At 41.2% G+C, this 144179-nt stretch overlaps 2 protein-coding genes across 3 annotated transcripts; one reads left to right on the top strand and one right to left on the bottom strand.

Annotated features, from left to right (window-relative positions):
* Positions 1-12236: 12236 nt before the first annotated feature.
* Positions 12237-15573, bottom strand: LOC147629101 (uncharacterized). 2 transcript variants are annotated; one of them, XM_086812347.1, is made up of 5 exons: positions 15252-15573; positions 15003-15088; positions 13101-14733; positions 12921-13004; positions 12237-12764 (listed from the first exon to the last, which is right to left on the bottom strand). In XM_086812347.1, the coding sequence occupies exons 2-5, from the start codon at positions 15084-15086 to the stop codon at positions 12625-12627; spliced, it is 1941 nt and encodes a 646-aa protein (XP_086668473.1). In that variant the 5' UTR covers positions 15087-15088; positions 15252-15573; the 3' UTR covers positions 12237-12624. The 2 variants fall into 2 exon arrangements, with proteins under 2 accessions (XP_086668473.1, XP_086668472.1); XM_086812346.1 differs by having other exon boundaries at positions 15307-15530.
* A 55297-nt stretch (positions 15574-70870) lies between these two features.
* DBR1 (debranching enzyme 1) lies at positions 70871-118482 on the top strand. The gene is made up of 9 exons (XM_086812345.1): positions 70871-71197; positions 71332-71489; positions 72189-72310; positions 72574-72767; positions 72906-73085; positions 73176-73297; positions 73393-73550; positions 87699-87824; positions 117693-118482. Exons 1-9 carry the CDS (start codon positions 71075-71077, stop codon positions 117770-117772), a joined length of 1263 nt encoding a protein of 420 aa, XP_086668471.1. The 5' UTR covers positions 70871-71074; the 3' UTR covers positions 117773-118482.
* The last annotated feature ends 25697 nt before the right edge of the window (positions 118483-144179 follow it).

Here is a 144179-nt window from a genome sequence, read left to right as displayed (position 1 = left end):
AGGAGGGTAGTGAGCCTGGAAGAATCTAAAAGGATTATGGAATTGTGTCATGAATGTTCAGGTCACTTTGCCTCAGCCAGCACAACTCGGAGGATCCTTAACATAGGTTATTATTGGCCTCAGCTCAGCAAGGATGTCTATGAGTGGTGCAGAAGCTGTGAAGTATGCCAGGCATATGGGCATAAGCACTTGGTTCCCAGACCCTTATACCCTATCCCAGCATATGGTTCATATTTGAAAGGTGGGGATTAGATTTTGTGGGCCCACTTCCTCCTTCCTCACATGGGAAGTATTACATATTGGTGGCCACAGATTATGCAACAAGGTGGACAGAAGCAAAGGCCATGGTCAATAATAAAGCAGTGGGCTGTAGCATCCTTTCTCAGGGAATACATATGTGCCCGATTTGGGTGCCCATCATAAGAAATCCTTACGGATGGAGGGAGGTCTTTTAGGAATGACTTGATTGAAGCTTTGGTGCAGAAATTAAAAATAAAGCATGCTATGTCAACTCCCTATTATCCCCAATGTAATGGTTTAGTAGAAAAAACTAATGGACTGCTTTGTGGATCTTTGTCTAAGCTAGTGGATACTATGAAGAGAAAGTGGGATGTGTATTTTCGAGAAGGATAGGAAACAAATACATTTTGGTGACTATTGATTACTGTACAAAATGGGTAGAGGCCAAGGCCCTTAGAGACTGCAAGGTGTCATCTGTGGGGTGAAGTTTCTTTATGAAACCATAATGACAAGATTTGGATACCCAATAGAGATAGTCAATGACCAAGGGAGCCCCTTCATCAATGAAGTGATCAAGAAGTTGACATAACAGCACATGATAATACACAAGAAGTTGACAGTCTACTACCCACAAGCAAAATGGGCAAGCAGAGTCCACCAATAAGATCGTGAAGAGAATCGATGTCATTTCCTTCACTACCTTTGTATAACTCCCCTTAAGAATCTTCATTGCAATGTTAATTACCTCGGCCCACAAAGAATTCTGTAATCCCTTACCTTTAAGCATACTTTGCACCATCTCCACCACTGTGCGATTCTTGCACTCTGCAACGCCGTTTTGTTGTGGAGTATGAGCAAATGTCAAATCTCTCTTGATCCCGTGCTTCTTACTATAGGCATTGAACTCACTTGATGTGAATTCTCATCCTCGATCTATTGAAAATTCTTCAACCTCTTTCGTATTTCATTCTCTACCAAGGTATGTCGTATTTTGAACTTTCTAAAGCTTCAAACTTATCCCAAAAAAATACACCCATATCTTCCTCTAAAGTCATTGATCAGTAGTAACAAGAAGTATGAAAAACCACCCAATGTAGTGGTTGGCATTTTACCACTGAGAAAATACACCCATATCTTCCTCTAAAGTCATCGATCAGTATAACAAGAAGTAGGAAAAACCACCTAATGCAGTGGTTGACATTTTACCAATTGAGATGTGCATGTATGAGCTCTAAAGGGGCCTTTACACAGTTCTTGCTTTCTTGTGGAAATGCATTCCGATGTTGCTTGCCTATCATACAAGCTTCACACATATCTGACATCTCTTAAAATACTAGTAGATGTGCCACAATCCCATACCTTTGCATCTTTTTTAAGACTATAAAGCTCAGGTGCCTAAGTCTCTCATGCCATAGCTTGCTTGTCCCCACATCAGCTCTAGCTGTAAAAGTTGATATCTCATACAAGTTGTTGCACTGGATGCTTTTCCCAATGACATTGCTACTAGCATTTGTGATGAGACTGCATCAAAGAGAACCTTAGAGTCATGGTTAGCCATGGCCACAAAATATAATAGATTTCTCTCTATGTTTGGCACATAACAGACATCAAACAACTTCTTAGTATCACCATTGTTAGAAACAAAAGAAATGGTACCTAGACCCATGGTTGGGCATTTTGGAATCGTTCCTAACTGCAATCAAGCAAGAGAGAGGTATACTAGCCCTTTTGATTGGTCATATGTCAGGATGCTCCACTGTTGATGAGGAATATCCATGAACCACTAGATGAGGAATGTTTTGCTCCTGTAGAGATTTATTCTATTGCAATAAACAACTTTATTTCCACTTCAGCACTGTTCCCAGACTCCTTCTTCTAAGGCTTCAAAGTGTTATTCTTTTCATTTACTTCATTCACCTTCCCCTTGCATTTCTTTTTATTTGTGGAGAGCACCGAGTTGCTAACATCTTTGGCTTTGAAATGCATCTCCTCCTTCACTAGCATTACACCAAACTCCTTAAAAGTAAGAGGCGGGTTATGCACCCGTGTGTTCAGTGAGGTCACCAAACTATCGTACTTTGGGGGTAACACTGATGCATCTTTGTTCCAATTCTTTACTAATCTTAATGATCCCCATCACCACCATTTGATCTTACAAATTCTTTTTCCATGATATGACATTCTTTGCTACTGCTCCATCCTTATAACTTTCTGCTGGGGCTGATTCTCAAAGGTTTTGAATCCTTATCTTATACTGGTCCTTTAGAACTTACCATGCTTTAGAAGCTATGGTAGTATGCTAAATCAAGGTCATCACTAAATTGATGATGCTGGTGACGATGGCATATAGCATATCTTCATTCTTTCGCCTCCATGCCAAAGCAAGAACAAGATCTATTGGTATGGTTTGCAGTGGATTTGCTGGATCCAGAGTAGGACTCGACTTTACATAAACCGCTCTATTACAATTTCCCACATCTCATATATGAATCAAGAATGGACCTAACCTTAAACTTCCAAAGAGTGTAATTTGTCCTATTGAACTTCCCATCACCAAAAGGTGGAGGGCAGGCATGAGCGGCTGCGTTATTTATACGTTGGGCCATATCTCTAAATCTACCTTTAAATAGCAAACTACCAAAAACAAGCTTTGCCTAGAGCCTATTCTCTAATACCATGTAAGAATACATGGCAATAAAAGCTAGATCAACACAATATAAAGCCCTGAATTGCAGAAAGAAGTGGAGAGTAAACAATATTACTAATTGCAAAAACTTGATTACAAACTAATGGCGTCCGCCCATACACATGTGCTCTCCAGGTAAGGAGCTTTGATGGTGTTCTAGATAGACTCTCGACTGAGGATGTCTTACTCATAAGAGTGATTTTATACAATGAACTCGATCATTATGGAGTTCCACAAATCCTCCCCCCTATATATAGTACCCCATATGGTGTCGGACCCTACCATGACTACATGTATCCCACCGATGGGATATATGCACTATGAAGTATGAACTCCCTGCAACCCAAGAATAACATGTTCTTAGTCTGCTACCCAGCACCTACCACCCACATAATGTGGTCACTTAGTCCACACAAGAATGCATCCTACTTTGTAGAGTGCCAAGTCTACATAAGCCATCTCTTAACCATATGGCCATACTTGGCCACACCATCCAACGTCTAAACTGGAAATATCCGGGTGCTCACCACAATGGCTACTCCTCATAAAGAAGGCATTACAAAAGAGATCACATCCATCACCTACAAACATCACGAGGGTAGAGCATTGAGCAAATGCTTTTCTAACATTTACCTCTACTTGTGTGTCTTTTAAAACAAGTAGAAGAGGGATAAAGAGGATTAAGATTACCTTAATAGATTAAGCTTTATCAAAATTTTGACTTGGTTATTATTCCACCTTAACAAGCAACACTAAGGGAAGGGGTAAAGAATCCCTCACTTAGAGAAATACCTAAACATGCTTAAGGAGATATGCATAAGATGCTAACTCGATAAAATCAAGCACTAAAAGTGAAGAGGATTAAGATTACCTTAATGGCTTAAGCTTCCTACCAAGAGTAAAAAGATAAGGAAAGGGGTGAAGAATTGCTCACTTAGAGAAAGACCTAAACATGCTTAAGGAGAGATGCATAAGATGCTAACTAACTAAAATAAACCATTAAAAGTGAAGAGGATTAAGATTACCTTAGTAGCTTAAGCTTCCTACCAAGAGTAAAAAGATAAGGGTTTACGAGTAAAACTATTAGAGTAAGGGTCTTCCCTAAAATGTTGATTGGGTCAAAAACAAGCTTTCTAAGTAGAAATTATAAAAATAGCAACATTTTACTTCTACTTGTATGTGTTCTAAAACAAGGAGAAGAGGATTCTATTTATAGATAGAGAAGGGGGTTAGTCTTTAAAGAAAATTCCGCATAAGGTCTTTAAGGCTCTAGCTCATTTGGGCCACTTTTCCGTATCACATGGAGTTATTATTTATTGAAAGAATTCTGCATGGGTAGTATTAGGACTCCCTTGGTCAACTTTTATATCCTTTCCTATGACAATTCGTGCTTGTTTTAATAATTTTCATACATCGTTCTTTTGCGCGCGCGCGCGCGCACACACACACACACACACACACACAATTTTATTTTTTGTATATGCAACTTTTACATAAATAATTTTCTAACTCTGCAAAGCACTCATTATTCTTATGACAGTTCTTACATCTCATAAGAAGACTTTTGCACACCAGGTACCTATTACGCTTCTACCATAAGCATTGTTTAGATGTCAAGGGAAGCTATTCCATGTGGGTTGTACCAAGATTCTCCATATATACATATGCCATCTTTTATACATATTTACGCATATGACAACAAAACCCATTTTAAGTAGATGAGCCATGTCTTTTTATTTTTCTCCATATCATAACCATGGTATTTACAATGATACATTTTTACTCAACACTATAGGGGTGTTTCTAATGGAAATCCTTATACTTAAGTTTCCTTGCTAGTTTTACTTCAGTTTTGAATTTTGACTAAACATATGAGCTCCCAAGATTAAAAGGAAGAATCCCATTCAAACATATTTTCAAAACTCAACATTCTCTCTCTAAATTTTCCCTAACAGAATAAAATAAAATTCTCATTAGGCTTGGGGAGGGATCTTACAATAATTTCCAAACCAAAAACAAGTTTTTAGGTGACTTTATGATCCATGGCTCTCCCACTATAAAGCTTGAATAGCATCCCTTACATTAGCTCTGGTAAACAAAGAGGAAGTCAAGGGCTTGAAAAGTGTGAAATCTTTTGTGGTGGTTGATTGTGGACATCAAGCAATGTTCATGTGCTAATATGCCAAATCTTGAGGTCAATGATAAGTACGGGGAGAAATGATTTATCCATCATTTTCCAGCAATCCTTGGATTCACATCATTCATGGTTTATCACTTGTTATGGAGAGTGTGACTTTTTAGAGATATGCCTGGAATCTTATTTTACATGGGAAAGATTGCATTGAAGCTGGATTTTCAAGGTAACATAAAATATAATTTCCAAACAAAACAAAATGTTTCAACAAGCTCAATGAAGATTCCTTGCCAAACAAAGAATTTAAAACTTAATAACTAACTTTGAGTAGCTTAAAATATCTTTAAATGCTAACATCAGGCCAAAAGTGTAACCTCTCATACAAATTATGAAATTTGATGATCAACAGCAGTAAGACTTTTTTGAAAGCACAAAGACATGGTAAATACTTTTACAAAGTTAAGAGTGCATTTAGGAAGAAAAAGGTTAAGTGTTTTTCTTATAAAATAACAAGGGCCACCATGTCAAGAAATGCAATGAACACCAATAATGATACCCTAAAGAAACCAAGGATTCTAAAAGGGAGAAGCAAGGCCACTAAATTGAACTACTATGTGAAAGAGCTTTGGAAGGAAACTTGCATTCTAAGAGCTAATGATTAGCTAAACAGTAAGCATGGGGGGAATTTTTTAGTAGGTAGTTTTTTAGAAATAGCAAGCAATTCTCTCTCTCTCTCTCTCTCTCTCTCTCTCTCTCTCTCTCTCTCTCTCTCTCTCTCTCTCTAGCTAGTATCTTTCCTCTCACTTGTTCAATCACATAATTTGAATTCAAGTACAACACTCAAAATAGATTGATGAGAATGAGTGAAGTACAAGTGAAAGTAGATTGATGAGAATGAGTGAAGTACAAGTGTGAAGTGACATGATAAGATCACTACCATATACTCATAAGAGTGTATACGCACGCTGATGGAGAAAAAATCTCATGAGGGAAGAAGTGCCCCAACCCATTACCTATTTCCACACATCACTACCATATTATTTGGCTATAAATTCCCATTGTAGTGATGATGTGAAAATGTATAGGGATCTTGTGTGGCTGATCAATCCCCAAATGGCCAATAATCCCAAAGTATTGCAAAAAGCTTTACTTGTCTCATGAGAGAGCCTTCGTGAACATATGCGCCACATTGTCGTGTGTAGAGCCATAAGCCAAGCTAATCTCTCTCCTACAATGACCCTCTCCTTGATAACGATAATGCATCTTAATGTGCTTTGTGCAAGCATGAAACACTTGTTTCCTTACAATGGCCAATGTACTCAGGCTGTCCACTGAAGAGATGGAGGTGGGGGGTCAAGATCTTCCAAAAGGTATCTGAGCCATAAATTATCTAAACTTAGTTTCATAGCTCGAAGTGGTCACCATCGGCGATTGCTTCTTATTGAGCCATGATATCCACATTGTCATATGTAGAGACATTGCTAATATCTCCTGCAAAATGAGACTCTCCCTAACATACTGATAATGCACCTCAATGTGCTTTGTGCAAGCATGAAACAATGGGTTCCTCATAATGGCAAATGCACTCTAGCTATTAGTGAAGATGGAGATGGGGGACTATTATCTTGCATTCTTCTCACAACTCTCTTCTAGAAGTCAAGGAAACTCCACTCACTAATGCACCAGCGCAAATGGATTATTAAGCCCTTTTATACCAAATCTAATACACTTCTACAGATGATGAAATCCCATCCATAGGCCACACTCCTTTGAGCCTTTATATCAAACTTGTATGCATGCACTTGTACCTCCTTATCTTATGCTTATATTTACCTCCATCAACTCTAATTTCTGGTCCTCCTAACACGGACACCTTCTTGTGGACATACTCCAAGAAATACATTCATAATAAATTGAAGTAAAAAGATTGGCTAAAATCTTTACAACATTCAAGGAATATATCCCTTGTGATGAAGACATACCAACTAGCACCCTCCTATGATGAAGACACATGAATGTCCTCTTGTGGTGAAATAATGATAACATCAAGATTTGTAGACACTTCCTTTAGATACCTTGCTAGAAACTTCATCCATTTGCAAGCATGTCCTAGGGGAACCATTCCCATAGCATGGCCAGCTCTTGTATGCATTTTGATTACTTAGAATGTCAAATCTCTAGATTACGTAATGGTCTTGTGAAATCCTAAACAAAGGTTCCCGTGTCATGACACAATCACACCGGTGAATTATAACTAAATCAAGAAATGAAAAGAACCAAGAAACTTATACACTAACCTCCTATGCATTCTTTGATTGAAGAAGCCTCCTCCTCCTTGGACAACTCCTTTGATGCGCTTGAACAATCCTTTGCCATGCTCTTGGTGAAGTCACACTTGAAACATTAATTGGCTAACCACTTATCTTGGAACTTCTCCTAAGAGTCATGTCTCCTACACTCCCCCCTTGAAACATTGATTAGTCAACTATTTAGCTTGGAACTTCTCCTATGAGAGAGCCATGTGTTAGAATTGTTCTTATCCTATGTGGCCTCAAGAGTTACACTTTTGAAATATCCTTCCTCTTTTATTACTAAACTTGTTGCTAAGTCACAAAATTTAAGCTCTCCTGAGTCAAGGATTGTTGTAAGACACCCCACATCATCCCACAGTTAAGAGATTACTCAGCCAAACTGTACAAACATTTTCTTGTAAAGGATAGTTTTAAATTGCCTACAAATTATTTCACTTGCTTCAACTATTGGATGATTTGCAAGAGCGTGAGAAAAAATTTCAAAAACAAGATAAAGAATTTAATTACCATTTGCCTTGTTTTTGAGTAAAGCACTCCCGTTACTTATTCAAATTATAAAGGTGGTCTGTGAGAATAAAATATTTTAGGAAAACCTCACAAACAATCATCCTAATAATAAGTAGCATGCTCACAAAAGCAACAAGTTATAATGGTGGTCCGTGAGAACAAACTATTTTAGGACAACCTTACAATAGTCATCCTAATAATAAGTAGCATTCTCAAAAGCAACAATGAAAGTGGAGGTGACAAAGGGTCAATCTTCACAAGTGAAGGAAGCTAAGATTGATCATCATCAGAAGTAGCAAACAAGACCTTGAAGGAAGCCAAGGGTTAGAATCTTGAAAAGGATTGAACACAATAAAAGAATCAAGGGCTACACGATCATTCCCATTTGTAATAGAATACTTGTGTGCTCTCTTCCCACTTCTCCCTATGCTCTTCCTTGTGAACTTGGTGGATGCATGCATGGATTGGGTTGGTTGTAGGATATCTTTTGGATGAGCTTCCCCTTTGATTCCACCTTTTTATAGGTTTGATCCATAGTGTAGGAAACCTTCTTCTTACCTCCATCAAGGTGGTTCAAGCTCTTCCTCCACTCCCATGGCTATGGAGCTCTCTGGTATGACAACTGAGTGAGGGTCCACCAAATGATTGGCTAGCACATCCAGTTGCATTTTATCGCTCTAACACAAAGCTCCCAATGACACATGCTTTGCCAAGGCTAGTTGAGCTTTCAACTTAAACATATATGGCACCAACCACGAGGATTAACGCCTAAGGGATTAGCTCCAAATTCGATCCACTCTAGGCTATTGGGATCACCCAATATTTTCCATTATGGATTAAGAGTCCACACTTTGTATATTGCTTAAGAGCCTCAAGATGTATTTATTATTTTATTTTGAATCTTGTTTTCAATCATGTTTTCACTAGGGTTGAGGACTTATAAGTTTTGGAAGGGGAGAATTCTATTTTTTCTTAGTTACTTGCAAGCTTTTAGGCTTAAAAAAGGCTTGGATTTCATTGCATACCCAAAATGGATATAGCTATTTATACTCAATCTTAGATGTAGTAGATCCTAAATCATCTTAGTTACTTGCAAGCTTTTAGGCTTAAAAAAGGCTTGGATTTCATTGCATACCCAAAATGGATATAACTATTTATACTCAATCTTAGATGTAGTAGATCCTAAATCATCTTCACACAAATGTTGGTTGTAGATAATTCTCCTTGCTTTTGAGAAGCCATGGTCTTATTTTAAACAAAGTGATGATTTAACCATTATCTAAATCTCATACAAATAGGAATATATAGGGATTGGCTAGCTAGGAGGGGGTATATTAGTGCCCCACGAGCACTAATATATTAATAGATGAATAAGGTTTTAACCTGAGTCTAAGACTAAGTTTTTAACTTGAGTCTAGAACTAAGGTTACTTAAATTTTCTTTTAAGGATCACGACGACGCATCTCTCACATCCACAATATCCAAAAGCCCCCTCCAAAATATATCCTTAGCCCTCATCTCTTGAGATCATAATCCTCAAAGAAAGGGAGAGAGAAGGAAGGATTGGAATCAAGGTTAATAAACCCTACTTGACTTGCTACTCAATTGGCATAGGGATGGTTGGCCAACTACTCAACTATCCAAGTGCTTCGTGACTCCTTTTTTTTTCCCAAACGCTTTCCCAATTCTTGTTTGACCCAATTCAAGGCTACTTGACCATTATGCTCTCGCCTTGCCCTAGATTAGTACTAGCCTTTATTGACTATCACTTTCACACAAGAGGCGGCCCATTGTGAAGGGGATAGACGTGAATCACTAGAAGAGGTGTCTTTTTTTTATGGTTGACACATGGACATAGGTCGACCATGTGGCTAACCCATAGCTTGGTCCAAAATGACCAATCGGCTATGTCATCCGACTTGGACCATATTGGACTACAACATAATCCCTTAAGAACTTTGCGTAGCTCCAATGGTCATTTGAGACCGTTTGGACCCTCAAATGGGTCCCATAACTAGAGAACAATGTGTCCTCAGTTTGTTGTCCACATCACTCACTAATGCGGTCACATAGCCCGCACAAACATGCATCCTACTTGCCACCAAAGTGCCAAGTCTACATAAGCCGTCTAACCATCTCGCCACATTTGGCCACCATGAGGTGTCTAAACTGAAAAGTGCGGAGTGCTCGAGTGCTCACCACAATGATTGCTCCTCATATAGGGGACCTTACAAAATAGAGAACATATTGGAAGTGTAAATCTCACATGGGTAGTGGGGATTGCAAGATGGGAAAAGGGATGCCAAGTAATCCCATATGTAATAACAATGTGGAAGATGAAAGGGTATATACAATCCAAAGGTTTTCTTCTAACTCTGACAAAAAAGATTACTAAGTTTAATTCAAAGATTGGCGGTAAATGATTCAATGTAGGTTCACTTTCTTAGTGTGGATGGGCCCCATCTGAGACCGTATGGACTCTCAAAACAACCTTGTAATCCGAGAGCAGTGTGTTCTCAATTTGCTGTCCAACACTCATCAATGTGGACTCTCAAACGGGTCCCAACTTTCTTAGTGTGGACCCTCAAATGGGCCATGTAATCCGAGAATAGTGTGGCACTCATTAATGTGGTCACATAGCCTGCACAAAAATGCATCCTACTTATCAGAGTGCCAAGTCTACATAAGTTGTCTAACCATCTCGCTATATTTGACCACCATCCAATGTCTAATCTGGAAACTAGGAAGAGTGCTCAAGTACTCACCACAATGGGTACTCCTCATACAGGGGACCTTACAAAATAGAACATATGTTGGAGGTACAAATCTCGCATGGCTAGTGGGGATGTCAAGAAAAGAAGAGGGATCCCAAGTAATCCCACATGCAAAGACAAGTGTCAAAGATGAAAGGGTATATATAGTCCAAATGTTTTCCTTTGGCTTTGACAAAGAAGCTTACTAAGTTTATTCAAAGATTGGTGGTGAATGATTCGTTGTAGGTTCGCTTTCTTAGTCTACCCATGTGCTACATGTACACAAACACAAATACATATGGACAAGAATAAAATTTTTAGTTAGCAATGGTACTATCATTAGCATGAGCAATGACATTGAAATGGGCTACTCTACACCCATAGTTTGTGTGTGTGTGTGTGTGTGTGTGTGTGTGTGAGAGAGAGAGAGAGAGAGAGAGAGAGAGAGAGAGAATATTATATTAACATATGCAAAAGGCAAATACATAACATAAAGATCATGTTAATCTTGAGATAAATTTGCAGCCTAGCTTAAAATATCATTCAAGCAAACATTATACTAACGAACTAGTAGATCTGCAATGCATGAAGTGTAGTCACCTCCACAATTGTCATAGCCAAGTTAGTGGAAAATCAAAAATCGAGAGGGGAGAGACAGAGAGAACAAAGTAAAAAGAATCATGACAATTATTAGCATGGGCAATGACATTAAAAATGGGCACGCAAGAGAGAGAGAGAGAGAGAATTACATCAGCGTACCAACTAGTAGATCTGCAACGCAGTAAGTAGTCACCTTCATAGCCAAGCCAGTGGAAAATCAAAAATCGAGAGAGAGAGAGAGAGAGAGAGAGAGAGAGAGAGAGAGAGAACAAAGCAGAAAGAATCATGACATGCAAGATTTTTGCTAAGCTATCTACACCCTATGCAAGATAACCATCAATCCAAAGCAAATGTAGATGGGGAAGAGGAGTAGAAGCACAAGTCTAAAGCTCAAAGCTTGTTCAGGCACTGCTCGCCTCTTCGTACAATCATTTCTCGCACATAAAATCTCAAGCTCAAATGCTCTCCACATCCTTCTTCCACAATCCTCCATTGCCTCCTCATTAGAAAACCACCCCATCTTTTTAAGCTTAAATGCAGTGCACTTATTTAGAAGATACAAAAGAATAATTTCTCTGTAAATGGCTTGCCTTAGTCAGTTATACAAAGAGAGAGAGAGAGAGAGAGAGAGAGAGAGAGGTGATGGTTTAATTGGTGGGGAGTGGGGGAAGTTTTAGTAGATTAAAATTCCAATACATCACTAGGGCTTAACTTCTACAAACCAAAAAGATGAGTGAACAAACAATCTGTCAAAACAATGATCTACTCTCTTAAATTTTGTAATTCATAAATTTTGTGATAAAACCAATTTTTGGTTTGCTCAAGGCACACAGCAGGACTTAGGCCAAAACCCATCTTAAAAACCCACTAAGATGAACACCAAGACCCATGTAGGGTCAACCACTGCAATCCCAAAGACACAGGGATTGTAGAAAACCAGACTTTTTCGACATTGTTTAGAACCAGGTGAAGGTTGGTTGGAAATTCCAGTAAGAGTAAGAGCAGGCCTCAAAATTTGAAGGGTGCAACACCCTTCCAAGTGAGAAAGATGAATTCAACTTTCACCTGCGAAAAGGAGGTGGTCCTTGAAGAGTGTCTCGACAAGTTGATAAGTACAGCCTACCCTTTCACAATCAAAGCTAAAAAAGATGGATCATAACAACTTGATTTGGAATGCTAATCTAAACTTAATAGTCCCCAGAAAACAGGTGTTCCAACTCGATTTACAATGCTAGACTAAACTTGATATTTCCCAGTACATAAGTGTTCTGACCCACTACGTAGGGCGGGGGAGTTCTCCAAGTACCCTAGCTTTTTTGAATAATAAGATAAGAGTTAAAAACTTTCTTGTGCATTAAAGAGAAAAGAATGAAAGAGCTGCCTGGACACTTCTTAAGTTACATGTTTGAGCTTTGAAGTAGCTCCTGGAGCAGGCAACCTTGGTCCATGCGGTGTGGCACCTGCATCATCAAGACTCCTCTCTGAAATCCTGCCTAGAACATTGAGTAGCCTCATCCTCTTCATTTCTTTACCTGCAAACCATAAGTCACCTCAAATTCTACACTAATTGACGGTAGCAGCTAGTATCAAGTGCCAAAGCACAAGTTCCTCTGTGATCTTTTACCATGTCAGATGCATGCATGGCACCAGAAAATATAAGAAAACTTTTGCTGCAAGAATTGCAGTACCTTCTTCTAAAGAGAGCTTGATGGCCCTGGTTTCAAGCTCCACTGCATGACCACTCCTTGCAGCTGCTGAAAGGGACCTCAATGCTGTTGCCAGTACACATTTTCACAATGAATGCCTCGTGATGAGAACTTGTGCAAACATGACCAAGAAGGGTCCTCCACAAGACATGGGTTTCTTACCTTGCATGCACTCATTTTGATCAGCCTCGTCGCACTGCTTTAAGAAGGCTTGCAGCTGCTTGAAACGTTGTTGAAATGGCAACATACTGGCACTATCAGTTTCTGCAGAGTTCCCCACAGGTGTAGCAGAAAGGGCAAGAAATTTACCCCAATCTGCATCGGTGGAAGAACTTCCATGGACGGGGGCTTTCCCAACTCCAATGTTTGGTAGCTTTTGAGAAGGTTCTAAGGAAAGTGGGAGGGAAGGCTCTCCTGCAGAGAAAGTTAACATAGCCTTGGGCATCTGGGCATATGCAGAGGTGGTGAAGACCTTCAGTCCAACAGCTGGCTGTGCATTCACCATCTCTGCTGTAAGGGGGACAGCACAAGCAGATGAATATCCACCAGCATCAGGAGCATGGGACACGCTATTCACTTTGTTTGATTTGGGTGAGCATAGTGTTGCAGAATGACTTTGTGGCTGCTCTAAAGAGTGCTTCTTAGCAATGCTAACTTTGTGTGAGGTGTCACCACCTAGCTCCAGGCACTCCTTCCATGTGGAGTGCAATGAGCACATGTCATGTGTATCCATATGGCTCGGGAAGTTTTGAGCTGCACCTGTGTTTGTGGCATCCGCTACACAGAAAGATGCAGTCTGCTGCTCGGAAGCTTGTTCCTTCTTCACATCAATGAGACTACTGGATGCCCCGTTCTCCTTAACTGAGCTATCTTTGAGCCTCTTCCCACTGTCAGTTCGATCATCAATGTGGTCGCCTTTGCCAGTGGCTATTAGTTGCTGCTGGTAGAGGGCACCAGGGAGCAACTGCATAACATCCACATGCTCTGCCAGCATTGGATTGGGCAGGCATGAGCCTTGCTCTGCATGCAAGGATGATGATGTTGTACATGTCGGCGGGAACATCTCCGAATAAAGCTTATAAGCATTATTAGCTTCCTCACCTGGGACTGGAAAATAAAGGGTAGAACTACCCAGCTCAGAAGTCAACTTTGACTCATTGGGTCCAGATTCACCGCTCCCTGATAATGCTGGTATACTAGAGACTTTCTCAGCAAGGTTTGGTGACAGGAGACAATTCTTATCAGGTAACATTGTAAATCCAGTGTATAGAGCCTCTTCATGTTGAGGTGATTGTATGATGTGTCCCTGTGGAGAGGTAAGCATTGCAGAAGGTAACATGTTTGACAACCCTGGCGTTGCAGGCACCCTGTGCAGGGGTAGATGTCCCATATGATGACCCAAAGGCATAGCCGGGTCTGGCTTTTGCCCGGCTCGGCACTGCTTTTCATGCTTTGATAATGAGAGAGACAAGATATTCTCCTTGTGGAGCTCAGGCCCCTCTCTCTGAATTTCTAGTTGAATCCTGCTGTAGTTTTTTAAAGGTGTTGATGCCCCGTCTTGTCCAGACCTTGAAGGCATCTGCTGCTGCAAAGGGGACTGCTGTGAATTTGGCATGACCATCCCTCCCTTATGTCTCTCTGAAGAACCTCTACCGAGAGAGAGAGAAGGCAAATATTGGGAAGACTGGTGTGTTTCGTGAGTTTCAGGCTTCTTCCACACAATAGACAACTGCACGGGGGTACAGGGGGCGATTTCCACTGTCGGTTCAGCTACTGCTGTGTGAATCCCTTGCACCTGCAAACAACTATGATCAGAAGAAAGGGGGAGGGACTTCTCATTGTGAGTAAGCACAATGCACCATATCCTGGGGATATCATTGGAGGAGAAGCTAAAGGTAGGAGATAAGGTGCAAATTCTTCACTAAGTCATGTTATATCACAATGGAAATTGAGTAAATTGTTGCCTATTCCTTAAAAAAATATCAATTTGGCAAGGTGAGTGATAAAATAAGGTCTGTTAAAACCTTTCCCTAAACAATTGATTAGGTAAGGATTATGTCTTACTTGATCGGAGCTGGCCCAGGGCATAGCTACTGTGATTGCTGTTTGTGAAAGCACTTCATATATCCCCTCTGCATGATCGACCATCACTGCACCCACACCCACACCCACTCACCCACCCACTCACCGACCCACCCACCCGCAGAACAGAAAAATAAAGAAACCCAGTTAGTACACAGAAACTTTGCTTGGAAAACATCCTTTGCAAACAGAACTAAAAGCAGAGAAGATGAAGGATCTGCAGAGGGGCACCTCTAGGTTTTCATCAGGATGGCTCTGAGAAAACAGGTGGAAACCCTAATTTTACCTGGAAACCCTAGCTTTGCCAGTGACCCCTAACTCCTCTTGCTTCTGCCTTGTGGGCTTGCCCTTGCCCCTGCAGGCTTGGGCCATTTTTGGAGGAAATGCTACATGCCAGAGGGCCACTCGTGGGCAGCAACCATGGCAGCTTCAGCTTCTTGCTGCTGCAACCGTAGACCAAGAAGAAGGCTGGCCATTGCTGAAAACAGAAAAAAGAGAGAAGCTCTTGCTAAGCTCCCTTGGGGCTCAAGTGGTTTTAATTAAACTTCGTATAATTTTGGTGAAAAGTGAAAATGTGTAATAATCAATTCTACTAGGCAAGAACAGTAAAGAAAACCCTGATTTGTATATAAAATATTTACTGCATCAAGGAAAATTTCCGGAAAAAACTATTAGAAAAACTGAAAAATTTGGGAAAAAGGCTAATTTGGATTTGGTCTAAACGAGGATGTACGCTGAATAAAAAATCATTTTAATTAATGGGTTGTTTAAAATTTGGAAATTTGCTTTCACATGATAAAAAATACTTGAAAAGACAAATTGGCAAAAGGAAGTAAAAATAGGACTTTTTTTTCCAAAAAATAAAAAACAACCAATCTATGCAAAAAAGCCTGAAAAATGAGGGAAAAAAGATCAATTTATGAGAATTTATTTGTGGTTTTTCTCCACATTTTTCTATAAAATTCTACAGACTTCAGCAGTAAAATTCAAAAAATGACATAAAACAAAATTTGCAGATTTTTCCCAAGTCGGTTAGCTAGATTTGGAATCCTGACCGTTAAGAAGAGAGTTTCTCAAAAATGTAAGAGAAAAATAATAATAGCTTTATCCCCCATCATTATTTATTATTACCTTGGAAGCTTTTCCCAACGTTCTACTACAAAGGTACTTTTGCACTCTTTTGTCCCAAAGGAACAAAAAGTGTGCATCAATTCATTGCTTGCACATTGTCATATGAGGCTCATCTCTCACCTCGTTCTTGTTCGAGGTCGCTAAAAAGAATAGCATAGTCGAACAAAAGTAGAACATGCTCAATAGTTTGGCCCCTCGAATCCGAACAATGGTGTCTCGTGGACCTCTCAAGGCTCCTTTCAGGATGTTATAAGGCTCTTAAAGATTGCCATGTTCAACTGTTCCAGCCTTAACACACCCTTGTCACCATTTTGAAGGACCATCAAATCATAATACTTTCTTGTCTAACATCCTTTCATCATCCCCCCCCCCCCGCAACACACACACACACACACACACAAAAACCATATCAGAACTCTCAGAAGTATTTTAATTGAAACATTTTTTAAATTTGCATGCTCAATGTATATCATCTTATGTCCCCCCTCTTATACTATCCTTACAACTTAACAAAACTATATTTCTTAACCTCTCTCTCTCTCTCTCTCTCTCTCTCTCTCTCTCTCTCTCTCTCTTTTTTTTTCTTTTTTTTTCTTTTTTTTTCCTAACCACTCTAGTTAACATTACTTTTCAAGCGTGGCTACGCTCATTATAACTCATCTTTTATAACTGCACAAAGTATTTAATGTAAAAAGAGACATTCTCTCTCTCTCTCTCTCTCTCTCTCTCTCTCTCTCTCTCTCTCTCTCTCTCTCTCTCTCTCTCTCTCTCTCTCTCTCTCTCTCTCTCTCTCTCTCTCATACATACACACGTGCGCGCGCGCACACACACACACACACATTCATACAGGCACACACAAAGTGCTCACACGTGTTCATAGATAGACCAATAATCGCACCTCGATTCGAATTTTGATCTACCCATTAAGTGTTCTTACCACCACTCAGGCTAACACTCATTGGCTATAATACATGTTTAATGCACATCATGTAAACAAACAATCTAAATAATGTACAAAAAAATGTGCTTCACTTAAGATATGAGGTCACATGCTATTTATGCATCCAATAGGCAAAAATTACCACTTTGAGTATGTAGATATCCCTGCTTCAAAGCCACATGGGTACAATAAAATCATAAAAGAAGACCAACTTAATGAGAAAACCAACCTCCCATGTGAATCCTTTTATAACATTACGATCTTTATGAAGGTTGAAAGATGCAAGAATATCATATGAATTTTACGTCACCTTCTTTCTTGCACCTATATGGACGTCTCTCTTCTTATTTGGTGTGTCAATCTTTCAGCGCCATATCGAATGAAGATGGATCATTTGTAGTCATCTTTCATAGTCATCTTTCATTTATGCCCATCGTGTGGGACCCCAACAAGAAAGTACTATTTGATATTCTCAAAAGAGATGATACCACCATAGGGAACTTGTTGTTTTGAACTTCAGTTAATTTTATTCACAAAATACTATGCACTCACCATAGTGTGAGAAAAGGTATTTTTATTTGGATAGAGGCTTTCACATCTTGGGATTGATTACATGTTAGTTAATGTTTCAAAAACATACACCTAAGTTAAAATCTTTTTAAATAAATATGTAGCTTTCAATCAAAAACTTTTCAAAGTAATCATATAAGGAGGTTATGAACTACCTTTTAATATTTTTATAGACAAAATGTGAGGTCCATTCCACATTTTATAAAGCTAACAATAGCAACATTGAATAAACATAGAAAGAGTCATTATGGAGCTTGATATCTTAACTCTTTAGTGTATGTTACCATATTATAGTAGTGATGTGTGTGAACACACTTAGGACCGCCGGGGCACTTTTTCCCTCACTAGGAGTTTTTTTCCCCCGTGCATTGTATATACGCCCATTATCTTCTAGGGCTTGTGATCTTTCATTTTTGGCACTCATAATACACTACTGTGTTGTGCTCAAGCTTCCTCATCTTCTTGAAGTTGTGTGTGCATTCCTGCAACCCTAATTCCAACAATTGGTATCAGAGCAGGCTTCCTCCTCCCGGGCAGCATCACCGGCACCTGCCGCTTCATCTCCTCCAATTGCGACGAGGTTTCACGAGCGTCTGCAGGTTAGTATATGCCGTGGGCGAGCCCGTAGGGCTCGTTCGTTTCAGAATTTTGATCTGAAGTCATTTCGCCCTCCGTTTTTGCATTCCAAGTACTGCGCAGGCAAAATCGTCCTACTGTGCAGATTTTCTGTCAAGATTAAAATCTGCAGGACAGGTGCCCATTCGTCTGTTTTGGGCTGTGCTACATAGCACAGGTCGATTTTATACAGGTTTACCTCTTACAGACAGCATTTACATCTAGTAGTACAGTCATTGGCCATGGCTGACAACAATGATGTATTCCGCATGTTGGCTGCTGAGGATAAGTTGGATGGCACCAACTATCCATTGTGGGCATATATGATGCGACATGTATTGGTAGCAAAGGGGTTATGGAACATTGTGCAGGGTATTGATGCACGTCCTATTGTGGCTGGGAATGCTGCAAACACATCAGAAACAGGTACTGTTGATGATGGTGCAGGCACAAGTGCTGTAGCAGCTGTTCGAGAACCACCACTTTCAGCAGAGCAGATTCGTTGGGATGGTAGAGATGCGCAGGCTCATGCCTTGATTGCGCTATCTGTCAAACGTACCATTATCCCACATATTCGCTCCTGCAGGACTTCTAAGGATGCTTGGGATGTACTTGCCACATTGTATCAGGCAAGAAATGAGGCTCGTGTTGCTTACCTCCGAAAACAGTTGGAGAGTGAGCATATGAACGAAGGTGATTCTATGGATAGCTTTTTGACAAAGATCAAGGATTTCAAAGAGCAGCTCATTTCTGCAGATGAAATCCTGTCAGACAGTTCACTTGTGCAGACTGTTTTGAATGGTCTACCAGATTCTTATCAGGGTTTTGCTTCCACTCTTCGCTTGATGATGAAAGGCAATCCCAATGCCTTATCATTTGAGGAGTTAGTTTCTGTTTTGCTGCAAGAAGACCAGTCAAGGCAAAACAGGAATATTATGCGTGTCGCAGATCAAGCTTTCGTTGCTAGTCAGAGAAGCGGGAAAGGTAGAGCTGGCTTTTCTTCTAGTAAGCAGAAATCTGCAAATGCTGCGCAACCAAAGAAGGAAGACAAAGATGAGAAGAAGGTTTTTGCAAGTACTGTAAGGGAAATGATCATGTCATCAAAGCGTGTCCTAAGCTGGCTGCGAAAGAGGCTAAAAAGAAAGAGGCTGGTATGGCTGTTGCAGATGCCTCTCCTTCTAACAATGAATCTGCTAATGTTGTTCAAGATACAGAATGGGCATTCAATGCGCAGTGCAGTTATGACCCATCTTTGCATGACACATGTATGTCTGCAGTAGATTCAGATGTATGGTACTTTGACAGTGGTGCCACTAAGCATATCACCTCGCAGCGCAGTTTATTCACTTTCCTTGAGTCTGCTCCCACAGGGAATACTGTCACTTGTGCCAATAACTCCTCTTATCCCGTTAAAGGAGTTGGACAGATTGTGCTGAATGTTGCAAATTGCAACACCTTTACACTTTTTGATGCATTGTATGTGCCAGGGATCAAAAAGAATCTGCTGTCAGTCTCCGCATTTGCCAAAACAGGTTTGGTTGTAAAATTTGTGGATGACAGATGTACTGTTCATGATCTCTCTTGTGGTGACATCATTGTAGCATCTGGTTCACTATGTCGAGGGCTGTATAAGCTCAATATGGATGGCAAATGTGTAGAGGATTCAGCATGTGCTATTATGGATACGCAGGCTATTTCAAATGCAAAACTGTGGCATGCACGTTTTGGTCATCTGAATTTTGCAAGTTTGCTGCACCTGCAGAAATCTGAAATGGTGTCTTCTTTGCCTAAGCTTGAGGCACCTGTCAAGCATGTTTGTGAGGGCTGCATATTGGGTAAAATGCAGCGTGCTTCCTTTCCCAAAGATGGATCAGTGAGAGCTGAACGCAGATTGCAGCTTGTTCACAGTGATGTTTGTGGTCCCATGCAAACTCCATCATTTGGAAACTACCTTTACTTCGTGACTTTCATTGATGATTTTACCAGGCATGCATGGGTATATCCTTTGAAGGCAAAGTCCGAAGTGTTTTTGTGCTTCAAACAGTTTTTGGTTATGGCTGAAAATGTGTCAGAAAGTAAGATGGGCACCCTCCGTTCAGATCGAGGGGGGGAATATATGTCTTCAGAATTTAATGCATTTCTGGCTGAGCGTGGGATAAAACACCAATGTACAGTGCCGTATACACCACAGCAAAATGGTGTGGCTGAGAGAAAAAACAGGTCTCTCATGGAAATGGCAAGATGTATGGTTAAGAGTCAAAGTCTACCACATGGTTTTTGGCTTGAGGCTGTCATGTGTGCCACTTATGTACTAAACAGGTGTCCCACCAAAGCATTACAGGTTGTCACTCCATATGAGGCTTGGCATAGCCGCAAGCCATCTGTTGGCCATTTACGTGTTTTTGGTTGCCTGGCATCTGCATTAGTGCCTGTGCAACATCGCAGAAAATTGGATGACAAAGCTGTCAAATGTATTTTTGTTGGATATAGTGCTGAGAGCAAAGGCTATCGTTTGTATCATCCACAGACAAAGCGCATTTTGGTTAGCCGTGATGTTGTATTTGTGGAAGATGCAGTTCAGCCCTTGGTTTCATGTACTAAGGAGACAGATATCAGCTCACGTGATGTCTATGATACATTGTTGCCTCTTTTCAGTGGTGCACAGTCAAGTGCAATACCTCATGAGGCAGTTTTTCAGCCTATGCAGGTTTTAAATGATGGCACAGATCAGCCTATATCTGATGCAGATGTGCATGATGCACTTGAGGATGAGAGACAAGAGATTGAGGGCTCTAGGAACATGCCTAGATGGCTGGTGCAGACTTTGCGTGACAGCAAGTTGGATGCCCCTTTGTCTAGTCGCACTCGTTCTGGCTCTCATGGTGCCTCTTATGCGTCAGATTGTTATGCATTGGCTGTTTCTAGTATGTGCGATGAAAGTGAGCCTGTTTCATTTGATGAGGCACAAAGTTCAGAAAATTGGATGGCTGCTATGCAAGCAGAATACGATGCTATTATAAAGAATAGTACATGGTCTTTATGTGACTTGCCCCCTGGCAAGAAGGCCATTGGCACTAAGTGGGTATACAAATTGAAGCGTAAGCCTGATGGCACAGTGGATCGCCATAAGGCTAGGCTTGTTGCAAAAGGTTATGCTCAAGAGAAGGGCATTGATTTTGATGAGACTTTTGCTCCCACATGTCGTATGACCACTGTTCGTAGCATCTGTGCATTAGCAGCTCATAATGGTTGGAATGTACATCAGTTGGACATAAAGACTGCGTTCTTAAATGGAGATTTGCATGAGGAGGTGTATGTATCGCAGCCTCGTGGTTTTGTTCAAAGAGGGCAGGAAAACAAAGTGTGCAGGTTAAAAAAGGCTTTATATGGTTTAAAGCAAGCTCCACGAGCTTGGTATGAAAAAATACATGCATATTTGACTGCACATGGGTTTCAGAATAGTCCAACAGAAAGCACTTTGTATGTTAAACGTGTGGATGGTGTACATCTAATCATTGCTCTCTATGTCGATGACATGCTGCTCACAGGACCAAATGAGAGTCATATTGCTGATTTTAAGGCTGATTTGAATGCCTCTTTTGAGATATCAGATTTGGGGCATTTGCATCATTATTTGGGGATACAATTTAAGCAGTGTGATGGAGGTATTGCTTTGTGTCAGACAAAGTATATTGAAACATTGTTGCGGAGATTTGGCCTTGAAGACTGCAAGCCTATTGCTACTCCAATGGAGACAGGTTTGAAGTTGAGTCTTCATGATGCTGGAGATCACTTTGATGTCACACTCTATCAGACAGCTGTTGGTTGCCTCATTTATGTATGCATTACGAGGCCAGACATTCAGTTTGCAGTCTCACAGGTGAGCAGATTTATGCATAGCCCAGGCATTAAGCATTGGCAGGCAGTGAAGCGTATCTTTCGCTATTTGAGTGGTACTCGGCATCTTGGGTTGTTTTATCCCAAGGGGGGATCATTGCCGCCAGATTTACATGTTTTTTCAGATTCTGACTGGGCTGGTTGTTATGACACACGCGTGTCCACGAGTGGTTTTTGCTTCATGCTTGGAAGCTCATGCATATCATGGTTGAGCAAGAAGCAGCCTACTGTGGCCACTTCTAGTTGTGAAGCTGAGTACAGGGCAGCTTTCACAGCTACGGTTGAGTGTGTGTGGCTCAGACGCCTTATGGCTGATTTGGGTGTTGGGCAGCCATCTGCCACCACCATCTTCACTGACAGTCAGAGCGCATTGGCAGTTGCGCGGAACCCAGTGTTCCATGCTCGTACGAAGCACATTGAGGTGCACTACCATTATGTCAGGGAGAGACTCTCTGCAGGAGAGATCAGTTTGGCTTATGTGCCAACACAGGATAACCTTGCAGACCTTTTCACAAAGGCTCTGCCTCGTGAGAAGTTCGAAGCTTTTCGCAAAGCTTTGGGCTTACTCCCTTTTGTGGATTCGTCCACATAGCTAGACACTTCCCTATACATGAGTGCTAGCTCTTGTTCACCGCATCACTCCAGGGGGGATTTGTTACCATATTATAGTAGTGATGTGTGTGAACACACTTAGGACCGCCGGGGCACTTTTTCCCTCACTAGGAGTTTTTTTCCCCCGTGCATTGTATATACGCCCATTATCTTCTAGGGCTTGTGATCTTTCATTTTTGGCACTCATAATACACTACTGTGTTGTGCTCAAGCTTCCTCATCTTCTTGAAGTTGTGTGTGCATTCCTGCAACCCTAATTCCAACATTTAGTGTATCCACAAAAAACTATTCTTCTGAAATTCATTAGAGCAACTAAAACATGGAACTTGAGATTTCATTCAAATCTAATAGAGCTTCTTTGGCTTTTAACATTATGAGGGTTGCGAACACACTCCATGACATTCTTTGAGAATTTGAGAACATAATTATGCACCACTTTTGGCTTTAAGTTCATTTTCTACGCAAATCAATGAAAGATTATATTTGAATATATGCTTTCATAGCAAATGTAGTCTCGAGTAATGTTCTCAAGTTTTTATCTCGGGAATTCTTCGAGGATAAGTATGTCATTATTACGAGAAATCTACGAGCCCCCAAGAAACTACTCGAGTACTGGCTAAAGTTGCTCTTAGAAAAATGAGTATGAGATAATAGTAGTAACAAGCATGCGATAGGGGAATTATAAAGGCAATAGTTTAATGGCAATAACGAGCATGTGATAGGTGGGAAAATTATGGCAATAATGAGTATGTGATAGGTGAAGCCCTTTACAACGAAAATAACGTGCATGCAGTAGGTGAAGCCCTTAATAACATCATTAATGAGATGATAGATTAACTTAGAAACGAATATTGTAACATCATGTTATACCGTGTGTTTGAGAAACCACTAATGTTGCCTAAAAAGGTGCTTATCTAGGGTGTGCCCGAGTCCATGGTTGTGAATTAGCAATGCCCCAGTGCCACGATCTTCTATATAAGCTTCAGCTTAGAAGACTATATTAATAAATTAGAGTAGATCGAATTCATTTTAGTTAAAACACAAATTTGGATCACATTGGGTGCTTGCTCACTATTCATGTATCATAAGGTTATGTAGGCTTACTTAACTTTTCCTATCCATGGATGTCTTTGTGTATATACACCTAAACTTGGGTTTCCTTTGTATAAACATTGTATGTCATGATATTGTAAGAGGGGTTGTGACATGTGTCTAATACACTATTGGGGAAGATAGCATGTTTTGAATTAGAAAAAAAGTTAATAAGGATTATTTGCATCTATGTTTCCTTTTAGACATAAGTTAGTCACAGCTTTCTAAAGCTACATGAATAAACTATTTTGAATTAGAAAAAAGTTATTAAGGATTATTTGCATCTATGTTTCCTTTCAGACATAAGTTAGTCGCAATTTTTTGAAGCTACATGAATAAACTATTTTGAATTGGAAAAAAGTTAATAAGGATTATTTGCATCTATGTTTTCTTTTAGACATAAGTTAGTCACAACTTTCTCAAGCTACGTGAATAAACTATAGGTAAGAGTATACAAATTTCTATTTGAGGTGTGCACATCAAAACCCCTATTACAATAAGGTAAAGCCACATGGCATCCATGTGGTTTCTTCTCTCTTTGTTTATTCTCCATGTGGAGGTATTTCTAAGTTTTGTATTTTTCTCTTTGTTCCACACCTTGGAGGCCACATGGATGGCCCACCCATTACACCCATAAAGATATGCCTTTGGGCCCTTCATCTTACATGGACCCTGTACCTGCCGTGCTCAATTCTCATCCAAGTCTCCAACATAAATTCATTACAACAAGTATTTATTGCAAATTCAATGCACAATGGAAAAAATATAATGTTCTCCTTTTAATCTCTGTGTGTGTGTGTGTGTGTGTGTATCTCTCTCGCTCTCTCTCTCTCTCTCTCTCTCTCTCTCTCTCTCTCTCTCTCAGAGAGAGCTCTCTCTCGCTCTCTCTCTCTCTCTCTCTCTCTCTCTCTCTCTCTCTCTCTCTCTCTCTCTCTCTCTCTCTCTCTCTCTCTCTCTCTCTCTCTCTCGTAAGGATGTAAAAAAGGAGGCTCTCTCAAAAGTGGAGGCTACTACCACCTCGAATGCTCTTGGCCACTTGCATTTACCTTCCCACCTTTGGCTTTGTTTCTCATGGACATACCCACCAATCACCAACATTTCTTGCACTCTCCTTGATAGAAAATGCTATGGGGTCTCCCATTGCAAGTGTAAAATGGTGTGTGCCTTCACATTGGGGTATTTTTTTCGAGTGAAGTCATAATAATCTTTACACACATAGGAGGGGTTTATTTGTTCTTGAAACATGTAAAAAGAAGAATATCTTCTTCTTTAAGTGTAATGTAGGGAGGAAGTTCTATTCTTTGTGTCTTATATACAAGGGGAATTTAAAGATAGGTGACACCCACCACACCCATGAGCTCCTCTTGTACTCTCTCTCTCTCTCTCTCTCTCTCTCTCTCTCTCTCTCTCTCTCTCACACACACACACACACACACACATTAACCCATGGTGCTCCCTCCCACTTAGCTAAACCTATTTCTCAACCATGTTTTTTAGCCCACCAAACCCATGAGCTCCTCTTTGTACTCCCTCTCTCTCTCTCTCTCTCTCTCTCTCTCTCTCTCTCTCTCTCTCTCTCTCTCTCTCTCTCTCTCTCTCTCTCTCTCTCTCTCTCACACACACACACACACACACATGCACGCACGCACGCACACACACACACATTAACCCATGGTTCTCCCTCCCACTTGGCTACACCTATTTTGCAACCATGTTTTTTAGCCTTCTCTTTTTGCATGTGAGTAATTCTCATCACCCTATGTTGCCTCCTCTTACATTGTGCATGCTTACCCACTTTTGTTATCAGCAGGCAACAATAAAAAAAATAGGCCTTAATAATTCCCATGGGACTTGACAATGGCTAAACCATATGATGAGCTAAAAGATGGGTGATAAAAGGTAGCCATATTCATAATGTTAGCAAAAAGAGAGAGAGAGAGAGAGAGAGAGAGAGAGAGAGAGAGAGAGAGAGAGAGAGAGAGAGAGAGAAGTAGGAGGAGGGTAGGAGTTAGGGTGGGGAAGAAGGCTTGGTGACAAAATTGCCATAGCCATGTCCAAGTTCCACTATTTGAGGTCAAAAATTTAAGGTAATTACAACTTTTGTTTAAAATTTGTTTTGGTGGAAAGTGGTTAAATTTATGTGTTGTCCACTTTTCTAGAGTTCCTTTCCTACCCTCTCCCCATGTGTGTCATAAAGGCTCCCACCCACCCACCACACAAACACAAAATCTCATATACCCCCCTTCTCCCATCCCTCTCTCTCTCTCTCTCTCTCTCTCTCTCTCTCTCTCTCTCTCATGTGCACACACAAGCACATGCACATGCACGCATACGTTCCCACACACACACACACACACACACAATAAGAAAAAATAACCAAGTATATGAGTGAATAACTATGTATATGTGTGTGTGTGTGTGTGGATTTTTGAGTTTGTAAGCTTTACACAAGGTCTTTAATTTTTGTAGAGAGGAGAATATTTGCTATGTTTAAATATTCTTAATGATCTAATGACTCAATTGTTTGATGTTATTATACTTATTTTGGTTCAATGATTATAGGCTTATTAATACAATACTTATTGACTTTTTAGGTGACATCGTTACTTAACCTTTTATCTTTCTTTAGACTTTAGTGACATTAATAATAAGTGTAGAATCTAACAAACACGTGCCTTCCCTCTACTAATATAATTCTTCGTGTAGTAGTGTTGGCTGGTGGGAGGTACAGATACTATACTTCTAAAGTCAACACAATTTCCTTGGAGTTAACTCATGCAACATACCTTTTTTTTCATACACTCTACTCCAAATCTTTGTATTTGAATATTCATTCAGAGCTCTTTTCGTCTATTTTATACTATTTGTCTATTCCTTATTACTTAGCGAGTTGCAATTTTACTACTATGGCTCTACCACCACCACCACCACCACTACTACTACTACTACTACTACACACATGCGCACACATATACACTACTACTATTGTTGTTGCTGTGCTGCTCTATTGCTACATTGTTACTGGTACTACTACTGCTACTGCTACTGCTATTTCTACTACTTATCTATTCCTGCTCTACTACTACTACTACTACTTACCATTTGTCTATTCCTACTACTACTAATACTTACCATTTATCTATTCCTACTACTATTACTACTTACCATTTATATATTCCTTCTTAGTAGTGGGGTTAAATTTTTTTTTTTAGTACTACTACTATTACTACAACACATGCGTGCGTGTGTACACACACACACACACACACACACACATACACACACATACACAACACTACTGATACTACTGATACTGCTACTGCTACTATACTAACACAACACATATGCGCGCATACACACACACACATGCGTACGCATGCATGCACGTATGTATACACATACACACAAACATATGCATAGGCACACACACACACACACACACACACATCATATATACTTAAAAAAACATTTCACACACACACACGTGCGCGTGCACACGCGCGCGCACACACACACACACACACATAGATAGAGAGAGAAATAAATATAAATAAACTTGATACATATATTCTTATAGAAAGGTGAACTTATGAATGGTGGATCTATCTAACTACTAATAGCGGAGAAGAAAAAGTGACGGCTTCAGATTGATAGATTTGTCTTTTTAAAGAAAACTTGGCCTAGGGGTGAATTAATTAAAGCTTCACAACTAATAAAATACTATATTACATACCTTGTAAGAAATTTTTTTATGATGAGAAATTATTGGTCTTTTGTTCTATATTGTAAGTTAAAAATAATGTAAGGGAGAGGGAGAGCTTGAGTCCCTTATAAGCAAACATACACATACACAAGAGAGAGATGGATGGCTGAATTTTCTTCTATCTTCTTCTCTTCTCTACAATCATAAAGTAAAGAGATAAGATTACATACCATATGGAAAAGTACTCTCCTCTAGTATAACTTACAAAGGTTGGTCTATAGTGTAACGCGACTACATAAGCTAGAACTATAACTATAGCATAACTCTAGTACTCCAAACTGGCTATCACATAGTATGTCAACCACATTGGCAGTATATCAGCCATAATCTCACCAACCATGCTAGTGGCATAAGTGCAGAAGTTATCACCCACACGTGGGTCATCAATGTTGAGCTCGATATCTCAACACTCGCCTCGAGATCAACTCCACACAGTGTACTCAAAGTAAGATCCAAAACTTTTGAAGCTTCAATATACTCAATGCCTTTATGAAGATGTGAGCAACTTGATCCTCTATATGCTGACATTTACCAAATCCACATTACATCTGTTATAGAATCCGCTCTCTCACAAAGTGATAATACACCTCAATGTGCTTCATCCTAGCATGATAGACTTTGTTATACTGGCTAGCTGTATGCTACTAATATTATCACAATAAATGATAACATCCCTACCCATGGGCTCCACCATATCACCAAGTAGCTTCTAAAACCAAGCTACCTCACACACTATTGTAGTAACACCTTTGTACTTTGCCTCTATACTCAATAAGGTAACTGTCGGCTATTGCCACAAAAGATGAACCCTAATTACTATGATTAAGGAACATTACTCTTGTGGTGGGTGAAACCTAATTAAGGAACATTACTCTTGTGGTGGGTGAAACCTAATTAACAACATAATGAGTGATGATGAAAATATTATGCTAACTAAACTTAAGACTTTAGCACAATTAGGCTACAAGATTGAGACTTGTACTTATAAAGAGGCTTAAGAGCTTGCTTCATATTTCATTGCTTGAAATGGTCCCCTTTTATATGAGGAGGTACACTCTTGGGCTTGTACATCAATGTGGGATAAGTCTCCACTCTTCTCTCTAGCATCTCCCCTTGATGGTGACTTGACCTTTCTTTGAGACCTAGAGGTCATCTTTATAAGAGTGAGGTCCCCCCCTTTATAGAGACTTGACCTATCTTTGAGGTCTAGAGGTCTCTTCTAAGAGTAGGGTTACAAATTTTGGCTATCTCTTCTACCTTGGCTACATCATCGGTGCCAAGGGGTATGACATACAATGTTTTAAGAAAAGATGTTTGGAGCTAGAAACATCATTTTCTACCACAAAGTGACCATCTTCTACATAGTTGTTTTCTTAATTGTGTTTGGAGTAGCAATGTTCTTCCAAGTGCCCAATCCTTCCACAAGCACTACAAATTCTTTTTAGTTTATTTTTGAAACGACAATACGCAAAGATGTGACCAAGCTTGCCACAATGATTACATCTAACAACTTTTCCTTTTCCTGCATACAAATCATTTTGACTGATTCCTTGAGTGACATTTGATGTGTTTTTGAGTTTAGACTCGTGATCAAGTAGTGAAGATTTAACTTTAGTTAGAGTTTTGTCGACATTTTTGAGTGTGGACACAAGAACATCATAGGGGGTTTTGTCGACGCTATTGAGGAGAAATGCAACCGCTTCATCTTCTTCAATCTTCTTCTTGATTCTCACTAGTTGTTGCTTGAGTGCCTTGAACTTGTTGATGTGAACCGCCATTGTGTTTGCTTCTTCTTTGTCCAATCTTTATAACTGCATTAGAAGGTTAATCTTGGAGCTCTTGGTTTCTCTTCCAAAGACTTTGTTGAGTACATCCCATGCCTTTTTGCAATCTTTTATCCCTGCAATGTGATATATGATTTTATCTCCCAAACTCTGAGCTATTACGCCAAGTGCTTTGTGATTGTTGAATGTGTTAAGTGATGTGCTATCACTATCTTCACTAGGCTCAATTAGATCCCATAGCCCTTTTCTCATCAATCTGTACATGGTTTTCATTTACCAAGTGTAAAAATTATCCCCATTAAACTTATTTTTCTCCAATGTGAGTTTCTCCATCATGTACGACAAGGGGGTCTTACTAATAGTATCGGCAATGTCTATCCCTTTTTACAATATGCAATGAGGAGGTTGGGAAAGTCTTTGCACATGATAATGATTCACGACCAATGTCTAGTCCTAGTACAAGATTGGCGATGAAAAAACTCTCTTCAATTGCATAATACACAAGATGCTGCAATGAATTTGATGCAAGATGCAAGAGATAATTTCCCATAGTGGATTTACACCCCAATTTTCTAATTTTGACTTTAATTAGCCCAATTTCTACTAACATTATATTAATGATAGTGGATTAGTGCTTAATTATAATGATTAAGAGAGTTAAAAATTGGAGCCTCCAATTGAGCTTGTGAAAGTGGATATTGAATGGGATTTTTATACTGGCTTGGTGTTCTTGATGATGACAAGTGGCCTATGAAGAGAGATTAGCTCAAAACTTCAAAAAATGGTCTTTATATTGTTGGTGATTGTTTATGTGCTTGCCCTGGACACTCTACTGCACCAAATGCAAAATGCTTTGGTGAATCTTTTGCTTATATCATGGACTTTCTTCACCTAGAAGGGCTTGCCCTAGTTCTCAGCATACGTGGAGAATGAGCCAAAAAAATGAGCTAAGCAATTTGCGCCAAATTCGGGCCAATTAGGGAAAAAATTAACCAAACCCTCTCAATTGTGGTTTAGCCTAGGGTTGAGCAACAAGCTTGAAAATTCTCTTGACTAATGAATGAGAGAATGAGAAATGGTGAGCGTTTAAAATTTGGAGCACAAATGGAAGAGTTGGATAAGATTGAGATTAGTAGATAATTAAATAACTAATGAAGGGATTAGACTAATGTGACTAAGCTAATGGAGAGGGGTGGCTTTGATACCATGTCACAAAAGATGAACCCTCACCATGCATGGCTAGCTTAACCCTAATTACTATGATTAAGGAACACTAATCTTATGGTGGGTGCAACCTAATTAATAACATAATGATTATGAAAAGATTATGCTAACTAAGCGTAAGACTTAAGCACAATTAGGTTACAAGATTCAGATTGGCACTCATAAAGAGGCTTGAGAGCTTGCTTCATATTTCATTGCTTGAAATGGTCCCCTTTTATATGAGGAGGTACACTCTTGGGCTTGTACATCAATGTGGGATAAGTCTCCACTCTTATCGCTAGCTCACATGTCACCTCAAATCTCAACAGTTATTTTCTGCTGCTCTAACACATAGCAACACCCCTAAAAGAAAAGATAAAGTCACTTGTAGATCTCTTGTCTATATGATAATACCAGTCCAACGAGCATCTGTGTTTCCATGTCGCTGTATCTCTGTGTGCCAGTCTCATCGAAAAGTCCATAATCAACTGTGGACTTTATGTACCTGAGAATCCATTTGGCCACAGCCTTTCCTAACCTAAATGTAGATGTAATTGTGCCTAATGCTTTCTTATTTTTCTTTATCCAAAGGTCTCCTAAGCTTTCATCAGCTTGCCTTCCCTTTACTAATCCCCATAGGTTTTTTCTCATAAGTAGGTACGTAAGCTTGGATTGCAAGTGTGCAACCCAAAGTCATTAAGTTTATCCACTTCAATGGTAGGTGGCATGGTGATGTTGCACTAGCAGAGTCTTACCTCAAGATTCTTGAGACAATGTCTAACTGCTTTATAAATTAGGCATATACAAAGCACGTTTACTGTGAGGATTGACTTGAGATATTTATGCTATTCAAGTGATAATGGTAAGGGGAGATGAAATTAATACAAATGAAGGTTTTTCTATCCCAAAAGCAATATTAAATTCTCAATTTTAAACTTTATAAGCCTCGATTTGCATAATCACTTATTAATGATTGTAATTAATTTAGTGATTAAAATAGTGATTAGCATAAGCTAGACTTAGAGGATGAAATTACACATACCACTTGAAATTTTCATGGGGCTTTTGATAGATGCTTATTGCACGTGATAAAGAAGAACTCCCCAAGCCAAGAATTGTAGCTAAACTCCTTCAATTTGGGTGCAAAATGTCAAAAAACTTAGACTGATACACAACACCTCCCACCTCGCTCAGTTCACCACCAAATGCCACAAGATTTGATGACTAGCCTCCTTATAGTATGGGTAAAAATACCCCACAAGGGTTTTGCCCAATTTGAAGTAGGGCAAAAATGCCCCGCTGTGCAAAAATTTGGGCTATAATGCAGAAATTAGGGCTTCTGAGTTGAATAAAGTGGTTTCCTTTTATGGCCAGAGCCTTGATGTGAGAAAGCCTCCCCCAAGATTTGAAGAGGAATGTAGAGCACATCGATCTTTGCAATTGCTGGCCACTTGAAGGAGGAGTGGATAATGTTTGAAATTATAAGGCTTAATGATGTAATTAGACTAATGGAAATATGTGGACTAGAGTAGCTACTTACTAAGAGCCCCAAGCTTTGATACCATGTAAATAAAGAGGATCTAGATATTTGATGCATATGAAAGAGGCTATGGAGGTAGAGAGAGTGTAGCATTCATGTTAGTTATGAGAGATAATTTATGAGAGAGAAGAAGACACTAGTTGGCAAGTTGTGGATATTAAGAATTTTTGCACAAAAGATCACTTACCTTCATTCATTTCTTATACCATAATATAGGCCATTGCTTACATAGTATCTTTCACCCATTGGTGCCACTTGGACTTGATCTTTTTCCTCGTTGGCTTCTCCCATTCCCTTGCAATGCTATTGGACCCCCTTTGTAACCATTTAATTTCCATTCTTTTTACTTATGCTCTAGTGCATATTTGCTCATCCTAGGTATGCTAACATCATTATCTCAACATTACATTTAATTGCCTTCTTTTCCTTAGGTAAAGGCAATAACTCCCATGTTACATGAATCCAATGTTGCCATCTCCCCATCCATGACATCTTCCCAATTTTTATTTCTAATCGCCTTCTTTTCCTTAGGCAAAGGTACTAACTCCCATGTTACATTTGAATCTAATGTTGCCATCTCCTAATCCATGGCATCTTCCCAGCTTTTATTTCTAAGTGCTTGCTTAAAATAAGCGGGCTCTAACTCCTATATTTCTTTAACCATGTAGCATTCCTTGAGCAAACAAAAATATTGAATTTGATCCCGCCCCCATTGAGAAACATTCTTCTTTGTCAACAGATTTATAAGATACATCTTCTCAAAGAACATGTCAACAAAGCGTTGGTAATACTTTGTTTTACCCAAAATCCTCCTTACCTCTCTTACATTGGTAAGTAGTGGGAGGGCCACAATTGCCTGCACCTTCTCAAGATCCATCTCTATGCCTTCTTCTAAGATAAATGTCCCAAGAGAACCACCTTCCTTCGTGCCAAGCGGCATTTTCCAGGATTAAGACACCCTTTTGCATCATCACTACGTTGTAAGGCGGCCAACCTCAACTTTTCCAAGTGATCCATGCGGCTTGAATAAATGCAAAAATCATCCAAAAGACCCTTATAAACTTTCCCAAGTAAGGCGCAAATACCTGACTCATGAAGCGTTGAAAAGTTGATGGTGCATTGGTCAAGCCAAATGGCATCACCTTATAGGCATACACTCCCCAAGGGGTGATAAATGAGGTTTTCCTTTTATCTTCTTCACAAATCCGGATTTGAAGGTATCCAGAGTATCCATCACACACTGAATACAACTCAGGACCTGCAACTTGATCCCAAATCTCATCCTGAAAGAGTAGAGTATAATAATCCCTCTTTGTGGATGCATTCAGAGGGTGAAAGTCCACACACACATGCCATTTTTCACCCTTTTTGGGAGTGACTACAACTGGGGAAATCCACTCTGAATTCTCTACTGGAAAAATAAATCCAGCTTCAAGCAAATTAGTTACCTCATTCTTAAGCACCTCCGCTTGCACTACTCCCAAACGCCTTAGCCGCTATATCACTGGCTTACTTTGGGGCTTGAGATCAATCTTGTGCTCTACCAGGGTAACTTGGCATACTTGTGAGTAGCTGTTTGCAAAAAGGTTAGGAAATCCATCCAACATTTTTAAGTAATTCTCCCTTTCAGTACCTGCTTATGGACTCATCAAGAAGTTCATTTTGTGGTGAAGACTAGTGAGGTCCACATCTCCTTTCTTGAACATGGTTGAAGAAGCTTCCCCTTCCAAGGCTCCATTGTCTTCTATTAAGATATAGGCCTTGGAGCCTTAGTGAACAAGGGTGTAGAAGGTATGTGGGTGTGAATGGTCCTAAGGGAGCCACCTAACCCTAGGCCATTAGCAAGCCTATTTAAAGGCACATGCCAAAGGCATTTTGTATGGAGCAAGAAGCCTAGTTGTATTTGAGCAACTTAATAAGCAAGATATTCTCTTGTATTTTGTGAGTCTCTCTCCTCCACATAGTTGATCTAGCATGAGCACCACGAATTCTAACATGGTATCTAGAGCTTTGGTTGATTAGGCCTTTTTGTGGTATAGAATAGGTCAAATTTATCACTTTTTCTTGTGTGGAGCTGAACCTCCTGCCAGTGGAGGAGCTCTAGTAGCTCGTCGAGGCAAAATTTTGGGGAGCTCTCAACTAAGAAAGTGAAGAGGACATCCGAGCGGGCATTTTCGTATAGCTCACCAGCCGAATCGCCCTCTCTCCTTCACGGCATTGTCGCTTGTGCAGGCCGGTGCAGTTCCTGGCTGCCGTCGATGTCATACATGAATTCGACGTCTGCAGCACATAATAGGCTGCATGGGCTTAGGGCTTTTGAAGCCCATAGCCTCAAGCATCTACAGTTCTAATCTCAGTCCCAATGGGACTGCTCCATGCGTGTGCTACAATCAAAAGACTAGGCTGCTCTTTTGGTAGCCATTGAAGCTCACCATTAAAGCTTCAAAATCTAAGGTTTTCTTTCACTAATCTCCTCTTATTAGCTTCAAATCTCTTAAGTGCTTGTTGAAAGTGTTTTGCTCTAGATTCTCTGATGTTGTGGACATACACCATGAGGTATTCATGAGCCTCATTCTCATCAAGCTTCATCAACAACTTCAAGTGCACAAAGCTTCTCAAAGTGTGCTTATAAGCACTAATAGTGTTGTTTAACACTAATAGTGGTCATAACCATTAAAGGAAGTGTTGCTTAATACTAATAGTGGTCATAACCATTAAAGGAGGAGGTCTTTAACACTAAGGAGGCTCTTCTTCATCAATATTGGAGGGCGGGCACACACCATAAGTGCCACATTATAAATCTTCATCATCAACCCACTTCTATGCTTACCTTGGCAAGCTTCCAAGGAGAAATAGTGCAACCATAAACCGTTGTCTTCATCCCATAAGCCAAAGAGGTTGAAGTTTTCTGGTTTTTCATCATCAAACTCAGTTCCTTGAGTGGTTTAAAGTTAGGCACATGTAAACTAAGTGCTCATCTTTAATGGTTTTGTGTATCACCCTTGAGTGGTTTAAAGTTAGGCACATGTAAACTAAGTGGTCATCTTTAATGGTTTTGTGTATCACCCTTGAGGCTCTTGTTTGTAAGAGGCATAGGCATGTCATAAGCCATATGCTCTCATTTCCCAAGCCCAAGGCATGTTATTCCGCTGCTCTGCTGAGTTGTAAGGTTGAGCATAGCATCACTAAGGGCTCTACCTTGTTGTTTGTCATGTTTTTAAGCATCTCTTGGCATTGTCTTTATAAGAGGCATTGGCAACATTATGAGCCATGTCCTCACCTTCTTGACCCAAGAATGATGTACCTTATTGGTTTGAGCATTTACCTCAACCACTTACCCACTTTCATTAAGCTTGTACCTTCAAACCCTAATGGGTATCATGTAACCAACATGCACAAAAGCTTTTGTTGTAATCAAGGAGTAGACACTGCCCTTGACCAATCTATAAGGCAAGTGGTAAGACCCTCCCTTTCCCTTTCCCATATAAATCTACCTCATAACCATTACTCTAAGGAATTCCCTCATTGCCCATGGACGAGGTATGGTATGTAGAAAAGCATCAAGCATGTTGAAGGAACATCTATGTGCAAACCACTTAAGCAAGGGTGGCAGCCTTGTTTTGATCATTGTGTGAGAATGGTCAAGGTGGAAAGCATGTGGAAGCAATGGCATGTATGTCCAAAGCATGTCAACTACTACAAGAGGTCAAGCAAGCACAGAGTGGGGTGCACCATCATTAAGGTGTACATCTTCATCGACATCAAATAAAGACTTAGACGGCATCATTGTATTAGCCTCTAAGTCTCTAAAAACATAGTTGTGAGTCCTAGATAACCACACCACCATGAACATTCTTGTAAGCCTAATGTTATAAAGGCACATTTTTTTTCATATGTCCAATACCACCCATTCCAAGCACATATTTTCATGGCTGGTATTGAGGGAGGGTATTAAGATATAGGCCTTGGAGCCTTAGTGAACAAGGGTGTAGAAGGTGTGTGGGTGTGAATGGTCCTAAGGGAGCCACCTAACCCTAGGCCACTAGCAAGCCTATTTAAAGGCACATGCCAAAGGCATTTTGTATAGAGCAAGAAGCCTAATTGTATTTGAGCAACTTAATAAGCAAGATATTCTCTTGTATTTTGTGAGTCTCTCTCCTCCACATAGTTGATCTAGCATGAGCACCACGAATTCTAACATCTTCAGCATCCCCTCGATCCCTTTTCCTAGGGAAAAACCAAATGCAACTCCCTCCACCTCCCCTTTTAAGATGGAATCCTCGGAGCTACCACTTGTCTCCTCGTCATCGGATGACTCTGACTCTGAACTTTCGGAAGTTGAAGGTTCACCTCTTACCACTTTCTTGCGCGATGACTCTTGATGTTGTAGTGGACCTTCTTATTCTCACCTTGTAGAATAAGATCACCTGTCTCCCACTTTTGAATTGCCTTCACTTGGCGAAGCCATGGCCTACCCAATATCAATAGGTAAGCCCTAGCATCAGGCTTTGTAGGAATGACCTAGAAAGTTGTAGGCACATAAATACCACATACATCCACTCCCAAATTTCTAACAATTCCTAAGGTTTTCACCCTAGTATTATCAGCAAGTTTGATGCGATAGGGAGAGTTAGTAGAAGACAACTTTAAATCGGCATCTTTCATTGTTTTTTCACTCATGACATTGATTCATGCACCTCCATCAATGTATGCATTAGAAATCGTTTGCCCCTCAATGATGACATCAATCATAGGCACATCATCTCCTACATCAATATCCACCTTTTGAGCCATAGGAGTCCCATTATCCCTCTTCTTCTTTTTCTTAGATTCCCTTGTGCTAGCCAGCTTACCCCATTCCTTTCTGAGCTTTGGAGAGAGTGCCAAAAGCTGCCCAAATGTGATTTGTGCCATTTTCTCCCTAAGATCTGTTAAGAGGTCATAAACTAAGAGATCCTTGTCTAAGAGGAAAGTCAGATTGTCCAATTTTTCTCCTAGTAGATGACTTCTTCTTCTTCTTATTTTTCTCCTCTTCTTCAGATTTATCTTCTTGTTCTTCTTCTTCTTGGCTCCTAGTTTTGCGACCCCTTTTTGCCATTAATGGCATCAATGTTTCCTCTTCTTCTTCTGAGCATGTTTCCTCTAAAAGTGCTAAACTTTTATCCTCTCTTTTCCTCAATTTTGGACACTCAGTGCAATAGTGCCCCTTCTCTTGACATTCATAGCATGTGACACTACTTCTATCCCTAGGTTTATCCTCAACTCATGGAACCCTAGGTGGCCTTGCGTTGACTAAGTGTAACTTCAAATCAGCAAATTCTGCCATAAGTTGTGCAATGTTATGATCCAAGGATGGAGCTTGTACTTGAGATGTTGAGGCTATCTCTACTTGTGGTGGGGTCGGCACACTCGGAGAAGATTGGAATGTGGACTCAATATGAAGAGTGGCCTCCTTCTTCAAAGCAATGCAAAGAGCCTCTTTAAAATTAGTGGGATCTTTGGTAAGAACTTTTCCATGCAAGCAAGGATTCAAAGCCATGATAAACTTGCTTATCTTAAGGTGCTCCATTGCTAAAGAACTCTTTGAATCTCCCATAGAAGGTGAAAAAGAAGAAGCAACAACATGTAAAGTAGCTTGTTGATATTTGATGGAACAAGGCTTCATACCTTACTGAAAAGGCAGAAACTAACTCTCCTTCCTTTTGGAAAATCTGATCCAGTTTGCAATAGTAAAGCATTTGGTGACTCCACTGTCCCAAATCTCTCCTTCATTGCTTTGGTCAACCTTTTCCAATCATTCTTGGACAACACCCTCCAATAAATCTGGAAGTATTTTTGCCCTCTCCTTCATGGACCAACCCATCAAGCGGCATGCTCGGTTAAACTTTCAGAGATAATTCCTCGGGTCTTCTCTTTCCGATCCTTGGAACACCGGAATGTTGAACATCTTGTACCAAAAGATGAGTAGCAACAAGGAAAATTTACTTATTTCAAAATAACTTTTCTTTAATCATGCGGGACCTTGAGGTTAAAATAGAATAATTCTAAGTAAAACCTACCCGCCGTCTCCACCAAAAGATGTGACACAAAGTTGGGATTTTGACTTCGGTCACTTCTTAGAATCAAAACACATTTGTATGAAACCTCACAGCCTCCTCACCTCCCTTTCTCTCCCTAGGTTAAGATAAAGATAAACACATCAAAGGTGAGATCATAATTCATGGTAAAAGGAAATATGAAAGGCTCACGAGAAGCAAGAATTTCTGCTAGTCTTGCAGCTTCAAACAAGAGGGCAATTCTTTGTTGGAAGAAAATCTTCCGACTCAGGATTATGTGAACGGAAACATACGGAGAATGTTGGTAAGGTTCATCCATTCGAATTGGGCGATTTGGACGGAACATCTTAAAGTAAAAGAATATAGCAATCACTTATAAGAGGATAAGATACATGGGATTTGCTTTTTGATAAGAGATTAAGAGGAATTAATCATTATTAAGAAGAAATAATGGCCAAAAGTCTATAAAAACAGAGATACACAGAGAATTGCAGTTTTAAATCCATATAGACTGTACAAAAGAGGATTACATAGGTACGTAGAGCTTGAAGAGAGCTTCATGCTTGTATAAAAACTTTCGAAAAACGGGCAGCCGAGCAAAAAGTTATGAGCATTTTACTATAAGACTATAAAACTGCCAAAATTCGCCTAGAAGTTAGCAACTTTGGAAGAAATTCTGATTCATCAATGAAGTAAAGGATTAAGAAATTAGTTACATGAGTGGAAAGAGCATATAAAGAGCTTCCTAGCCATATGATCAATTTTAGAAACCAATACCCAAGTGATGAGTAATTATCGGTGAGTAATTATCGGTTGAAATTTGGGTATTACACCGCAAAAACTGCACTTACCTCCTCTCTTTGCATGAAACCTCAATTTTCACATAGCCTCTTGCCTTTCATCTCCTTCATGATTCAAGCTAGAGAGTAAGGGTTAACATTGCTCAGCAGACAATCGTAAAGATTTACCTATGGTTCCCAAAGTCTTTCCACATGCTCATTACCGCGCTAAAACCATTGGTACCTCCAAAAGGAGGGCGGCAATAAGGCAAGGGCTACCTTGAGAAGTCACAGGCCCACCAAGATAATAACTCCTTATCCCACTTATCATGAATCATCAAAGAGGTCCAAAATTGGGTTAAGCATGAGGAGCTAATGTTAAATGAGGCATTCACATGTAAAGAGAGTGTTTGAATAAGGGTTTGAAGATAAGAGGATGGATCCCACTTATACATGGTGGAATTCTCCTCTTCCATGTAGGCATTCTAGAAGAATCTTTCCCAATTATGCACCTACACACACTCCTCCACATGCCTTCCACACTCCCCAACTTGTAGCCTTATAGTGAATACTATATTAATAATACAATTAAAATCCATGTGAGCATGAAGGCCCACTTTTATTTTCCACATCACTAGCCTATCTACCATACCAAAGTATTTATCAAGCATACTTGTGGCATTTACAATGTGTGCACCCTAAATCAAGTAAAACCATTATATTTGAAGATAGAATGCTGTTATCAGGGTACCTGCCAAGCCGTCGCATCACCACGTCGTTATTCCATTGTGGGCACCGCAATCTTCTTGGACAAGCTTCCACCTTATTACCATCGAGAAACCATCAAAATATGTACAAAAATGAAAATGAAAGATATCAATTTTTCATGTCACACTACTATGCCACTTGATTAGCCCTAGGACTCTTGCAAGCTCTTTTGCATTCTTGGGCGGCTGTAGCTTTACCATGATTGCGACCTTGTCCGGATCCACAGCTAACCCTTTTGTAGACATTATATACCTCAAGAGGGATCCAAATGGTACGACGAAGGCACATTTGGCTAGGTTCAGGCTCACTGTGGCCTTCCTGCACTTTTCCAAGCACATTGCGAGGTGTGTTATATGTGTTCTTCTTTCTTCCCGAACACACTGAAGTCATCCACAAACACCCTCATGAAGGTGGTCAGATATTCATAGAATATCTCATGAACCATCCTTTGGAATGTAGCAGCATCATTTTTCAACCTTGGTTGTAGCCACTAAACCCATCCAGAAAAGGGTATATTTCATGCCCATAGCTACTGCATCCAGCAAGGAATCAAGAAATAGCAATGGGAACGGATCTGATATAGTGGAAGCATTCACACCTGGTTGTACCCACTAAACCCATCCAGAAAAGAGTATGTTTCATACCCGCAGCTATTGCATCCATCAAGGAATCAAGGAATGGCAATGGGAATGGATTTGATATAGTGGAAGCATTCAGCTTGTGGTAGTCAATACAAACCCTCAGCTTCCTATTCTTTTTCAAAACAATGACTATCAGCCCACTGGTGATAGCCATTCCGCACTATTCACATGATAAATGAACCCAACCTTCAGCAGTTGGTCAATCTCTTTCTTCACATGTTTGGCATAATTTGGGTTCATTATGTATCTACTCTACTTGATTGGGGTTGCATCCTCTTTCAGGTTAATCTTATGCTAGTAGAAACTTGGATCAATCCCCTTCGTGTCAGAATAGTTCCAGGCACATACATCTTTGTAGGAATTCAGCAATTCGAGGAGCCTTCCCTGAATTCTTGATTCATCTTGGCATTAATTTTGACTGTCTTAGGCTAGTGATCGTCCCCTAGATTCACCTCTTTGAGCTTATCTTCTTGAACTTTGATGTTCCTTCTCCTGAGCTCAGCTTCCTCCTACTTTAGGGCCACCATGGTTTTTTCTTATTCAGCCTAGAATTCTTCCACATTGTCCTGAGTGTCATCTTCCTCTTTATGAGTGCTCTCTTCATTCAATATCACTTTAGAATGAGCCATCAAAATCTTTGGGTTATACCTTTGTACAATTCTCTCTATGTCCACTTCAAATAGCGAAAGCAGATCTAGGCAGTTTAGGTCCTCTGCGTGCATTGGTCGGCTTGTCGGGTTTAGCCTATCTTTTCTACAAACTGGAATGTAGACTTTATTTTTACCTCTCCTGATCGTGATCTTATCCGTCTCCTCCCAGTTGTGCTTTATCCTTACGCTTCTAAGCCATGGTCTTCTTAAGAGCATGGGATATGCACCTACTATTTCAGTCATATATTGAGAACAATGAACACAAAAGTGAAGGCACATCCTGCCACTTCTATCTGTTCTCCTCATATTATCCTCACATATCGGACCCTTCTCTGATCAGCCATGCGAATCTGGAAACGGAGTGGGTTGCATGTCCATAATCCCTAGTTTTTTTGCCAGGTTATCTAATATTATGTTTACCCCTGACCCTCCATCCATAATAACCCTTGTCACTGTCTCACCTCTGATTTTGATGGTTACTTTTGGAATAGACGTGTTACAGTCCTAGACCATCTCCACATTTCTACATTCAGCTACCGTCGCGCAGGGTGTTCCAGTTCCTACACTAGCATCTGCACGAGATTCTCATTTGGCACTATAGCTTGAAGCAACCTTTGCCTATAGTTGGGAACTAGATTCAGCATTTGATCCAGTGTGATGTTCAATTTCATCTTGCTGAGATCCTCCCACCACAGGTCATATTACTTGCTACTTTTCTCCCCATCAACTGGTGTGCCTTGGCTTCTATATATCCTTCTCTTTCTCTTTTGCTTCTCTTTCATGTTTCTGACTTCCTCTTGCTAGTTTTCATGTTTGGATTTCTTTCAAATTTTCTTCCTTTCCTTCTCTCAAGACACTCTTGCTGCTCTGGGCCATAATTGGCCCTAGTTGTTGCGTTGACTTCTTTTCTACACCAATCTCTTCTCTTTTCTTGATCGAGTTTTTCCTGTCTATATTTTCCTCAAGATACTCTCCCAAGGGCAAGCTTCCTGCATCATCCTCACCATTCCTTATGCGCTCTACACTAACTTGGTTATTTTTTCTCATACCTTTTGCTGCCCTACCCACTGTTTTGGTTTCTTTTCCAATTCCTACTCGGTATTCCTGCCTGTCTCATCAGCGTCTTGACAAGTCCTTGTTATCTTGTCACACAGCCATAACTTTTGGTGGCTTCTCTTGCTCCTTTCTTGCATCATGGTCCACCTTTACCATATTGACAGCTGCATCAATTCTTCCTGCTCGGTTTGCCTCCCTTTGTGGCCTTGCCTCTTGTTGCAGTTCCTGCTAATGGCACTGGAATATGGGGCAATCATTTCGTCTATGCCCTAGACCATTGTAGTAGAAGCAATCCTTTTGTATGTGCCCTAGACCATTGCAGTAGAAGCTTCCATCTCCTCTTCCATATGGTCTGTTGATTTAAGGCCTTGTGGTGATCTGGTTGATGGTTGGGGCTCGTTGTGTTGCCTTTTCACCACCCTTGGATTCCTGTGTTCAGAGTATTATAGTAACACGTCTCTACATAGTGATTGTTCCTCCCACAAATAGTGCATACTTGTTGAGCGTCTCTTAACTGGCACTCCTCTTTCATGTGCCCTTGATTGTTGCACCTCATGCACCAGACATCTGGTCTGAGTTTGGATCTTGCATGTCCTCCACCAATCTTGGCTAGGGCAGCCCTTAGTTCCTCCTAAACCTTTTGTGCCTACTTCCTGTCTTTCTTTTTTTGGGGCTTCCGCTCTTCGGCATCCGACTCCTGATTGGATTCTAACTCTTAGGTATCTTCTCTGAAATCCGTTTCTGAGTTTCTTCCTCTTTCTTCTTCCTTTTGCCTTTCTTCTTTTTCTTAGAGTCTTTGTTTGCTTGCTTTAGGACCCTTTCAGCTATGGCAGCTCCTTCCACTACTTGTTCGAACGTAAGGGCATCCAAGTTATACAAGACTACTACCATTTAGAGCTTTTTCCTTAGTCCTCTCACAAACCACTGGCTTAGCGTGGTCCAACGAGATGGTTGGGCTAGTCCAAGCACATCAACATTGCTCTGAATTCAGTTGCGTAGTCTTCTATTTGCCTCTTTTCTTGCGTCATCGTCTGCAGCTTTTTCAGCACCTCCGTTATGGTCCTGTCTTTCTTAAATCTTTTCAGAAGGCCTCTTCAGTTCTTCAAATGTCTGGAAGTTCTCCATACCATATTGGGCATACCAGTTAGTGACTTTTTTGCCCAACGTTTTCACAAAATATTATGTCAATAGAGCTCTGGTGGTGGCCCAGGAACATGGTTTCAAAGGCGAAGGTGTGGGCATCTAGATCCTCCTTACTCTTACCCTTGAATTTAGGGTACTAAAGGGACATCCTACCCATAACCTGCCAGTTCTCCTCCTTCTTGAGCTTCCTACCCCCTATTCGGTGGCTCTTGGTGACCTTCTTCTTGATTCCTCAGTGGTTTCGGAATCTATCTTTCCAGCTGTTGTGGAATACCACCTATTAGTCTTCTTGAACGATGCAGTGGTGCTTCTTGTTCTACAACTTCAGCGTGTCTACCACGGTACCGCATTGTCCTATTTGAGCTCCCTTCATTCTCAATGCCTACTCCATTGTGCTCTTATGACTCTCTAGTTAGCATTCCTGACACTAGTTAGTGTGTGCTTTCTTTCTAGACTTCTTTTGACTAGCTTACTCTACTGACTGTATAGGACTTAACCTGGAAATAGCCTCTATCTTTCTACTCCCCTACCTGGCATACCTATTCCCCAGTAGGATTGTCAAAAGTGTCGATGTCCGATCAAGACCCGGCACGTGTGGTTTTGAACCACCTAGTCAGCTCTGTGGACGAGCAGCGACTACGCCAAAAGTGTCGATGTCCGATCAAGACCCGGCACGTGTGGTTTTTGAACCACCTAGTCAGCTCTGGGCGACTACTAATACAACTGTGCCCAATGATGCAATAAGCTAACGCCACTGCGTTGCGCCACTAATCTACCTGAGCTAAGGGAGTTAGTGACAATGTAGAGGTAAATTCCTACGTCGATAGAATTCTTGACATGGCTCCTGATCTTGTTTCCAAATAGGAGTCACGTCCAGATAGGAATGACCATTGATCTAGATTCCAATTAGAAGACGTCTAGACAAGAAAGCACTTAACATAAACTAGAAATTAGATAGATTTATTCAGTACATAATAGAGAATCGCACAAATGAAACACTGTATCACTTGAGTGAAGGCTTAACCCAACTGTACAATGTAGTAACACCTCTGTTGTCCCTCTCTACTCTCTTCTATATCTTATATATCTTCACCCTTGGATATTTCCCCTTACTTCCTATTCATCTGCCCAGGGTACTACCCGTTGTGGTAAGATCAGTTCCAAAGTTATTATAAGAAGGAAGATTCCAACCCAAGAGTTTGTTGCCCAATAGATACACTGGGCGGTGAGGCTAGCAGGAAGGTCGACCCGCTTGATGGCCGCCAACATCAGTCCCAAATGCCTTTGACTAAATTAGGTCTAGTGCTTTACTATATGTGGTCAAAAATTATTGAAATACCAAATTAGGCGTATTTTGCTCAAACGAAACCTAAATTTGATGATCTTTGGCTCTATGGAAAGCTTGAGATGTCTAACAAAATATGTGGTCTGCTTCACTTCAATCCAAGGGAAAATATCATACTTTAGACTTTTATATAAAAAAGTCAACTATGCACTTTGACCCTCCAAATGGTGTTAGATCCTTGTGTTCTTTAGCTTGTTAAGACGCATTAAGCGAAAACTATCTAATGAACACCCTAGATCCTGAAAATTCCATGTGCATATCAAGCTGTCTAAGACCTGCATGCAGTAAGAAATTACCAATTTCACCTAGAATTTGGACTCCAATTTTAATACGTAATAGCTTGACTGGAAGCTTATGGAGTACGCTTCCAAGCTATGTAATCACTTTCAATTCAGTGCGCATGGTTTTTTACTGAATCAAACATTATCAGTTCAGTTGTGTGCATAGAGAAACCGTAAAAGTTTTACCATAGTTTCCCCTAAAATCAATGCATATTTCAATTTCCCAACATCAAGTGATTATTCCAACATGTAATAGGCATCCAAAAGTATAAAATTACCAAATAATGGTCAACTCTCAATGCCCAACCATCTTATGTATACTTGTTGCCACCGTGTATAACCACATGTAGTGCATCTCAATGCCCAACCATTTGCAATGTCAATGATTTGTCCACCACTGCTTAAGCATAAGCACATGACACAATGTATACATTATACATGTGTCCCATCATTTCCAATCATAAGCACATCATACATGTGTCCCATCATCACCATTGATTGATAAGTGACCAATTGAAGAAGAAGTCAATGCTCGAAGGTTACTTTCACCACCTCCTCTCTGGGTCACCTAATCCTCCTCCTTATCTTTTCCAAGACGCTCATGTGGCAAGGAGGATTCATGAAAACACTCCCCCACGGCTCCCTCTTACTCCTCTAGCCATGGGTACTCCTCTTCCACAAACTAGATTCTAGTTTGAAAAGCGAATACAATGAACTTTGCTTCAAGTGGATAGGGTTAAACCACTTACTTCAAATTCATGAACTCATGCTTGCATAATCCTATGGCATAGACTCATGCTCATTTCACCATCACTTTCAATAACTCCTTGCTCCCATAGGAATCCATAGATCAAAACACACAAAATTGCAACATATACCCCTACCATGGCATCACATGAGCATAATCATAGGCTTTGGCAATCCCTCTTTATCCCCAAATTTAACTTATTCCATATGCAATGTTAAGCTTGATGAAGAAGTCTCATGGAATGGTTTGGAAGCATGATTAGAGTCATGGCAAGGTAAGAGGGAATACAAGCAAACCCTAATTTTTTGATGGTTTTTCCCTAAACCTTGTTTCTACCAAGAAACCTTAATTATGTTGATCAAATCTAACCATAGTGACATGGATGGGATGAGGAAGGCAAGGAGAAGAGGATTATGGCTTTAATTTTTGAAAAAGTTTGTTGGAAGCCCTAATTTTTGAAAAGAGGCCATAACCCTAATTTCTCATCAAGACTTAAGCATTGAGGGCATATTTGGGAAGAGGAAAGCATGGAGAAGAAGAGATTGTGGCTAATTTTCTCAATTTATGAGGAAAACCCTAATTCATGAGAACTTTCCAAAAACCCTAGAATCAGCACTATATGCATCATTGAGGTAACCAAGATGAAGCTTACATGTAGTATTGAAGTCCCGTGGCTATGTGGTAGCCAATATGTGCTTCATGCCTCCATGGATCTTCACGAAAATGCATGCAACAATGGCAACCTTACAAGTAGAAGGCGACCACCTCATGCTCAATAAGTATTCTTTGAGTAGCTCTTTAAGTCCCCAAGCCTTGCCCTAAGTATGGCAAGCTATAGAAGCAAAAATAGAGAGCTATGGAAATGGAAATCTCAAGCAAGAAGAGGGAAAGAAGAAAAAATGTGGGATGTAGAAATTTACCCCAAATTTTGGTTTAAACTCTCCAAAAATTAATCCTCGCCCTAAATCTAGTAAAAAATTTCCCAAAACTGACCCAAACCTTGCCCAAATGCTTCAAAATCTTAAGAAAATGCAAGGGAAAAATATTTTAGCAATAATTGTTCACCATCACCACCAAATCTACAATCAACCTACGTAATTTTCTATAGGCATTGCCAAGAAAATCAAGAAAATGTAGAAATTCTTAAAACAAAGATAGAAAAATCAAAAGAAAGGATCAAAACTTGAGAGCTATGATACCAATACAAGAAAGGGACTACTCAAGGCATGGAGTAAGCATGGGTGTAGGTCTCATCCTAAGGTAATAGCCAAGAAGGCCATGGAAGCTTGGTCCATGAAAGCTTCAAGAAAGGTGTATCATATGATAAAATGGTCAAGTGATACAATGACCATGAGCCCTATGTATGATAAAGCCTAAGGCCTAAAAAGAAGACACATGTGAATGTTCCTAAGCCCCATGTGCATGTGCACCAAATCTACTTCATTACAATGTGTGTGCTAGGTGGTGATGCAATTACTAGGGAATAGTTAATGGGAATATGGACAAAAGTCCATGGATTCAGTGCGCCTACTGGAAAAACATTAAGAGAGGACATGAAAATGTGAATGTTCCTAAGCCCCATGTGCATGTGCACCAAATCTACTTCATTACAATGTGTGTGCTAGGTGGTGATGCAATTACTAGGGAAAATAGTTAATGGGAATATGAACAAAAGTCCATGGATTCAGTGCGCCTACTGGAAAAACATTAAGAGAGGACATGAAAACTTCTTCTAAGGTTATTATTGCTAGCAATGCTCGAATTCAGCATGATGTAGAAGATATGCATGGTGCTTTAGAGCAACTCATGTGGATAAATGTAGAGAAGATCTAACATTATAAAGAACAAGTCGATGTATTGAAAGAGCACGTCTTTGTTTTGTGTGATGAAGTGATAATTTGCAAAGTCAACTTGAGAAAGATGAAAGCAATTATAAGTAGAATAATACGTTGGGCCGCCTCGATGTTGACTTGCTATATGGACCATTTTTTTGAGGGGAGAGGTTAGGCTACTTTTTGTATTGACGTATAAATTCTCTTGTGATGTACATTAGAGTTCTTTGTGCCTCCTCACTATTAACTTGCTATATGGAGCGCTTTTTGGGGAAGTTTAAGCCGCTTTTTGTATTAACATTCAAACTCTCTTAATGATGAGGTGGCAAAGATGGTGAAAGTGATTCCATCTCTTTCTCTGTTTTTTGCATGTCCTTGTCATTGCCTTGCTCCTTAGCCATGTAAATGAATGTGTATGCAAGTCTTTGTTGTTGTCTTGCTCCTTAGCCATGTCCATGTAAATGAATGTGCATGCAAGTTTAGTATGTATATTGCAATGTCATGTGCATACACAAGTAAGTGATTATAGTTTTTAATACACACTAACACAAATATATACACATATACTTGGATAATATGTTTATGTAGCTATGAATGTATGGAAATAGTAGATGAGGGTTATTGAATTAGTTTTATTTTCCAGTGCAAGATGGTAGCACTAAGGCAAAATGGATTATTGGAAGTGCATAATCCTTCATGTTTAGCACGACTTGAACGATGTCATTTCTTGGATGTCACATGTAGCATTACTAGAGAAATAACAGTGCTTAAAAATCAAACATCTAGGTTTACAGAAGGAAGGATGAAAACTGTTAGGAGGGGAGCATGTGAATGTAGGGAGCAACAACAATCAAACCGAGAATGTGCCAGTACAAACAGTTCATGGATCAGAGGTGATGTACCGAGGCTAAGAGTCCCATGTCTTTCTATTGCTCATTAATATCCTACAAGAGATGACATAAGGCATCCGACAACATATCCATTATTTTTTGGTGTGTGTAGTGCTCTCACTGATTGAGAGGTCTGGATTCAATTTTTTGGTGAGTGTAGTATTCACTCATTTGGTGCCTGTAGTGTTCACTCATTGGGACACACTAATGGTGATCTTAATCTTAATCACCAACCAAAGTGTTCATTAACACTAATGAAGCAAACCCTCATAAAAAATCAGTAATTAAGCACAAACCCTAAGTGCTAAATCATAAAAATTACTATTTTAATCTCCTATTTATGCAACATTCTCAACTCAATTAGGGTTGTTACACTCTCATGAGCCTCTCTCTTTCTAATTAAACCTAAATATCATAAATTTCTGGTTTTTTCTTCTTCATAATCAGCCCCTCACTCTCTCATAATCTCTTTCAATACCCAATGTCAAAGGACACTCAAATCAAGAAGTTCTCGGTAGAGGGCTTCCACACTTGGCAAGTCCTTGTCAAGTATAAGATGATGTCCAAAGGCTTTTGGCCATTCATCTCTGGCACCAAGGTGATTGATTGAGCAAAGGCTGAAGATGTTGAAGATGATGAGAGGGCACAAGCCATCATCATGCTTCATCTTGATGAGGCACTCATCCACCATGTGGACCAGCTTCCGACTGCAAAGGAGAAATGGGATGAGCTTGATAAGCTCTATGGAGCTCGTGGTAAGAATTCCAAGATCTCACTCAAGATTGAATTCTTTAGCTTGGAACTCAAAGAGGGAGAGGGCATTGGAGCCTTCATCTCTCACTTGAAGGGCCTTATGGCTCAACTTGCATCAGTAAATGCAAGAATGGATGAAGATGATGCAGTGGCTGTTTTACTCAAAGCGGTCAAAAAGGTGTACCCCACTTTAGTCACCACCCTGAAGAACATACCTAATCCCACCATACCTTATCCCACCCTCGAAGGAGTCACCCAATCATGTCTTGACGAAGAAAAGAGGCCAAAGGGACCAGCTGAATCTTCACATGCAACCACTTCATTGACTATGGAACAAGCTTTGTCACATCAAGTGGTCAAAGTAAGATGTGCCCATTGTAAAAAGGTGGGACACTTGGCAAATAATTGTTGGATCAAATATCCCAACAAAATGAAATGTAACAAATATAAACAAACGGGGCATATCACTTCTAAATGTCCTAACAAAGAGTCAGAGGCCAACTTTGTATCAGCCTCTACTTCTGCTGAGAAATTGTTTTAATTCTCAATGTAATCACACCTATATTCCAAACCTTGTATGCCTAATGTTATAAAGGCATCCTATGGTCCAATACCACCTATTCCATCCTTCCATAGTTGGTATTGAGGGGGGGTATTAAGAGACTAAGGTTATGTAGAAGGGGAAGAGAAGGGTGTGAGTGTGAATGGACTTGAGGTCCACTTGCTCACCTATTTAAAGGTGAGGCCATGAGGCATTTTGTATATGTGAGCAAAGCCTAGTTGTATTCATAAACAACTTAATAAGCAAGAGTTTGTTCTTGTACTTTTTGAGTCTCTCCTCTCCACACACTTGATCTAGCATGAGCACCACATTTTCTCAACAGCCTTGGCTAAGATGTTCAGTATAGCAAGTGGAAAGAGATCCTGATTCTTACAGTTTGGGAAGGATGTACTAGGGCCTTAGGGAATTCTTTACTATGTCTTGGGATATGGTGGACTGATAAGTTCAATCCCCCTCTTGCACTTCAGGATCTTAAAACTGCTAGGAGGATGAATAATAAAGGGCTCAAGAAGCTGTCTGACTGTTGGGATAAGGTATTGGTGGGATGGAAAGAACCTAGACAGATGGATGAGGATTTCATTCTGAACTACAGGGAAGGGTAACTAGCTAGAGTTGTGCTAGAAATGTACAGAAAGGCTGGGTATCCACTGCTCAGGATGACACATGTTGGGTTAAGGACTGAACTTGGTTTAATGGGACTAAGCTGGATAGGGGGAACACTAATTGTGTATGTAAGGAACTTAGGAAAACTAAGGATAATGTGGTATACTGTAACAAGATCCAGAAAATAAATTGGAGTCCTCATAGTTGGAAGAGTATATGGGAGCTGGATATTCCTTTTAAGGCCCAAACATTTATATGGGGGGGTCTGTATGTGACCCCCTTCCTTTGGGAGCCAAGCTAATACAGAGGAACTTCACTAGTGGACGTTGTCCTAGATGCAAAACTGCTATTGAAGATGGGAAACATGCATTTTGGGAGATGCAGAACTGCTATTAAAGATGGGAAACATGCATTTTTGGGACTGTCCAGCTATTAGAGGTGCCTAGGCCAAAATATGCAGATGGACGTATAATTGCATTGGGATACATGGATATGGGGAGGATTGGCTGCTTGGCAAATGGACTGTTAATCAGGAATGTACTGATTTTGTGTTTAACATTATAAGATTTTGCTGTCTGTGGGAAATTTGGAACACTAGAAATTGCATTGTTTTTCAAAAAGCTGTTGATATAGGCTTGGACACAACAGGATTGATGTATAAGTGTGTATATATGTGTTGGTCTATTCATTTGGTAAATAAGTTTAACAAGGTTGTGATGGTGCAAATGATACAGAATGTGCAAGCAGCTATCTCTTGATTTTGCCTATGACAGGGGATACTTGCAGGCATACTAGGCTGAGCCTAACTGTTTTTGTTGTGTTGGTATATTCAGGTTTGTACAGAGCCCAAGACAATGACAAGGCCAGTGAAATATGGGCCAAGAACTAAAAGGTGGTACAAGAAAGTTAAACAAATGGATCACCAGACTGTAGCATTCATTGAGAACCCTCTAGGTACCAGACCAATGGTCAAAGTTTGGTCAAAAAAAGGGGAGGTTATGGAGCAGCAATCACTTAAATGGTGCACAACAGAAAGTTCAATGGAAGCTTGCATTCAGTTTGGGTATCAGATTTCAAGGGAGAAATCCTCCTTTGTGTTTGAGGATGAGAGATGGAATTGATTAATGATCTTCTGAATAGGGTTTGACTATAAATTGATGTAGGGCTTGGGTATTTTGATCATAGAAGCTCTAGATACTTTGATGTAAAGAATTTTAGTGTATATATATATATATATATATATATATATATATATATATATAACTTTTGATCCAAAAAAGAGACCTAAATGCCACTAGCACTTGCAATATAAAGGTCAACAATCAACTTGCAAAGGTGTTGAGATTGGCTAGATTCATAATTTGGGACAAGGCACCAATGACACATCGATATGCCTTCGAAGTATTAGATAGCACACTACAAGACATAAGGTCTAACGAGACAAGCTCTTTGGAAAGATTGTGTTTTTTGATGGGGATTTTAGCTAATTGTTTTGAATGGAGGAAGAGAGGACATTGTTAATTCAACATTGTGTCATTCACAAATCTGGAGCGAGACCAAAGTGTTAAAGCTTATGCAGGACATGCATGTTCTTTAGAATGCAAGTAACTCGATGGAGTGAGAATTTGCACTATGGATCTTAGACATTGGTAATGGGACTATACATAGCAAAATAGAAGGTGTTGTGTTAATTCCTCCCCCCAGAATGCTTCTTTAGATAGGGTCTATGCAACAACTCATTGAATGGGTGTACACAGGGCTTTTAAGAACCAGAAACTATGCAAGTTTTTTTAAAGAGTGTGTTATCCTTGCGTCTCAAAATGTTGAGCTCGATGCTATTAATGACATTGCTCTAAGTGCAATGCCTACAGAGAATAAGGAATACTTGAGTGCATATTCTATGTCCAGAGCTGGTGAGGCTAACTTTTTTTTGTATGCAACATAATATCTTAATAGCTTGAATCTAGGGAGCGGTTGTCTTACTCATTGATTAGTTTTAAAGGAAAATTCTCCTATTATTTTGTTGTAGAATTTGATTCGCAAAAAGGATTGTGGAATGGGATGAGACTAATATGTAAGCACTTCCATAATATCTTAATAGCTTGAATCTAGGGAGCGGTTGTCTTACTCATTGATTAGTTTTAAAGGAAAATTCTCCTATTATTTTGTTGTAGAATTTGATTCGCAAAAAGGATTGTGGAATGGGATGAGACTAATATGTAAGCACTTCCATTCTAAGGTTATAGAAGTAGAAGTAATTACATGTACAAATATTGGGGACATGGTTTTCATTCCTAAAATAGCTTTCATGCCAAGTACTTTGCAGTTATCTTTTAATATGAGATGAAGATAATTTTCCATTGTTGGAATTAGGGTTGCAGGAAAGCACACAAAGCTTGGAGAAGAAGGAGCAAGAATGCACACAACACAAAGTATTAGATTGTGTCAATGTACAAAAGATAAGTTAGCCCTAGAAGGATGGGCGTATATACAAGCCGGGGGAAAATACCTCCTAAAGAGGGAAAAAGTGCCCCGACGGTCCTAAGTGTGTTCACACACATCACTGCCTATATATATATGGCAACAAATCCCCCCTGGGAGTGATGGTGTGAACGAGAGCTGGCACTCATGTATAGGGGAGTGCCATGCCCGAAGTAGATCAGTCCACAAAGGGGAGCAAGCCCAAAGCTTTGCGGAAAGCTTCGAAGCGCCTTTGTGAAAAGATCGGCGAGGTTGTCCTGTGTTGGCACATAGGCCAAGCTGATCTCTCCTGCTGAGAGTCTCTCCCTGACATAGTGATAATGCACCTCAATGTGCTTTGTGCAAGCATGAAAAACTGGGTTTCTCGTAACTGCCAATGCGCTCTGACTGTCAGTGAAGATAGAGGTGGCAGACTCCTGTCCAACACCCAAGTCAGCCACCATAAGCCGTCTGAGCCACATACACTCAACCATAGCTGTGAAAGCTGCCCTGTACTCAGCTTCACAACTAGAAGTGGCCATAGTAGGTTGCTTCTTGCTCAACCAAGATATGCATGAGCTACGGAGCATGAAACAAAAACCACTTGTGGACACTCTTGTGTCATAGCAACCAGCCCAATCTGAGTCCGAAAAAGCATGTAAATCTGGCAGCAACGATCCCCCCTTGGGATAAAACAACCCAAGATGTATGGTGCCACTCAAGTGGCGAAAGATGCGTTTAACTGCCTTCCAATGCTGAGACCCTGGGCTATGCATAAACCTGCTCACCTGTGAGACTGCAAACTGAATGTCCGGCCTCGTAATGCATACATAAATGAGGCAACCAACAGCTGTCTGATAGAGTGTGACATCAAAGTGATCTCCAACATCATGAAGACTCAACTTCAAACCTGTCTCCATTGGAGTAGCAATAGGCTTGCAGTCTTCAAGGCCAAATCTCCGCAACAATGTCTAAATATACTTTGTTTGACACAAATCAATACCTCCATCACACTGCTTAAATTGTATTCCCAAATAATGATGCCAAATGTCCCAAATCTGACATCTCAAAAGAGGCATTCAAATCAGCCTTAAAATCAGCAATATGACTCTCATTTGGTCCTGTGAGCAGCATGTCATCGACATAGAGAGCAATGATTAGATGTACACCATCCACACGTTTAACATACAAAGTGCTTTATGTTGGACTATTCTGAAACCCATGTGCAATCAAATATGCATGTATCTTTTCATACCAAGCTCGTGGAGCTTGCTTTAAACCATATAAAGCCTTTTTCAACCTGCACACTTTGTTTTCCTGCCCTCTTTGAACAAAACCACGAGGCTGCGATACATACACCTCCTCATGCAAATCTCCATTCAAGAACACAGTCTTTATGTCCAAATGATGTACATTCCAACCATTATGAGCTGCCAATACACAAATGCTACGAATGGTAGTCATATGACAAGTGGGAGCAAAGGTCTCATCAAAATCAATGCCCTTTTCTTGAGCATAACCCTTTGCAACAAGTCTAGCCTTATAGCGATCAACACTGCCATCTAGCTTTCGTTTCAACTTAAAAACCCACTTACATCCAATGGCCTTTTTACCAATAGGCAAATCACACAAAGACCATGTACCATTCTTGATTATAGCATCATATTCACTTTGGATTGCAGCCAACCAATTTTCTAATTTTTGTGCCTCATCAAATGAAAGAGGTTCTTCCTCTTCACACATACTAGACATAGCCAAAGCATAACAATCTGATGCATAAGAGGCATGCTCAAAACCTGAACGAGTACGACTAGATATAGGTGCATCAATTTTACTATCACGCAAGGTTTGCACCAGCCATTTAGGCATACCTCTAGCCTGCTCATTTTCAGCCCTATTCTCAGAAATTACATCCTGTAAATCTGCATTAGAAATAGGCTGATCTATGATGTCGTTTGAAATCTGTATAGGCTGAATATTTGCCTCATTAGGACTTACATTTAAATTCCCACCTGTAAACAGAGGCAATAATGTATCAAATACATCCCGTGAGCTCACACCTGTCTCTTTGGTACATGATAACAAAGGCTGTACAGCATCTTCCACAAAAACAACATCTCGACTAATCAAGATACGCTTTGACTGCGGATGATACAATCTGTAACCCTTGCTCTCAGCACTGTAACCAACAAAAATGCATTTGACAGCCTTATCATCCAATTTTCTACATTGTTGCACAGGCACTAAAGCATAGACCAAGCAACCAAAGACACGTAAGTGACCAATAGAAGGCTTCCTACCATGCCAAGCTTCGTATGGAGTAATAGACTGCAAGGCCTTAGTGGGACACCTGTTGAGTACATATGCAGCACACATGACAGCCTCAAGCCAAAACGCATGTGGCAAACCTCGGCTCTTGACCATACATCGTGCCATCTCCATAAGTGACCTGTTTTTTCTCTCAGCAACACCATTTTGCTGAGGGGCATACGGCACTGTACATTGGTGTTTTATCCCACGACTAGCCAGAAATGCATTAAACTCTTTAGACAAGTACTCCCCCCCTCGATCAGAACGGAGGGTGCCCACAGTACAATTGGATACATTTTCAACCATAAGAAAAAACTGTTTGAAGCACAAAAACACTTCGGACTTTGACTTTAGTGGATATACCCATGCATGCCTCGAGTAATCATCAATGAAAGTCACGAAGTACAAGTGTCCAAATGACGGAGTTTGCATAGGCCCACATACATCACTATGTACAAGTTGCAATTTGCGAGTGGCCCGCACAGAACCATCCTTTGGAAACGCAGAACGCTGCATTTTGCCCAAAATACAGCCTTCACATACATGTTTCAATGGTGCCTCAAGAGGGGGCAATGAAGCAACCATATCAAATTTCTGCAAACGTAGCAAACTAGCAAAGTTCAGATGACCAAAACGAGCATGCCATAGTTTTGCATCTGAAATTGCCTTTTCATCAGAAACTGCATTTGCTGAATCTTCCACACACTTGTCATAAGAATTGAGCCTATACAGCCCACGAAACAAGGTGCCAGATGCAATAATCGTATCACCAGAAGTCAAATCATGAACAGTACATCTGTCATCCACAAATTTGACTACAAATCCAAGTCTAGCAAGCGCAGAGACAGACAATAGATTCTTCTTTAATCCTGGCACATACAAAGCATCTGAAAGTGTGAAAGCATTGCCATTTGCAGCAGTAAGCATTATTTTACCAACGCCCTTCACTGGGTAAGAAGCATTATTGGCACATGTGACAGTATTCCCATTAGAGACAGCCTCAAGACAAGTGAACATATCACGATGCGAGGTAATGTGCTTTGTAGCACCACTATCAAAATACCATACATTAGAGTCAACAGAAACTACCAAACATGCATCATGTACAGATGGGTCATACTGGCAATACACGCTAAACGCCCATTCTGTATCCTGCACGACATTTGCAGAATCTGCATTTGTAGAAGCATCCTGTAAGATCCCTGTTCCCACCGAGCAACAGATTCGGGATACTAGCAGCGGAAGTAGCACTTCTTGCGCGGGACAGGGGTCCCATATTGGTGGGGGCCTCACCCACGGATATCCGGATAAGAGACTAATCCGTCGGTTGTTCCAAAACCGAACCCGAAAAAACTTCCTTTACCGGAAAGCACGGGCGATTCCACCAGGATAACTCTTTACTCTAACGTAGTCAAGATCATTTCTGATCGAGCTGATCCAATTACATCTATAAGATACTTGGTCAGATCAAGGGAGAAACTTGCACTTGGATCTTGGATCATTGGGATCAACGTCTTTTTCCCCCATTCAAGAGGCACAGCCGTTGATTCCTATCCATAGAACAGTTACTGTCCGGGATTGATTTTATCTATCGTAAAAACAAAAGTTTGAGTCTCGATTTACGGATCCATCAGTCCAGCCTTTAGCCAACCGCCCAACCACTGTCGTGATGGGATCCAATTAAGAATTTGGTTAGGTTTTGTCCCGGGTACCAAGGAAAAGAGTTCCAATGCCCCCTAGCCGGATGTTCATGCAAAAATAACACTAGTCACATCACTCACACACCCAATATGAAATTGCCTTTTCACAGATTCAACCAGTTTAAAACAATCCTTTAATAAAACCATAGTATCACTGATCACCATCTTCCAATTTATCCAGTTGATTCTTAATTTTTCCATCATTCCTTCATCAGAGTATCTATGGCATCATTGGCAACTAGGACGCTCACCACCTATCCACACAGGGGCCGTTTCCTAATCCCTAGCCCATAATACTTGGCAATATAATCTCTTATCAAGATGGACTCTCGTTGAAGATCAGCAAGATCAACCAACAGATCCATATAAAGAGCCATGGACTCATCCATTGAAGACCAGCAAGGTCAATCAACCAGATCCATGCCCGATTTCAGAAAACAACTCCTACTCTTGTTCCAATATCTTCCTCGACGCACGCGTGGGTATCCTAGGCGACCCAGAGCCCGAGCACCGTATGGTCAGCACCCTCTAGGATCCTTCGTCGCAGGTGACCTAGCGCTTCACTCATAGGCCGCTTCCTTGGCCCCTCATCCACCGTACCGGAAGCTCACCATTTTAATCGCACCGAGGCTGGTCAAGACCTCGGCCGACCTTGCTACGCGAGACGTCCTTCATTGACTCCCCGTCAGCAGTTGTAACTTTATCATCACGACTTTAATCACAAGATGGTCAAAATGCTCCCCCCAGCATTCTTGACATAAAACAATCATTTACAAACAGCATTTACAAACAGTTTACAATACAATTTCTATTTTAACTTTCATTTTTCCACATTATCCCTCATCAATCTACATTACTTATTCCATATTCCATTTATATGTATACTCATCCCATCACATCATTTCCATCTCATCACTTCAGATTCCCTCACATCACATATCGTATATTCACATCCATACATCCACATCTATATGCGTACATTCACATCTACATGTATACATCTACATCTCTATGCATACATCCACATCCACATTCACATTCACCTCCATACATCTACATCTACATGCATACATCCACCTCCACATTCACATCCACATCTATACATCTACATCTACATGCATACATCCACCTCTACATCCACATCTACATCTATACACCTACATCTACATGCATACATCCACATCTCCATTCACATCTACATCTATACATCTACATCTATATGCATCCATCCACCTCCACATCCACATCTACATCTATACATCTACATCTACATGCATACATCCATATCTCCATTCCCATCTACATCTATACATCTACATCTACATGCATCCATCCACCTCAACATCTACATCTACATCTACATGTATACATCCACATCTCCATTCACATCCACATCTACATCTACATCTATACATCTACATCTACATGTATACATCCACATCTCCGTTCACATCTACATCTATACATCTACATCTACATGCATACATCCATATCTCCATTCCCATCTACATCTATACATCTACATCTACATGCATCCATCCACTTCCACATCCACATCTACATCTATACATCTACATCTACATGTATACATCCACATCTCCATTCACATCTACATCTATACATCTACATCTACATGTATCCATCTACATCTCCATTTACATCCTCATCTACACATCTATTTCTACATGCATACATCCACATCTCCATGCATACATCCACCTCCACATTCACACTCACATCCATACCTCTACATCTACATGCAAACATCCATATCTCCATGCATAATAATATTCTTTTAATTAATCTAGGATGATAGTTTCTAGAATATGGTAGGAAGTCCTCTTTTTATGCTTTGAATGAAATTATTTTATGCGTAATTTCTATAAAAAATTTGCCATAGCTCTGCTACTATGACTGATAAATCTCAATTTTTTCTAAGGGATAAGGCTCATTATTAAAGAAATAATTAGAATGGTCTCTAATTGGATCATCAATCCATAATGGTCTCTAATTGGATCATTAAGAAAATAATTAGAATGGTCTCTAATTGGATCATTAAGAAAATAATTAGAATGGTCTCTAATTGGATCATCAATCCATAATGGATTGAATCATCAATATACATAAACTAAAAGCATAGAAAAAAGCCATTAATTTGGCCTCAAGCATAGCTTAATCTTGGATTAAGGAAAAGCCTTATGAAAAGCCTTATGGAAAAGCCTTATGAAAAGCCTTTTCCTTAATCTTGGATTAAGGAAAAGCCTTATGAAAAGCTTCATTTGGATTAAAAAGGGTCATGAGTATGACCATTTCTTAAGTGAGAGAGAGAGAAAACCATTAGAATTAAATATAAATAGAATTCTATATAATTCTTTACTATCATTACTTAATTAACTTCAATAGCATTTCAAAAACCATACCAATTAAGCTTCTCAAGCTTGAGAGGGGTTGAGAAGAGAGAATCATTGAGAAATTATAGAAAAGATCAAAATTCACTATACTTATCTTATAATTTGCTTGATTCTTTGATCACGGTAGAGGCCCCCAACCAATCAATTGGTTTAGTATGTTGATGGAGCCACCAATGGGGATTGAAGAAAGAGAGAAGTGTCAAAAACTAATGAATTATTAAAGAATTCATAGTTCTTGGCTTAGGTGGAGTAGAGTAACAATGCATAAGACACTATATCTTTTTCAACAAGGGAAGGCTTCTATTTATAGGAAAAATTGAGCTCCTAACCAAACAAACTGATTCTAGAATTTTCCAAGTCAGTTTGGTTGAATTTGGACTAGATTTGGACCTAGTTTGGTTACTTTTTGATTCGGTTTGGTTCTATTTTGATTTGGTTTGGTTCAAGAGAGATGAGAGATAAAAATATCACATTATTTTTGAGTTTAAAACTCATTCAAGCATGTGAAATATGCACCTCCTTTAAAGAATTCCCCTTCCTTACATATGTGTCAAAATTTTATTGCTCATAGTTTTTTACTAATAAACCTTGTATATTTTCAACTCTTCATCTTATGTGAAATATGCACCTTCTTTAAAGAACTCCCCTTCCTTACATATGTGTCAAAATTTTATTGCTCATAGTTTTTTACTAATAAACCTTGTACATTTTCAACTCTTCATCTTATGTGAAATATGCACCTTCTTTAAAGAACTCCCCTTCCTTACATATGTGTCAAAATTTTATTGCTCATAGTTTTTTACGAATAAACCTTGTACATTTTCAACTCTTCATCTTATGTGAAATATGCACCTTCTTTAAAGAACTCTCCTTCCTTACATATGTGTCAAAATTTTATTGTTCATAGTTTTTACTAATAAACCTTGTACATTTTCAACTCTTCATCTTATGTGAGCATTTACTCATTTTTGGGTATCTTCTTTTACAATTTGGATTTATCTCCTCCCTACACATGGATTGATGCTATTGGCCCATAGGAACCTTAATTGGACCATAATCCAAAAATTTCTGAAAATCTAGACCCTTAGACTAAGGTCCTTTATACCCATTTCTAATTAATTCCAACTGCACATTGGAAAATTCTTTTTGAATTTCTGTTTTAGGGGAACTTATTTTAATAAGATGAGATATTTTTCTATCCAAAAATATTCAAAATCTGAATATTCTCTCTCTAGAATATTTTCTCTCTCTAGGTTAAAACAGCCACAAACAAGATCTCTTATATTTCAGAAAAGGAATTGATTACAGGGGAATATGCTAGACATCAAAAAGGGGGTTGGGGGAGGAATCTTACATTCTACCCCACTTAAAAAATGCGAGATGTCCTCATCTCGCAAACTGGGATAATTTCGCAAGATGCACGAATATGAGACTTAGAGAAAAATTTTTAATCAAGATTAACCACCAAGAAAAGTCTTAAAGAAAGCAAGATAAGAACAAGATTTAAACTTTATTCATTCTCGGAACTTATACAGTAAAGATAGAAGAACTCTTTACACTTCCATAAGCCCGTCCATCATATGGTCACAAAAGTAGCACTCACAAGCTGCACAAGTATAGGGTAACTCATCTATAGGAATGATTCTGCTGGTTATTACCGCACCTATCTCAGTGGTATGAGGTGATCTAACAAAAGGACCTCTGAGAGGAAAGCCAAAAACGGGATAAAGGCATATCTTCTCATGAGAAAGAAAATACGCCAGTAAGAAGACCCGCTCAGAAAACCCAAGATGCCTTGATCTCATGACGCAGTAGTATCGGGGACCCAAACCCAAAGCTTCAATAACCATGGCCAAGCGGACATTGTTACGAAAGTGCTGCTGACCCCAGTGTGTTACCCTAATTATGTTTTGATAGGTCCGCCATTTGGTCTGCGCTACAGAAGTTCCTAGGTGAGGAAAAAGTGAGCGCTCATACTGTTCTATAAAGTCTTTCTTCACAGACTCTCTTGCGTCTTGAAGGTGAGAAATCATCATGGATAAAACTAGTTCTTGTTGCCAAGCCATGAAGGAGATTAAGAAAGAAAGGAGATCGATGGGAGTAAGATTACTGTGAGCGACAAGTAAAGTTACGACTTATATAAAGGAAGGAGCTAGCGTAACCTAGAAGCCAACGGTAACTTGCCACTGAAGTTTTACCGTCTTTCCATGATTTGAGTTTGACACATTTTTCTATAGAAGGCATTAAGAATTTTGAGATGAGGAGATAAAAGAAACTTGTAGGCTAAGTCACCTTCTTTCATTGAATTCAGATATAAGGTCACAATATCTGGGGGATAACTTCTTATACTCCCCAAGAGATAAAGAACTTCTTTTGGGCCGTACTCGAATGAAAACCAAAACCTTGGTATCCAAAACACCGATTCTCACTTCTGAACTGATTGTTCTAAATCTTTAAAACATGTGGGACTCTTGAGAAGTATTCTAGGGAAAGGGTCTTCCTTTTTTAAACAGAAACTTTCTTTTATTTTAGAGAGGGAATAATTATAAGATCAGAAAGGAAGATTCTTACTCCTGTATACTTCGAAGGTTGGGGAGGAATCTTACATTCTACCCCACTTAAAAAGTGCGAGATGTCCTCATCCAATTTTATTCTGGGGTTCCTTATATTCTGGTCAACCCAACAGAACACTGGGATAAATATCCCTTATATAGAACACTGGGATAAATATCCCTTATATAGAACTCATCATTAAATAACAATTCATTTAGATCATGTCATTCATATCTTTAACATGATAATGGTCCATTAGACCGAAAAGCTTCCTTCGGAACATTCCTCCACGGAAATTTCAGTCAAGCAAGTTCTCAATTTGACATCCCTTAACTTGATCTACCGGTCAAGTTATTAACAGTAGCAATCTAACAGCACAACCCACTAACCTCATAGTGATTTGCTGAATTCATTATCATCATTCTAGTTATGAATATCATCACAGGGACTCGTCCCATTCCCCCTCATTGTGGTTTCATTATATTTCAACTAATTTTTTAAAAATCAACATTTTTCAATCAGCATTTTCAATCAGAATCCAAATCAATTCATCAATTCTCAAACAGAATTAAAAATCATATCAATCACATTCGAAATCATCATCTAGATAGCATTAACGCTTATAATTTCAAGTCTTAGATTTACTCGTATATACTGTCAGTAAAGAGCTGCAGTATACTCTCGGTATATACGGGTAGTCACGGCCCTTGGAATTATAAGGTAAATACTATCATGTTTAGGCCTCAAGCAAGTCAGGGATTCTATATAATTGCGGTACTTCCATATGAAGAACCAATTACCAAATTATGAATTTCAGTTTGAATATCAAATTGTATGAATTATCTCACACAATTATAACCTTTTGTGTTTCTTGATAAATTTTTGACATATTTGTCTTCTCAGTTGATCTTTATTAACCAAATGCTCTGATACCAACTGTAGGATCCCTGTTCCCACCGAGCAACAGATTCGGGATACTAGCAGCGGAAGTAGCACTTCTCGCGCGGGACAGGGGTCCCACATTCGGGGCCTCACCCCGGATATCCAGATAAGAGACTAATCCGTCGGTTGTTCCAAAACCGAACCCGAAAAAACTTCCTTTGCCGGAAAGCACGGGCGATTCCACCAGGATAACTCTTTACTCTAACGTAGTCAAGATCATTTCTGATCGAGCTGATCCAATTACATCTATAAGATACTTGGTCAGATCAAGGGAGAAACTTGCACTTGGATCATTGGGATCAACGCCTTTTTCCCCCATTCAAGAGGCACAGCCGTTGATTCCTATCCATAGAACAGTTAATGTCCGGGATTTATTTTATCTATCGTAAAAACAAAAGTTTGAGTCTCGATTTACGGATCCATCAGTCCAGCCTTTAGCCAACCGCCCAACCACTGTCGTGATGGGATCCAATTAAGAATTTGGTTAGGTTTTGTCCCGGGTACCAAGGAAAAGAGTTCCAAGGCCCCCTAGCCGGATGTTCATGCAAAAATAAAACTAGTCACACCACTCACACACCCAATATGAAATTGCCTTTTCACAGATTCAACCAGTTTAAAACAATCCTTTAATAAAACCATAGTATCACTGATCACCATCTTCCAATTTATCCAGTTGATTCTTAATTTTTCCATCATTCCTTCATCAGAGTATCTATGGCATCATTGGCAACTAGGACGCTCACCACCTGTCCACACAGGGGCCGTTTCCTAATCCCTAGCCCATAATACTCGGCAATATAATCTCTTATCAAGATGGACTCTCGTGGAAGATCAGCAAGATCAACCAACAGATCCATATAAAGAGCCATGGACTCATCCATTGAAGACCAAGGAGGGTCAATCAACCAGATCCATGCTCGATTTCAGAAAACAACTCCTACTCTTGTTCCAATATCTTCCTCGACGCACGCGTGGGTATCCTAGGCGACCCAGAGCCCGAGCACCGTATGGTCAGCACCCTCTAGGATCCTTCGCAGGTGACCTAGCGCTTCACTCATAGGCCGCTTCCTTGGCCCCTCATCCACCGTACCGGAAGCTCACCATTTTAATCGCACCGAGGCTGGTCAAGACCTTGCTATGCGAGACGTCCTTCATTGACTCCCCGTCAGCAGTTGTAACTTTATCATCACGACTTTAATCACAAGATGGTCAAAATGCTCCCCCCAGCATTCTTGACATAAAACAATCATTTACAAACAGCATTTACAAATAGTTTACAATACAATTTCTATTTTAACTTTCATTTTTCCACATTATCCCTCATCAATCTACATTACTTATTCCATATTCCATTTATATGTATACTCATCCCATCACATCATTTCCATCTCATCACTTCAGATTCCCTCACATCACATATCGTATATTCACATCCATACATCCACATCTATATGCGTACATTCACATCTACATGCATACATCTATATCTCTATGCATACATCCACATCCACATTCACATTCACCTCCATACATCTACATCTACATGCATACATCCACCTCCACATTCACATCCACATCTATACATCTACATCTACATGCATACATCCACCTCTACATCCACATCTACATCTATACACCTACATCTACATGCATACATCCACATCTCCATTCACATCTACATCTATACATCCTACATCTACATGCATCCATCCACCTCCACATCCACATCTACATCTATACATCTACATCTACATGCATACATCCATATCTCCATTCCCATCTACATCTATACATCTACATCTACATGCATCCATCCACCTCCACATCCACATCTACATCTATACATCTACATCTACATGTATACATCCACATCTCCATTCACATCTACATCTATACATCTACATCTATATGCATACATCCATATCTCCATTCCCATCTACATCTATACATCTACATCTACATGCATCCATCCACTTTCACATCCACATCTACATCTATACATCTACATCTACATGCATCCATCCACTTCCACATCCACATCTACATCTATACATCTACATCTACATGTATACATCCACATCTCCATTCACATCTACATCTATACATCTACATCTACATGTATCCATCCACATCTCTATTTACATCCTCATCTACACATCTATTTCTACATGCATACATCCACATCTCCATGCATACATCCACCTCCACATTCACACTCACATCCATACCTCTACATCTACATGCAAACATCCATATCTCCATGCATAATAATATTCTTTTAATTAATCTAGGATGATAGTTTCTAGAATATGGTAGAAAGTCCTCTTTTTATGCTTTGAATGAAATTATTTTATGCGTAATTTCTATAAAAATTTTGCCATAGCTCCGCTACTATGACTGATAAATCTCAATTTTTTCTAAGGGATAAGGCTCATTATTAAAGAAATAATTAGAATGGTCTCTAATTGGATCATCAATCCATAATGGTCTCTAATTGGATCATTAAGAAAATAATTAGAATGGTCTCTAATTGGATCATCAATCCATAATGGATTGAATCATCAATATACATAAACTAAAAGCATAGAAAAAAGCCATTAATTTGGCCTCAAGCATAGCTTAATCTTGGATTAAGGAAAAGCCTTATAAAAAGCTTCATTTGGATTAAAAAGGGTCATGAGTATGACCATTTCTTAAGTGAGAGAGAGAGAAAACCATTAGAATTAAATATAAATAGAATTCTATATAATTCTTTACTATCATTACTTAATTAACTTTAATAGCATTTCAAAAACCATACCAATTAAGCTTCTCAAGCTTGAGAGGGGTTGAGAAGAGAGAATCATTGAGAAATTATAGAAAAGATCAAAATTCACTATACTTATCTTATAATTTACTTGATTCTTTGATCACGGTAGAGGCCCCCAACCAATCAATTGGTTTAGTATGTTGATGGAGCCACCAATGGGGATTGAAGAAAGAGAGAAGTGTCAAAAACTAATGAATTATTAAAGAATTCATAGTTCTTGGCTTAGGTGGAGTAGAGTAACAATGCATAAGACACTATATCTTTTTCAACAAGGGAAGGCTTCTATTTATAGGAAAAATTGAGCTCCTAACCAAACAAACTGATTCTAGAATTTTCCAAGTCAGTTTGGTTGAATTTGGACTAGATTTGGACCTAGTTTGGTTACTTTTTGATTCGGTTTGGTTCTATTTTGATTTGGTTTGGTTCAAGAGAGATGAGAGATAAAAATATCACATTATTTTTGAGTTTAAAACTCATTCAAGCATGTGAAATATGCACCTCCTTTAAAGAATTCCCCTTCCTTACATATGTGTCAAAATTTTATTGCTCATAGTTTTTTACTAATAAACCTTGTACATTTTCAACTCTTCATCTTATGTGAAATATGCACCTTCTTTAAAGAACTCCCCTTCCTTACATATGTGTCAAAATTTTATTGCTCATAGTTTTTTACTAATAAACCTTGTACATTTTCAACTCTTCATCTTATGTGAAATATGCACCTTCTTTAAAGAACTCCCCTTCCTTACATATGTGTCAAAATTTTATTGCTCATAGTTTTTTACGAATAAACCTTGTACATTTTCAACTCTTCATCTTATGTGAAATATGCACCTTCTTTAAAGAACTCTCCTTCCTTACATGTGTGTCAAAATTTTATTGTTCATAGTTTTTACTAATAAACCTTGTACATTTTCAACTCTTCATCTTATGTGAGCATTTACTCATTTTTGGGTATCTTCTTTTACAATTTGGATTTATCTCCTCCCTACACATGGATTGATGCTATTGGCCCATAGGAACCTTAATTGGACCATAATCCAAAATTTTTTGAAAATCTAGACCCTTAGACTAAGGTCCTTTATACCCATTTCTAATTAATTCCAACTGCACATTGGAAAATTCTTTTTGAATTTCTGTTTTAGGGGAACTTATTTTAATAAGATGAGATATTTTTCTATCCAAAAATATTCAAAATCTGAATATTCTCTCTCTAGAATATTTTCTCTCTCTAAGTTAAAAGCCACAAACAAGATCTCTTATATTTTCTCTCTCTAGGTTAAAACAGCCACAAACAAGATCTCTTATATTTCAGAAAAGGAATTGATTACAGGGGAATATGCTAGACATCATAAGAGGCATGCGGAAAACCTGAACGAGTACAACTAGATATAGGTGCATCAATTTTACTATCACGCAAGGTTTGCACCAGCCATTTAGGCATACCTCTAGCCTGCTCATTTTCAGCCCTATTCTCAGAAATTACATCCTGTAAATCTGCATTAGAAATAGGCTGATCTATGATGTCGTTTGAAATCTGTATAGGCTGAATATTTGCCTCATTAGGACTTACATTTAAATTCCCACCTGTAAACAGAGGCAATAATGTATCAAATACATCCCGTGAGCTCACACTTGTCTCTTTGGTACATGATAACAAAGGCTGCACAGCATCTTCCACAAAAACAACATCTCGACTAATCAAGATACGCTTTGACTGCGGATGATACAATCTGTAACCCTTACTCTCAGCACTGTAACCAACAAAAATGCATTTGACAGCCTTATCATCCAATTTTCTACATTGTTGCACAGGCACTAAAGCATAGACCAAGCAACCAAAGACACGTAAGTGACCAATAGAAGGCTTCCTACCATGCCAAGCTTCGTATGGAGTAATAGACTGCAAGGCCTTAGTGGGACACCTGTTGAGTACATATGCAGCACACATGACAGCCTCAAGCCAAAACGCATGTGGCAAACCTCGGCTCTTGACCATACATCGTGCCATCTCCATAAGTGACCTGTTTTTTCTCTCAGCAACACCATTTTGCTGAGGGGCATACGGCACTGTACATTGGTGTTTTATTCCACGACTAGCCAGAAATGCATCAAACTCTTTAGACAAGTACTCCCCCCCTCGATCAGAACGGAGGGTGCCCACAGTACAATTGGATACATTTTCAACCATAAGAAAAAACTGTTTGAAGCACAAAAACACTTCGGACTTTGACTTTAGTGGATATACCCATGCATGCCTCGAGTAATCATCAATGAAAGTCACGAAGTACAAGTGTCCAAATGACGGAGTTTGCATAGGCCCACATACATCACTATGTACAAGTTGCAATTTGCGAGTGGCCCGCACAGAACCATCCTTTGGAAACGCAGAACGCTGCATTTTGCCCAAAATACAGCCTTCACAAACATGTTTCAATGGTGCCTCAAGAGGGGGCAATGAAGCAACCATATCAAATTTCTGCAAACGTAGCAAACTAGCAAAGTTCAGATGACCAAAACGAGCATGCCATAGTTTTGCATCTGAAATTGCCTTTTCATCAGAAACTGCATTTGCTGAATCTTCCACACACTTGTCATAAGAATTGAGCCTATACAGCCCACGAAACAAGGTGCCAGATGCAATAATCGTATCACCAGAAGTCAAATCATGAACAGTACATCTGTCATCCACAAATTTGACTACAAATCCAAGTCTAGCAAGCGCAGAGACAGACAATAGATTCTTCTTTATCCCTGGCACATACAAAGCATCTGAAAGTGTGAAAGCACTGCCATTTGCAGCAGTAAGCATTATTTTACCAACGCCCTTCACTGGGTAAGAAGCATTATTGGCACATGTGACAGTATTCCCATTAGAGACAGCCTCAAGACAAGTGAACATATCACGATGCGAGGTAATGTGCTTTGTAGCACCACTATCAAAATACCATACATTAGAGTCAACAGAAACTACCAAACATGCATCATGTACAGATGGGTCATACTGGCAATACACGCTAAACGCCCATTCTGTATCCTGCACAACATTTGCAGAATCTGCATTTGTAGAAGCATCCGCTATTGTGGCTGCATTTGACTCTTTCTTCTTTGCCTCTTTAGCCTTTAGCTTAGGGCAATTCTTAATGACATGATCATTTGCCTTACAATAGTTGCACCTGGTCTTTTTCTTGCCTTTATCAAGAGCCTTCTTAGACTTATTGTTGCTACCTGTGGAAGGAGAAGAAGTTGCAGACCTACTAATAGGAGAAGAAATAGTGGAAGGGGCTGCCTTACCACTTCTTCTCTGCTACTGGGCAGCAATAAATGCTTGATCAACTGCACGCTGCCTGGCCCTATTTTGCCTGGACTGTGCTTCTTGCAAGAGCTTGTTGACTAAAGTATCATACTTGACAGCATCAGGTCTGTCCTCATTAAGAAGTCTCCATGTGGAAGCAAAAGTCTGATATGTCTCAGGTAAAGCATCAAGAACAGTCAGCACAATAGAATAATCAAGAATAATCTCACCTGCAGAAATCAACTGTTCTTTGAGATCTTTAATCTCAGCAAGAAAAACATTCATGTCATCATCTTCTTGCATAATCTTCAATTCTAGCTCTTTACGCAGGTAAGCGATTTTTGCCTCGTTACGACCTGCATACAAACCAGCTAGAATATCCCAAGCCTGTTTTGCTGTTTTAGCTGAACGAATATGTGGGGTGATGTTACGTTTGACAGAAAGTGCAATCAAGGCATGAGCCTGCGCATCTTTACCATCCCAACGAGCTTGTTTAGCAGTGGGTAAAACAGCAGCAACAGTAGAGCTGCTAGAACCTGCAACATCCTCAACAGATCTTACATCCACAGAACCTGGACGTACATCCATACCTTGCACAATGTTCCACACTCCTTTTGCAACCAAAACATGCTGCATCATATATGCCCAAAGTGGGTAGTTGCTGTCTCCATCCAATTTGTCATCAGCAGATAACATGCGAAATATATCATTGTTGTTATCAGTCATGGCCACTGATTGAAACTGATGCAAAAGCTACTTGTAATGAAGCAAAGACTGAACAGAAAACAACTCGTTCTATGTAGCACGGTCCACAATAGAGTACGTATGCCTGTTTTGCAGAAAACTGCACTGTCGAAATTTCGGCAGAAAATGACGAAAACACTTGTAGAGAACTTAAAATGCAAAAACGGAGCCCGAAATGACCTCAGATGCGATTTCTGAGAACGCAGAGCCCTATGGGTCAATTTGCAGAGTATAGGGACTTGGAAGCGCTCGTGAAAGCTCACCTCAATCGGAGAACGTGAGTCGGAGGGTGCTGGCGGCGTAGCCCTGGGAGCCAATGCCTGCTCTGATACCAATTGTTGGAATTAGGGTTGCAGGAAAGCACACAAAGCTTGGAGAAGAAGGAGCAAGAATGCACACAACATGAAGTATTAGATTGTGTCAATGTACAAAAGATAAGTTAGCCCTAGAAGGATGGGCGTATATACAAGCCGGGGGAAAAAACCTCCCAAAGAGGAAAAAAGTGCCCCGGCGGTCCTAAGTGTGTTCACACACATTACTGCCTATATATATATATGGCAACATCCATGAAGCTTGCATTTGCCCCATAGCCATCAATAAATCATAGGGGATAAACACTATCAATTCTAGGGTTATACTGTGACACATGTATTCAGCCATGGACAATTATATGTGGCTTTCTCATGAGTGAGATCATCAAATGTTGTAAGAGTATTTATTTTAAACATTGCCTTTGAAACTGACATGAGTACTTTTGGCATTGTTTACACCACGAATATGGTGTTCAAGGAGGTATGGTAATTGGCTTCGAGATAAATGTAGAGGTAATTTGGTAAGTTTATTTTTTGGCTTTGAAAGGTAATTTTTTTGGTCGTTTACTTAATTGTTTGTGTGATACAAATTAATCATTTCCTCTATGCTTACTTTAAAAAAAAAGTTTTTTTTAGCTCTACATAGACATTGATACATGTGTGCTTCATACGATTAGAATGAGGAGTTATTTTGCATTGACTTTTTGACTCCTTTTGTATTTCTCATTGACTCCTCTACTCGGATGGAAGGTACACAATTGTAAATATATTAAGGGTGTTGCTTATGTGTCTTCAGTAAAACACTATAAAAGTACTAAGGGTGTTGCTTATGTATCTGCAGTAATACACTAAAGTCCTTTACCTAAGAAATTATGGAGATTGCTTTCTACTATGGAGAGGTCCTATCCCTACTCAGTTATTGGTTGAGCTCTTGGACATGGCGAAATTTGCAAGTGAAGGAGATAGTGTTCTCTGGTACATGCATGAGTATAAGGGATAGTGTTATTATAACAAGTACACTTTTGATGTATCTATATGTGTATTTTGACATTTTTGGACGTGATCCTTGCTAGTCTTGAGTGAATGTTTTGTTTTAGCTCGATGGGGTTGTAGGCTCTAAGAGTCCATTTTGTATCGATGTGTTCTATGGGAGGATTTCTTTTCAGAAACTTTAAAGTTGCTAGGTGTAAGCCTTTCCAAGTAGGTCAGAAAACAGTGTTACACATATTCATTTGTCACAAGAACGAGGGCTTCGAGTACACAGGATGAGGATTGCAGTGGAAGGCTGTGCGCATGGCGACCTTGAGAATATCTACGGCACTCTGCAGCACCTCGAACACATGGAGAGCATCAAGATCGATCTCCTCATCTGCTGCGGGGACTTCCAGGTCTACGCTTAGGCTCAACACTTATGCTAACCCTAAGTCTGTGCAGAATCTATAGAAAACCCTAGCACTAAGTCTGTGCAGAATATGCAGTTCCAGACGGGGAAGAAACTGTGTTTTTTTTTTCTCCCAAACAGGCTGTCCGCAACGAGGATGATCTACGCTCGATGGCTTGCCCCGAGAAATACAAATCCATGAATAGCTTCTGGAAGTACTATTCAGGCGAAGAAACAGCTCCATATCCCACCATATTCGCTGGGGGTAACCACGAGGCATCAAATTACTTATGGGAGCTGTGAGTTTCCTGTTCAATATGTGTATATGCCAATGTACTTTCCCTCACAGTGTATGCACATGCATACATGCCAATATGTATACACATAACATGTACCCGTGTCAGGTACTGCACATGCACAAATAGACATATACACACATATTACATATGTACATATACACGTTTATGCACATGTAGACATGTATGCATCTGCACATACACCCTCACACTTTTTTTGGGGTAAAAAGCACATACTCACTCCCTCTCTCTCTCTCTCTCTCTCTGTCTCACACACACACACACACACACACACACACACACACACACACACGCGCGCGCGCGCACCCACCCATCATACATGTGCTTCCATATATCAGAATACACATACAAGTACATCTGCATATACATGTACACATACATGCAAACACTTGTATAGATGTACATGTTCATATAAATACAAAAACACATTTATGTTACACATCCTACTAAAAATGATTGCACTGAAGATTCACATTTTCTCAACAAAATTTGCTTGGTTTTTGGTTGATGTGACTAAATGGTCTATAAATCCCTGGTTCCTCAAATTTGTTAGTATGAAGTCTTAAGGTCAAGATGAAAAATCAGATGCAGGTCCATGGTTTTGTACCTATTATTTTTTACATAAAACATGGGTCCAGAGTTGCTCAAATTTCTTAAAGTGCCTTGGGGTGTCTAGGTCAGCTACTACGGCGGCTGGGCTGCTCCTCAAATCTACTTTCTTGGATATGCTGGAGTTATCCGCTTTGGAGGACTGCGTATAGGTGGACTGTCAGGCATTTTCAAGCCTCAAGACTACCGTGCAGGCAAGCTAACAAATACTGTTTTTCTGCATTTGAAAGGTTCAAGGCACTGTAAGGCACTTTCTGTATATCAATTGGTGTGCATCAGAGGTCACTCTTTATTAGTATCTTTGATATGGCAATCGAATTGGCACATGTGGTCGGTTACTTTAGTATCATCCATAGATGAGTTACGAAACGATCATGCAGATGCTCTCATGGAACATTTTATACTCTTTTGATTGGTAAATAATTTGAAATTTACGATTTGAAGTACTTTCCTACAGGTCACTATGAGCGTCCCCCATACAATGAAAATGATATGCGGTCAGTATATCATGTACGAGAATATGATGTGTTCAAGCTTTTGCAAGTAGAAGATCCACTGGACATTTTTATCTCGCATGATTGGCCAAGGGGCATCGCAAAGTTTGGGGATGTTGGGGGCTTACTTCGTCACAAACCCTTTCTTGAGAAGCAGGTACGGTTTCATTGTGCAAGTCAAATTCCATATAAGATGTTGGACTACATCAAGAGGCTGTCCTTGAAGCAAGGGTGTAACCAAGCAACCACCTGCAGTCCAGACTTCCACTGCCTTTTTACTGTTTCTTTCTTCCAGGTCATGAATGGCACATTGGGGAGCAAGCCTGGAGAGTTGCTGCTGCAGAAACTGAAACCATCTTACTGGTTTGCAGCCCACCTCCATACCAAGTTTGCAGCACTCGTTCAACACAATGGAGGCGAGATTACAAAGTTTCTTGCATTAGACAAGTGTCTCCCTAACCGTAATTTTCTACAGGTGGCACATATTCTTCCATTCAAGTGTGGGGCTTTCAACATGTTATTCTGCACACCAAGTATTTTTGACGGTTAAAGTATTGTGTAGCAGGTAATCGAGGTTTCTGTAGATGACAGCACACCTGAATTCAGATATGATGAGGAGTGGCTTGCTATTACCCGGGCATGCAATCCATTTTTTCCATTGAGCCTCAAATGTGCTGAGTTACCAAGGTGGGCATGGTAACTTTGCCAACTAGAAATTGAATGACGCTGACTGTAAGAGTGTGTCCGATACAAATTCTTTTATCTTCTGTTTTGCATGTAAGGTCGGAAGGTCTGGAGCTAAGGAGACATCGAGAATGGGTAAAGAAAGGATTACTTGAGAGAGGTGCGGCTGTTCCTACTGATTTTCAAACAACAGTCTCCCCCTACAATCCTAGAGAAGTTAAGCAGTCTTGGACAAACTCCTCATTACCACCTACAGGTGAGTCTCTTTATGCTCTGAAGAGTTTCTAAGGTGTTGGCTTTACGCTTTGAAGAGTTCTATCCTTGTTTGGATTGTTGCAAGTTGTGATACACCTACCCCTACAGAGCTAAACAATTGTTTTGACCGGTTTTGGGTGCGTTTTGGGCGGTTAGCACAGCTCTACATAGGTGCCTAGGTGTTGATCGGCTGGGCCAGGCAGTGGACAGGAGATGGGCGGCCAGTGTGTAGTCAAAGACATTCAGTGTCCAGAGTGCGGACGAGGCCACATTTGCGATGCTTTTTTCTATGGCGCAAGATGCAGCATGCCTCATGGATGATGTTAGGGATTCTCGTGACAGAATCCTTCCAAGAATTCTTAAACGCAGGACAATCACAAGATAAATCCAGATTAGGGTTCCTTAGGTTAGTTCTGTCAGAATACGCAGCGGAGATGATGACCAGATCTGGGAACACAAGAGCAAAAAAGGCAGGCAGGAAAACAGCACAAGAGAGAGACAGATGTAGACGTGTAACTCTGCTCTGATATACACAAGAAGATCCCGAATATGATACAATAGTGGCAAGGGGGCTGGGGGCCTATTTATATGCCCCCACAGCAGCAGTCGGCCTGCTGTAGGCAGCCGACTAGCCCTGAGAACTCCACGACCAGCATAAACTCCAGTCGGCCAGATCATCAGCAGTCAGCCAGCTCTGGCATGAAGTCGTGGACCACGGCCAGCAAATGGGCTGCCTCCCAAGCCACAAAAAATGGGAAAAATAGGGGAAAAATGCGGGGAGTGAGGAAAAATGATAAAACACCTCATACGGGCGGGCACACCCACAACGAAGGCCCTGGTGTATAAATCTAGATAGGAGATGACTTCTAACACCCCCTCTCAGCTCCTGGCTGTGTAACCAACCACAGGGAGCTGGGGTGCCGCCTGAGCAAATCCTGAGAGAGCGACTTCGTGAAGAGGTCCATTGTACTGTCCTCCGTCGAATAGAACTCTAGCAAGATGTCATCAGCAACGATCTGTTCACGAACAAAGTACCTCTGGATGACCATGGGTTCCTCCAGTGGAAGCCCAATCCTGCAATGCAACCTCTGCAACCTCACCACCTCACAAACAGCATCACAAACAGCCCGGTACTTTGCCTCTGTTCTCGACAAGGCAAAAGATGACTGTCTCCAACTGCTCCAAAAACCTGCTCCTGGGCTTGAAGTAGAGCTCCTCATGTCATTATCTCCTCCCCAAACTGAGTCACTCCAAGTGTGGAGTCGGACTCCATCCAACAAACCCCCTCCTGTGTACAAGAGTCCCTAATCCTTCGCATGCCGCGGAAACCACAGGAAACGCAATCCTGCCTCCCAAAGAGTCATCCGCAACCACGAGCTCAACTGCCTCATCAGGAAGCTCCCGTCCAATCTGGTGTCCATCAACCAGATCAATGAACCATACAGCTTCTGAGTCACAGAGACATCATACTGCTCACAAGGATCAACACTTGTTACGGTGCACAAACAAGTCCTGGAAACCTGCTGAAGACCACGCAAGGCCTTCTGAAACCTGTCAAACACCCCCCTCTGAATCTGGAACCACAAAGCCTGGAGAAACCACCTCCTTCTGCAAGTAATCACTTGCTACCTGCTTGGCTTTCCGAAAGGTCCCCGTGGAAAGAACATCCTCATCTACTAGAGGTTCTATGTCCCGAAAACTACGAGACATCAGAGCATAAGTGACCTGTTCAGCTTCCTCTGACTGTCGAACACAAGAACTACCAACATCAGTACTGGAAAGTTGCTGCCAACTGCTGCCAACTGCTGCCATCTACTGGCAAGCTATCCACCACCTGGTCTCGGAGAGCCCGCACTGGCAGCGTATCCACACTTAAGTGGCCATTACCAGACTGCCACTCATCACAAACCTGAGGACCTGGGAGAGAGAGTGCTGAAAGCCTGTAGACTCCATTCTCCACTCTGCCTTCCCAAACCACCTGGCCTGTTGCTTTGTCCCAGAGAGCAACAAAATGCTCATCAAACTCCATCCATACGCCAGTCTTGCAGACCTGATGCACTGACAACAGATGAAAACCAAGTGTCGGAACATACAACACCTTGGAGGAATGCTTCCCCCCTCTGCCATCGGGATCTATCTCCATCCTGCCCTCACTGTGAACTGGGATGTATCACCAGTAAGAATATGACCAGAAAGCATGCAGAGATCCTGGAAACCGGAACGGGAAGGAGTCATGTGCCTAGAAGCACCACTATCGAGAATCCACTCCCGAGTATCCGTTGCGGAGAGTCCTCCAATCTCCCCCTTGCCTGAAGAAAAGGAAACATCGGTGTCCATCACCTCCAGGTGCACAAAAGCCAGAGTCTTCATGATTGCTGCTGAGGAATCTTCATCCTTCTCGGTCTTCCGCTTGGGACACTGCCTCCAGTAGTGGCCTTTCTCGCCACAATCATTACAGGTCCTCTCTGCCTTTAGTTTCTCGCGGTCAGTAATGGACTTCTTCTCAGAAGACTTCTCCGACGAAGCCTTCCCTTTGCCCGTGTTACGGCCTTTCGACCGTTGGCCAGTTAAGGCCTCCGAACCTCCACCCTGAGGAGGGTTCGTGAATCGTTCCTCCTGGTCTAGGACCATGGGCACAAGCTCCTCCCACGTGATGGTGCTGAGCCTGCCACTAGTAATCAAAGACGAGTAAAATGCTGAGTACGAAGAGGAGTGCGACAGCAACGTTATGGCCATGTCCTCTGACGATATCTCCTTCCTAGCCTGAAGAACTTCCTGCTGAAGAGCCTGCAGCTTGTTAATATGCTCCCGCATTGTCGCCGACTTTGCAGGGCTCATAACCCGCATCTGTACTTCCAAGGAAATCCTCTTCATGGGCGATACCCTGTTGTACAGAGAAGCCAAATGCTGCCATATACCTCTGGCCAGCGTCATATGCTTTACATGATTGATTACCTGTGGTGTGCAGTTGAGAAAGATAAACGAACGGACCCTGGCGTTGACACGATCCCACATGTGTGTCTGAGCCTCCCGGTCCTTTCGGATCGACGGTAACTCCCCTTCCTCAACTTCCGGCCATGGAACCCCAACAACGACGAAATCAGCGAGGTCGTAAGACTCCAGAACAGATTCCATCATAACCTTCCATATGCCGTAGTTGTTCCCGTCCAGCTGACGGTCCACCGGGAACGTGGGGAGCGTCGGGATCTTCACATGCCTCTCGGCCATCTCATACAGAACTGCCATTGCGGGGAGTAACCTGAAAGGTTGGGTGGGTGGGAAAAAGAAAATCTGAAAATCTGCAAGTGGCTGTCCTGCAAATCAGCCCGCCTTCCTCTTGCTTCTCCTCTTCCCGATCAGCCCAAAACAGTCCACCAATCAGCCACAAAACAGTCCCCCTCTTGCTCACACAAATCCCAAGAACTATCTAGAGCCTAGGGCTCTGATACCATGTCAGAATACGCAGCGGAGATGATGACCAGATCTGGGAACACGAGCAAAAAACGCAGGCAGAAAAACAGCACAAGAGAGACAGATGTAGACGTGTAACTCTGCTCTGATATACACAAGAAATCCCGAATATGATACAATAGTGGCAAGGGGGCTGGGGGCCTATTTATATGCCCCCACAGTAGCAATCGGCCTGCTGTAGGCAGCCGATTGGCCCTGAGAACTCCACGACCAGCATAAACTCCAGCTGGCCAGATCATCAGCAGTCGGCTAGCTCTGGCATGAAGTCGTGGACCAGTTCAGGAGTCGGCCAGCAAATGGGCTGCCTCCCAAGCCACAAAAAATGGGAAAAATAGGGGAAAAATGCGGGGAGTGAGGAAAAATGATAAAACACCTCATATGGGCGGGCACACCCACAACAAAGGCCCTGGTGTATAAATCTAGACAGGAGATGACTTCTAACAAGTTCATGACCCAACCATAGTAACAAGTTCATGACCCAACCATAGATCCCCTTTAACATCATACAAACTAACATCAGTCACCCCATGCGTCCCATTATCCATACCACCAAGACTTGCCCTAAGGGGCCATGGGTGGACTGTCTGTCTCAAAGATGGACAATTGGGAGTGGATTGCATTACGGACATACCATCTTGTCATAAAACAATACAATAATCTACTCTATAGGCTCATCCAACTTATATAGTCACTTGTAACTTATAATTTATAAATAGCTATAACTTAAGAGATTATTAACTTGTGAGTGTTAACAGCTATAATCACTCTGCTTTCTAAACTTTTGGGTCTCTGGATGGAGAAGCTGATATGGACCACCTGGCATAATGAGGGGGATCTATAGGACGCGAGATTAAGTGAGGGATCTGGCAAGCTGCACTAGAGAAGGGGTGGATGTTCAAGGGGAATAGAAGTGTGTAGAAACCCGCACAGTGAATGTTGACGGAGGTGCTTGGGGGTAACATCCAATTTTGGTTAAAGAGTAAGTGGCATACTGGTATGGCTAATCCCACACAAAGGAATTGCTGCAGAATATAGGTGTGGTGACTCAAGGTCCTCCGGGATAGTAGAAACTTTGAAAATCCACTGTAACATGCGGAAGCTTCGGGGGAGATCGGTAACTTCAATGCTCAAAAACCAGCACACTTGTCGCGACGAAATTAACGCACAAAACTGAATGTAGATGTGTTGAAAAATAGATAGATATAGAGAGAGAGAGAGAGAGAGAGAGAGAGAGAGAGAGAGAAGAGGACACAGTATTGGGTCCCGAATACCCTCTGTAGGGCCCTCACCATGAATGGTGTATTTGCTTTTATTAGAATGATGCAAAATCTGAAAATAAAAGACTGACTGAACCTGTTTTGGCTGAGATAGATCTCTGCTCCTGACGTTCAAACCTTCACCCTTGCATTAGCTTCTCCCTTGGCTGTCTTGGCCCTTGAGTAGCTGCAGCACCTTGTGAATTATGAGATAACTAGGATTGAATTATGCCATGGGTATTTATACCCCTTCAGTGTGCTGGTCGATTGGTATAAATCCAGGCGGCTGATTTAAAAGTCTCACGACTGCATTAAAAATAGCATTTAATGTATAAAATCCTACGCTTCACACCAATGGAGGGCTGGCCACCTATGCGCATGGACTGGGCTGCTGGACAGCCCTGTGCAGGCTGTGTGGGACACATGGCCGACTAGCTGGGCAGGGTTCAAGGCTCTGTCGGCTGCTTGGCCAGGGCCCCTAGGGCTGGCCTACAGCCCTTCCAACCCAAACTAGGGCAAGTGGGCACAACATGGGGCCCTCTTGGCCCCTTGGGGTGGCTCTAAACCTCCCCATGCCCACTACATGAGCCTTAGGCTTGGCTCTGGGGTAGCCCTATGGGCTGGCCCCTATTCTACATGCAAACCTACATGTCAACACAGAGGTCTGGCATCAAGTATCATACTAGATACAGATAACCATTGACATCATTCCAGAGGGAGACTCATAGCGCGGATTGGCACTGCTTCATGTGCACGACAATGCACACGTGACCTCAGACGACTGGAATGGGACCCTGGCTCACATGGGACCCCCAGGTCCTGCACCTTCTGTACATATATGTCTACGTGGCATCCAAGTGCGGGATGCACGTGACATCTCCTTCTGCTTCCATCTTTGTAGCTTTCATCTGCAAGTCACGAAACTTCTGGAGGTAGACCTCATAAGTGAGGTGCTGCGAGGTCATGGTCAAAGCTGAAAACCGGGCAACATCATAATCATCCTCTTTCTTGAGGAATTCTTTCTTGAAGACGTCTTCGAATTGTGCCCAAGTCGTTGGCTTAGGGTTGAGTTCCTTCGCCTGGCTTGGCAAGCTTGGCCGCCTCCTGCAGTGTCGCCTACAACACGTCAACAAGGATCACCCGCCAGCGCACAACTTGCCAGCGAATAAGCGATCCAGCACATCTCTCGTGAAGGAGTTCAGCTGTTAGGGTTAGGGTTTGGAAGGTCAGCAAGAAACGTGAGAAACAGAGAGAGGAACACGACTGCTCATATATTGAGAGTGATTAAAAATGAAGTACAATAGTCACATAAAGATGTGACCTAAAAGTTGTGTTCACATGGTCCGGCCATAAAGTGTGCCAGGTGGACCAAATCACTTATAAACTATTATAAGTGAAACTAAGCTAAAACTGGGGGAAAAAACCTCCACTAACTGAAGTAAAAAGTGCCCTAGTAATCTACTGATGATCACTAGCACTCCTGTGGGTGCATACACAGCATAAAACCCAACAAACCTTCCTGGAGTGATATGTGATCACTGTACATCATCCACCAAAAGGAAACAAATTCAAAGCAGTGCGGAATGCTTCGAATTTCGGACGTGGTAATGCTTTGGTGAAGATGTCTGCCACATTCTGATCTGTAGGACAGTAGATCAGACTGATATCACCTGCCTGGAGTCTCTCCCGAACAAAATGATAGTGAATCTCAATGTGTTTCGTGCGAGCATGAAACACAGGATTCCTGGCCACGGCAATGGCACTCTGACTATCAGTATAGATAGGTGTAGGCTCCTCCACTGAAATATCCATATCAGTCATGAGACGACGCAGCCAGACACACTCAACGGTAGTAGTGTAGGCTGCTCTGTACTCTGCCTCACAAGACGAAGTGGCCACTGTGGTCTGTTTCTTGCTTAGCCAAGAAATACATGAAGAGCCAAGAAAGCATACCAAGCTCGTGGAGCTTGTTTCAAACCATACAAGGCCTTTTTCAGCTTGCATACTTTCCCTTCACGACCATGTTCTGCAAAACCTATGGGCTGATGTACATAAACTTCCTCCTCGAGGTCCCCATGTAGGAAAGCAGTCTTGATGTCGAACTGGTGAACAACCCAACCACGATGTGCAGCCAATGCAATGACACACCTAAGTGTCGACATACGGGATGTAGGAGCAAATGTCTCCTCATAATCAATGCCCTTCTTCTGTGCATAGCCCTTTGCAACTAGATGGGCTTTGTACCTGTCAATGGATCCATCTGCATGTCTTTTCAACTTATAGACCCACTTAGTACCAATGGCTTTCTTGCCTTTGGGCAGATCAACCAAATCCCATGTTTGATTCCTTTTAATAGAATCAAGCTCATCCTGCATGGCTTTATTCCAATGCACATTGTCTCGTGCATCCACAAATGAATCAGGCTCATCATCATCCTGTAAACTGGCTGCCATAACCATATTCAAATCCATGATGTGTGCATGCTCATTGGTCCGTGTCTCCCTACGAGTACGACCAGCAAGAGGACCCTCTAGATGGCTGTCCTACAATGTCCTCAAATACCATCTAGGTATGTGTCTGACCTGTGGAGCCTGCTGCCCCATATTTGGCTCAACTTCTGGCTCAATAGCCTGCTGAATTTCTGCACCATCTTCATGATTAGCTGGCTGTCCTGTACCCTTATGGACTGGTTCACCAACTGTGGAATGAAACTCCATAGGTAGTAGACCTTCAAACACATCATTTTCAGCCTGATTTACATCATAACCAGCCATGGATATTTCTGATTTTTCATCAAAAATCACATCCCGACTAGTGAATATCTTCTTGGATAGTGGGTCATATAACCGGTAGCTCTTGCTCTCACGGCTATACCCAACAAAAATACATTTTGTGGCTTTATCATCTAACTTCCTCCTCAACTCTTTGGGTATGTGTGCATATGCAAGACACCCAAAAGTACGAAAGTGTGATACCGAAGGCTTGCGGCCATGCCAAGCTTCAAAAGGAGTAATGGAAACCAATGCCTTTGTGGGACATCAATTCAAAATATGACAAGCACACATTACAGCTTCCACCCACCCAAAAGATATGTGGTAGCTTCTTTGCCTTTAACATACATCTGGCCATCTCCATGAGTGACCGATTCTTCCTTTCTGCAATCCCATTCTGTTGTGGAGTATAAGGAGTAGTATACTGATGTTTGATACCTCTACTCTCAAGAAAGGAATTCAACATGTGTGACACATATTCCCCCCCTCGGTCAGAACGGAGAGTCTTAACCTTGCATCCTAACTCTGTTTCAGCAAGTGCTACAAAGGCCAAAAATGCATCATATACCTGTGATTTCTGTGTCAACGGATAGACCCAGCATATATGAGAGAAGTCATCAATAAATGTAGCAAAATAGAAGCAACCTCCTAATGACTTCGTCTGCATGCGACCACAAAGATCACTGTGTATAAGCTGCAACTTTGCAGTTGCTCGTAGAGCCTGATCACGTGGGAAGGAAAACCGATGCATTTTTCCCAAAATACATCCTTCACATATGTGATCTGGAGGCTTCTCCATAAGAGGTAGGTCTGTCAACATGTTATGTCGCTGCATAAGCATAAGACTACCAAAATTTACATGCCCCATGCGAGCATGCCATAACTCCTCATCAATCATAGCTGGAGTAAGAGTGAATGCATTATAAGCAGACTGATCCACTGGCTGAAATGCATCCAACTGGTAAAGTCCATGACATAATGTACCAGTAAGCATCAAGGTCAAAGCATTAGCTTTGTCTCTGACCATGCATTTGTCATCATCAAAGTGGACTTGCATACCACACTGTGCTAAAGAAGAAATGGACAACAAATTCTTCTTTATCCCTGGTACATATAAGGCATTTGTAAGGCGAAGAATAGAGCCATCAATGGCTGTGAGCTGAATCTCCCCAATGACATGAACTGGATATGAAGCATTATTGGCACACTGAACGGTTTTGCCAACAGGGGCAGGGCCTACATGACAAAACAAATCCCTGCGAGATGTAATATGCTTTGAAGCACCACTATCAAAATACCAAGTACATGCATGCTCTGTCACACTGAGTGCCTGTGAAGACCAAGAGGCATCATAGCTGCATGTGTAGAAACAGTAATCCCTGTCCTCAACAAAAGAAGCAGTCTCCGGAGGAGCTTTAGAGGCATCATTTACAGACATCCCAGATTCCTTTGCCTTCTCTTTGGCAATCCTCTTCCTACACTCTGTGATGTAGTGACCTGGCTTCTTACAGTAATGGCATTTGCCCTTCTTCTTGGGTTGTCCATCACCTTTCTTGGTATCCTGAGATGAACCACCATCACCTGAATTCTGATTTGAACTCTTTGGCTGAGATTTGCCTTTCCCTTTTTGACCTGTAGTAAATGCTTGTTCAGCACTTGTGTTCATATTCGTGTTCTTCCTGATTTGCTCTTCTTGTAGCAAGAGAGCAACAAGTTCCTGATACTTAAGGGGTTCAACAGCATTCCTCGTGCTGAGGTTCAAAGAGGTATGAAAAGCCAAGTAAGATCTTGGCAAAAAGAGTTCAAGATGGTGGACACAAGCTGTGTCTCAGGAATAATCTCATCCACATTGATGAGTTGCTCTCTCAAATCCTGTAGCTTGTTCAAGTGGCTAGACATATCATCTCCTTCATGCATTTTTTGATTTTCCAGCTCTCTTTTCAAAAACGAGATCCGAGCCTCATTACGAGCAGCATACATCTGCTCCAAAGTCACCCATGCATTCCGTGAAGAGCCAGCTGAACGAATATGAGGTATAATAGACCTCTGTACTGACAATGCAATAAGTGACAAGGCTTGTGCATCTCTGGCATAGTTACCACGGAACGTCGTTCCGCCTTCCTGGAACGCCGGAACGCCGTTCCGGGCGAAGGCACGTTCCCGGAACGCCGGAACGTTCCGCAATTTTTATTTTTTATTTTTTATTTTTTTTTTTAGGGGGGGGGGTGTGTTTTGCTTGCAGAAATGTATGTTCATGTCTTGGGGGAGCAAATATTAGGAAGCATATTTGGCTATCCGTATACAAAAAGTTACATTTTTTTGTGTCATATGCTGACATGTCATATGACGTGGCGTTCCGCGACGTTCTCGATCCGCTCTCGTTCCCGTTCCCGCTCCCGTTCTAGCATCCGACGTTCCCGGAACGTTCCCGTTCCGTGGTAACTATGATCTCTGGCATCCCATGTCTTCTGAGCATTTGTTCTTTGGACAGGCAATGGCTGACCTGGTGCCTGTATCTGTTGTCCTCGTCCACGAGCACCCCCTTGGGGAGGAGTCTTTGGAGCCAATGGACCTGGACGTGGTTCATCAAATCCCAAAGACCTTTTGCCACGAGCACATTTCTCAGCATAAAACTCCACAAGGAGTAGTTCATGCCGTCCAACTTGTCTTCCTTGGACAAATACGTGAATACATCACTCTGTTGTTGATTTGCCATTATGCCAATGCACAATGTTGTACCTGTGTATCAAAAAACCCAATAGCAACAACCCTGAAAGCAACTGTACTCCACTGAATACAGCTAACCCAAATATGCCTGCACTCTCAATCCTCTGAATGTGCAACACAATGCACCACTGACTGAGTAGAGCAGCAAAAATGGCTTACACAGTGCCAAAATGTCCAAAAATGCCCAAAGTTACTGCACCCAAAACCTTGCAAAAAACCTGTAGAGATTTCTTTGCAAGAAAATCTGCATGTATCTGCCAGAAAATTTTCACAGAGAAAATGCCCAAATTTCAGAACTTGTAAATCTTACCACAAATGTGATTTTGTAGGTACAGGCAGCTGTAGACTGTACGAAACTAGTGTACGGTACAGTGCAGGTACAGGTCGACTGCACGGTGGATGTACGGCGACTGTACAGTACAGGTACACGTAGTAGGTACTGTACAGAAACAACAGTCGACAGGTTGGCAGCGGGTACTGTACGGAGCTGGGCGAGCAGCTGGCAGCGTGTGTAGGTCACTTGCAGGTACTGTACGGGGTACTAGGCGACTGTGTACGGAGCAAAGCATGCGCTTGGTTGTACGAAGAGCTGAAGACGATAGCTGATAGCGAACGTGCACGGTGTTGTGTACGGAACAGTAGAGCTGGTCGACTAATGTACGGAACAGAGTACGGAACAGGACAGGCGCCTGTACGGAGTGTACGGCTGAAGGCGACTACCTGTACGGAGCTGCAGCTGAAGGCGACTAACTGTACGGACACTGATGGCGTGGAATAGTACAGGCAGGGTGCTTGGAGCAGTACGGGTAGGGCAGGCCAACCTGGGAGCTATGATACCAAATGAAGGCGTTCAGCTGGTAGGGGTAGGGTTTGGAAGGTACTTCAGCAAGAAACGTGAGAAACAGAGAGAGGAACACGACTGCTCATATATTGAGAGTGATTAAAAATGAAGTACAATAGTCACATAAAGATGTGACCTAAAAGTTGTGTTCACATGGTCCGGCCATAAAGTGTGCCAGGTGGACCAAATCACTTATAAACTATTATAAGTGAAACTAAGCTAAAACTGGGGAAAAAACCTCCACTAACTGAAGTAAAAAGTGCCCCAGTAATCTACTGATGATCACTAGCACTCCTCTGGGTGCATACACAGCATAAAACCCAACATCTCGCTCTCTCTCTCTCTCTATCGTTCATGAAAAGCAAACGTGCTTTTTCTGTTTCTCTCCTTGCAGTTCATGCGACTGCACAAACAAGACTCCTCTTCCTTGCAAAGCAATCAACCCTACCATCTACCATCTACCATCCCCATCAACATGGGTTTCTTTGATGAAGAAAGAACACATACTAAAACTGAAAACAGCAGTATGCACAGAAAAAACAGCAAGCTTTTCAACATACCTTTCTTCGACCTCTTCTTCTCTACCTACCTACTTGCTCGTTCACGAGGTATGCTCTGATACCACTGTCAAATCCCCACGGATCTCCTCGTGATCGACCTTGGTTCAAGACTCGAATCTTGCAAACAAACGAACAAACAAGCAACAAGGGGGTGCAGGCCTGACTCACCTCCCAACCATGACACCTGTGGGCAAGCCCACAGTCTTGGCTGTCCCCACCGAGCCACGAGCTGAGCTAACTAGGATGACGTACCGACCAATCTCCTCCTCGCGACGTCCCATACTGCCACGAAGCTGCCGGCCTCGAGATTGCTGCCGGCCTCGGCTGCGTAAAGCAGGTGCACGTCTGCACTAGATCCAGGCTCCAAGACCATAGAGCTCTCACGTACCGACCAATCTCCTCCTTGCGACGTCCCATACTGCCACGAAGCTGCCCTCGCGGGCCTCGAGACTGCTGCCGGCCTCGGCTGCGTAAAGCAGGTGCACGTCTACACTAGATCAGCTGGTCAATCAGCCTGCCTAGTTCCAAGCTTCCCCAAGCCTCGAAACTAGTCTTGCGTGCGTGTAGCACACGGTAGATACACACTGTGCACATGACAGCGCGCCTAAGGTGTAGAAACCTTATGGTGTAAAAGTCCCAATAATAGTAATATTTTTTTGTTGATACTGGCCTGAAGAGTGAAATGTTGTCAAGAAATGCCGAGTGCTAGAAAGGGTGACGATTAAAGATTATGTATGTTCGTGAACCGTTTTGCTGAAGAGGTGCGTGGGAGTAAAATTGTCTTGCACACAAGTAATGTGGGTTCTCTAGATCAGCCTCTAGATCAGCCCAAGCATCAAGAGGTTACTTGCCCAACTCTCCATTTTGCTCCTTTTTTCTTGATGAGACCACATATGCTCCAGTCTCCTCCATCATCAGAGACTTTGAGTAGCACTTTGCTGAAAAAGAAGAAAGAGGGCATTGATGATTCACGAGGTGGTGTGCATTTCTTATCCTCACATGATGCTTTGAAAGAGAGAAGAAGGGCTTTGATGTGCTTGTGGAGGAGTGGGCAAAGGCTGTTGACACCATTGGTCCAAAAAATGTGATTCATGTCATAGGAGATGGAGAAGCATCAAATAGAGAGGCAAGGGCAAAGTTGGAGTTGAGGTATCTCCATATCACATTCACTCCTTGTATTGCACATGGGCTGAATGATTTGGTGAAGGACATTGGGGATTCGCTATGGATGGCACCTATCATTGAGAAAGGGAGAGAGATTGTTAGTTTTATCACTCGTCACCACTATATTTTCTTAAAGTTTAGAAAGAGGTCCCTCTTTTATAATCTAGTTAGCTTGTTTGTCAAATTATAACTTGCCAAGTTTCTTGTTTTGGTGGCTACTTTATTAGTAGAAGGTTAAGCTTTAAGGAATTTTTACATTTTGTGATATTGTGTCCTTCAATTCTTTGCAAAGGTATATATATATTCCTTAAAGGTATATATATATTGTGTCCTTCAATTCTTTGCAAAGGTTTTCGAGCGTTTTCTGGCTTTGTGTTGGTTTGTTGTTAAATAGTGCAATTATTCTTTCAATTTGTAAGTTTGGATGTACTCCAATGTTACCTTCACGGCAAACTCTGTGCCCTGTGTGACCCTATGACGATGACCATTGGCTGGATGTGTCATTGACGACCATGTATGAGTTTTGATAATAGTGCTTTGCCCAAGGGAGGTACAACACCTAAGGCATTTAAATTGTGCATTATTTATGTAGATTGAAAATGCTGAAAAATATGTAGGTCAAGCTACTTGAGGTGTTTTGGACGGTTCAGAATGCCTTGATTGATCTTAGGGGAGACATCACACCGGGAGAGACTAGATTGAGAGACTGGACTTTGACATTTATGCACTCAAGAAGATGGCCACTATTACATCTTTGATGACCAGAGGTCAGGCTTTCCAAGCTCTTCAGTGAGTTCGGTTGAGCTCTTCAAGCTTATGTTCAAAGAGAGGTCTTTGTCTAGGTAGTACATATAGTACTGCTCTTTTCTAGCTCAAGAGCATGAGGAGCTTTAGCAACTCTCTGAACTAAACTCAACTACTGATTACTCTCAGTTATTTTACAGTGTGCTTTATAACTTTTCTTTTTAAGCCAAGCTGAAACCACCTTTGACTGACTAAGATTCAGTCCTAGCCTGGTTGTTTAGGTATTCCCTTCACTTGCAGAGAAGGTAATGGTCATTAAAGAATGGTGACCTTTGACTGAATGGTTGAATACTAAGATGGCTCACTCTTGGGCACCGATGGTGGTAGGGATAGCATCTAGCGTACAACGCATGCATGTGATGCACAGCTTTTTGAGATGAAATCAAGATTTCACTCGTTGCTAAGAAGCAACCTTAACGTCTCTTTTATTTCATGTTGTCGTAACAGCAGATTTGTGAGTCTCTTTTGAAGTCCATTACATTAATTAGGGTTTGCAGTGAGGGAGAGCTTTTTGGGAGGGATTATCTTACAGAGGATTTCACCCTTTTCCAACAGGTCATGTGAGAAATCCTTTTACAGAATCCTTACTGCAACTTCTGGAATTGCCATATTTTCTTGATGGATCAAGGAACGCGCTTCAAGAACATGAACCGAAACAACAAGAAGTGGTTTTTTTCAGAGGTATGAAAGAAACTCCTTGCTCTATGTAGATAATTAAGGTAATTGATGTTATATGGTATGTTGTCTTTCTGCAAGGGGCAGTATATAAGGATCACATGTAGGGATATTTTACTTATAATTTTTGTAAGCTTAGGTTTGGGCATTGTATGCTTTTGAGTTATGTGTATTGAGCATGCAATGTATGTGTATGGTTTTGAGCTGCTTGCATCTTACATTCAGTATTCAGAGATTAAATATCATTTTGTAGCTAGAGATGATTAGTGCTATAGCAGGTCTAGTAAATACTAGTTTTTATGGAAGATCATAGGTATTGGTCTCAATAGTAGGGGAGGCCTATAATTTTGGTGGCAATTCTGACAATTGCCACTTGTGGTAGTTCATGCCAAGGGGCTGGTACTCTATTGCTCAAGCTCTGCCAACGATTTTTTTTGTTAATGTGTGCATGTGAGGTGGTGATGCAGTATCTGATATGTGGAGGGAAAATATGACACATCTCACCTCTATCAGTAAGGTCCAACAGCAGCCATTTCCATCTTGTGGGCAGGATAGAGCACAGACAGATAGTGATGGGGCCATCAGACAGTGCACACCCAGATTGGTGGTGTGACTGCAACTGAAATCTCTCTCTCTCTCTCTCTCTCTCTCTCCCCCCCCCCCCCCCCCCCCCCCCCCCCCCCCCCCCGATAAGGGTTGAGCACCATCCAGACACACACTTAAAACTATTAATACGAATAAACAATATGAAATGGCACAACACCAAACAAGATAGCATTGCTGAAATTTAGATCACTTGCAATAGGGTCAGAAGGGCTTGAAGCTGCTTGATCCCCCTTATAATATGTATGTATTATCAAGGATTTCTTGAGATACAAGCCTCGTGGGCATCACATGCTGCATTTCCAATGACATTCATGCAAGGTGGTAGCCATTTGAGTGGAGATTAAATATTAATACCAAGTTTGACACCCACTATTGGGCACTGATGACGTTAGTGGGGATGTCGTAGTATCTAGTCTATACTATGCATGATGGAGTTGATGGTTTATTTTCTTGTGGATGACTGCCATGAGGTTATAAATTGCACTTTTCTTATAAGGTGAATTTGGGCATGTTCTTGGATTCATCTAGGTATCTCTCTTTTAGATGGCTTCCCACTGTCCTTCCCTTTTCCCATGCCAATATCAATATTTGATTGCACCCATTTTGAATTTACGAGCTGTTGTAAAGCTAGATTGGGATAGATTTCAAGCCCACGTTGAAAGATGGGTTGAAGGCCCGACTCCAACCCTCTTCTTTACCTCTTCATCGATTTTCATGAAGGGAATCACCTCCCAACAACACCTTCCAAAACTTTGATATATATGAAGTCATTGATTTCTCCTCTTTTTGATCCAAACAATCTCACTTTTGGCGTATGTTTTTGGCAAAATTGGAATGGAGAAACTGAGCACAAAACTTGTCTTTGAATTTAGTCCATGTGGTGATGGTGTTGCTAGAAAGCTTCTTGGCCAACCACCAATGTGTAGCAATACCTTTCATCATGAAAGGTGATTTCAAATTGGGAGATAAAAGCCAAGGCCTTACTCGAGTCAAATCACCATGACAATTTTCAAACTTTATGGGTTTGTCTTCATGTGATTCTCATTTCCTTCTCCTATCTTGGCCTTCCTCTTGCCTTTGTCTGCATGAGGGATATAACGCTCCGGTCCCATCCCAGTAGAGGCCGAAACATGAGGTTCCTTCTGATGAGTATTTGAAAGTGAAGATGGGGCACCATGTGTAGTAGACGCATGTCAAGAGTTTATTGACACCTCTTCCCTCTCATGGTAAAACTACATATTTCAGCTTCGCGGAAGGGGCTCCAAGAGGGTTCAAATGAGGTGGCTTCTCAGACAAAAGCTCACCCCCTCTTCCCCCCACTACATCACCTTGATCGATGAGAAAAGAGAGAGTCATCGCTCTTGGTTTGACACCCAATTCAAATGCAACGTTTCTAATGCATCATTCACAGAAGTTGAGTGCCTTTGTACACCCAACCAATACATGTCTTACACCTGGATCTTCATGGAAACTCTTTAATTGGGTATCACAAATTTGTCTGTTGAGATTTTCAATCTCAACATGCATAGCATCGTGGTCATCAGTGCACTCGCCCTTTTTCTTGGACTTGCTTGCATCATTTTAGCCTTTTGTGAAGGCTGTCCCAAATCAGCCTTTGGCTGAAAATTGCTTTTGGCTTTTCCTTTGCCCTTGCTTTGGGCAACAAAAGTGTCACCAGCCTGGACATTTCCCAGTCTGAAAAGGGGTCTGGTGGACTCCAGGATGCTTAAATATTTGGAAAGTACAAGCTTTGGGAATGGGGGATTATCCTAGAATACAAAGAACCACACTCCTAAAATTTAGGAGAGTTGCTATTTTTGGCCCGACTCCGATGGAAATTCTGTTCGCGTCATTACATCTGGAATTGAGCAGATACCAAGAGTTGGCAAAGTGCCTATGACAGAATGTCTACCATTTGGGATATTTTTAGAGGTAAAGATTATGGAAGGACCCATCTCTTAGATTGGGACATGTGGCAAGAAAGTGGATCAAAGTGAGACAAGTGGCCTGACACTTGTTAGAAAATGGATCAAAGTGAGACAAGTGGCCTCACACTTGTCACTTCAGCTATTGTGTGGCTCTCCACTTGTCATTGTAGCCTTCTCTTGCCATTTTAGCTCATGGGAGGCCCAAATCTATAAATTGGAGCCCTCTCTCTTCATTAATGGAGGCTCTCTTGCTGCACACTAGCCTCTACCACCGTTGAAGGCTTCTCTAATGATGGCTACTCTCTTTCTCTCTCACTTGAAGGCTGCCCATGAAGAATACCGGCTGTATGGGACTGTTTTGGAGGCTTCCATCGCGAAGAAATAGTGAAGGCAAGGGTATTCAATCATTTATTATGATTTCTAGCCATTGTATGTGTTGTACCAGCATTTGTACTTGCTGTACCTGCTGTACCAGCCACCATACCGGCTGTACCAGCCACTGTACTTGCTGTACCTGCTTCTGTACTTGCTATACCTGCTGTACCAGCCACCGTACCGGTTGTACCAGCCACTGTACTTGCTGTACCTGCTTCTGTACTTGCTGTACCTGCTGTACCAGCCACCGTACCGGCTGTACCAGCCACTATACCTGCTGTACCAACCATTGTACCTGCTGTACCGGCTGAATGGAGAGTTGTACTTACTGTACTAGCTCTATTGCATGAAGACCCGTGGTTTTCGGGGAAGAATCAGTACCCACACGGAGGTATATGGATTATATTGTTGGCTCGGCATTCTACAGCCTATGTTCCGGCTTGGTTGCCTTGTGTTGGGCTGTGCTATGGCATTTGTATAGGGTTAATCCGGCATCTCCCGTGGGGAGAGTAAGGCCCTCAAAGCTTGTACATGATATTATTCTCCTTGGGTAATAAAATACTCCAAGGGGGGGGGGGTCGGCCCATTCCGGCCTCTATGCGGTGTCACATGTGCAAGATCCATTTTCAGCATTTGTGGATGTTTTGTCCAGCTTTATGTTTTATGCAAAGTGATGATGGATATGTGTTAAGGCTGTGGCCATGTTTAAATGTTTTAATATGCATTGATGGTATCAACAAGTGTGTCAAAGGCCTTAGTCCCCCGGGCACCCGCCCCCCGCGAGTTACATCCAATGTAACTCGCGGGGGGCGGGTGCCCGGGGGACTAAGGCCTTTGACACACTTGTTGATACCATCAATGCATATTAAAACATTTAAACATGGCCACAGCCTTAACACATATCCATCATCACTTTGCATAAAACATAAAGCTGGACAAAACATCCACAAATGCTGAAAATGGATCTTGCACATGTGACACCGCATAGAGGCCGGAATGGGCCGACCCCCCCCCCCCTTGGAGTATTTTATTACCCAAGGAGAATAATATCATGTACAAGCTTTGAGGGCCTTACTCTCCCCACGGGAGATGCCGGATTAACCCTATACAAATGCCATAGCACAGCCCAACACAAGGCAACCAAGCCGGAACATAGGCTGTAGAATGCCGAGCCAACAATATAATCCATATACCTCCGTGTGGGTACTGATTCTTCCCCGAAAACCACGGGTCTTCATGCAATAGAGCTAGTACAGTAAGTACAACTCTCCATTCAGCCGGTACAGCAGGTACAATGGTTGGTACAGCAGGTATAGTGGCTGGTACAGCCGGTACGGTGGCTGGTACAGCAGGTACAGCAAGTACAGAAGCAGGTACAGCAAGTACAGTGGCTGGTACAACCGGTACGGTGGCTGGTACAGCAGGTATAGCAAGTACAGAAGCAGGTACAGCAAGTACAGTGGCTGGTACAGCCGGTATGGTGGCTGGTACAGCAGGTACAGCAAGTACAAATGCTGGTACAACACATACAATGGCTAGAAATCATAATAAATGATTGAATACCCTTGCCTTCACTATTTCTTCGCGATGGAAGCCTCCAAAACAGTCCCATACAGCCGGTATTCTTCATGGGCAGCCTTCAAGTGAGAGAGAAAGAGAGTAGCCATCATTAGAGAAGCCTTCAACGGTGGTAGAGGCTAGTGTGCAGCAAGAGAGCCTCCATTAATGAAGAGAGAGGGCTCCAATTTATAGATTTGGGCCTCCCATGAGCTAAAATGGCAAGAGAAGGCTACAATGACAAGTGGAGAGCCACACAATAGCTGAAGTGACAAGTGTGAGGCCACTTGTCTCACTTTGATCCATTTTCTAACAAGTGTCAGGCCACTTGTCTCACTTTGATCCACTTTCTTGCCACATGTCCCAATCTAAGAGATGGGTCCTTCCATAATCTTTACCTCTAAAAATATCCCAAATGGTAGACATTCTGTCATAGGCACTTTGCCAACTCTTGGTATCTGCTCAATTCCAGATGTAATGACGCGAACAGAATTTCCATCGGAGTCGGGCCAAAAATAGCAACTCTCCTAAATTTTAGGAGTGTGGTTCTTTGTATTCTAGGATAATCCCCCATTCCCAAAGCTTGTACTTTCCAAATATTTAAGCATCCTGGAGTCCACCAGACCCCTTTTCAGACTGGGAAATGTCCAGGCTGGTGACATCCTCCCCAACTTCTTAAAAGTTGTCCGCAACTTTAAGCTTTAAGCCATATATTCAAGATATAATCATGTCCCATCAAGTGGGCAAGACTAGACAGTCTCAAAAATCCAATATGACTGAAATAATCCATGTCCCAAATAAATGGGCGAGAGAAAACAGTCCCATAAGTCAAGATACCATAATCATGTCCCAAAATAAATGGGTGAGACAAAAAAGTCCCATAAGTCCAGGTATCATAATCATGTCTCTCTGTCCATACTCTAAGTTGAATCCAACTCCAAGAAGCAATTACTCGTTCCCCAATCCCCAGTGTCACGTCAAACGCATGCTACTCTCCACTGGCTTCCATGCTTACATATGCAAAGACCAGGCAGAGAAATAGAAGACCGATTGACCGTGCACGCGGATGTAGAACGTCCACTGGATCTGAGCGCAGACGTCAAGTCCCCAGCATACCACATTCCAGTCTACTGACACTTGGCGTAGACATAGTCTCCTGCCAAGAAGGTGTCAGTCCACATGACCCTTGGTATAGACATAAGTCCCCTACCAACTAGGCATCATGTCCACTCTTACCACTTGCACTCCGTGTTGGTACTCTGAACACACACCTTGGAGGAGAGGTGGACTCAAGTGTGTAACATAAAATAAGAATCACTCACAGGCATAGATAGTTTATAGGCATATCTGCTACACATAGTTCATAGGCATTTCGACCACCAGTAGTTTTACATGCATTTCGGCCGCCAATAGAAATCCTCGATCCATGAGATAACCACGACTTCCATAAAATCAATGCATCCCAAATAAAGGGAGCCAAAAAGAATAATCCATAAACCTGAGGATGGATCCAAATTCCTAGAAAAGAAGTCCAGGAATCCATACACCTGTATATCATAATCCTTGTATACCATAACTCTTACCACATACTCCGTGCTAACCACACACCTTGGAGTAGAGGTGGACTTTATCCATAAAAGCATCATATCCATGAGATATTCAAAGATTGCTTCTCTATAAACTCGGACAGATTCGTCCATAGAAATTGCTTGTGAAGCCCAATATCTATATAAATCTCGTCCAAGAAAGAAATCTCCATAGATATAATCCATCCCAATAAAGGAAGCCATGAAAAGAATTCATCCCATTAAAGGGAGCCATAAACAATGTTTCCCTGAAACCATCTCAAGGCAAACAACAACACCTTTCTCCTTGCATAGCTATACAAGGGTTAGTGAACATCAAAAACACTTCATAGTAAATAGCAAAAGCACCAACTTTGCAAACTCAAAGTATACTTAGCTGTTCTTTGCCAGGTTGGTCATGAAGCCAACAGAAATATCTCGTCACAATATCCTTAAGATATCTTGAGATATATCTCCATATAGCTTGCCTGTAAGCTTGATAATATAATCCACAATATCCATATGGAAAGAGTGCTAAACGTGTGTACATAAAGCCAACTCCATACTTCCAAGATAAATTTTGTGAATTCATAAATCCTTAGACCAAGCTGTCTATTGCTCATGCTCTTGCTTCATAGGCTCTGAATAATAGCAATGATGGTAAGTGTGGTCCCCACTCCAGATCTTTTCTCTTCCTTATTGATAGAAGGAAGCCTTCGCTTCCAAGAAAGCCTATGCTCTGATACCAATGTAACTCGCGGGGGGCAGGTGCCCGGGGGACTAAGGCCTTTGACACACTTGTTGATACCATCAATGCATATTAAAACATTTAAACATGGCCACAGCCTTAACACATATCCATCATCACTTTGCATAAAACATAAAGCTGGACAAAACATCCACAAATGCTGAAAATGGATCTTGCACATGTGACACCGCATAGAGGCCGGAATGGGCCGACCCCCCCCCCCTTGGAGTATTTTATTACCCAAGGAGAATAATATCATGTACAAGCTTTGAGGGCCTTACTCTCCCCACGGGAGATGCCGGATTAACCCTATACAAATGCCATAGCACAGCCCAACACAAGGCAACCAAGCCGGAACATAGGCTGTAGAATGCCGAGCCAACAATATAATCCATATACCTCCGTGTGGGTACTGATTCTTCCCCGAAAACCACGGGTCTTCATGCAATAGAGCTAGTACAGTAAGTACAACTCTCCATTCAGCCGGTACAGCAGGTACAATGGTTGGTACAGCAGGTATAGTGGCTGGTACAGCCGGTACGGTGGCTGGTACAGCAGGTACAGCAAGTACAGAAGCAGGTACAGCAAGTACAGTGGCTGGTACAACCGGTACGGTGGCTGGTACAGCAGGTATAGCAAGTACAGAAGCAGGTACAGCAAGTACAGTGGCTGGTACAGCCGGTATGGTGGCTGGTACAGCAGGTACAGCAAGTACAAATGCTGGTACAACACATACAATGGCTAGAAATCATAATAAATGATTGAATACCCTTGCCTTCACTATTTCTTCGCGATGGAAGCCTCCAAAACAGTCCCATACAGCCGGTATTCTTCATGGGCAGCCTTCAAGTGAGAGAGAAAGAGAGTAGCCATCATTAGAGAAGCCTTCAACGGTGGTAGAGGCTAGTGTGCAGCAAGAGAGCCTCCATTAATGAAGAGAGAGGGCTCCAATTTATAGATTTGGGCCTCCCATGAGCTAAAATGGCAAGAGAAGGCTACAATGACAAGTGGAGAGCCACACAATAGCTGAAGTGACAAGTGTGAGGCCACTTGTCTCACTTTGATCCATTTTCTAACAAGTGTCAGGCCACTTGTCTCACTTTGATCCACTTTCTTGCCACATGTCCCAATCTAAGAGATGGGTCCTTCCATAATCTTTACCTCTAAAAATATCCCAAATGGTAGACATTCTGTCATAGGCACTTTGCCAACTCTTGGTATCTGCTCAATTCCAGATGTAATGACGCGAACAGAATTTCCATCGGAGTCGGGCCAAAAATAGCAACTCTCCTAAATTTTAGGAGTGTGGTTCTTTGTATTCTAGGATAATCCCCCATTCCCAAAGCTTGTACTTTCCAAATATTTAAGCATCCTGGAGTCCACCAGACCCCTTTTCAGACTGGGAAATGTCCAGGCTGGTGACAAAAAGCCCCATCATTGCCACTCATGACGGAAGATTTGTTCTTTCGATTCTACTCCTCCTGTAGCAACAAACCAACTAGCTCTTCAAACAAGATTTGTTCCGAGTTTCCCCGCAGAGACAGAGTGAGCGATAATTCAGGTAAGTTTCTGGCAGTGATGATAGTGTCCTGGAGACCACCTCCTTTAAGGAATGACCTCATCAATCTTAAGCAATTGCACACGAAGATCTTGGATCTTCGTAAGATGATCAGCCATGCTGTCCCTATTTTCCATGGACACATTTTCCAACTCCCTTTTAAGAAAGGCAAGTTTGGCCTTATTCTTAGCCTGGTACTCCAATAAATCCGAAGCTTGCCGTGAGGTCGTGCAAGGCCTCATGTGTGGTATTATTGATTGCTTTACTGACAAAGCAATCAAAGCCATTGCTTGGGCATCACGAGTATCCCATCTTTTTTGCTCCTGTGAGGGAGGAGCAGGTGCTGCAGCTTGCTGAGCACCACGGCTAGGTGTGTTAGGTGCTATATTTGTAGGGTGTACATCTTCACCTGATACATAACCCCATAAACCTTATGGCCACAAGAAGGTTTCAGACCATGAAACTCCATAGGGAGTAATTACTGCCATCAAGTTTGTCCTGTTGGGACATAACTCCAAATATATTAGTTGTATTCCCAGCCATAATGTTGAAATCTCTTCGCTAAGAGATAAGCAAACACTTGCAACGTAAAAAGCACCTGCAGGCAAAAACCCAATGCACTGGAGTGGCATGCCAAGCAATTACAAGTTCTTGAGCAAACTTTTTTTCCCGAATACAAGGCTGCAAAAAATGTTTGTAGTGTCTTGATAACACAAGTAATGCAAATCTCTACACAATCAATGCATAAATATGCAAATAAAGGCTCTAGAACGAAAAGCCTCAAATTTATGTGCACCAATGGACTATATTAAGCCCCAAGAGTAGAAGTCAAAAGAAAATACCTCTGAGATGCTGGAGAGGAGACACTTAGTTCCTCCACTTACACAGAATGTGCGTTTGCACAAATGTCCAGAGATCATGAGAGGGGTGGGAGCCAGGTTGTCAAAGCAGAGAAGAAGTGCCGAGAAGCTGGCGGCTTGACCAGGGTAGCATAGGCGACGTTGGAGTACTTTGTAGGCCCAACGACGTGCACACAAATGGATGGTAGGCTTGCAGTAAGTGATGAACGATGGACACTGACCTGAAGAGGGGAACTCCATGAGAAGTTCACTATAGTTGGAGATTGCATGAGGATGGCGGTTAGGGTAAGGGTGACTGCAAGAGATTGTATTGGAATGTGTGTAGCTTGTACGTCAACTCCATATTATCATAATACAAATGAACCGGATGGTGCTGGTGTATTGCTGCAGACATGTAGTTAGGGTTGGCACTGCACATAATCACACAAAGTGAAGCAAGTACACAGCACACAGAAGACCGTGATAGATACAAGGCTTGATGTATTGGAATGTGAGTAGCTTGTACGTCAACTCCATATTATCATAATACAAATGAAGTGGATGGTCCTATATCAGCTTGCTTCCTCTAATCTTGGGGCTTACCTAACGTTGTCGGATTAGACTACTGATCCTAAAGACTAGTACTAGGTACGTAACATACTTCTCTCCCTCATACGTTTTCATTCTTGGAAACAAAATCTATCTAAGAAAGAAAACTGGGAAATCTATGCTGTAAACTAGCAAGTGTTTCCCACTCACAAAGTTTCGTCCACATAGCACGCTATATAATAATGATTCCCCACCCAAACCTGCTATTTTTTGCATAGGAGATCCCTTGGGCACTATGCAAAAAATTCTCCTATGCAAAAAATAGCGGGTGGTAGCACACCATTTCCAGTCTTGGAAATTGTTGAAATATACAAGTGAATAGGGTGTGTGCGGGAACAAGCCCTTAGCAAGAGGCTGTAAAAGAGAATCTGTAAATGAGTGAGAAGCAGTGAAAAGGTGAGAGGTATCTACTGGGAGAGAATAAAGGGTAGCATGAGAAGATTTAGGATGTGAGAGATGAGTGGGATTAGAAGCTTGGATGTAAACTCTATAAATTGAGGCATTGGCCTAATGAGAATTTGCTGGTTTTTGATTATTCATGCTTACATTAAGCTATCAATTAATTGCTCACTAATCTCGTCTTAGTCATTGTCTAATCTCTTTGTTAATGATGTTGATTTTTGCATTTGATCCACCATAGCTCATCACATTGTTGCAAATTTAACATGGTATGAGAGTCTAGCTTAGAATCCATCAAATTTATGAGCTCGTTATCTTGTTAATCACCCAATTAATTAGGATTAGAAAAAAATCAAAATTTTAGCTCTTTTTCAATTACCCTTTGTATCCCCAGCTGGTGGAGGAAAAACCAGCAGTTTTGATACATGGCAAACAAAAACCATGTATTTGCTCATGAGGAAAAATTTGTGGAGGCTAGTTGAGGGAAGAGATAAAATGCCCAGAGGTGAGTGGGGAACATGAGTGGAAGAGCAGGAATGAGAAAGCATTAGGACTCATCGCACTCCGTTTAAATGATGAAAACATTCATCACATCACAGGGATACAATGGGCAAAAGATGCATGGGATGAACTCGATAAATTATTTGGCACTCAAGCAAAAAATTCAAAGATAAATCTGTTAATGCAATTCTACAAACTTGATATGAAGGAAAGTGAATCTTTAATCACACACTTGAACAAATACAAAAGCATTAAGCAACAACTGGCTGCCATTGGCAAGAAGATAGAAGATGATAAGGCACTACCTTAAAGAATGTACTTGAATTGAAGCTGCATGAGATAGAAGGAGCTCTACTAGAGCAAGAGACCAAGGTCAAAGAGAAGAAATGGCTGGACTCAACAATTGGAGAAGAAAAAGCATTCTTTACCCGAGGAGGATTCTGACGAGGACGAGGACGAGGACGAGGACGAGGACGAGGCCAAGTAGGAGGAAGGACCTTCACTTGCCACAACTGTGGGAAGCCAGGACACATGGCAAGAGACTACTACAGCAAACCTAGTGGAGAAGGAACGACATCGGTAAACTTCATGGAGACTCCTAAGGAAGTGGAGTCAGATCATCTTTTCTGAGAGAGAGAGAGAGAGACCACAATCCAATGTAACTTGCCCCAACAGAGTAAAACCACCTCTGAGCCACCGATGATGTAGGCCATGTGGTAGATGTATGTGTGAGCACTTTAGTCAAGGTCACGGGCACTTGTAGTAGCATTGGACACATAGAAAGAGAGTGTCAAGGACTATGAGTTTAGGGACTCGAGGCATTGGTCGCGGGCTACCAAGTAAGAGGGAAACTTGGTATTAGGGTCCAAGTGTGCTAGGATTATTCACTTGAGGGGAGGTGTTGAAATATACAAGTGAATAGGGTTTGTGCGGGAACAAGCCCTTAGCAAGAGGTTGTAAAAGAGAATCTGTAAATGAGTGAGAAGCAGTGAAAAGGTGAGAGGTATCTACTGGGAGAGAATAAAGGGTAGCATGAGAAGATTTAGGATGTGTGGAGATATTCTGGGAAAAGTGAAGAGGTGGAGAGAATCAAGCAAAAGAGGTGGAGTGAATCAAGGAGAGATCAGTAGGATTAGATGCTTGCATCTAAACTCTATAAATTGAGGCATTGGCCTAATGAGAATTTGTTGGTTTTTGATTATCCATGCCTACATTAAGCTATCAGTTAATTGCGTACTAATCTCGTCTTAATCATCGTCTAATCTCTTTGTTAATGATGTTGATTCTTGCATTTGATCCACCATACCTCATCACATTGCTGCAAATTTAACAGAAATAAACAGGGGAAGATATTTGACAACTGACTCCATAATCTGGTTCACCATTCATGGACTGTCCCCTCATAACTTTGCCATAGGAATTGACTAAATTTGCAGCCACTGTTCCTACAACCATCTCAGTGGAAGTAAAAACAGACCAACTGGAACGAGAGTCGCGAGGAACACAACAATCCTTCAATTCAACTCCCGAGGAATCGGATAATCTAACATCATGATTCACAGAGATAATTGTCATAGCCAATCAAACTACCTATCCTATGAGGATTGCGTAACTCCTCACTACACAGCTTTGGATAATAGCCATAAAAGTTGATAACCTAGACATCTGTCTCGTCACAGAAGCATGGTCCATAAACCGTACATTTCCATGTCAAAGGTGTGGTTAATGAATTGGAAATTTGCCATATCGGACGCTAGTGCACTCTCCCCATGAACTAGGCATCCAACAATCGTGAGTTCTTGATAACTATCCCATCAGAAGCCAAACATCTACCTTGATGGAACCTTGTAAACCCGCACATGTGATACATCCTAGCGTCCCATATCACCAGAACATAACCCATATACGTCTTACAATCCATCACTCCTCACCTTGCAAGTCTTCTAAAAGAGCTACCAATCTCTTTCGGCATACAAACTGAATCTTCTCGGGAGAAAAAATCTATCCGAGAACCCTACTAATCTCGATATCAGCGAAATCTCATCTGAGATTGGATCTCTTCAAAGTATATGCGCGCGTGCCAAGTGTTAGAATTTGTGCATCTCGGTGTTTTGGGGATCTACCATTTATTTCGTATTTATCTATTTTACTCCTATTTATTTGTCCAGGCCAGTCGGCCAGCCCTAGAGGCAGTCGACCAGGTCTCTACTTCACTATATATAAGGAGTTCTTGTGACCGCTCCCTATAGGAGGCCTACATATCAGCAGACAATATACACATATTTAGAACACTTAATCTAATTATTATTAATCAATGGAAACAACACCAGCAACACAAACACTGGAAATACTAAAAAATACAAATGACACCAGCACTGGGGCTGGAAAGGGCCGCCTCCCCCCCTCAATACTTATTGTATTTCTTGGAGTATTTATATTTGTACAAGTGTCATGGGCCTGAAAAGGCCAGATTCCTCCACTAGGGAGTGCAAACAACCAAACAGATCTGGTTCAAACCGATGAAGAAAGTGTTGGTCAGAATAGCCTTAAATCACAGGCTCGTTCCTACCTTCACTGGGTGTACACTTGCCTTTCACTGGTCTTTCGGGACCATGCACAAATGGGCACACGCCCGTACTAAGGCAGGCAACAGTGTACACTGCGGAGGGAACGTTTCTCGGTTCTCCCAATTAAGCTTTGTACTTGGTTTTTCCTCATACCCTCTTGACCTTCACTGGCTCCTCTATAAATGAGGGCGCGGTCAGCTTGACCTTCACTGTCTCCTCTATAAATGAGGGCGCTATCAGGGTAGTCATGGGAGAAACCTCTTCCCAATGATCTTCTAGAGTGTATGCAATTGGAGAAGAAACTTACCTACACAAAGCTTGAAATAACAACATTTAACTTGAATTATTATCTGAATTTGAGATAAAATATTGAAATAAATACTTGGCATGGATTTTAATTCAAATCTCAGTAGTGAAGACCATTTCCATTGTTATGTACTCCAAAATGGAAGCTTCAGCTACTGTAAACAAAGCAACCAGCCGGTACACAGGGCAGGTACAACAGGTACATATGGGCAGCTAGCAGGTACACGTGGGCAGCCAACAATTGCAGGTACAGCAGGTACTGGTCAGGTACACGTGGGCAGCCAGCAGGTACACGTGGGCAGCCAGCAGATACTCATGAGCAGCCAGCAGGTACATCAGGTACATAAGGCAGTAAATGAGCAGGTACTACAGGTGGTACAACAGGTATACAAGGCAACAAATAGGCAGGTATTGTAGGTGGTACAACAGGTATACAAGGCAGCAAATAGGTGGGTACTGCAGGGGCAGCACACAGGCGAGTGTAACCAGGCGTGGAGGCGGCGTGAAGGGGCAGCTACAATAGGTGTGGAGTAGAAGGCTGGTAGTAGCCATGTAGAAGGAAAGATCCACCACCAACCCACACGTGGTTTTTTTTCCCAAATGAGTTCCATGCAAAGCTTTTATTTAAAGGTGATAAAACCTTTAATCAAATTATTACTTTGGGCCCCACCCTCATTAGCAAGTGTCCAATCCCTATTTAAACTGAGTGTGAACACAATACCTTATAAACATTAAGGTTCACTCAAGTTTATGGATTTTACCATTTAAAAAGGTGAAAATGAAAATACTTACCACATGTTCACACGCCACACCACCGAGTCAGCAAACAACACTCCACGGTACACTGGGGGCGTTCCCGTCCAGTGTACTGGCACGGCATAACAAGCACAGACACAAACAAGTCATGCAAAAACAAATTTATGCATCCAGGCATAAATGCATGTGCACAAATAATGGACGAAATCTCCCTTTCATGAAACTTGTACAAGAGGTTTCTGTCGGACACAAAACTGGTGCGACAGATATAAATAAATATGTCCTCGTCGTCCTATGGAGTGACAGTCCCATAGGTAAGAAACCATCCTGGCCATACACGGGTGGCACTAACAGGCTTCCGTCCATATAGCACAAAGCAAGTTACACACGGGTGGCACGAAACTAGTTCCCGTCCATGTGACGCAGCACTGGTTACACACGGGTGGCGCTGATCTGGCTCCCGTCCATGTTAAATGGGAGTTAGGAGAATTAGGGTTAGAGATTCATGTGGGAGACATAAATAGAGAAGCAAGGGAGAGAGAGAGAGAGTTGTGGGGATAAGTCAACTCACCAAGATGAGTGTGTGACTCCCCTATCACACATGTATATTGCACTAGTACACATAGTGCACTTAGTACATTAAAAGTACTAAGTGTACTATGTACTATAACTTATGGGCTTGTACACACTATAAGGGTGGGCATTATGCCTTTACCCCAAGTTCCAACAACCTCCCACTTAAAGGCAAAGTGCCCTTAAGTAAAGGAAAAAAAAATCAGCATGTACATGATAATATACAAGGCCATATCAAGGCTGAAACTGGCCTCATCCAATGCCCATCAAGTGTCTGCAATGAGCAAACCGCTCCGGAGGCAAACTCTTTGTCAACAAATCAGCCGGGTTGTCATCCGTATGAATCTTAACAAGCTGAATTTGCTTGTTCTCTATCACCTCTCTGATGAAGTGATACTTCACATCCACATGCTTCGTCTTTGCATGAAAGACAGGGTTCTTTGCCAACTGGATGGCACTCTGACTGTCACAATGCAACAATGGAATATCACCTGTATAGCCCAAATCAACCACTAACCGAGATAGCCATAATGCCTCCTTGCAAGCCTCTGTGGCTGCAATATACTCGGCTTCTGTAGTAGATAAGGCTGTGCACTTCTGCATCCTGGATATCCATGACACAGCACCTCCTGTGAATGTAAACACATAACCGGTAGTAGACTTCCGGTTATCTGGATGACCGGCATAATCCGAATCCGTGTAACCATGCACTAATGCATCCTGTTTGCCAAAGCAAATGCACATATTCTGTGTGCCCTTCAGGTATCTCATGACACCTTTCACTGCTTCCCAATGCTTCTTGCTAGGGTTGGCCATGTATCTAGAAACCACTCCCACTGCAAATGCAATGTCCGGCCTAGTAGCAACCATGGCATACATGAGACTGCCACAAGCTGAAGCATACGGAACCTTGGCCATATCAGCCTTGTCTCTATCCGACTGTGGGCTGTCCATAGCACTGAGTTTGACATATGGAGGCAAAGGAGTACTAGTCTTCTTCCCCCCGTCCATATTGAACCTCTGCAAAACTTTGCCAATGTATTCCTTCTGAGATAAATACAACACATGCTGATTTCTGTCCCAAAGTATCCGCATACCCAAAATGTGATTTGCATCACCCAAATCCTTCATATCAAAGGTTTGATGCAGCCTCTGCTTCAAGGTATCCATCTCCTTACGAGATTTCCCGGCAATCAACATATCGTCAACATACAAGATGAGGATCAATAGACTGCCATCCAAAGCTTTTTTGGTGTATAAGCAGTGATCTATGTCACTTCTCCTGAATTTCTGGGATTTCATGAATGTATTAAATTTATGATACCATTCCCTTGGTGCCTGTTTGAGCCCATAAAGACTCTTTTTCAGCTTGCATACAAGCTTCTCCTTTCTACTCACTGCATAACCCTCTGGCTGTTGCATATATATCTCCTCATGGAGATCACCGTGAAGAAAAGCAGTCTTCACATCCATCTGAATCAAGTCCAGATCATCATGCGCAACAAAAAGCTAACACAGCTCTAAGTGTGGTCATTTTGACCACTGGAGAGAAGATCTCCTCAAAGTCCACACCATATTCCTGCTTGAAGCCCTTAGCCACTAACCTGGCTTTGTACCTTGGCTTTGCATCAGGTGCAACTTTGAGTCTGTATACCCACTTGCATGGCAAAACCTTCTTGCCTGTAGGCAAATGCACCAACTTCCATGTTCCATTTTTGTGCAGAGAATCCATCTCTGACTTCATGGCACGCTCCCAAAGAGCCTTGTCTGCCCTTTGTAAAGCCTCCTTATAACATGAGGGCTCCCCACAGTCAGTGAGCATCAAGTAGTCAACCCCTGGAACAAACCTGTCAGGGGCTCTGGAGGGTCTTGTGGACCTCTGTACCCAATGACCATCATTTGCAGGTTGCTGTCCAGCCTGCATATCACCCATTGGTGGCTCCTGTTCCATGCCATAAGGCTGAAAAATCATGCCCGGTATCTCCTCTAACTGTGGGATATCCATAGGGATATCTTCTGCCATCTCTGGCTGTCCATTTGGACCATTTTCAGCACCATTTAAGGGCTGGTTTTGCTGCTGTAATGGCTGATATACAGCCCTTGGTTGTTGTCCATGATGTCCATCATCATCAAAGATGACTCTGCTAGGCTCCTGTTGCCTTCCAGGCTCCTTATACATGCATGTTTCATAAAAAATGACATCATTGCTGCGTATAATCTTTCTATTCATGGGATCCCAAAGTCTATACCCCATTTCACCTCTGTCACCATATCCTAGGAATATGCATTTGTGAGACTTAGGATCAAGTTTGGTGCGCATTTCCCTACGTATGTGCACGTACGCAACGCAACCAAACACTCTCAAGTGCTTGTATGACGGAGGCTTCCCTGTCCATACTTCCTCTGGCACTTTCCCACCAAGCCTCGTGTTAGGTGACCTGTTTATAAGATGAACGGCTGTCATAACAGCTTCAGCCCAAAAACCATGAGGTAATGCAGCATGTGACAACATAGAACGGACCTTCTCTTGAATGGTCCTGTTCATCCTCTCTGCTGTCCGGTTTTGTGGAGGATCATAAGGAGTAGAGAGCTCTCTGTTGATGCCTTTAGCATCACAAAAGTCCTGAAACTGTTTGGACATATACTCTCCACCATTGTCGGAACGCAAAGCCTTCAGTGTTCTGCCAGTTTGATTCTTAACAAGAGCAACAAACTTCTCAAACACTGAGAATGTATCACTCTTCAAACGAAGAGGATAGACCCACACCTTGCGTGTGGCATCATCAATAAAAGACACAAAGTATTTTGCCCCTCCCAAAGAAAGCTGAGGCATCTCACATACATTTGTATGCACAAGCTCTAACTGAGCATCTTTCTGTCCAAGAGCTTTCTTGTGGGGGCAGTGTAGTTGCCTACCATATATACAATGCTCACAAAACTGAAAACTTGAAAACTTTAGAGAAGGCAAGTAACCCAAACGAGACAATTGCTCCATTCCTTTGACACTCATGTGTCCCAACCGGCTATGCCACATAGAGATTTCCGGCAGCTCGGTTGCATTTACATTAGCATGGTGACAAACACCTGCATGCATGAAGTAAAGAGTGTCCACCTTAGAGCCTCTGGCAACAACCAGTGAGCCCTTACTAATCTTCCACTTTCCACGACCAAATGTGGTAACATAATCAGCATCATCAAGCTGTCCAGTAGAAGCAGGTTCTTCTTGATCTCAGGCACATGCCTGACATCATGGAGCATAAGCTGTGAGCCATTTGAAAACACAAGCCTCATATCACCTCTGCCAAGAATCTTGCATGCATGGTTATCACCCAAATAAACCACTCCTTCATTGCCAGCAGTATACCTGACAAACAAGTCTCTGCAACATGTGACATGAAAGGAGGCACCTGAATCAATGATCCATGAGTGCATACCATGACCACCTGTAAGAAGTGAATGGGCATCAAGTGAAGACGTAAATAGGACCTCATCCTCACTGTCACCTGCATGTGACACATTGACTTCTTCAATCTTGACTCCACTTTTGCCCTTTGGCTTTACATCTTTGGCTTCATCTTTGTCTTTGTCTTTGCCTTTTCCCTTTTCTTTTTGATTATTTTTCCATTTGTAGCATTGCTTTTTAATGTGTCCCTTTTTGCCACAATAATGGCATTCCAAGCCCTTTTTGGAGCGAGACTTGCTCCTTCCCGGTTCTTGGCTTTTACCCCTTTGCTGGGATCTCCCACGTGCATTCATTGCATTGGACTTTCCAACAGAGTTGTTTTTCCTGTTCATCTCTTCTTGAAGAAGAGCACCCTCAACATCTGCATATGACAGCATAGCATTCGAATTGCTAGTGGCTGTCCTGAATGTGTCCCAACTCTCTGGCAAAGTGCATACAAGAAAAGTGGCTTTGAACTCATTGTCCATTGCCAACTTTTGATTAATAACTTGGCTGACAATACCATTAAACTCATTTAGATGGGCTGCCATAGACGCCCCTTCCTTCATCTGAAGACCTATGAGTTTCTTCAACCAATACACTTTGCTTGAGGCACTTTGCTGGGCATACAAGTCCTGCAATCTCTGCCACATTCCCCAAGCTGTCTTCTCTTCACGAATGCTGAAAAGTAAAGAGTCTGACACAGACAACATGATAGTAGATCTTGCCAGCTCATCCATATCTTCCCACTCTTCAGCAGTAAGAGAAGCGGGCTTTACACCCCTTTCTTTGATAGGCTTGTGTTGCTTCTTCTGGAGCAACACATTATAGCACTGGGTTTGCCAAATATCATAGTTATGTGAGCCTTCAAGCTTCTTGATGTGAAGCAATGAAGAGCTCTCACCTATGGTTGCCATAGCAATATGCAACGTGTCAATGCCTGACTCCCTAGAAAATGTGCAAACACTGCACCAAAAGCACACAAAGTGCTCACAGTTGTTCTCCCAAGCTTTATCTCCCACTGCGGAAGCAAGAATGCAACTTTTCTCCCACTTTTTGTGATGAAATCACCAAAATCTGGTTGCTGCAGATTTAGGACAGCACCTTAAATGTGCTATGTTGCCGTTCCAAAGTACTGTACAACAGTACCAAGTGCTCACCAATGATGTACCAAACCTGTACCGACAAGTACAGCAGCTGAAATTGAATCTTTTCCTCACTCAAATCAATGTGCAGCCATGCCCAAACTTGTACAAAGCTGTACCAAATCTGTACCAACAGGTACAGTAGCAATAAATGCTCTCCTGGCTGTCCAAATGAGTGAAAATCAAACTTTTACAGTCCCCTTGATTTACAGGCACATTGAGTGCTTGTAAGGCATCAACACATTATCCACAGCATCAAATGCGATTGCTTGCATGCAAATCAATCCAATCGGCACAAAAGCCCCTTGATTTGCACAGCAATTTGTTGCAATTTTGCCCGAATGTGCGATTTCTCACATCATACAGCATGTATGAATGCTTAATTGTACAAATACATCAAAAGCCCTAAATTTCGACATCCAATTTCCTGCAAATTGATCCTGATTGTGACCAATGTCACCCAATTTTGCTAATTTTGCTCAAAAATTGAGCAATTTGGCACATGTACCTGCCCAATTGATGATTGTACTTGCTCAATTGCAAATCCCAAAAAAAAATTGAAGCAGAATACCTTGTAATTTTTGATTTTTTGTTGCAGGAAAGGGGGGTTTGCTGAATTTGGTGCTGCTGCAAAAATCGTGGAGACAAAATGACAGGCGATTTCTGATTGCAGTGGGGTCGTGATGATGCTGCTGTAGCTGGAGTTCGTGTACGGATGGCTGGCCACCCTGCAACCGTCTAGCTCTTACTCCCTGATGGAGTACTCTTTTCAGGGCGAAATGTTCGTTGATTCCTGCCCAGCCCAAAGAAGCTCATCGCGCGTAAGGCGGCCGTCACAGCGTGATGAGTCTGCACACACCGTACCGGGAAGAAGGATAGCAAGCGCAGCCTTTTCTCCCTTCGCTTCGAGAGAACGCCAGATGCAAGTGTTCTTCTTCGCTCGCCTGCCTACCATCTGCCGCCGACTCAAAGTAGCGTAACCAGTTACGTGTCCGCCTGCCTTCGCCTAGCACAGGTAGCCAACCATCAAGATCATCATCATCACAAAGAGGCACAAGAAGCCCCCAAGCTCCATAGCCATGGCGGCCTCACATAGAGCAGAGAACATAGGAGCCACATCAGTCACGGTGCCATGACGGATCACCACACAGCCGAGCATAACCAGTAGCTGCAACCACCACAACCATGTCGAGCAAGTACAGCAGCTACGCGAGCAGCCCACAGGCCCACAAGAGCGCCATAACCAAGATCACAAGCTCACGAGAGGAAGTGTCCACCAAGGCTGTGTGAAACGAAAGCTATGCAGCAGAAAGATTCAAAGGGCACCGGCTCTGATACCAGTTAAATGGGAGTTAGGAGAATTAGGGTTAGAGATTCATGTGGGAGACATACATAGAGAAGCAAGGGAGAGAGAGAGAGAGTTGTGGGGATAAGTCAACTCACCAAGATGAGTGTGTGACTCCCCTATCACACATGTATATTGCACTAGTACACATAGTGCACTTAGTACATTAAAAGTACTAAGTGTACTATGTACTATAACTTATGGGCTTGTACACACTATAAGGGTGGGCATTATGCCTTTACCCCAACACATGTGACACCATAAGACTGGCCCTTTCACATGGGACATTGGCCTGGCCCCATGTGAACATGGCACAAATCTGGCCGTTCTATGGAGTGACAGTCTCATAGAAGTGGCTCCAGAAATGGAGATGGACCAAATGGTGACATCTCCCCGGGCTTCTAAACAGTTGACCTCAACTGAAAAGCCTTAAGATATGCCTGCAGAAGCTGAGTGTAGTTAGCAAAATAATCCTCATCTACCCACTTTGCATCAATTGGCAAATAATTTTTAAATTTCACAAGGTATCTCCTGGAAAGCTTCCCATGTGGTAACTTTCTCTCCTTGTGAAATACAATCTGCTTTGGCTGACATACTTCCGCAAAAGACTCACATGAAAAGCATTGTGAATCTTCCAATGGCTGGGTAAAGCAAGCCTAAAGGACACTTCATTGATCTTGTCAATCACTTTGAAGGGTCCATAATATCGAGTAGAAAGCTTTGGATATGATCCCTCTCGTCCTGGCCTCTTCTGAAGCCTAGCTTTCTCAAATTTCAGCAATACCCAATCACCTTTCTTGACTTGCATGTCCCTTCTATGCTTGTCAGCAGTCCTTTTATGCTTATCTTGTGACCTTGCAATGGCTGTCCGCACCTGAGCAAAGGCTATATCCAAGTCACACACACATACTCATCAGCTACAAAAATCTCATCCTTTTTACGAAGGATGGGTGGCAAGACCACTCTGCCATAAATAATGTCAAACGGGGCCTTTCCCGTGGAGGCATGAACTGTGTTGTTGTAGGCAAACTCTACAAGTGGAAGATACTTCTCCCACGAAGTCTTTTGATCCGCCACATAACACTTCAATAAATCCGACATGGCTGAATTTGCAGCTTCACTTTGGCCATCTGTTTGGGGGTGATAAGTTGATGAAAACTCAAGTGTAGTGCCCGTGTTATTAAATACAGCCCTCCAGAAGAGGCTCGTAGTCTTGGGATCTCTATCCCCAACAATGGACTTAGGCATACCATGATGCTTGAAGATGTTAGCAAGAAAAAGCTTCACCATATGATCAACTTTAATGGTTTTCTTGACGGGCAAAAAGTGAGCTTGCTTGCTAAACTGTCCACAATGGTCCAAATAGCATCATTCCCATGCTGGAATCTAGGCAAGTCCATAATAAAGTCCATAGTAATGCTTTTCCATGGCTGCGAGGGAATAGCCAATGGCTGAAGCAAACCTGGAGGCTTTTGCCTATCAAATTTTACCTTTTGGCAAATAAGACATGCACGTTCATATGCCTCAATGTCTTTACGCATGCTTGGCCAAAAGAAATATCTCTAAATCATAGTTGTTTCTCGTACGCGTACGAACCTATTCGTACGTACGAGTCGTACGGTACGATACCGTACGAATTCGTACGATATCGTACGGTACGAGTTAGGTTTTTTTTTTTTTTTCCCCCCAAATTTTTTTTTTCCTTGAAATTTTTTTTCCAAATGCTTAAAAAAAATAGAAACCCTGCTTTACGAAGATCCCAAATGCTCGCAATACTTCGCAACTTTCGTGTCCACTCAGTATTCCATATGGGGTTGTGGAGAGACCTAAAAAATCTGGCGAGGTAGACTGGTAGTGTACACTTGATTGGTAGGATGAGAGAATCTTGCTACATCACTTGGGGATCCCTGGTATAGGTAGGCTAGACAATTAGATTCTCAAGTTATGCACAAGGGAGAACATTTGGACATGGCCATTTTGATCTAGAGAGGAGTCCCTAAACTTATCACCCTAGATGCACTCCTCGTAATTGTGCAAGGACGGTCCCTTAGTCATAAACGCTACACTGGGAGACCTTTGGTATTGCATTACCCATCCAGGTCCTTTTTTGGAGACAATCGGGAGATCCAACCGGGAGAGACACATATCCATGTACTGGTTTCTCAAGCACTGTAGACTCCTGCCCTCCCAACCTTCCCTCACATTCAAGCTTGAAGCTCCATAGCTTGTAAGTGTAAAAAATAAAAACCGTATTTTATCGTACCGTATCCCAAAATTTCATATCGTACCGAATATTCCCGTACGGTATTGTACCGTACCGTACCGTATTTTCGTACCGTGACAACTATGCTCTAAATCATGCGTGTAGTAGGCATGATACCTCGGTGACCAGCATAAGGTGGAGCGTGACATTCCTCCATAACCTTTGGATGCATATCCTTCACCACACATAAGCAGTTATCCTTTATAAGATAACCCTCTTTGACCACATAAGAGGCATGTGAGTGACGAGCCATCAAATTAGTCCATATATGGCAAAAATCAACATCTAAATGATACAAATCTTGCATGGCAGATAAATCCCCATGAGAGGCCCCTGAAACTGCAACCACATAAGGCCTCCTGGATAATGCATCTACCACTACATTTTTCTTTCCCGGAGTATGTACAATCTGAAAATGAAACATGGAAAGAAAGTTTGCCATTCTCATCTGCTTCTCCGAAAGCTTTGTTTGAGATAGAAAATGTCTCAAGCTTTGATGATTTGTCTTAACTACATCTCTAAGGCATGAATTAAAACCAAAAGCTCTTTCTCATAGATATCCATATGAAGCTCGGCATCATGCAATCGATGGCTCTCATATGCAACTGCATGACCACCTTGATTTAGGACAGCCCCTATACAATTCCCACATGCATCACATTCCACCATGAATGGCTTTTGCAAGTCGGGAACAATCAAGACGGGTCCACATATGATAGCATTCTTGAGTTGCAAAAAGGCATCCTGCTCCTTAGGGGTCCATTTAAAAGTGGCTTTCTTCTTCGTGAGATCATGTAGAGACGTGGCAATCATAGCAAAATGCTTTATGAAGCGCCTGTAATATGAACATAACCCGAGAAAACTACGTACTTGATGTACATTTTGTAATTTTGGCCAATTCCGAATGGTTTCAATCTTGGCAGATCCATTCTTACACCATCCTTGGATACAATATGGCCCAAATAGTGTATCTCTGAAAGAAAGAACTCACTTTTCTTGGCATTAATGAAGAGTTTATGCTTCTGCAATTCTTCAAACACTGTGGCCAAATGAGTCCTATGCTCATTCTTGGAGAAAACCAAGATGTCATCAAAGAATACACCTGTGAATTTTCGATGGGGTCGGAATATCCTATCCATCATACGATTGAATGTAGCTGGGGCATTGGTGAGACCAAAAGGCATCACCAAAAACTCATACAATCCAAAAGCTGTCCTGAAAGCAGTTTTGTGGACATCCTCTGGCACCACTCGTATCGGGTGATAACCACTCTTCAAATCAATACGGTTGAAACAAGCGGAGCCATCAAGCTTATCCAAAATGTCATCAATGCACGGGATTGGAAATCTATTCTTGATGGTGAACTTATTTAGAGCTCTATAATCCACACACATGCGGAATGACCCATCTTTCTTTTGAACAAGAAGCACGAGAGAGCAAAAAGGTGAGGAACTTGGCTGAACCAAACCTTTCTCCAAAAGCTCATTAACCTGCTTCATGATCTCTTCTTGTTGTGCGGCACTCACACGATATGCGGGTTTATTAGGTGGAGAACTACCTAGCACAAGATGTATGCGATGATCCTCGGGCCTTTGAGGAGGTAGTTCACTTGGCAATGCATCAGTAAAACAATCTTTGTATGCATGTAGAAAATTCAGCCTATCTTGAGTCAAAACATCCACATTTTCATGACTCGGGTCAATGTTATCACGAACAAAAACCAAGTACGCAGAAAGACTTTTTATCATTGCTTTATTAATCTGGATGTGAGATACAATTGGGATAGAATCCCCTTCCTTGCCAGCATCAATAACATGCATGTGGCCTCTATGCATAAAGGAAATCCTGTTTGTCTTGTACTCTTTGCGAGGCTCAAGTCTCTGATGCCATGGCTTGCCAAGCAATACATCACATCCATTAAGTGGGGCAACCAAGAAATGCACATGATCAAGATAACCCTGAATATGTATGCGCAACTTCCCAATAAGTGGGGTAACCTGCACCTCTTTACCAATAAAGGCAGCTTCTGCTTCAATTTGAGGCCCCATGTCCTCAATCTCAATGGCCAAGGCGGCTGCCATTTGGGTAGAGATGAAATTATCTGTTGCACAATCATCAAACATAAATAGAGCGCGCTGATCCTTGATTTGACTCCATGCTTTGCATACCATCCTCTCTTTTCCATCATGCTGCGTGCTTCCCTGCACATCGGGAATCGCATGCACATTTGCCTTGGGTTGCTTTTCCTCATGCTTTTGTTTGCAATTGGGGCATTGTCTAAACATACGCTCTTTACTGCCATAAGAAAAGCATTTTCCCTCCTTTGCATATTGCTCCCTTTGCTCGGGGGTCAAGCCTAATTTGTTCTTCTTTGGCACATGATCCTTGGATGAGGTATTTTCAACTTTACCTCCCTTCTGGACATCCCAAAAGCTCTTTTTGCTGTCCACCTTTTTGCAGGTTTGGGACAGCCTTATCTTTGCCCTTAGAACCACCTTGATCTTGCTTGATTTTGAGCACCAATTGCTCTGTAGCAAGAGCAGAGACTATAAGCTGCTGTAGAGTGTGTTTCAGGTGCAATTCAATGCCCGAACGATAGGCTGGTTGCAACCCGGAGCGAAACTTTCTTTTTCTTTCATCCTCAGAGAGTTGCATAAAGGAGTTACCTCAAGCAACACTTTCCAAAACTTATTGACATACTGCTGCACACTTTCATTATCTTTTTGCTCAAGTCTATCCCACTTTTGGGTGAGAGTTTGCTCCGCATTAGGAGGCAAGAATTGGGCATAAAATATGTCCTTAAACTCTTTCCAAGTGCAAATGGGATCTTTGGTGGTCTTTTCAGTGATCCACCAATGGATAGTGTCCCCTTCAAGAACATGCTTGCATGACGAATTTTGGACTTCTCAGTGAAGTCCTCATCACTAAAAGCAATGTCAAAAGCTAGCACCTTAGAGGCATCATACTCTCCATGAAAGGCATCAAATTTCACGGACTTGTCCCTTGCCTTGAACTCCTTGAGCTTCTTGTGATGTAGTACATGTTCTTCTCTTTTTCTCTTCCCCTTATCCAATGGGGCAACCCTCTCTGCATGGGCTTCATGGGCAACCAAAGATGTTTCAAAAGGCACGGTGCATTTTGAATTTGTGGCCCCGATGCATGTGACCTCCCCAAATGATGCAATGTCTCACCACGAGACAACTCAATGGGCAAAGTCTTTCGGCTTGTATGCCAACCACTCTCTCCATGCACAAGGCCATCATGTCGCCCACTAGCTCCAACATGCACATACTTGTTGCCTCTTGTCCCATGAGGAGTAGATGCATGGTGAGAAGTGACCGATACCTCTTCCTTGTGTATAAAAGACCTCAACCGTTGAGATGCTGGGTCTCCCTGCTTCAAACCAGGTGGATTCTTGAATACTAGCTCTCCATCTTCTCCTTCCTTGAGATCACCCTTGCGGATGAGATAGGAGAGTGCCAACTCCCTTGGCTTCTTGTCCACTTCACGAGCCATGGACTCAAAGGTCATATCCACCATAGCATCAGCTTTCTTTGCTTCAATGACACTTCGTACATGGGGGTCTTCATGTAGAAATTTCAGGTGTTGCTCCTTGCCTGCAAAAGCTTCTTCATGTGCTCCAATTTAGCTCTCAATGCATTGGGCTCTTTCTCATGCATGGGTTCTTTACCACGGGATGGCTGTCCCATGTATGCATTGTCATAGACTCTCTCAAGAGGCTTATGCCTCGTGAAGCACTTGATTGGCCCCTCGAATTCGGTACTTCCAATGGGTTGCCCCATTAAGTGTTCGTGCTTGCTTCCGATCTCCAAAATTCCGTGTCTCCTCTTGAGAAAGAGAGACGACCGGGCTCTGATACCAATGTGACCACTCCCTACAAGAGGCCTACAGATCGGAAGACAATATACACATATTTAGAATACTTAATCTAATTATTATTAATCAATGGAAACAACACCAGCAACATAAACACTGGAAATACTGAAAAATACAAATGACACCAGCACTAGGGCCGGAAAGCCCCCCCCCCCCCCCCCCCCCCCCCCTCCCCCCCCCTCAATACTTATTGTATTTCTTGGAGTATTTATATTTGTACAAGTGTCATGGGTCTGAAAAGGCTAGATTCCTTCACTAGGGAGGGCAGACAACTAAACAGATCTGGTTCAAACCGATGAAGAAAGTGTTGGTCGGAGTAGCCTTAAATCATAGGCTCATTCCCACCTTCACTGGGTGTACACTTGCCTTTCACTGGTCTTCCGGGACCGTGCACAAACGGGCACGCCCGGACTAACGCAGGCAACAGTGTACACCGCGGAGGGAACGTTTCCCGGTTCTTCCAATTAAGCTTTGTACTTGGTTTTTCCTCATACCCTCTTGACCTTCACTGGCTCCTCTATAAATGAGGGCGCGGTCAGGGCAGTCGTGGGAGAAACCTCTTCCCAATGATCTTCTAGAGTGTATGCAACTAGAGAAGAAACTTACCTACACAAAGCTTGAAATAACAGCATTTAACTTGAATTATTATCTGAATTTGAGATAAAATATTGAAATAAATACTTGGCATGGATTTTAATTCAAATCTCAGTAGTGAAGACGATTTCCCTTGTTTTGTACTCCAAAATGGAAGCTTCAGCAACTGTAAACAAAGCAACCAGCCGGTACACAGGGTAGGTACAGCAGGTACATATGGGCAGCCAGCAGGTACGCGCGGGCAGCCAACAGTTGCAGGTACAGCAGGTATTCAGCCAGCAGGTACAGCAGGTACTTGTCAGGTATACGTGGGCAGCCAGCAGATACTCATAAGCAGCCAGCAAGTACAGCAAGTACACAAGGCAGTAAATGAGCAGGTACTGCAAGTGGTACAGCAGGTACACAAGGCAGCAAATAGGCGGGTACTGCAGGGGCAGCACACAGGCGAGTGTAACCAGGCGTGGAGGCGGCGTGAAGGGGCAGCTACAGCAGGCGTGGAGGAGAAGGTGGGTAGCAGCCGTGTAGAAGGAAATATCCACCTGCAAAGCTTTTATTTAAATGTGATAAAACCTTTAATCAAATTATTACTTTGGGCCCCACCCTCATTTGCAAGTGTCTAGCCTCTATTTAAATTGAGTGTGAACACAATATCTTATAAATATTAAGGTCCACTCAAGTTTATGGATTTTACCATTTAAAAAGGCAAAAATGAAAATACTTACCACCTATTCACACGCCACACCACCGAGTCAGCAAAACAGCACTCCACGGTACACTGGGGGCGTCCCCGTCGAGTGTACTAGTACGGTATAACAAGCAGACACACAAACAAGTCATGCAAAAAAAAATATATGTATCCAGGCATAAATGCATGTGCACAAATAATGGACGAACTCTCCCTTTCATGAGACTTGTACAAGAGGTTCTTGTCGGGCACAAAACTGGCGCGACAGATATAAATAAATATGTCCTGGTCTTCCTATGGAGTGATAGTCCCATAGGTAAGACACCATCTTGGCCCCTCCCGGCCTCCAAAAAGCATCCAAATGCTAACTCAATCTACCATCCTGGATCTGTAGAGTCCTCAAACACCCTTAGGTTGCACCAATAGGCTCTCGTCCATACAACACAAAGCAAGTCACACACGGGTGGCACGAAACTGGTTCCTGTCCATGTGACACAGCACTGGTCACACACAGGTGGCGCTGATCTGGCTCCCGTCCACGTGACACCATAAGATTGGCCCTTTCACATGGGACACTGGCTTGGCCCCATGTGAACATGGCGCAAATCTAGCCGCTCTATGGAATGACAGTCCCATAGAAGTGGCTCCAAAAATGGAGATGGACCAAATGGTGACAGTTTCCCATTATTCACTCATCATCCACTTCCCTTGCACATAGTTCAACACTCAGTTGCTAGTCATTGTCATTGTAAAGCTTTACTGCTGTTATGAAAGGCGATCTTTTCCAACTCTCTCAATTTCCTTTGCACTCTCTCATATGTTTACTGTATATGCTTCCGCATGTGCCATCTCCTTCACCAAGATCCTCATAATTATCTCAGTAAAAAAGCTTTACCTTGCATCTGGCAAAGCATAACCGCTTTATCCACACATCTGCGAAGGAAAGAATCTTCACATCTAGCAAAGCATAATTGCTTCACCTAAAACATAGACCCAAATCATAGTTGCAAATACTACGCAACTACATAACACTCTCTGAACATCTGCAATCCGCAATCTTATTCCTCAATAACTCTCTGTGAACAATAATATACTGTTGCTATAAATAGTTGTCTGGTCATAAATAGCCAGTATAATTAGTATTATTAACTAGGTCCCTGTATCAGATTGCTTCCTCTAATCCCAAGGCTCCCTAACCCCGTTGGATTATATCACTAATCTTAGAGAATAGTTCTAGGTACGGAACCCCCTTAGTCCACATGACCCTTGGCGTAGACGGAAGTCCCTTGCCATGAGGTGTCATGTTCACATTGTGGAACCTGTCAATATGTCCAAAGCTCATCTTGAGGGTGGAAGTGCAGAGGTAGAACGCCCCAATAGCGACAACAATATGCTGTCCAGTAGGAGTGCCGGCCTTCGACCAAACTACCCCACCCCTCTTCCCCTTTTCTCTCCATGTAACCTCACTTTGAAGTTTTTCATGTTCAACTAGCTAACAATAACATCACGAGATGCTGGGCCCTTTTTGTTTCTGGATTAGTGGTAGTTGGAAGTTCTCTTTTCATGAGAAGATTCTCACGTATCATACTCTGTACTGTCTTTGCCATATATTGCAGATCCCAGTGAGATAGTACTCAATGAACTAGAGGATGATACTTTACCAGACGATGTTGATGAACTTGAAGGTACAGACTAGCAGAATGTACAGTAGGTTCATTCTTTCACTGATGTTCGGGACCATGGTAAACCTGGTGCGGAAATCAAACTGTTGACGGCACCAAACAGGATGTGCAAGGGACGTACCGTAATTAATATACAGGGTAAAGCCTCTCTCTCTCTCTCTCTCTCTCTCTCTCTCTCTCCCCCTTGTGTTCAAGGGAAGAATTGACCTGTGTTGTGGAGAGACATCAAGATGTCCTTTCTTTGTTTTCTTCTTCTAAGGTGTCTTCAAAATCCTTACAAATTGGGAAATTGTCCCAAGATAAAAAGTTCCTCAGTTAGCATAATCTTAAGAAACTATGCAATGTAAACATTACTGTGCAATAGATGAGAGTTGAAGATACAGATCAGCAGAGTGTGGAGTACATGCCTTCACTGATCAACCTAATGTGGCCTGCAAGGCTGGGAAATGTGTGCTGAAGTCAAAGCTGTGTATGGGATGTACCATGATTAATGTACTTGGAGCTCTCTCTCTCTCTCTCTCTTTGCTTCATGTTCAAGGGTGTACTTGGACAGCATGTTGAGTCATCAAAGTAATTCACGAAGCTGGATTTCATCAGTTGTCATGCTAGGCACATTAAGTTTTTGAAAGGGTATCGTGCAATAGATGAGAGTAGTCCATCCGTTGGCTTGAACATTGTTGTCAAAATGTAATTTGTATGTGTAAAAAATGTGCACATTTTTTTAGCTGAATTGCATCAAAGTTCTCATTAAAAAAACAGGTAAACATGCAAAGTTTTAACGTATATGAACTTCAATTTGGCTTGCATGATTGAATATGATATCTTATTAGTGTTAAAAAAAGTTTTTGCGGGGGTTGTGTGTCTGAGCATTCAAAAAGATAACATGCACTACCAGTAAGTGTACTGCTGGTTATGTTTGTCTCCACCCGATCAGAACACCTTTGTAAGCTTCATGATAGAGAGAAGCAGTCCTCACACAGTAAATCTTCGATAAAAAATTTTACAAATATTTCATAGGTGCATGTGAAAGGTTGCAAGAATTGAGCATATCAATGCATGAAAACAAGTTGGGTTTAGCAATGCAGGATATCATAGGTGCACGCAGCATATCAATGCATGAAAACAAGTTGGGTTTAGAAGTCAATTGTTTGTATATGTGGCCTTGGAATTTTGTATCACATGCACTCTAGGGGTATCACATGCACACTATTTTATTTATCCCTTATTCATAAACATCGGTTTTAACATGCACTCTAGGGGCATTTTATTTATTGCTTATCCAAAAATATGGTGTATCACAAGCATTCTAGGGGGGGTTGGGTTGCAAGAATTGAGCATTTCGATGCATGAAAACAAGTTGGGTTTAGAGGGCAATTTTATGTGGCCTTGAAAGGGCCCACTTTGTGTATCACATGCACTCTAGGGGTATCTCACACACTCTAGGGTATTTATTTATCCATTATCCATAAACGTTTTGTTAAGTATGTACTCTAGGGTTATTTTCTTTACAGCTTATCCATAAATAGTGTATCACGTGCACTCTAGGGTTATTTTATTTATTCCTTGTCCATATATTCGTTTTAATATGCGAAACTTATTTTATCGGCTACGGATATCAAAAAAATTGACACGACACAAAATCATCCGATCACTTGAGTGACACATGTCCCACTTAACAATGTAAGTAGATTGTTATGTTGTACTTGAAAAAGAAATGATGTACAAATTGAATCTAATTATTGGACATTTCGTTTTAAGCATATGTTCGACATGTCATGATTCAAGTTGAGTATATTGTATGATTTTTGCAATAAATTATATAGTCATTTTATGTGTATGAATTCATACTATTCAAACATGGAAAGAATTTACCATGCATTATTATATATATTATGTTGTACATTATCATAACATAGGTGTATAGCTACATGAGTCATAACATGTGTTATACAGTTTATATTGTACGCGTAAGTTTATAAGAAAATAAAAAATAATAGACTTGATTTTTTTGAGATTTTGAGTATCTTCCAAAAGCTCAAAAGGATTGAGTTTTTGAGCAGGATAGGATCAATCTTGATGCATTACAATTAATGCAGATCATTGGAAAAAACATCCATTCTCTTATAAGTTATGACGTAGTTTAGGTTTGCATCATTACGCTGATATATGCAAGGTAGTGCTATTGGCCTAAGACACCAAGAATCACGAGATTACGCTCATTGAGGAATCAATTGATCAAAGAGAAAATTTCAAACTTGTACTAATGGAAGGAAATGCTAATCCTCTAATATTGCCCTTACCATTAATACATTAACGATAAGGAAATGCTAATCCTGTAATACTACCACTACCAACTAAAACTACAAACTTCTTGTTAGGAAGAGCCTTAACCTATTTGGGATTATTAAGAGAATCACAGTCAATAACTATAGTAGGAGAACCTACATTGAGAACCTCATGAGAGTTGGCGCATGATACCACCTTATGTGCCTAGACAGCATTCTATATTGAATGCTAGGGGGAGGATATATATAACTAGCTACTCCATGTCTCTAGTTGTAGCCTCTCTTGCAATATACTTGTTGAGGCTAGCCCAAAAAACATGAAGAGGGGTGCAAGAGAATTAAATAGAGGTATGAGATCAAGCTAGCTCAAGTAGCTAAACTGATGCAAGAGTTTGAAGGCGATACGGATCTAATGCGGAACGTGGAGATTTTTGCACAAATCTTTGGTACATTTGGTGAACTAGTTTAGTAGGTGGGTGGTTTAGGTCTCTAAAAGGTGAGGAAAAAGTGAGCTTTGAAGATTTGAAATTGGCTTTTATGGTTGGATTTCCACGAAGTGAAGCAAAGTAGAGCATAGCTATGGAGCAATTAAGCAATATCACTTAATGAGTTCATAGCTTGCATGAAACATCTGAATCAGAGGTGCGAAAAATGAGAGGATGAGTGATGACCAATTGTTGTGACAATCGCATGAAACATCTGAATCAAAGATGTGAAGAATGGGAGAATGAGTAATGACCAATTATTGTCACAATTTCTTATTAGATATAACATGATCCAAGTCTTCATGATCATATGGTTGCTAGTGGTTTGCATATATGGGATGCATCGATCTAGCCATTTGACTAGATGATACATGAAAGATAAAGTGGAGAAGAATTTTGAAGTGAAGACTTGTTCAATTGTTTCACAAGCTATCCAAGTAATTAATTTAATTCCCAAGGAGCAATGAATTGCAGAGATGTATGTTACTGAGCTTAGTGCAACATTGTTGGAAAAATTGGGACCAAATTCTATCTCACAATGGAAAAATTGGGACCAAACTTTAAAATGTGAGATACATAGGATAATGCAAGATATGCACATTTGTATCCTTGTAGAGATCTTGTGTTAATATGGACACAACGCGAGAGACTTATTGATGTGATTGAAGGCCAAAATGATCTATGAGACCAAGTATAAAATGAGACTATTAAAGGTCTTCAATTCGTATAGAAATAATCACAAACAAGCACTTTATTCGAATCAACGAGGGAAAATAATGAGTCCCTTCTAATTACCTACTAGCAGACCGTTGATTGAAGGTTGAGTTGTGGTTGATAGATACCTTGATTGAAGGTTGAGGGTCTAGGGGTTTAAGCTTGTGGACGTCGTAAAAACAAGAAACCATCCATGATGAAAAAACTATCCATTTGTGTGCTTTCTCATCTTTGTAGACTTAACTATTGCCAACAATAGAAAAATGGGCAAAACTCTAGTTGATGTATACCTCAACAGCATAGGTGTGCGCACCATCATACACACATGTATATGAAGGGAGGAAGACTTATTGATGTGTTTGTAGGCCAATATGACCTATGAGACTAAGTATAAATATGAGATTATTAAATGTCTCTTTAATTAGTATAGAAATAGTAACAAGAAGCACTTTATTTGAATCAAAGAGAGTCCCTAGTAATTAGCTACTTGGGGTGTTGTGGTTATAGTAGATATGAGGTTGAGTTGTGGTTGATAGATACGTTGTGTGAAGGTTGAGGGTCTAGGGGTTTAAGCTTGTGGACGTCGTAAAAACAAGAAACCATCCATGATGAAAAAACTATCCATTTGTGTGCTTTCGCGTCTTTGTAGACTTAACTATTGCCAACAATAGAAAAATGGGCAAAACTCTAGTTGATGTATACCTCAATAGCATAGGTGCATCATCATAAATGAAGGGAGGAAGACTTATTGATGTGGTTGTAGGCCAATATAACCTATGAGACTAAGTATAAATATGAGATTATTAAAGGTCTCTTTAATTAGTATAGAAATAGTAACAAGAAGCACTTTATTTGAATCAAAGAGAGTCCCTAGTAATTAGCTACTTGGGGTGTTGTGGTTATAGTAGATATGAGGTTGAGTTGTGGTTGATAGATACATTGTGTGAAGGTTGAGGGTCTAGGGGTTTAAGCTTGTGGAAGTCGTAAACAAGAACCCATCCATGATAAAAAAACTATCCATTTGTGTGGTTTCTCATCTTTGTAGACTTAACTATTGCCAACAATAGAAAAATAGGCAAAACTCTAGTTGATGTATACCTCAACAACATAGGTGCACGATCATACACACATGTACATGAAGGGAGAAAGAGTTATTAATGTGGTTGTAGGCCAATATGACCTATGAGACTAAGTATAAAGTGGTTGATAGATATGTTTTGTGTGAAGGTTGAGGGTCTAGGGGTTTAAGCTTGTGGAAGTCCTAAACAAAAACCCATCTATGATGACAAAACTATCCATTTGTGTGCTTTCTCATCTTCATATAGACACTAGTTGATTCTTCACCTTACACTAGAGTTAACTCTTTACCTATTCATAGTTTTGTTCCCTTCAAGTTTTTGACTAACATTAGGGTGCCAATTTCATCCTCTTTTTTTTATTTTTATTTTATAAACACCAAGCCATCACATAGGCGGGTTGTTTGGGACTTCAAAGTCCCACGATGATGGAGGTGCTTGGCTTGAGTCTTACTTCCTATGATTGGGGAAGTGTGTGTAAAAATCTCTCCAAAAAAGGTTACATTTAATTGCCAATGCTACAATGTTTTCATGATTTATATTTGTTATCCTTGTACAATCCATTAAGTAATCCAACCACACAACTTCAAAGAGAGGAAGATAGAAGTGCATATGGAGATAGTTGTGATCTTAATGCTAGTAATTTTCTACCATCCCACCCCTCTTAACCGTGCCCCCCCACCACACCCACACCCACACCCACACCCCCACCTTCCCTACCCTTCTCCCTCCTCTTAATTGTGAGCAAGATTTGAAGATGCGTCTTTCAGCAGTTCAAGCATGTTCTTTTAAATCCACGACTTATGTCATTTATTCAAATTTCATTTTAATAAAATATTTCAAGCATGTTCTTTTAAATCCATGAGCATTTTCAAAATTTAATTGTAATAAATCAACTTAAATCCTACTCCTTGGTTTACTTGCATCATGGACAGTCATGAGTGTATTAAATTACGATTCTTTACATTTTGGATGCATGCACTTTTTAATTTTTCAAGAGATTAGTTTTACTCCTTTAGTCCGTATACTAAATTAGTTCTTTATCTTTTAATTTAACATCTTAATACATTTCATTAAAGTCCATTTACCCATATGGCGTTATTGAATTCAAGTTTCATATTAAAAAAATGATGACCTATAAGGAGGAAGCCTATCTTTGTCTTTGTCTTTCTCTCTCTCTCTCTCTCTCTCTCTCTCTCTCTATATATATATATATATATATATATATATATAGTTTCTACATTCTCTCTCTCTCTCTCTCTCTCTCTCTCTCTCTCTCTACAATTTATGGACACTTTATTTTAAGCATAAGAGAGTGCTGTGCAAGGAAAATCACACTTTTTGTATTTTTAGAGACTATGTCCTATTCTTGGAATAAAATTACAGAAATACTCATGTGTGGGGAGACGCCACACACATGAGGAGGAAAGATTGCACCCATTAGTATGTCGCTTTCATGAGCTACGTATTTTTGCAAGTTATTCTATTTAATTCTTGAATATGTTGAACTTGTGAATAATATATTTCTTGCAAGTCTCTATTTATTCTTTTTTCCTAGAAGTGGTTCCTGGATTGTGGTATGAGAGCTATGGGTCTAGACAAATGGAGGCAAGATTTAAAAGCTTGAAAGATTAATAAAAGGTTTGAAGAGTTGTAAGCTATTTAAAAACTTGAAGGATTAATAAAAGGTTTGAAGGGTTGTAAGCTTTTATCCAAAGAGCAAGAACCACAAGGCAAAAAAAGGTGGAAAACCCCTCTGGATAAACCAAAAACCACCCTTTTTCATGAAAAATGGCTTTTCCCAACTCTTAACCCTTCCACGATCAGACCGACCGAATGGATGGAATGAACAATTGAAGGAGGCTTGAGCTTAATTGTGAGATTGCTAAACCAGTGGAGGTGTCACAATCATATAATGGACGGCTATGATGGGCTCTCAAATCAAATTTGAGAAAGAAGAGGAAAATCGCTTTCTGTAGGCTATTATTATTATTATTTAATTGAAAACTAATTAAGCTTGATTTTTAAGCTTTCAAAGAAAAAGAATTAAGGTTTTATTTCCTTCTTCAACAAATCCGCGATGACGGTAAAATCAGCGTTGGGAGAATTTTTTTCTCCTTCTTCTTGCCGTCACTACAACGGCTGGAAGGAAATGAAGTAAAGAGATTTAAAAAGATAAGGTTTAATTTGTATTAAGTTAAAATCTTATATCTTTTATAAGCTTAAATGCTTAAAAAATTCTCTCATAAGCTACAAGGATTAGCAAAAAGATAGAGCTCTTCATTTTCATCCTACATAAGATATGCAGTAAAATTCTAGAATAATTATATTAAACACTTTGAAGAATTGGTAAGCCTCTTGCAAAAAATTCTCGGGCAATACCAAAGGGGGTTAAAACAAATTTTTTGGAAGCACTCTTCGCAAGCTCCCCATTAAAATCAAAGCTTTCAGCGGGATTCTTCAATGCTCTCTACAAATTTGAAGTGGCTTAAAATCTTGCTGAAGTTGACCGAAAACTCAAGACTATTAACCACGCTCAGAATTCATTCGAAATTTGAGTAAAGGATGGTGCTAAGATCAACCTTTTGACAAATTTCAAACCCGAATTCAACACGGTTCAAGGGGTAGTAAGAGCTAAGTTTTCCATCTTTATTTTATTTATTCGCGTTATAAATTTACACTTTTTTAATTATTTATTTGCAATGGCCAATTTACTGCACAACCTACTATGCAAGAACAAATTGCTACACTAATAGAAAATAGCAAATGAGCATGATCATAGGCGTGAGTTAGAGCACCGTATTAAGCGTTCTAAGTGTAAACATGATTTTTCAGATTCGATGAAGAGGAAAGTGATCATGTTAGATGCGGCTACATTGTGTGCCCAGAGTTCTTGGAAAGACTCATGGATTAACCGAAAGGCATTCACTTTCCAGAACGATACTGAGAAGAAAGACGCTCGAGTGCTTATTACATGGCTCGCTTAGCTGGATGATTATTTTTCAAGCAAAAAATTCTCGAAAATAGATGTTTAAATGTGCTTACCATTGTTTGATTGAAAGTGCTGCTTTATGGTGGAATGGGATTAAGCAGCGCAAGCATCGACCTACTACATGGAAGGAATTCCAGAAACTTTTAAAGAGACATTTTCTTACTTCACAATACAAGGCTAAAGCTTGTCAACAATGGGATACTTTACGCCAAGTGGAGAAAGAGAATGTCCAAGTTTACATCAATAAATTCTATGATATTCTATTGCAGGTTCAAGTGATCGAGAAGGTCAACGAAAGAGAGCAAAGAAGAAAATTCATTGCCGGTCTCAAGCCTACTATTAGGATATATGTTAATATGTTTCCTCGTAATCTCAATTCTGCTATGGATCTTGCTTTCAATTCTGAACCTAAATTTTTTATTTCTAGGGATTCTAGAATGCAGGAAAAGTCTTATGCAAAGTCTTCTTAACCATCTTTTCCTTTGAGTAATTTTGATAAATCCAGGATATATAAGGGTAAGGATGAAGCCAAAGGATATGTTTGAAAGGATAATAACAATAAGCCCTCAAATGGCAAGTTGAAGAATCGTATTGTCAGGTGTTACAAATGTCAGAAGGAGGAGCACATTGTATGAGAATGTCCAGAGAAGAAAAAGAACTCCATACCTGTGGCTTATGTCAACATGGTTGACGATGACAATTCACTCAAGCAAGAGGGTAATCCAATCCTGACTATTTGGATGAAGGTAAGATTCTTATTCATGCTTTGTTGAGAATTCAAGGAAAAATAAAAAGATTTAAAAAAAAAATTTACATGATGATGGTAGTTCTCATGATTTCATTTTCAAAAAGGCAATAAAAGTTCTTAACCTAGATGCATTGCACTAAAGCTGCATTTCAGGGAACTAAGTACAATTGCAGTAAAGAGGTGAAGAATCTAGAGTTGGAAATAAACTCATTAAAAGAAAAGAGAACATTTTTAGTATTTGTCTTCAGTCAGACTAAGGGTGATTGAGGTCCTCTTTTAACTCATACTCAAGTTAAAAGAGCTATAAGAAAGAAGGAGAAGACATTGTTTATTCTTGTCAACCAACTTAGTGCTTAGGCTGGCTCTAAACCGCTTATGATCCTTGTATTTCTAAGTTCTCTAACTATTTTATAGATGACCTACCTCTTGGTTTACCTAAACCTCGTCCAAAAGATCATAAAATTGAGATAATCCCTGGAAGCTCTCTACCATGTAAAGCTCCTTATTATCAAGTTAATATGCTTGAGCAAAAAGAGATTCAGAAACAAGTTGAAGAATTGTTAAAGTACTTATTAGATCCAAAAATTCTCTATTTGGTGCTCCAGTTCTTCTCATAAAAAAGAAGAATAAGACATATCGAATGTGTATTGATTATTGTGCTTTAAATAAGGTTATTGTGAAGAACCGATATCCGATACCATGAGTGGATGGCTTTCTAAACAAGCTCAAGGGAGCACAAGTTCTTTGCAAAATTGAGCTCAAGTCCGATTAGTAACATCAGATTCATATGGATGAAGGAGACATTTTTAAGACTGCTATTAGAACCTAAACTGGTCACTATGAGTCTTTAGTAACATTAGATTCATATGGATGAAGGAGACATTTTCAAAACTGCTATTAGAACCTAAATTGGTCACTATGAGTTTTTAGTTATGCCATTTGGTTTGACTAATGTCCCATCTACTTTTAACAGAATGATGAATAGAATATTCTTGAAACATCAAAATTTTGTTGTAGTGTTTTTTGATGATATCTTAGTTTTCAGTAAAAATCGTCAAGAGCACGAACAACATTTGGAAAAAGTGTTCTCACTTCTTTAAGAGGATCAGCTTTATGTAAATCCTCATAAGAGAAATTTCTTTCAAGAGGAAATTGAATACTCGGGACATATTGTATTTGTTGATAGTATTTGAGTAGACTCTAAAAAGATCGAAAGCATTGCTAGTTGGCCCAAACCGCGTGATATTCACGAACTTCGATCTTTCCTTGGCTTGTGTAGCTATTATAGGAAGTTTGTTAGAAATTTTGCATATATTGCACATCCTTTAACTGAACTTCTTAAGAAATCTAGACACTTTGACTGGACTAGTAGACAAGACCATTCTTTCTCTGAGCTTAAGAAAGCTTTTACTCATGCAATAGTTCTTACACTACCGGATTTTCAATGAGCATTCTTTGTGGTAGTTATACTGATGGTGGACAAGGTTTTGGTGCTGTTCTCATGTAAGATGGACATGCCGTTGCCTATGAGAGTTGTAAGCTTAAACTAGTAGAAAGAAATTATAGTACATATGACAAGGAATTATTTGCTGTCATTCATGCCTTGAGACTTTGGAAACATTATTTAATGGGATCTAAATTTTTAATCAAAACTAACCAACAAAAAATTCGTCATTTTGTTGACCCAACCTTTGATTTCGAACCGCCATATCAAATGGGCTTCATTTATCCAAAGTTTCCAACCCATGATCCATATCAACCAGGGAAGGAAAACATTGTGGCAGATGCTTTAAGTAGACATCCTAGTGTCCACAACATCTCTATCATGATTGAGAGTGAACCCTTGAAACCTATGAGAGAGTCTTATTAGAATGACCCTAATTTCTTTGAGGTTTGCATCAAGCTTATAGACAATAATTGGAACCTTATTGGTGATTACTCGTGTCATGATGGTTACCTTTTCTTTTAGAAGCAATTGTGTGTTACTCAACCTTTCAGATAGTTTATAGTGGAGGAAATGCCCCAATCACCATACATGGGTCATCGATGTGTTTCGGCTACTTTACAATTAGTGTCTAGAGAATTCTTTTGGCCTTATCTTTAACAAGATGTAGAAAAAATTATGGCTGAATGTTCTATTTGTTAGAAAATTAAAAGCTATAAAGGTAAGACCCAAGGACTTCTCACACCTTTACAAATCCCTAATAATACTTGGGAACATATATCAATGAACTTCATGTGGGTTTTGCGTACTACATCTGGTCATAATGACATGATTTAGACTATAGAGGACCGTTTAAGTAAGCAAGCCTATTTCTTACCTTATAAGAAAACATTGACTTCTCAGTAAGCCATGATTATGTTTATCAAGTAGATCTTTGTGCATCATGGGTTGCCAAAAGTTATTGTTTCCGACAGAGACTAGATTCTGCAATAATTTTTAGATCACACTTTTCTCCAACTTAGGTACTAAGATAGACTTCTCCACTCAGAAACAAATGAACAGACTGAGGTTACCAATAGCACTATCTTGGATCTATTTTACCCAACAACCTAGTTAAAAGCTTTGCCTATTCCATGTCAAAATAATGGGGAGTGTGCACAACGGAAGCAATAGTTGATGGCAAGATAGAGCAACATATATGAGAGAGAGAGAGAGAGAGAGAGAGAGAGAGAGAGAGAGAGAGAGAGAGAGAGAGAGAGAGAACACAAGATGTATATAAAGCTTCTATATTACCTTCTATTTCAGCCACTCCAAAGTTGGCTTAACCTTCACCCTCATGTGTTGGTTGTGTTGTGTTACAAAAAGTGAATCCTGCTGCCCTTTATATAGAGCCAACCCTAAATCTCTTTTCCACCCACATGCCCACTTTATTTGGGGTGTGTTCACACCTACATGACCTCTTTCTCTCACCCTTTATCACTTGTACATCATATATTTCAACACCCCCTCTCAATGCCACCATGGGACAATGCCAAACATGGAGCAAGGTGAGAATTGGACATACAAGAACAAAATGACTCCCTCTCAACCATAGGATAGATGATAAGGTAGGTAGCCTTTATTAATTAGGCTTTTACAAAAGTGATGAGTTATAGAGTAATGTGGTTCACTCCCAATTCTAGTAAACATGCTTCTTGTCACGTAGGCTGTAATGCCTGTGACCGACGGCAGACCGGATGGCCATGTCCGGGGTTCAGTGGGAGAGGACGCCCATGCGGAGTCATGGGCGGCCAGGCTAGTGTGGACGGCAGGCCACACACTATATAGCCTGGGGGATGAGGGGCAATCCTCATTCTTCCTCTATGGCTGGGTGGTGAGCCAGAGGCCGTCTCCTCTTGTGGTAATGCCCGTAGCGGCGTTACGGTAATGTAACACTGGTATCAGAGCGTGGTTCGATGGGATTGTCAGAGCCTGCGCGTGAACGGGGGACCGGAGCCCACTCGATGGTTTTCATCCACAATCTCCTTATCCTTATCTCGAATGGAGGGTGTGGAGGGAGACATCCATGGAAGAATGGAGGGGAAGAACTCTCTCTCTCTCTCTCTCCCCGACACACACAGTGCAAGTGAATTGGAGGTAAGCAATTTGAGCTTTTCTTTTTGCTGCGTTGAATGGCTGCTGCGAAGGAATCGTTGAATTTGTTCAAAGAAGAGGCCTTTCTCTAGACTGTGTGTGCGGGGGAGGTGGAAGGGGCGAAGAGCAGCCCCATTTGACGGCTAAACGGCAGCCCCCAGCCTCACGTAAGAGCACTGTGGGAGGGGGCAAAGACTTGACAGATTTCAATTTAATGATTTGACCAGTGTGGGGGGGCGAACGCAGCCCCCAGCCTCGACTGTGAATACTGGCCTTTGCAAGCCGTCAAATGGGGGGGGGGACGACCCACGGCGGCGCCCAGGCAGGCCAAGCCAGCCAGTGGGCGGCCAGCCCAGCGGGCGGCGCCCGCCTAGAGGGCGGCCAGGGCCACGGCCAGCCTTGGGCGGCCAGGCCAGCCACCAGCCCAACCAAGCGCTGCAGGCACCAGCGGCAGCCAGAAAAAAAAAAAGGGTAAAAAAAAACCATTTGTTTTTTTAATATATTTTTAATTATTCATTTTTATGAATAATAAAAATATAGGCGGCCAGCCCTTGATACCGCATTAGGCATGCCTAGCGCACACCTGGCAACGGGCGGCCAACCTGGACACTCCCCACGGGCGGGCGGCCACGCCCGAAGCGGCGAGGGCCGGCCCGGCCCGTACTTTATTTTATTTTATTTATTTATTTTTTTTAAACCAAAAAAAAAAAACACAAAACAATGGTGCACCCCACGCAAACAAACCCAACACGGTCGTCGTGCCGTGTGGCCGTAGTGCCTGTTTTCCACGAGAGAGACCCACCGCACACGACCGTAGCGTCGCGTGCTAAAAGAGAGACAAATCCCACGGCCGTAGTGCCGAGTCCTTCGAGACAAAGCCGTTCTATGGCCGTTGTGCCTAGTGAACACGCCTATGACCGTAGCCCGCGAGAATATGCGCAATGCCTGCATCCTCCAATGTTTGGTACCAGTTGTGGACGCATTGGTAGAGTCCAACCCAGTCGTGCCGTAGTGCACCTGGCCATTTGTGGCATAACGCACTTGCTCGTGCGGTGCACGTACGTCTAAGGGTGCCGTAGCGTGCCCATGTCTGCTGAACCATTGACAGTCTTGCACATGTTGGTGTCACGTCGTAAGTGCACTCATACCCACATTGTGCCGTAGTGCACTAGAATTTTTTTTAAAGGTGGCAAGAGAGAAATCGATGGTAATGTTCTCGCGTAGTTCGAGAAGTATTCGTTGACAATACATAAATACATGATATTCTCTCTGTTAGTGGTTTAACCATGTGGTTTACCACAAAGTAATATGAAAGAAGATCAGACACATTGTTCTTGTTGAAAGTCCACAAGAAGAAGTTCGTGGCTCCAATGTGCTTAGACCCAATGAAAAATGTCTACTTGGATGTGGTCCATTGTGACGAACAAATGTAGTCCGTAGAGACACTTTTGCAAGCGCAGTCTTGCCATGGTCATGACTTCTAAAATTGGTCAATGGCATTTAAGATAGCTGGGATTGAGGTCGCGTTTTCTGCTAGTAGCCTTGATCACATGACCCCATTAGCAACGTACTCTCTAGACATGACTAGTGTTAGACTCTGGGAGCGTAGCCTCGCCAGATTTCAATTTCCACTTTTGCGAGCGTCGTCTTGCTAGAGTTAAAGTTTTGTTCGGACAAATTTGTGTTTGTTTTGTAGTGACAAACAAATCTGAAGGGGTATAATCTTGAGATGTAATGCTCAATGCCCTTATAGAAGTTGATCGAAGAGAACTGTTCTTAAACTTACTAAGCATGGTTTTCTCTTCTTTTTATTGCCATGCGTCGACATCCCACTGCTCGAGAGTTTGTGGTGATCTTTCGAGGGGGGAAAGAGCCTTTTTATATGTCACATCAATTGGTTTGGTGGTAATTTGATGGTATGGGACATCAATTCTCACGGAATCGATTGTAGTCTTGGTGGAATGGGACGCCAAGGCTTGTGCATGTAACTTGACTCTTTGGCAGGTCTGTATGTACACTTGTCCGTAGTGATAAAGTGTGCAAGATAAAATTTGAACTTTGAAAATTACAAATATAGCCATGAGTTGGGATAAAACCCAGTTACAGAGTTCGGAGAAGCTCTAGGTAGCAAGACCATGATGGTGTACTAGTGCTAACAGAGTGATTTAGTTCCGGAGTGATCTAAATCTAGAGGTTAGCAGTAAGACTAGCTTGGTTGGACAGTTTCATGCATGGGGGACGCCCTATAGCATTTTGCAAGCGTAGTCTTGCCTATGTTCAACATATGTGTGCAATTGTGAGCACATTTTAGTTGCTACCATATGAATTTGGAAAATATATTACTTTCCTACATAAGCAATTGTAATATTGCATGACAGGCTATGTTGCTTACAAAGTTCATGTGCGTGTAAACCCTATGAGTCGTATGACCCCTAAGGAATGAGTGGAGCATTTCTAGGACTTAATAAGGTTTTACATGGCAATAATGAGTAGTATCTCACTCCAGATGAGCCTGGTTGTTGTTAGTATCGGATCCGACATATGAAGTGTACATAAACTTGGGCTGAGTTAGGATAGGAGGCTAAGCCGGAGAGCTTAGTGGTAAATCCTACTGTATCTGGTGAGTTTTGACTTAACCGGAGTGTTAAGAAGTAAACTCAAAGTCTGGGGCTGAACCGAAGTGTTCAGAGGCAGACATATCTTTGTTAAATCGGAGAATTTAGCAAAAGATGAGCTTGGGGTGAACCATGGTACCCAGGAAAAAAGCTCTTCACACTAAAATAGTGCACAATGATTTTAGGGTGATAAATATCCATCGCAGGAATGTTTTACAACTTTCCATAGATGATAGATGAGACCATGTACTTTACGGAGTTAAAGTACATAGGTGGTGACTTCGGCGCCACATTTTTTGTAGGAAGTCACCAGTGGTGTGGTTAGGTCGGCCGAGACTCCACAAGACTTATGCACTAGTTTTTAAGTTGACCTCTATGATAAGGACGTCCAAAAATTTGTGTTGTAATACCAGAGATTGTACTGCAATGTGCAATGGAGGGGTCAATTTGTGCAGTCACTTCTTAGCAGCAAGTAACTTAAGCATCTTGTTATAGAGGGCTGTATATGGTACTCCCACTCGGGGGAGGTATGCCATTGGGTACGGAGTTACTCACAGACTAGTATGGAGCCACTAGTGTGATGATAGTGGGTACGTAGTTACTTACTAGTGTGATGATAGTGGGTACGTAGTTACTCACTACTAATACATAGCTGCTAATAACATTAAGATCCTCGAGTGAAAGATACTCTAGATCAACATTTTAAATTACCGAACCACAATCCATGAGTATCAACATAAACTCGAATAGTTGTGTGAGTCCAGATAATACTTGAAGGGATGTGTCTGGTAATAGCAACAGAGTTGTAAGTGATTGGATGTAACTCGAGACACCCGTAGTGGTGCAACAATCTTTATCAAACATCTCCACATACTATATGGTCTGCCCGCATATATAGTATGGCATAAGAGATAGGAAGTTTGATTGTTATATTTGAATGGAAATTTTCAAAACTTACATTTACTCTGAGTTAGAGTGGAGTTTAACCATCCGTAGATTGATGGTAGTTAGAAACTCAACAAGATTCTAGAGCATATGCTTGTGCAAAGATGTTACTCTAAGAGAGAGGTATCTCTCAGCTTTGGAACTAATCCTTGTGATGCATGATTAGATTGGCTCTAGTTTATTTCTCCTATGGCCGTAGAACTTTCCAAGGAGAAGTTTTAACAAGTTGGTGATGCAACATGGTAGCGTAGTCTACAAATATCTAGTAGCATAGTCTAAGAACTTGCGCTACTAGAGTGCTCTCCAGTACATTAGCTTCTGTGCTAATGACATGATGCAAAATCAAGGCATGAAATTTGCCTTGGGGTTTTGGTTGAAATACCATATCACGGCTTGTGTGAGCATGATCCTGTCTTTACAGAGGTCTGGCGTGCTGTACGCGTACGCACTTTGTCACAACCGCGCCCACCTTCCTCACCGGCATGTAATGCTAGTCCGGAGAGACTAGCCGTAGGTGCGGCGGATAGCGAAGCGAGAGTTAGTCCGGAGAGGCTAGTCGAGTCTTCGGGGTATAGTTTTAATAGTCCAAGTGCGGGTCACCCTGGGATTCAGAAGACCTATGCACTAGTAAAAAGACAGTTTTATTGGCCTAGTTTGTTTAAGAACGTCCAGACTTATGTGCTGAAATGCAGTAAGTGCCAGGTCAATAAACATGAACATCTTAAGGTTGGAGGACTACTCCATCCGCTGGAGATTCCTCAAGGGAAATGGGAAAGCATTTCCATGGATTTTATTACCAGTTTACCCAAGACGAGTCGAGGGAATGACTCGGTGTGGGTAGTAGTGGACAACTAAAATGGCAAAGTTTATTGCCACGAAGAAAATTGTTAAAACGCCAGAGTTGGCAAAACTCTTTATTGAACATCTCTACAAGCTATATGGCTTGCCCGCAGATATAGTGTCGGATAGAGATAGAAAGTTCAACAGTCATTTTTGGAGGGAAGTCTTCAAAAAGCTGGATACTACTCTGAGTATGAGTACGGCAGATCATCCGGAGTCTGATGGTCAAACTGAAAGAGTTAACCAAATTCTAGAGGATATGTTGCGTTCTTATGTAAGTAAGAAGCAATCAAATTGGGAAGAATATTTGCCCATATTGGAGTTTGCTTATAACAACTCCAAGCTTTCAGCGACGACTGGATTTACACCATTCATGTTAATGTATGGATTCCAGCCGAGATCTCTGATGGCTGTAGGCCTAGAAAAGGAGAAGATTCAATCTGTCAAGGATTCCCTTTTGAAGATATGAATGATATGCTCAAAGCTGCACGCGAGAGCATTCGTAGCGCACAAATCGCGCTAAAACATTTGCCTATAAAGGACGCAGACAAGTGACCTTTGCAGAAGGTGACTTTGTATTTTTAAAGGTTCCTGCGCAGTCAGCAACCATGCAAACGGGAAAGTGTGATAAACTTTCTCCTAGATATTGCGGTCCTTTCAAGGTCCTTAAGAAGATTGGGGACGTAGCGTACAAACTTGAGTTACCGGAGAGTTCTCAAGTTCATCCTGTCTTCCATGTCAGTAAACTGAAGAAATCAGTTCACGGGTTAGAGACGCAGTTTCTCCAGAGATTTTGGTGGACTTGATAGAGCCACCAAAGATACCACATGAATCTGAAAAGATTCTATAGTATCGTGACAGACAAACCCGACGTAAAGTGTACCAGGAGGTACTTGTTAAATGGACAGATAGGGATGAGGAGTAGCAACGTGGGAACGCCGTAGTGCAATTTCCAAAAGGTTTCCCCAGTTTGTTTTCGAGGACGAAAACTCTTCTTAAGGGGGAGATAATGTCACGTAGGCTGTAATGCCTGTGACCGACGGCAGACCGGATGGCCATGTCCGGGGTTCAGTGGGAGAGGACGCCCATGCGGAGTCATGGGCGGCCAGGCTAGTGTGGACGGCAGGCCACACACTATATAGCCTGGGGGATGAGGGGCAATCCTCATTCTTCCTCTATGGCTGGGTGGTGAGCCAGAGGCCGTCTCCTCTTGTGGTAATGCCCGTAGCGGCGTTACGGTAATGTAACACTTCTACTCCTCGATTAGAAGAGTTTCTTATGTAGAACATTTGAGGAATTTACATAATTCCTCTCAACCTTAGTAACATCTTTGGTACCTTCTCTTCCATAGTGGTTTCGTGCACTACCCTTGTTGATCCTTCACTTTGATGAAACCATCTTCTTGCAAAATACAATCTTCAAGTGGGATTTGGATGTACCATTCTTCATTACATTGGCTTCATTGGTTGCATCTTCGTGCTTCTCCAATCCTTTCTCATGGTAGACACGCTTCATGCGTACATATCTCCTTCTAATCATGCTAGCTTCTTTAGTCCAGCTGTCACATAGACTAACACAAGGCTGCCACCCATGTTTCAATAGCTTATGCATGTGCTCCTCAATATGCTTCTTGCTTCCACCTTCCACTTCATCATGATGCATAAATACATACACCAATGTGAACATTGATTTAGGAGAGGTCTTACCACTTGTTTATCAACACGAGGGCAGTGTCTAAGTCCATTACAATATAGTAGATGACTTCCATGCATATGAGTTCATTAAAAAAATTAGGATCGGATTTCATGCTTGATGCGCTGATTTTAATTGGTTTCAGAAATTATGCATGCCTTGCAGTTCCCAAGCGAGATTGACAAAAATAATTTCTTCCTCCGTTTGCTTTGAGCTTGAAAGAAATGAAGGAAAACCTTTGTGTGCTCGGAAAACCTTAGAGCAAGAGGTTTTAAAGAAAACCTTGTAGAAGGGCTTGAAGAAAATCTTTGAAGGTTTAAAGGTGAGTGCTTTGAAAGGTTTCCAAAACCTTAGTAAAAAAAGGGTTGGGTTTTTTTAAAAAAAAAACCTTTGATGATGAAAAAAAAATGAGGCAAAGGTTTGTGGAGAAAAAAAACGCACGCAGTTATTTTACGATGGATGCGATGACGTCATTGTTGAGCTCTTGTTGCTGCAAGGCTTGGACGGAACGTCGACGGACGGAAACAGCAGCAAAGATGGACGACTGCGGACATGAACGGACGACGGCAGATGGAATGCAGTGCCGGATGACGCATGGAAGGCGACGGCTTTTGCGTTTTGGATGCTTCGTTGATGTACCTGTTTTTGCTACTGCCGTTGCCTAAGATTGTAGAAGGATTACTTCTCACCTTGCATAGCAACCATACTAGCTGACGATCAAAACGGCAACGGGCGACGGACGTGGGCGGTTCAACGGACGGACGACGCTGACGGAAAACACTGACGGAGAGCGACTGACGGAAAAAACACACGGCTGCGTTTTTGATGATGCATTTTTTTAAAAATCCTGGCACTTTTGTCTTCCACCTCTGAGTCTCACATCCAAAGCTTTACAAGGAAGCTCCAATGCTTCCTCTTCAAGACTCCAAGGCTCCAAAGAGATATGTCGATGGACGGAACCAGATTGACGGAAAAAATAGACGAAAATCTTGACGGAAAAATCTTGTATTTTTTTTCCATTCGTCTCTTCTCGCTTCTCGTTTTGCTTCCTTCCTTCACTTTGCTGAAGATCTTGAATTTGATGATGATAATCTCCTCTTTGATGAAGCTCTTTTGTTGTCTTGCTTCTTGACGCCTTTTTGCTTCTCACCTTCTTCTATCACCGTCCTTCTTGATGAGTGCTTATGATAGTGAGAGAGAAAGAAAAGGGGATTGAAGGCGAACTTAGCTTTTGCAAGGCTCTGATACCATGTCAAAATAATGGGGAGTATGCACAACGGAAGCAATAGTTGATGGCAAGATAGAGCAACATATATGAGAGAGAGAGAGAGAGAGAGAGAGAGAGAGAGAGAGAGAGAGAGAGAATATAAGATGTATAGAAAGCTTTTATATTACCTTCTATTTCAGCCACTCCAAAGTTGGCTTAACCTTCACCCTCCTGTGTTGGTTGTGTTGTGTTACAAAAAGTGAAGCCTCCTGTCCTTTATATAGGGTTCACCAAGGGCTAGGATTGGGCCAACCCTAAATCCCTTTTCCATCCACATGCCCACTTTATTTAGGGTGTGTTCACACCTACATGACCTCTTTCTCTCACCCTTTATCACTTGTACATCATATATTTTATCATTCCAGCTACTAGACTTTCCCACAAAATTGAAACTACTGATCAATTCACTATCGATTGCAAATGCTTAAGAGCAATATGTTAAGAAAGCAAACCACAAATGCAAAGCTATCTATTTTGAATTGGAGATTATGTACTTTTGAGAATTGAGCAACACAGACTTAAAGAGTGTTGAGAAATTCCCAGCTGTTAAGCTCGCCCTAAGATTTTATGGACCTTTTAAGGTGACACAAAATTAATGATATTATTTATAGACTAGAATTACCTTCTCATTGGCAGATTTATAATTCATTTCATGTTAGTTTTCTTAAACCTTTTAGAGGATCACTTTCCACTCATCTTGTGTATGAGGATCCACCTCTTATTGAGGGAGAGGAGGAAGTTTTGATTCCAGGTACTATTATTGACGAGCAGATTACATCAACCCATACTGGAAATCAATATATCAAATACCTGGTGACTTTTCAAAATCATTCTTTTGAAGATGCAAGATGGGTGCCTAAGAAATATTTTCATGCCTTTCTTCAGATCCTTTGTTCTTTTCAACAAACCCGCACAATGGAGGACAATTGCAAACTCATGCAAGAGGGAATGTTATGAGATTGTATTTTAAGCTCTCTTAAAAATATCAGTCTACCCTCTTAGATAATTTGTGGACGCTTGGATTATCTTTGCATCATGCCAACTTATGTTAATATCATGGGTGACACCATTGTAAATATTAATATGTTTGGTATACATTGACATATATTTAGAGCCTCCAATGTTTATTACAATTGGTTTGTATAGCAGGGTGATTTATTTTGCCTAGTAAATGTGTGTGTGGTGATAGTTTGTATGTATATGAAATATAGTTTTTACCAATTTATTGTTGGATATTTTATAAGTGAAGAGGATTCAGCCGATTAAGGAGGATATGTACATTATTATTTGATGGCACACATTTTTATAAACAAGCTTTGTATATTTTTGTGCTAGCGTGTGCACATTTTTTATTTAATTTAGAAGCTTAGATTAATCAAGCTTAGACTTGAACATTCAACTTTAATATTTTTGTAAAGCGTTATATGATTTAATCCTAGCTTTAATTTATGGACACAGCATAAGAGAGTGCCATACAAGGAAAAACACACTTTTTATATTTTTGGAGGCTATGGCCTATTCTTGGAATGAAATTATGTAAATAATCATGTGTGAGGAGAGGCCACACACATGAGGGGAGAAGATTGCACCCATTAATGTGTCGCTTTCATGAGCAAAGTATTTTTGTAAATTATTCTATTTAATTCTTGAATATGTTGAACTTGTGGTTTTTGATGCTTTATTTTGGTTTATCTTATTATATGTGCATATTTATAAAGTTAATGGTGATAACCAACTTTTCTCTATGCCATATACATTTTGGTTGAATATAATATATTGGTTGGCCATTGAAACATGCGAGATTAATCTAGAATCACACCACATAAAGATGGTTGTGTGGACTGAGATGGAACGGTGGAGGGGTCACAAAATAGGCCAATACAAAGCATGCTAATTTGTTGCATTTACAAGATGCATATTGGTGATCTTATAAAATATAAGATGCCCATCATTACATAGTTCAAAATCAAAATAGCCAAAGCTATACTAATGTTCAACTAGACTTACGAGTAAGATAAGAATGTGGACTTGCAATTAAGAGATACATCTTTATGGTGTGAAAAACATCAACATGGTGTTACTTCTTCCCACCCTAACCTAAGCTAGACTAGGTGCATAACTATTGTTAGGAAACTTACCAATTACCCACACCGAGCCATACTCCAAGGTGTTGCTTTTGTTTAGCTACTCTCTCTCCTTCTTTTCTTTCATTTAGCTACTCTCTCTCTCCTCGTTTGTTGCTCCCCCAATGTGTCACTCACTATGATAGCTTGTTGGCCATACAAGATGGCTCACTCACTCACCACCTTGCGGTTGCTTGTCGGTCATACAAGATGACTCACTCTCTCACTTTGATTCTCTCTCTCACACACATGCAAGAAAATGAAAGGCACAACACACAATGGAATGCTTTACTCAAGCTCACTCTCTCTCCAAAATAATTTTTCCAAGAGCTTTCTTTATCATAAGTCACATATATTATACTGGACTCAAAAGTCACACTCTTGGCAAAAGCCTTAGACTCAATATATTATAAATATCCCATGATAGAAGATTACAAACTGTGGGATCAAAATGACATTAACATGCTCTTAGTGAGAAATATGATGAGCTTGAAGAACCTACAAGTGCCAATGATTGCCACCCCATCTAGAATGTCCTTCTATTGCTCACATATGTACTCTAAATGTTCCTTGAGCTGTTGTGTAGAATCAAACTTGGAGGGCTCAAAGTATGAAAAATTTTAGAATACATGTGAGTCCCTCTCCCTTAGTTCTCTAAACCTCTTTGTATTCCATATTCTTTTGATTGGCATGTATGATGGCTTGATATGCATATGACTTGGCATCTGTACATATAGTGGTTGTAGTATTCGTTTAGCTAGAGGTACTTGGTTCTCCAATGTGGCTAGATTGAAAGAATCTCTATAGGGACTATTTCATCATGATGGTGGAGAAGTTTCTTGTGGTACTACCCACATCTTGTCTCCTTAGAATTCTCTTTCCTCCAAGTTCAAAAGCTTCTCCACACTAAGATGATGGCAATGTGGATTTCCAACATGTCACATCTTGTAAATAGGGATGGCTTTTAATAACACTTTGCCATGGATCTTTTGGGGTTTTACAATTGATGAACTCCTCTAGATCTAGCATCAGTGTGAGGCATCATGATCCAAAGCTATATTCGGATAAATATCAAAACACTCCAAGGACTTTACAAGGGTTAGTAGGAGGTTTTACGATATTGAAATAAGTAGAAGGTGCTTGTGTGAAGTGCTTGGTGCCATGGACAAATCTTGTGCTTGTGTAGTAGATGCAGTTGATGGTGGCTCATTAGGGGGTTAATAGTGCCATTAGCAGGTGGAGGGAACATTAGGTGACCATGGCCTTGTGATGATGTCTAGGTATCTCTTGATGGTTCAAATCCATCTCCACCCTTAATCTCCATGATCTTGAGGCTTCACGCTTTAAAGAAGTGTAGGGAATCTTCATGGGTTTACACCACATGGATTATGTTGATGAACAAGTATAGCCTACTGGCATCATGGATGGTGTCTTGGATTTCTTTTAAAGAGTAGAATGCTTTGCCATTTATGGTAATTAGTACTTTGTCCAGCTTCTAAGTTTCTATAAGTTGCTTTCATTTTGTTAGAGCTTTTGGGAATTATTCCAACTCCCTCATTGTCTCCTCCTCGTCGTTCTAGATGGTGGCATCCTACAGGATTTTACACTATGATTGAAAGTTGAGGATTAAAGGATGTTCTAGCATGAGGAATATGTGGAAGGCTTCATAATATTTCTTCATGATTCTCAATATTTCCTAATTTTTATTGAATGTATTAAGCTAGGAAATCTTATCATTGGCATTTTCAATGATGCATTCTCTCCATCATGGGAACATGTATACAAAAATGGACGTTTGGGAGTTGTAACTAGCAAATAAAAATAAATCAAAGTTTGAATGGTTTCTTGATTTGGCTATAGTGGAAACTTTTTGTGTGTGTGAAAGAACATAACGCAAAGTCCAATAGGTTTCTTGATTTGGCTACCATTGTGGAATCTTTTTGTGTGTGTGTGTGTGTGTGTGTGTGTGTGTGTGTGAGAGAGAGAGAGAGAGAGAGAGAGAGAGAGAGAGAGAGAGAGAGAGAGAGAGAGAGAGAGAGAGAGAGAGAGAGAATGCTACCAATAAAAAAAATATTATTAAAATCAAGTGCTAACAAAAAAAAATAGTGATTATAATTAAATGCTATAGCAAACTATACAACTAGATGTTAGTGGCCATAATCACTGAAGGTGAGAGTTATCTAAGGCCTATAGACTCACCCCACCCAAGCAAAAATCTCCCAAATCTTAGAAGATTGGACAATGGATGGAAAGTTAGCAAATCATGTGTTGGAATTTTTAACATCCATGCTTGTACACTCCCCCTCGATTATAGAGAAGCCTAGTTCTTTGTGTCCATGCTCTCACACTCCCCGCCCATGGAAATGGAGCTTGTGAAGTGCCTAAGAAGGTAAAAGTTACATAGTTGATGTCAATGCCTAAGAAAGTAAAGTTCCATAGATATTGTCACTATCAGTGAGTAAGAAGCTCTTTCAAGCTTAAGCGCATGCAAGTAGCCTTCTTCACCATTTGCATGTGCATCTTCTAAGCTACTCACCAGCCTGCACTCCTTATTGAATGAGATGGCTACTTACAAAAAACTTAGATACATTGCAAACACAATGCTTGTTAGACCAAACTAAGCATAATTTGATCCCATAGAGTCAATAATGTTATCATAGATTAATTGCCGCCATTTTTGTGTCATCCCTAGCCAATTCATCCCTTTGTGTGTACCACCCAATCCCTAGTATTTTGTCATTTTCATAACGTTAATAGTTTATTTAATTTTTATGTGACAAGGTACTAAAATTAGGGTGGATTCAAATCAAGTATACTTGTAAGAAACTAGAGACTTTGTGTTAACACAATATGATAGGATCTTCACAGAATAAGAGAGAAATAAATATGAAGGAAAAATAAATTGGTCATGTGGAAAGATGATGAGACAAAAGTCTATATGCTAGAACAAAGGTGCTTGAAAGGTAGGAAGGTAAGGTAAGTTAATGAGTGGAGTAATGATAAAGCTACCTAATGGGGTCCATATATAATGACCATGAGTTAGTCAGAAGCTTCTAGGTCCATCTAGGTGTAGAAGCTTCTAGTTCCTTCCAACTTTTGAAGCTTCTAGGCTTATCTAGGCCCCTAAATAGTCTTCGAAAAGACCTCCCAAGTCTAAAGTGTTGTCTGATATATTATACCATCCCACACTGGCATGATGTAGCCTAATTTAGCATAATGCCAAATCTTTCTAAGATGTTGTCTCTCATCCATTCATCCATCTTGACGTCCAAACCAGGTATGCAAGACATTGAGGGGGACTTATAACATAGAACTAGCCATGGTCTCCTTGTAATCACTTTAGAGATGAGGGTTGGTATCCAAACTGTTTTGCTGGACATTGAGGGGGCCTTATAACATAGAACTAGCCATGGTTCCCTTGTAGTCACGTAGAGACGAGGGTTGGTATATCCAATGCTCCCCCTCAATATCCACCACTTGTATAGGTGAACTATCCAATGTCTAGTCGATGAAGATGTTTCACTCTAGAAAATATTTCCCTAGGGCCTTCATGAAAGATGTTTGCACAATTCTCCATAGTCGCGCAAACGCATCTTTTGACCTCTCTATGTATAATAAGCTTGTGCACAAAATGACACTAGATCTTTAATGTGGTTTGTGAAAGCATGAAACACAATTCTTTGCAATCGATATGTAACTCTAGTTTTTGTGATGTAACTTTGTTGGCTACATGTGGGGATTGCTCTCGTGTCTCTAGGAATCCTCCTCAGTAAGTATGCCTCCCACGAGGGAAATCATGCCACCTTCTTATACTCAATAACTTTGATCTGTTTGTTAATAATGATCCAAGACACAATTATGGGCTATATATTATTGTTGATCCAAAATACAAGTCTGAACCAAGAGTAAAACAATAATCTATAATTGATTTTCAACTATCAAAGTCTTATGCCCAATTTGAGTCACAATATCTAGCCAAGATCTTGCATGAGGCATAGGTGATGTCGTACTCCAATGTACCCTACAGTGTACCCTTACCATGTGAACTCTTGATGTACTTCTATACTTATATCCCTACCTTCCAATGGCTCTCCTTGGGATGATTTAAGAACTTGCTTATAATAAACCAACTACAAAGTTAATGTTGTTCGACCATGTGTTACTACACAAAAAATGAGACTCCCCACAAACCTCCTATTTGAGAAACATCCTTTGTAGAAAGCTTTGCATTAATCTCCATGGGGTTGCCAAAATTGACTTGCACTTAGACATCCTAAATGCCTTCAGTATCTCTCTAACATACTTCTAAATATACTTCGATCCCTAAGAAAAAATGCATGAGCTTAAGGTCTTATCATCTCAAACTCTTTTCTCATCATCTCCTTTGTTTGAGAGATTTTCTTTTCATAGTGCCCCATCAAAATGAGATCATCCACATAAAGAATAACGATGATGTACATACCTTGCTCATAAAAAACATAAAGTTTTGCATTTTGACCAATATATACTCACAAAAAGTAACTTTTTTTGAAAAATCAATACTCAAAAAGTAACTGCCAATCCATTGGCACCCCACTTGATGGGCTTGTTTTAGCTCGTATAATGTCTTCTTAGAGTTTGCAAACTTTATCTACATAAACCTCCTCCTTTAATATTTCCATTAAGAAAAGAAAACTTCACATGCATTTGCATAATTGGCCACCTCTCTAGTGCTGTACAAACATTGCTACACTGCCACCCCTCCTACATTTCTACACATGCTCTACTACACATGCTACTATAGTGCGCTACTATAGGACTGTGCAAATTGTGGTCAATTTGGATGTGGGGGAAAAAGTCTCATAGAATTAAATCCTTCTCCTTGGGTGCCATGAGCCATGCCTTGTACTTCTCCAATGAGCCATTGGATCTATACTTGGCCTTATACACCCTAATTGGTGTCGATCACTGTGAATTTCACTAGATGATCCACAAGGTCCCAAGTGCGGTTCTTCATGCTGGAATCATACTATGTATGCATGGCTTCCATCTAATTTGAGTCTGTAGTGCCTTCTCTAAACTT

Source organism: Cibotium barometz, chromosome 18 (assembly GCF_041138505.1).
Source record: "Cibotium barometz isolate CiBa-2024 chromosome 18, ASM4113850v1, whole genome shotgun sequence".
Lineage (NCBI taxonomy): Eukaryota > Viridiplantae > Streptophyta > Polypodiopsida > Cyatheales > Cibotiaceae > Cibotium > Cibotium barometz.
The sequence above is the reverse complement of the archived record's forward strand: the minus strand, read 5'-3'. Positions and strand labels throughout refer to the sequence as shown.

What these genes read in the sequence shown, in the direction of transcription:
- LOC147629101 (XM_086812347.1), bottom strand. Translation starts at nt 15,086, where the DNA reads ATGGTCGATCATGCAGAGGGGATATATGAAGTGCTTTCACAAACAGCA. An exon ending in CCTGGGCCAGCTCCGATCAA is followed by an intron (nt 14,734 to 15,002) that starts GTAAGACATAAT and finishes AGTTGTTTGCAG; the next exon opens with GTGCAAGGGATTCACACAGC. An exon ending in CAAGCTCTCTTTAGAAGAAG is followed by an intron (nt 12,765 to 12,920) that starts GTACTGCAATTC and finishes TATGGTTTGCAG; the next exon opens with GTAAAGAAATGAAGAGGATG.
- DBR1 (XM_086812345.1), top strand. Translation starts at nt 71,075, where the DNA reads ATGAGGATTGCAGTGGAAGGCTGTGCGCATGGCGACCTTGAGAATATC. An exon ending in TCTGCTGCGGGGACTTCCAG is followed by an intron (nt 71,198 to 71,331) that starts GTCTACGCTTAG and finishes TCTCCCAAACAG; the next exon opens with GCTGTCCGCAACGAGGATGA. An exon ending in AAATGTGCTGAGTTACCAAG is followed by an intron (nt 73,298 to 73,392) that starts GTGGGCATGGTA and finishes TTTGCATGTAAG; the next exon opens with GTCGGAAGGTCTGGAGCTAA.